The sequence below is a fragment of the Gymnoscopelus microlampas genome (genome assembly GCF_963454915.1).
Source record: "Gymnoscopelus microlampas genome assembly, chromosome: 4".
Classification (NCBI taxonomy): Eukaryota; Metazoa; Chordata; class Actinopteri; order Myctophiformes; family Myctophidae; genus Gymnoscopelus; species Gymnoscopelus microlampas.
The window spans coordinates 59,919,837-60,041,808 of record NC_139941.1 but is presented as its reverse complement, the minus strand read 5'-3'; the positions used below and the strand labels follow the sequence as shown (position 1 = coordinate 60,041,808).

Below are 121,972 nucleotides of genomic sequence, written 5' to 3'. Positions count from 1 at the left end.
AGCAATAGGCTCCATATTGGGGTTTACTTTGGAAGCATAGTAGTGTATATTTTTCTGTCACTAAATGTTCCTATGAATTGAATACACAGGACCCCAATGGAAACAAGCCATAGTGCTTCCTTGGGTTCCAATCCTTTTAGCATTGTATTTGTATTAAACTGTACTTTCTGTACTCAAGTAAAGTAAAATAAATACCTAAAAATTGCACTTACAGTAAGTACAGTACTTGAGTACATGTACTTAGTTACTTTCCACCACTGTTAGCTCTGCCAACAAAACCAGCTGCGTGAATTTCCCACCTTATCAAACTGTTGCCATGTCTGTGCCGGGAAATACTGACGCCTACTCTTGTGAAATGATAATAATTAACACAGACTGAAAGGCTATCAGGTTTTAAGTCACTGGGATGTTATTATTTCAAATTCAATGAGTGCGTGAGCGTGCATGTGTGCGCGTGCGCGCGCGCGTGTGTGTGTGTGTGTGTGTGTGTGTGTGTGTGTGTGTGTGTGTGTGTGTGTGTGTGTGTGTGTGTGTGTGTGTGTGTGTGTGTGTGTGTGTGTGTGTGTGTGTGTGTGTGTGTGTGTGTGTGTGTGTGTGTGTGTGTGTGAGATATTAGGTTGTTTGCCTCAATAAATACAGTAGCTAATTCCACTGCAGGTCACAATACCTTGACATTATACTTTTTGAAATGCAGTTACTGATATCCAAAGAGCTTTGCTGTACCATGAGTCATAACTTGTCATAAATGAGGACTGGGTTGAAGGAGGAGAGGAGAGGAGAGGGGTTTAAGATTGTGGGGCTATTATGGTGATATACATTTCTATTTTTTTCACAAAATGGCTGTTTCTTCTGTTTGCACATGTCACTGAGCATCAATCTACTTGTTTAGTGTATGTTTGTTTGTTTATGCACACATCGAGGTGTTTAATTTGTGTGTTTACGTGCACGTCATTGAGCTTCAGGTGTTTAGCATAGCGTGTGTGTGTTTATGTGCACCCAGGGCCTTGGCTCAGCTGGTGTTGAACATGTATGTGTCCACTGACGTATGGCATCAGACTTGAATCGTACCATCAGCAGCACGGGACACCTGCATGGATGTGGTGCTACAGAGCAGGGCAAAGGGGGATGTCTGAGGGATGAGGGCCAAGGTAGGAAGTCTGAAGTAGGGGCGCAGGGGAATCTATCAATTAGCACACCCAACTTTGTACAGTACTAATGCAATTAATTAATAAAACCAGTCACACTATGAAATTAACCACAATTCATACAGCATATAAACATAAGATTGAGAAAAAAAGAAAGATGCCCAGTTTAGAAAAAAGAGGAGAAATAAATGTGCTAAATATGAAGTTATATACCCAGGGCGCCATACAAAAATCTGCAGCTGCCTGCTTGGTACCCTCTCTCTTGTCTCTTGCATCATGTGATACAGTGTACACATGTGGTTATCACCATTAAATTCCCACACAGATCAGCATAAATACTACTGTAGGTCTGGGTCAAAAGTGGGAGTATATGAAAGAGGTCAGGACCTGTGTCCAGACATATCGAATAGAGAATGAGAGCCTTTCTAATTGTGCCAGTGTTGCTGTTGTGCTGTGTCACAAACAGCAACGGAAACATCCTCGACTCAAAAGAAAATGACAGTGAGGTAGATAGAGCCGTTAAGAGCTGTCAGCCTGATATGTGTGAACTGCTGATGAAGATTGGAGGCATAGAAGCCAGGCTGAAGACTACAGAGGAGCAGGTGGCCATTCTACAGACGGAGAATGAAGGTAATTCAAGTGAACATGCTTTGTGAAAACATCTACTTTAGAAACCACTATAAAAAAATGTAATCTTCTGTTGGCAGTGGGGAACCAACTTTAGCCATGCAACATGTTTTGGTTGCTGTATTAGTAAATGAGAATGAAACTAACGTACAAACCATGTTTGAAGAAAACCTATAGAGGAATGGTTTGTCCATCCAAATTTCAAGTGCATTCAAGCTCCTGGAGAACAAACACCATGGCATGCCATGAGCGTTCTTTTGGCACCACCTTCGGGCCAAACCAAAACTTTTCCTTTTTCGTATTATTTCAAGCTAAAGCTTTTGCTAATTATATGTGTAGCCTACTACTACTACTAATATTACGATCATTATTATGATCGTATTTTATAATATTTGTTAAGCTATTCATTATCATTATTAGGCTATTATTATTGTTGTTGTTGATGATGTTGTTGTTGCTGCTGCTGTTATTTTTTATTTTATTTCTTAAATCCACTGTGATTTTTTTTTGTTTTTAATTTATTTGTTTGTTTTTTTCCTTTTTTCTGTTTATCTTTCCTTGTTGCACAAACTGGTCTACTGAACTTGCCTGCTGGTACTTTTTGTTTTTACCTCGCCTCATGGGGGCATACACACCTGGATATGATACTAATGTTTCTAAAATAATCTGTACACACATGCTACCGTTCTAAACATCATATTGTGTCCTGTGTTTTGTTTTTCTCTCCTGCTCTTACTCTACCTCTACCTCTATCCTCTCTCTTCTCATGGGCATCAAGGCCACTGTGGCCTCAGAGCATATTTGTTTGAGTGTCAGACGGCCAAACTAAGGGGGCATGGTCGGAGTCCATGACCTCCATGAAATTCCTACCCACACATCTATTCTGCTTCTCCTATTCCAGATCTAGTGGTGGAGCTGAGAGAGGTCACGAGAAGACTGACTCTAAGTGAGAGCCAGGTGGAACACTTGACGTCCACAGTGTCCACACTACAGACACACACTCAAGGTAATGTATATTGAACTGACTAGTAGATACTCACATTATGGTTGAACCTCAGACCGTCCGATAACAGGAGGGTCTGACCACGCCCCCAAGCGGGGGGTCTGGGGAAACAGAGTAGATGTAATTTCCAGTATTCTGGTGGATTTTGGGAGTTTGACACTTTTATCAGCCTTTACTTACATAGGATCTATTAAAAAGTTAAAAGTAGCAATAACAGAGCCATATTTAATAACAACCACTAGTACTTAAAATGACTGTCTCTTTAAAATTGCATTGGACTGGAGTTTATCCAGACATAAAGCAGCAGTAAAGAGTAACATTCCCATTCTCTCAGAAAGAGAGTTTTTTTGGGATGTGTGTGCCAGAATCAAAGAAAGAGAGAGAGAGAGAGAGAGAGAGAGAGAGAGAGAGAGAGAGAGAGAGAGAGGGGGGGGGGGGGGGGGGGGGGGGGGGGGTTAGAGAGCCCACTCACACCTTCCAACAACAATCAAATACTGCCATTGTGACTTGCATGTCAAATTAATATGAATGGCCATGGCTGCATATCAGTGAGGGGCCACACAAAAAGGGTGGAATCCCCCAAAACAGGATAAGAACAGGAGAAATGGAAGGACAGGAGACGTCCAGGAGATGGGGTCAAATAACAGGATTCTCCTGGTGAGAACAGAAGGGTTGGCAGGTCTGGTTATAGGTACAGAAGTGAGCTATAGGCTACGCATTTGACCGCCATGAACAGCGCTGCTACCTTCAATTTACATGCTAAAAGTGCTGTTATTTATGGACATACATGGCTCTCATCATAAAGTAATCAAGGCTAGTATATATTTTTTTAATACCTTTTTTATTGGAATTTTTAGTAACATGATAAACACATCAGAGTATAAACAACTATGAAATATAAAACAAGAAAAGACAATGACAAATAATTTGGTATGAATTCAAATAAAATATAGGTTAGTATATTTAACATATGGTAAATATTAACCACAAATCTGCCAAAATGTTATAATCTCTGGCACTTTCTGTAACTTGCGTCACAACAAGGACACAAATCTCCAATTATGAATGTGGTGAAGGAAGGAAGGAATAACATTTTAATATTTTAACCAATCTGTATGTAGAATATTTTAATACAATATAAGTTACACAATTGGGGTGGTTGTATTTGGTCTACCTGCTCTGCTGCTGTCTACAGAGCTAACTGAAGGACTGGACAACACCCTGTCCCAGCTCAGGGATGTCACCACCAGACTGAGCTCTAGTGAGGATCATCTGCAACAGCTGCTGGAGACAGCAGGTAGGACTAGGAGGACAACGTTTTATCTGCACATGAAGACTGCAACAATACTAAAAGGGGGAGAATAATCATCACTTGGGGGTTCAACATTCAGTAAGAAACTCCAAGGAAGGCCTCTATTTTTTCACAACCTTATCTCTATTATTATGGGTACTTCACTTCTCACTGTAGGACGGCCATGTTTAGTCTTTTAAGCTGATGGAAACTTCAGCCTTTCTCTTCCAGGAACATAAAAATGCTAAATAGTAGCCACGGTTGTTGCATCTATAAAAAAATAAAACAACAATATCTGAAAAAAGGTGATATTGTTGGTGATACTGTTCTCAAGGAATATCTCAAATTATAAAATGACATCTGAAGTTTTATTCATTGTAGGCTACAGTAAATGTCTCCCCTTGTAGCTGAAACTGTCAAACAACCATGAAACGTCGGTCTTTATAATATGTCTAATGTGTCCTAGACAAATCTAAAGTGGCATTCTCAGCTGGACTTGGGGGTGTTGGGAACACTGGACCCTTCAACACAGTGACCACCTTGAAATACAGGAAGGTGTTCACCAACATTGGCAACGCTTACAGTCCAAACACAGGTATGACTTATGCACAGCGGAGCTTTCTGTATGATGTGAGAACAAACAAATTAATATATCAAGCATCCTCTTCCTTACAGGCATCTTCACAGCACCGGTAAAAGGAATTTATCACTTCAGTTACTACCACCATCATACTTCAGCGCATAGTGGGATAGGTGCTAACCTTGCACTCCTCTTCAAGAACTCACAAGTACTTGTATCAACAGCTGGCCATAATAGAGATGGCCAGTTCAATACTGGTAATGGTGTCACGGTGCAGTTGGAGGAAGGAGATGAGGTCTATGTCAAGTTATTGTCAGGTGCATGGTTATTTGACAATTATGACAATTTCTGTATCTTCAATGGCATTCTGTTGTTCACTCTGTGATAGTACAAATACACTGCTCAAAATAATTAAGGGAACACTTTGATCCCTTAATTCTTTTGAGCGGTTTTTGTTAGCAGTATGTACACAGTTCAGAGTTCATGAAAACTCAAAATTACTAAGGGATCAAAGTGTTCCCTACATTTCTTTGAGCAGTATAGATTGTCTCAGAGACCCATAGCTGCAGATTTTTACAAAAATAGCTGATCTACAGTACATGCTCACAACATGTTGTGAGTTGTATTTTTGTGCAAAACCATTGTAGGATGAAGTATAAAATAGCACTTAAGTGGTTAACTGGGTTACATTTATTTACACCTGCCATTCACATGAATCACTCTTGTCAACACTGAGGATTCCTGCCTGGGGAAATCACAACATCCTGAGTTCAGATCCCACTCAGGATTCCACTTTTTGCCTCACATTGTCACTCTTTCTTTCTGTCTAAACTGTCCAAAATACAGAAATGCATTGAACATAGTCTTTAACGACTATTTCCGAAATGGTGTTTATCCATTTCGTGTATAGTTGTCTTGTTATCTGAATTTGTTTCCTTTGTCCTTCTGTATTCTATATTATGTTCTCTTTTCTGACAATTCTTACAACTGCAAAACATTTGGAGCTTGTACAACAAATGATTTTACCCACTCTTTTACACATGTAAATTTGTGATGTGACAATACAACTGAAGTTGTAACCTGAAGCTCATAATTTAATATTTTGATAAACAAGGACAATGGTACAATACATCTATACAGTTACAGGACAATTTAGTTAAACTATAACACTCTTCATGAATCTTTCAACAAGACTTGTTTGCACAGAAGGGCAACAAATGTATTCAACATATTCCCATTAAAAACCTTTATTGATATGTTTATGTCTCTGGTAGCCTACTAGCAGAAACAGCATGGTCACTGGCAGCCATGTTGACCCCACAGTCCTGCTTCACAGGCCATTGCTATAGTGAGACCAGACCACCATTCATTCTACTGTCCATGTTACTTTGGTGATATGGACCACATTCCAGCTTATTGGCAGTGTGTAGAGAAGGTAACTACTGTAAAAAACAAACAAACAAACAAAATCAGCTGCCACATTCACTTGAGGGTAGGTGCAGGACCAATGGAAATCACAGGCAAAACAAAAATAAAAGTCTGCAGACTCTACACACTGTGGCTTACAAGAATCTCTGCTGCCTGCTTGGTACCCTCTCTCTTGTCTCTTGCATCATGTGATTCAGTGTACACATGTGGTTATCACCAAACCATTCATATACAGATCAGCGTAAATACTACAGTAGGTCTGAACATGGGGGTATATGAAAGAGGACCTGTGTCCAGTGATGGATGTGTTTTTGTAATAATTATTTGTATAGTGTCATCTCTGGCCTGCCTGAATGTCAAGTTCATAAAATGTCTAAAATGTGCCATCCTATCCTATTTTAGTGTGCCATCTTGGCATAACTCAAGTTGGCCTACCAATCCTATGATTTTATTAAGTTCAAGGTTGTACGGAACTAATCCTAGTATTAGTTCTCTCCGTTCCTCTAGAGACTGCATGTGTTTTGAGCTGTACAGAGCACAGGTTTTCCGAGGTCACTGATTATCTCTGGAGGAATACAATAACAGCTCACTGGAGTTAACTTGACCATCCAACACCTCCAGCGACGCCGGTCAGAGCCGAGGTCAACATGTTGTTTGAGACATTTGGACGCTGTTTGTCCAAGATAAACTGTCACACCATCAGCTTGCCATCTTCTCTCTCAACCTACGAGCAGGCTCCTCATGGCCAGCTGTCATCGTCAGAGCTGATAACAACTCCCTTTGTGTATAACTATTGTGATCATTGACTGTTTAGTCAGAGAGATATTTTGCTGTACGGTGCCTCGTGTATTGTTTCTCCCTCTTAATACGATGTCAACTTTTTAACTTGAGAACGAGCCTGTGTCTGTCTTTGATTTCGTCTCATCCTTTTTACACTGGGTTTTCAGCTGTTTAACTACAAATAGTTTAAATTAACACAGAGCAGGATTTACAACCCTTATCAGCTCCATCATCCAGACATATCAAATAGAGAATGAGAGCCTTTCTAATTGTGCCAGTGTTTCTGTTGTGCTGTGTCAGAAACAGCAGAGGAAACATCCTCGACTCAGAAGAAAATGACAGTGAGGTAGATGAGGTAGCCGTTAAGAACAAGGCAGAGAAGAATGGAGGGGACTGTGAACTCTGTGAACTGCTGATGAAGATTGGCCCCATGGAAGCCAGGCTGAAGGCTACAGAGGAGCAGGTGGCCGTGCTACAGACGGAGAATGAAGGTAATTCAAGTGAACATGCTTTGTGAACATGCAACATCTAGGCTACTTTAGAAACCACTATAACAAATGCACACCAACAAACACCATGGCATGAGCATTCTTCTAGCACCATCAAAATGTCATTTTTCCCCGTTATATTTCAAGTAAAAGCTTTTGCTATTGTTATGTGTAGCCTTCTAGCCTACTACTACTACTACTACTATGATCATGATTTTATAATATTTGTTATTGCTATTCCTAATTATTATTAGGCCATTATTAATATTATTATTATTGTTGTTGCTGTTATTTTTAGCACACTAGAGCATATATTTGTGTGAGTGTCACAGGCCAAACACATCTATTCTGTTTCTCCAATTCCAGAGGTGAAGAGAAGACTGGCTCTAAGTGAGAGCCAGGTGGAACACTTGTCCACAGTGGCCACACTACAGACACACAATCAAGGTAATGTAATGTAATGTAGGACATGAAATGTATAGAGCACAGCTTTAACTCTGGGTTGTATATCGTCTCTGTCGGGGGGAAACCTCATATGTCAGGATTCAAATGTAAAAGTATCAAAAGTAGCAGATCTACAAGCTCGAAATGCGGCACTGTAGTATGATCAAGTAGGGCATTCATTTTCAAAAAAAGCTAAAAATAATAATATGGAGATTCTGCCCAAGAGCAACGATATTTGGATAGAATGCACTGATGTGTCATGTGTGCTGTTTACAGAGCTAACTGAAGGACTGGACAACACCGAGTCACAGCTCAGGGATGTCACCACCAGACTGAGCTCTAGTGAGGATCAACTGCGACAGCTGCTGGAGACAGAAGGTAGGACTACGTTTTATCTGCACATGAAGACTGTAGTAAATAATAAAAGGAGGAGAATAATCACCTTGGGGTTCAACATTCAGTATCTACTGTATAAGAAATACTAAGGAACTCCTCACTAATTTTCACTGTAGTTTATATGTATGCATGTTTATTCTTTCAAGCCCATGGAAATTATACAGCCTTTCCCGTCCTGGAACATTAAAGGGGCTACACCATGAATTTCATTTTTTTGGGGTTTTTAGTATTTTTGGGGCTCCCCAGTGTCTCTTGTACCCAAAAAAATTTTTTTTTTAACATTCAGTAATTCATGCTCATTTCATGGATTTCCTGAATGGGCGTGTCTGAACAGGCCATTTCAGAATGGCTGTGCAAGTGATGTCACTTGCACTGATTTTGCATTGACGATGGCCAGACAGAATTGCTCAGTAGCTCCCCCCTGCCCAATAGGACGTTTTGGTATTGCAGCTGAAAAAGCTTGGAATGACAGACAGTCAGATTGTGAGAAAAAATATCTGGATGTTTTTTAGGCTTACAACCTGTTTAAAACGTATTAGGGGGCAATATTTATATATAATATATATATTTTTAATTCATGGTGTAGCCCCTTTAAGCATGCTAAATAGTAGCCACGGTTGTTCTCAAGGAATTATCTGAATTACATCGGAAGCTTTATTCATTGTATGCTACAGGAAATTGAACTGTCATACAACCCTGACATAGAAATGTCTTTATAATGTCATCTGTAATGGTCTGTATGTATCCTATAGGCAAATCTAAAGTGGCATTCTCAGTTGGACTTGGGGGTGATGGCAACACTGGCCCCTTCAACACAGAGACCATCTTGAAATACAGGAATGTTTTCACCAACATTGGCAAAGGTTACAGTCCAAACACAGGTAGGGCTGTGTATTCACAGTTGAGCTCACAATATATAAGGGGTGGGGGGTATTGGGAGAAAACAAATTACGGTAATATAACACAAATCCTCTTCTCCGCAGGTATCTTCACAGCACCTGTAAAAGGAATTTATCACTTCACTTACCACCACCATCATTCAAAACATACCTCCCATTCGAACCAGACAATCCTCTACAAGAACAAACAACTACTTGCAGCCACAACTGGCCATAATACAGATGGCTCCTTCAATACGGGTAATGGTGTCACGGTGCAGTTAGAGGAAGGAGATGAGGTCTATGTCAACTTACAACTTGGTGCATGGCTGTTTGACAATCATCAACATTTCTGTAACTTCAATGGCATTCTGGTGTTCACTCTGTGATAGTACACATAATTATAATTATACATTATTATATCATAATAATATATGATTTATATATTGTCTCAGAAGCCCGTGGCCATGCAACTTCCATGTGTGAAGATATTATTCAACCACTTTAAACCTGGTGTTGGGGTTTTGGGCATGTCATTATAGGCAAACAAGATTTTCTAAAATAGCAGCTATTTTAGCTATTTCTGCACAAAACCGTTGTAGGATGAAGTATAAATTAAGGCTTAAGTGGTTAACTCATTAGATTACATTAGCCACTCTCACTTTTTCTTTTCTATTAATTTGTACTTCTTGGTGTATCCAAAAAAGAAATGCAGAAATGCCTTGGAAATATTTAAAAAGCTCTATTTCCAAAATGCTGTTCATCCATTTCAGGTATATTTGACATTGTGTGAAACATTGGTTGGGTTCTACAAAAAAATATTTTTACTTTTACCCCTGTAAACTTGTGAAGTGACAATAAAGTTGAAGTTGTAACCTGAAGCTCATTATTTTTGACAAACGAGGACCCTAACCCTTCATGTACAATATTTCTATACATATACATTTATAGTACATTTTCAAACTAAGGGTTCAGCTAACACTTGTGAATTCCAGTATAAGGCTATAGTATAGTGTCTATAATATGAATTCCTGGATCTGAAATGTTCATTTGCAATCATCAGTAGTGGCGCCAGTAATGTTTGTTGATAAATTGTACTGGAGTAGCATATTACATGACATGGTTAAGCTACATGTGTAAAAAATAAATGCTTGCACGTTAATTGCCACACTTACATTTATCACAGCCTTTATTAATTGTAATTAGTTGCAGCTGTGTTTTTGAACAGGAAAACAAAATTGTACATTTTCATTGCCCCTGGAGTGCAACCCTGCGTTTAACCTGTGTCCACTGACATAGGCATCATAGTTTAACTGTACCGCCAGCAAGACAAGTACATAACTGGTCCATGGTGACAACAGAATTAGCTGCATGAATTTCCCACCTTATCAAACTGTTGCCATGTCTGTGCCGGGAAATACTGGACACCTACTCTTACTGAAAAGATAAGAATGAACACAAACTGAAATGCTCCCACCAGCCGTCATAGTTCAGCGCATAGTGGGATGAAAAGCAACCATGCATTCCTCTTCAAGAACTCACAACTACTTGTATCAACAGATGGCAAAAACAGAGATGGCCAGTTCAATACTGGTAATGGTGTCACGGTGCAGTTGGAGGAAGGAGATGAGGTCTATGTCAAGTTATTGTCAGGTGCACAGTTATATGACAACCATCAAAATGTCATCATCTTCAATGGCATTCTGTTGTTCACTCTGTGATAGCCTTGGACCTGTAGACGAATCTGCCGGTGCAAAAAAGAAGTTGCCCTCCTCTGCGATTTTTGTGGTACGAGCAGGACTTGGCGGATTTTGACGTATTTTTTTCGATGGCGTTTCCGATGGTGTCACTTGGGCCCTTTTATCAGAAGATGATGACCCGTGGCTAGATGGTGTTGGGGAGGCGGAAGTGGTCGACACTGCTGGATTCAAAAAACATGGCTAGATGTCAGTGGTGTAAAGTAACTAAGTACATTTACTCAAGTACTGTACGTAAGTTGTTAAGTACAATTTTGAGGGACTTTTACTTTACTGGAGTATTTCCAATTGTCTATAATACTTTTACTTTTACTCCACAACCTCTCAAATATTGTACTTTTACTCGACTACAATTATTTGAAAACTTTAGTTACTAGTTACTTTGCAGATGTAAATGATTATATTATAAAACATACTTTAACCACTTTAGCCCTGTTTCATACATAGAGTCATAGACTATTTGAACACGTCATGAGCTTGTAGATCTGCTATTTTCAAACTTTTCAGCACTTTTACTTTTGGTACTTTAAGTACATTTTGATAACCATACTTTTGTACTCTTACTCGAGTACATTTTTAATTCCAGACTTTTGCTTGTAACAGAGTATTTCTACATTGCAGTATTGATACTTTTACTTAACCCATTAAGACCTGGAACGCATCTGTGTCACTTTAGATTTCTTTGGATATTCAAAAATAGCAGATATACAAGCTCATAAGTGCCGCGCTATGAGCTTGTAGATCTGCTATTTTTGAAAAATCTTGAAAAAAAAAATGTGTTGATTTTTTTCAAAAAACTTTTAGGATTTAGAAAATATTTTTAAAAATCGCCTCAGGTCTTAATTTAAGTAAAAAAAAAATAGTAGGCTACTTTTCCCACCATGGCTAGATGTTGAATGCGAGGCGGCCGAGGCTGCTCCTGGATTCGAACCTGATACTTTTTCGTCCTCTTCCCATCGTCTGAAAGCTGGTAACGCAGTCTCTAACCTCTTCACTAAGGTGTCACACTTCACACAGGAGCGAAATGATTTGTCTCGACGGTTAGACAGAGACAAGCCTAGATCACGAAGTCGCATGAAGATATTTTTGTCCTTCTCCGTTTTTGTTTTCTCAAAGATGAGCTTAGAATGATGGATTTGTCCATTTTCATTTCTTAAAGGATGATTGCAAAAGCGACAATAACTATTCACATTGTCCATTTCTCTCTCTGTTGTTCTTCTTCAATAAGTTTGTTGTTCTGCTCTTTTGTTTACAATTGCACTACCGGCGCTTGTGTGTGACGTAGCAGGCTGCGCTGCTCTGATTGGTTGTAAGTCTAACCAATTGCGTCCTTTTGAACCCGCCCCTTGGAGAAAAAAAACCTTCCTCATAGATTAGAAGCACCGGACCATGGAGCAGGGCCCAGGGTGGGCAACTTTGATGATGGAGAGGCCGAGGGCCACTATATTTCCACTCACTCCAGGGGGCCACATTGCATGCGTTGCTGTCGGGCAGAAACCTCTTATCTCCATATTTTTTTCTTCAATTAATGCTGTACTTCGTCATTCTAGTATGTCACACAAAAGTAGCAAAAATAGCTGATCTACAAGCTCAGTTTTGAGCTTGTAGATCTGCTATTTTTGCTATTTTGGAATTGGAATCCTGAAAAGTAACATTTGTATTTAATTTCAAATGCATTTAGTTATACTTAAGTTAACATTATGAACTTAAATACAAATACATTGGACATAAAAAAGTAATTAAGCTACTAATATAGACTTTAAGTAATTAAAGCGGGTCATGATTGCATGTTTGGAATTGTAACAGCTGAAATCAATATATCAGTATTCCGATATTAACCGCATTAAGTGAAGGTGAGGGCCGCCAGTTGCCCATGTGAGTTATAATATATCGCACCAGACTCATATCCACGCAGTGATATAGTCTGGCTACTCGAGGCTAACTCTGTGATAGTACAGATATAGATTGTCTCAGAAACCCATAGCTGCAGATTGTTATAAAAATAGTTGATCTAAATGCTCACAACAACGCGTTGTGACGTTGTGAGCTGTATTTTTGTGCAAAACCATTGTAGGATGGAGTATAAAACAGCGCTGATGTGGTTAACTGGGTTACATTTATTTATACCTGCCATTCACATGAATCACTCTTGTCAACACTGAGGATTCCCGGCCCCGGGGAAATCACATCATCCTGAGGTCAGATCCCACACAGGATTCAAATATTTGTCACTTTTTCTTCACGTCTAAACTGTTCAATAAAGAAATGCCTTGAACATTATCTTTAAAAATGACTATTTCTAAAATGGTGTTTATCCATTTCATGTATATCTGTCTTGTTATCTGACTTTGTTTCCTTTGTCTCTTTCTGTATTTTATATGTTGTTATCAGGGCGTCCTTGAAAAAGAGAGCTTGCTTGCTCTCAATGGGCTTCCCTGAATAAATAAAGGAAAAAGAAAGAAAGAAAGAATATTCTACAACTATTTGTTTCTGTATTTTCTCTTTTCTGACAATCTTAAAGTGCAAAACATTTTGAGCTTGTCAAACAAAATATTGTACCCACTATTTTACACCTGTAAACTTGTGATGTGACAATACAGTTGAAGTTGTAACCTGAAGCTCATAATTTATTTTGATAAACAAGGACTTATGGTACAAGATGTATGGTGGTATATGGTATAAACTGTAACACTCTTCATGAATCTTTCAACAAGACTTGTTTGCACAGAAGGGCAACAAATGTATTCAACATATTTCCATTAAAAACCTTTATTGATATGTTTATGCCTCTGGTAGCCTACAAGCAGAAACAGCATGGTCACTGGCATGGTCAATGGCAGCCATGTTGATCCCCACAGGTCACAGGCCATTGCTGTAACCACCATTGATTCTACTGATGTTACTATGGTGATATGGAGGACTTTCCAGCGTATTGGCAGTGTGTAGAGAAAGTAACTACTGTAAAAAAAAAAAAAAAAATTACAAAAAAAAGCTGCCACATTCACTTGAGGGTAAATCACAGGCAAAACAAAAATAAAAGTCTGCACACTGTGGCTTACAGATCTCCCGGTCAACAGCTTTATTGATTAACAACTTTTCAGTCGAAATGCTAATCAATAAAGCTTTTGACTAGGAGTTCTGTTAGCCACAGTGTGCAGACTATTATGTTTGGTTTAACTGTTTCACTGCCATCAAACAAAACTCCACAAGCAGATGTTGAGAATTCTTTCCGTTGAAAACACAAAATTCTTGTTGACTGAAAGGGTTGTGTAATGACCAAATAATAAATGAGCCTCAACTCATCCACACTCCTTTCCTGTACCAGTCAAAACAAGGTTTCCACATAATGTAGCTTCTGTCAGGTTTCTGTGTTCATAAATGGTGATTAAACTGGCCACGTTAACAGAAATACGCAGATATCAATCTTTAGGAATCACTGTCCCTTCAAAGGTCCCGTGACGTCACTGGTTGTATGGAGGTTTAGGAACTGGCCCCTTTACAGAGGCCCTTTAAGAGGTCAGCTGTTGTCTTTGGGTTTGGAGAAGGAGCCCAGCTGTTTGGTGTTGATGTCTCTGAGCTGATCCAGCTGCCTCTGTCCACGGCGGTACAGGTACTCGATGTGCATGACGTCCGTCTTCTTGATGCGAGAGTTCTCCCGGAACTCGTCCCTGATCCGCGGTACGAAGCCTGGTTTGTCCCGACCGGCGCGGAGGAACTGCCTGTACAAAGCCAGAACATTTTTCTGCAGCTTACTGTGACGCGCCATGGCTTTAATAAACAACACTGATGTTTTTATTTGTGAGACACAGACAGTAGGGCAGCTGAGAGAAAGAGAGACAGTATATGAGACACAGACAGTAGGAAGGCTCAGAGGGAGACAGTGTAGGAGGGAGTCTCTGTGATGTATGAAGTTCCTATACGGTCCACAAACGACGGTTACTGGTTCCAGGCTGAAGAACCAGAGGCACAGTGGGAGGCGGATCAGTGATTTGCTTATCCAGAGTCAGTTATGTGTAGGACAGTCAGTATGTCTCCTAAAAAGAAATAAAAGAAGAAATGCCAATTTGTTAATCCCATAAAATCAGATATAGGAGAGCTACTGTTCCTCCAGACTAGACTAGTGAATGATTATTATACCAAAGGTATACCAATGGTGGTTTGGTTTCAGATGGACCATGTCAGTGACTGCAATATATGAATGACTCAAACATGTATCAATACATTTCTTTCTCCCTTTCTCCATATCAATTAATCTTTTTAATGCAGGGGTATTCAACAGGGGGTCCGGGGCCCCTAGGGGGTCCTCAGAGTTACTACAGGGGGGCCACCAAATCTTTGTGTGATAGTAATTTGTTTTAACATTAACCACTTGAACCCTGGCATCCCTATTCTGAGGGGAACATTCGTTGACAATAACAGCGCTGCGAAGCGTTGTGTCCTTGTAGATCTGCTATTTTCAGCAAAGACGTTTTGGTGTAGAGGGAAAATAGAGAAGATCAAGTACAGAGCCAAAGGTTAACTGATGATAGTGCTGTCAAACAAGTCTATGAAGCCATATATCTAAAGGTTTAATCTGCAACACAATTTTATACAATATGTAGGCTATATAGTGGGGGTCCCTGCTTCATCTCTCTCTCAGCTGAGCTAAGGGGTCTGAAAAACGTCCCCTGACTTGTTGTATAATTAATTGTTGTACGCATAAGTCGTGATATCATATATTTAACAGCATATTACATGATTATGAAACTTAAATAGCAGTGAAAAGAGACAAAGCAGACCTGTTGGAGAGTGTCACGTTGTTCAGCTCTGACGTTGATGGATGGCCTCTCCTCTGTCAAACTCCATCAAAGCACATTAACACAAACTATATGTTTTTAACGTTCTGAGGCTGGTTTAATATGAACATTGTGTTCCATATCATATCTCCATTTGAATGACCTCTCCATGCATGTTATGACAGAGAACAGTTCTTCTTCTTCTTCTTCTCCTTCTTCTGCTTCTTCTTCTTCTCTCAGTTTATTGGCTGATCGCAACCTACTACACAGCATACCGCCACCTACTGTACAAGAGTGTGTAACATCATGCCATGCCAGCAATGCACAGAGAACAGTAAGTTGTGTCAAGTTAACCACAGAAAACCTACTATGAGACCGGAAGTAAAACTTCAAAATAAAGTTTAAATCCTGGGAGATCTTGACCCATGGCCATTGTGAGCTTGTAGATCTGCTATTTTCAAATGGACAAAGTGGTTAGGGTGTTTTGTCATAATAATACAAATCTACAAAGTAACTAGTTAGTAAAGTGTTCATATAATTGTAGTGGAGTAAAAGTAATATTTGTCTCTGAGATGAAGGGGAGTAGAAGTAAAAGTATTGAAAAATAACAATTGTAAATACTGATTGGCCTACTGAGGAAAGTAAAAATACCTCAAAATTGTACTTAAGTACAGTACTTGAATACATGTACTTAGTTACTTTACAACACTGAATATTATACATATTACATTTCACTGACTACTACAAAAACAAATACATGTTCCCAAAGGCTGGAAACCTAATATACTTTTAATTTGACACACAGGAAGTGGAGACCTAAAATGCTTTTAATTTGACACACAGGAAGTGGAGCAGTTGTTGTCAAAACAAACCAACATGGCGGCCTGTCAGTTATAGCTGTCAGTCTGGTTGTCAAGTGGACGGATTTAATCCAACTAAAGGTTTGACTGACATGTATTTATATACACTATGCACGTTTATGTTCGCAAACTGATGTTTAGAGACAGTGAAGCTGGTTAATGTTGGTTAATATTATCTACAGATTAACATTTACAGACCAGGGTCAACTCAACAATACTAATAGCCTTATCGACCAGCTAAAGTCAAATAGTTTACAGGGTGATGATCCTCTGATCCTCTGAGATATTGATCTGAATGAATGAATGAATGAATGGTTTATTTTCGGTCTTTGTTTACAACAAATGAAAACACACTTGTGTGGACTTACAACAATATACAACAAAAAAATCATCCTCACAAATATACATATCCAACCAACTCACACACAATCCAAATTACATGACCGAAAAAAGGAATAGGCTGAAGCACAATGCTTATTCTTTGCCTCATCCTTTACAATACTTAAACATATATATATATTAATATTAAAAAACCTTAAGATATGCTGCAAGATAAAAGAGAAAAAAAGAAAGATTAGTTTTTTACTCAAAACTGTACTCCTGAATTATTTTACTTTTTAAGGCTTTTTTAAACTCCCCTGAGATGTACACAACTTCAACCCATCACTAAGGCTATTCCATAGTTTTAACTCCCAAAATTGAAACACATCTAGCTTTTACATCTTTTACATAATATCTATATATATAATGTTACTGTTACTAAAATCTTGCTATCATCACACCACACCATGAGCTCCTGCATGCCATTCATCAGTGTTTTTGTCAACAGACTGTAAAATGATTAGATTAGAGCACAGAGAGATATGGATGTCCTTTTACACTGTGGTTGTACTGGCCAGCTCCCAGTGACCTCTATAAACCCATTAAGACCTCAGGCCGATTCCACAAATGCCTTCTAAATCAGTAGTTTTCAAACTTTTTCGTGCCAATTAAGGACCCCAAAAACTATTTGTATTTGGCCGCGGACCCCCCATTTGATTTTTTTTTGTGCCCGCAGGGACCCCCCAAAGGAGAACACTTTCAAGATTTTTTGAAAATGTTCAAAAATAGCATATGTACAAGCTCGCAGTGTGGTACGAGCTGCAAGCTTGTAGATCTGCTATTTTTGATGTTAAATCCTAAATAGTTTTGTGAAAAACTTAAGCTGCTATATATATATAGCTCAAATCTAAAATGACGCAAATGCTTTTCCAGCTTTAATGGTTTAAGGCTGGTTATACTAGGCAGCTCCCAGTGACCACCATTAAGACGGTGGTCGTACTGGGTGTTATTGTGTGTAACTAACTAATGTGTGTGTCATGTTAAATGAACCACCAACTCAATCAGTGTCGTTCACTCCTATGTTATCCAGCGTCCTCTAGGAGTGTGTGTCCATCCATCCGTAACCCCTGACCTCTCCTCCTCCAGTCCAGTCAGCAGCCATCATGCAGGTGGAAGAGAAGGAGGTGGAGGAGCAGATGGGTCTGCTGTTGAGCGGTGAGGGGTTAGAGGTCACGCTGTTGGACGTGGTCCCTGAGCAGGCCAGACCAGTGGCTCTGAGGAGGACCGTCTCCTACATCGTCTGTGCCGTCATCTTCAACGATAAGGTGTGTGTGTGTGTGTGTGTGTGTGTGTGTGTGTGTGTGTGTGTGTGTGTTGGGCCACGACGATTATGAAGTTTTACCTGATGATTAATTGTCACTCAAATAATTACGATTAACGATTTAATTGTGTTTCTGTCGTTGAACATTATTGGAACATTATGAATAAAATATTACATTTCTGTTTGGCTTTTAGCCTTCGTAAACAAAAGTTGCACAGGGCAGATATGACAAATAACACATATGTAATTACTTCATACTTAAAAATAAACATTAATAGTGGAAATAGCCGATCTACAAGCTTGTGAGCTTTTAGATCGGCTATTTACACTTTTTTTTTACATTTTTTATATGTGATTTTTTTTTAACATGGAAATAAACTGCATCTAATGCACAATCACAATTACAATTGTACAACACAAAGTGTTCTGTTGCCATGTTTTCAGTCGTATTGGACACTGTCTGTGTTTCTAATGATTGATAGACAGTAAAAGACAGAAATACAACTTTCACGTGGAAGCATTTTTCCCCCCAAAACGGACTACAAAGGCTGACGCATAGAGATGACATCATTTACTATCACAGTTTAGAAATGCCTATATCCATCAGCTGGCTTGTTAAATACTTAAGATCTTATCATAAAAAGCATCCAGTATGGCAGAAACACTTTCTGAATTATAAAGTGTGCAAACATCCCGGAGCAAAGCACTGCACCAACTTTGAGTGGTGACGCAATAAAGCAGTGCAGCAGTTCACTTGAAATTAACTTTTCACTGTCGTGTGGCTTTGTAAAATATTCTATCATATAATCCTATTCATAACACATGTTTAAACCAGGGGTCTTCAACGTTTTCAGGCCAAGGACCCCCTAGCTGAGAGAGAGATGAAGCAGGGACCCCGTCTATATTGTATAAAATTGTGTTTCAGATTAAAGGTTTTTTTTTACTTAGTCTGCTCTTTTTTCCCTCTACACCTATACCTCTTTGCCAAAAATAGCCGATCTACAAGCTCTCAACGCCTCGCAGCGCGAGGCGTTGAGAGCTTGTAGATCTGTTATTTTCGGCTAATGTTCCCCTCACAAAAGGAATTCTAGGGTTCAAGTGGTTAATGTAAAAAACTAAATCCTAACACACAAAGCTTTGGCGGACCCCCTGTAATAGCTCTGAGGACCCCCTAGGGGTCCCGGACCCCCTGTTGAAGACCACTGGTTTAAACTAATGCAAGATGTTTCATGAAAGTTCAAGTTTTAACCGATTTGTATTGTAATGCAGAATTTATAAGTGCCCTACATGGAAATGAGTCTGTGATTTAAAATAATTCGAATGCAACCAGCAGATGGCGTAGGTCTGCACTTTCCCTCTAAGTTGGATTTGATTTGATTTGATGAACCACTAGCATCCCTAGGGTGAACATTAGGTGAAAATAGCAATAGCAACAGTGAATGTATCCAGGACCCTAACAACACTTTGAAAATATATAGGCCTGTCACAATTATTACATAATCGTCTAATCGCAATCATATTAGATAATCGCAATTATTTTTGCATAATCGTCATAATCGTTTCCATGTTGAAACATTTTCAATACATTTTTAAATATTAAAAATAGATCTACAAGCTTACAACGCGTTGTAATCAGCTATTTCTGCTATTTTTACATAATACAAAAATATTAGATATGTCAATAATTTCTTTGTATATTTAAGTTATTTGTCATATCTGCCCTGTGCAATTGATTATGAAGCCTAAAAGGCTTCAATGCCAAACACACAATTCAATCGTCGTAATTATTTGCGTGACAATTAATCGTCAACTTAAATTTGTAATCGTGACAGCCCTAGTTGTGTAAGGACCTTTAGTGTTGTTACATTATGCTGGTGCATTCATCTTACTGCAAGATACTCTATGAAATGATTCTGTAATGAGTACGGTACGTTTGTGTGTGCCATCAGGAGGAGGTGTTGATGGTACAAGAGGCGAAGCAGGAGTGCTACAAACAGTGGTACCTCCCTGCTGGGAGGATGGAGGCAGGAGAGAGCATTGAGGAGGCCCTGAGGAGAGAGGTGAGACGAGGAGGTGCAACAACAAGGACAGTTTACAGGACGCATACAGTAGATACACATGGGATGTGACCTTTCCTTTCCTTGATCCATGACTGACACAATGCGATGTGACGCATTGTGAGCTTGTAGATCAGCTATTTTCAAAATATTTGTATACATTTTATACATTTGAAAGCTTTTGAAATGGGACATACTGCATGATGAGTACTTTTACTTTTGTACTTTAAGTACATTTTGATACCAATACTTAAAGTAACATTTTGAATTCCGGACTTTTACTTGTAACATAGTATTTCTACATTGCAGTATTGATACTTTTACTTAAGTTAAGCAATTGAGTACTTTTTCCACCACTGGTGTTCAAGATTCATGATAATATTTAAAGAAGCTTTACTGTTTGTCAGGTGAAAGAGGAGGCGGGGTTTGACTGTCAACCAATCACATTGCTGCTGATCCAGGAACAGGGACCTCAGTGGATCAGATTCATCTTCCTGGTCAAGGTCACAGGTCAGAGGGTCACACATAACATACATATTTGGTCATGATTGTAGTTGTTTTGTCTTTTTGGTTAGTACATAATTCCATTGGTGTTATTTTATAGTTTTGATATCTTGAATGAGTAGGTGTGTCTAAAATGTGGTAATGTATATTGGGATAAAGTTTACAGTTTAGGCATTTAGCAGACGCTCTTAATCCAGAGCGAAGCAAGGACACAAGATAATACATCAATAATACATCAAATGCCCCCTGTCAGGTGACAAGAAGGTCAGTTGGCTCTCATGCATTGAAGGAGGCATGAGCTCGGCCCTGGCCTCCCTAGGCTGGTGGGGGGAGTGTAGTGCCCAGGATCACTTAGCAAATTGGCACCGGGTGAAAAAAGGGTTACAAAATCGAGGGATAAAAAAAATAAAAAATAGATCAAATGCATAGAAATAGTAATCTAATAATAAAGTAATACATAAGTAAACCGATAATTGAATAATAACTAATACATACGTAAACCAAGAACCTATCATCAGCCTACATTGAAACTATACACACTATAGGATGCCAGGTCAACAATGACCTGGCATCCGTCTACATAACATGCTATCTACTGTAAGTTACATTTTAGCCTTTGCATAATCCTGCGAGGTCGTCAAGGCTAGGGCAAGTGCTGTACGGGCTGAGGTGGAGTCTGAAGAGGTGAGTCTTCAGCAGTGGCGTGCACAGACATTTTGAGGGGCAGGTGCTCAAGTAAATTATACTTTTTTTTGTTTACTTGGTCTGCTCTTTTTTCCCTCTACACCTATACCTCTTTGCCAAAAATAGCCGATCTGCAAGCCCACAATGCCTCGCGCTGCGAGGCATTGTGGGCTTGTAGATCTGCTATTTTTGGCTAAAGTTCTCCTCAGAAAAGGGATGCTAGGTTTCGAGTGGTTATGGTAAAAAGAAAAATCATAATCACATAAAGATTTGGCGGACCCCCTGTAGTAACTCTGAGGAACCCCTAGGGGTCCCGGACCCCCTGTTGAAGACCCCTGCTGTGCCCTTTTTTCAAAAGGGCACTTCTGGTCAAGAGGGCAAAGGGCAGGTGCTCTAGCGCCACCTAGAGTCTATCTGTGCACGTCCCTGGTCTTCAGACTAGGTTATTAGATTACGGCAGAAGATTGGGAGTGAGACTGTTCTAATTGCAATGGGGAGTTCATTCCACAGTTTAGGAGCCAGAAGGGAGAAGAGTCTGGGACGTGTGGAGCGTTGTCCCGGATGTTTTAGCGAAGGTTCTGATTTCTGAAGGTTCTGACAGCTTCCCTGTGTTGGCTGATCTGAGAGAGTGGTGTCATAAAGTGTGGCATTAGACTTGAATCTTTAACCCATTAAGACCTGAGGCGATTCTTAAAAATGTTTTCTAAATCCTAACAGTTTTTGGAAAAAACATTTTTTCAAAAATAGCAGATTTACAAGCTCATAGCGCGGCACTCGGTGCTTGTATATCTGCTATTTTTGAATAGCCAAAGAAATCTAAAGTGACACAGATGCGTTCCAGGTCTTAATGGGTTAATACAAATGTCCTCCATTCACTAGAATATGTTTGCTTTTGTGAAAGTTTCAACTGCGTACAATCTGTTAGTGTTAACACATAACTTTCTCTCACTCTGTCTGACTGTAGGTGGGAGTCTGAAAACTCCACAAGAAGCTGATCAGGAGTCTCTACAGGCAGCCTGGTGGGACAGAACGTCTCCCCTGTCTCTCAGAGGACGAGACATCCTTCCACTCATTGACACTGGACTCAAGTATGAACAATGAGGTTTATGACACTATGGTACAGTGGAGAGACAGACCGCACAGAGAGATAGCATAGGGAGAGAGAGAGAGACAGTACAGAGAGATACAGCACAGACGGAGAGAGAGACAGGACAGAGATACAGCACAGACGGAGAGAGAGACAGGACAGAGATACAGCACAGATGGAGAGAGAGACAGGACAGAGATACAGCACAGATGGAGAGAGAGACAGGACAGAGAGACAGACAGACAGACAGACAGAGGTGGAGAGACAAATGTTCACATTTTGGTCAAGGCCTAAATAGCTCATTAGAATTGTGTATATCATGATGATACATGGCTAAACCATTTGAGTCTTCAACAGGAGGTTCCTCAGAGTTGCTACAGGTGGGCTGTCAAATCTTGTGTGTAAACAAACAACCAAAAAACATTTAATTTACACAACAGTGCTTTTAAACAGATCTATGAATCCATCAAAGCTGCTGCATCGCAGGCAACCCATACTGTAGGTACTTATAGAGTCAGTGAAAAGACAAGTGTTATAATCCTGCAGTGTGTGTGTGTGTGTGTGTGTGTGTTTGTAGGTACCGTCAGTCGGCCTGGCATCCCACCACCATGCCTATAGACATGCCCTGTCCACACGTTACCCAGAGAATGATCATGACCTTCACCAACTCACAGCAGGAGCTGTGGGTACTGCTGGTCACAGGTACAACGCCTCCCCTCAACCACAGCACCCATGATGGCCTGTAGATATTATTTTGTATTTGTATTGGTCTAATGTCCTGGAGCCAGTTGCACCACCTCACACTAAGTTCAAACTTAGCCTAGTTATAGCTTAAATGGCTTTTAAAAAGCCATTTAAGCTATAACTAGGCTTGTTGTTTTTTTCAATCGAGCCGTGCACGTGTTAACATGTGACCAATTTCAAACATGGACAATTCTACTGGCAGCGGTGCGGCATATTTCACAAACCGAACTATATTTGCAAACTATAATATTAGGCATAGCAAGTCCAAACTAAACGCAACAGTTGCAGCTGCCAAAATAAAATCACATAATCACATCGCTGGCAAAAGCACGCTGAAATAGCTTGCAGCCAACAACTCACGGCTCAAGAAGCTGACAGATAACTCCCGCCCTCCCTCCACGGCCGGATTAACTACTGTGCTTAGATGGGCTTGGGCCCCAGGGCCCGCAGCTGGCAGGGCCCTGGTTGATCTTTATTTTATTTTGTATTTAATTTTTTAACCATACATTGATCCGGTAGCCTATGCATTTGTTGTTCATGTTTGTGTATGATATTACATTTTAGAAGGACACAGATGATATCCAATGACATTCAATTACTTTGGAAAGCCAAAGGATTTTCCGGTCTCTGAATTGTATACACTTGCCCACCTACGCTATATCCGCAAACCAAGCTCACTTTGAATTGGTGATGCCATTTTCCAAGGAAGTTGGGCCGATATATCAGTCTGGCTCTAGATTTGTTCACTTCTTGTACTCATAACATTATTAAATTACAGTAATTTAGCAGACGCCTTTATCCAAAGTCGACCTACAATAAGTGTATTCAACATATGTACAGTGTAGGCAAGAAAACGACTAATCCCCAGAAGTCTTAAGTGCATTCTCTTCTAAAACAACCTAGTGCTAAGGTAAAAGTGCAATATATCAACTACCTACTTTCTTAAACAGATTAGACAAATAGGAAAATCAAATGAGCAAAAGCTAAAACAAATAAAGATCCAACTAAACAAGAGCTCGTACAAATATTTTACAACAAGCTCGTACAAATAATTGACAACAAGTAGGCAAGGCTAAGAGGAAGGGTCAGGGTAGTGTTTCCTGAAGAGGTGGGTTTTCAGCCTGCGGCGAAAGATGGGCAGTGACTCTGCTTCCCTGACATCAGTGGGGAGTTCATTCCACCACTGTGGGGCCAGAACAGAGAAAACTCTCATCATACATGCTTGTAAAACTGTTAATGTGTTTTTGAAGCTCCGTCGGCCCACCTGCCGGCAGCCGCCGCAGTGAGGACCCACACGGTGACCTGGGCTGCTAGCATGGTGCTGCAGGAAGCCACGCCCAGCTGCTACCACGACTATGACCTCTGCACTCTGGGCGTGCTCGGCGTGCAGCATAACGGAAGGCTAACGGGCATGACGGACGGCGTGTGTCTCAACACGCTGGTCGCTTTGGTAGAAGACCGCCCCCAACGCAACGCGGACGGAGAGCGCGTGGAGCCGGCGCAAAGCGCCCCTCCGCCCCTGGAAAACCCCCGTTACCGCTGGTACAGAGTACAGAACGACACACTGAGACAGGATATTCTGGAACGAATCAAGAAGAAGTCCATCTTGCCTGTCCACAGTCTGTACTGAGTACTGACTACATGTAGAATGTTTTAATTCCTATCACATTGTTAGCATTCTGAAAAATAGGACTCATGTTGAGGAATTGTCTGATTTAACTGTTGAGTTTGTGAAAATGAACCTTTTTGTGAAAGGGACAGATTGTGTCATTTAAGCGTTTTAGGGCTCAGTCACGCGTGAGCTTCAGCCAATGCATCTGCAAAGCACCCCAAGGTGTCATGTTGTCTTGTAGGGCTGTGGGCAGTGCTGGTAGGAGTGCCGGTTTTGCAGTTTGTAGTTGTTTGAAGTGAACGGGGAAGCAGCTGCTGCTCATAGTGGCCCCATAAAGTGTTGCGTTCAACATTTGTGAACCTTGGACTGGGACCAGCCAATAGGACAGAGAAGTGCAGTGCTGTTGACCACACGTGGCAGCCATTTCGCTTGTAGTTTTCTTTCAGTTAGCCAGCACTCCCAAACGAACTACACACCGGAAAACCGGCACTCAAGCTAGCACTGCCTACAACAACCTGCAAGACATCATGGGAAATGTTATTGAAATTGACACATCCAACGGTGCTCGGGTGGTGCAGTGGCAAAGTCCCTGCCCACCACCACGGAGGTTGTGGGTTCAAATCCATCGTGGTGAATCCGGCTTTGTCGGGCGTCTATGCGAACACAATTGGCCCGTGTTCGGGGGAGGGAAGTCGGGGCGGGGAGGCTGATATTGGTCATTGCACGTACTCCTACAGGCTGGGGCGGCACCTGTCAGCAGGGAGTGTTGGGCGGGAGGAGTAGTCCTCCCGGTGGGGGCTCCTCACTGGCAGGTGAATCAGTAGGATACAACAGTGAGATACAACAGGATACAACAGTGACAACACACACAAATGTGTGTGGGGAGGAATTAATTGGCATAACGGCTAAATTGGGGAGAAAAAGGGGGTAACATGAATTGGATAGTCAAAAAAAAAAAGAAACAAATTGACACATTTGATGCATGGGCTTGCGTTTCAGATGCTTTGACTACAACGTGTCTGAAGACTTCAGTGTGTGACCGGGCCTTCAGTGGTAAGGACTTTTGTTAATTAGAGAAGAGTATAACTCAGACTTACTATCTGTTGATTTTGGGAATGTAACCGATGGTTTAATTTGCTCTTTTAGTGAAAACTATACACAGTATGTTATGGATCTCCAATGGTCTTGTAAAACTAGCCATGTTGCTTTTTTTTTTTACATCATTTACTTTGCTTTAACAAATGGGGGATGTGAAATGCATGGAAGACGGCTAACTCAATTGAACCCCAACCCCCATTATCCAGCATGCCAAAGTTTTACGAGCCTCGTTACAGTATATAGTGGTTTCAGTAACACCATTTGCCAACGTAATTAGTATACATAACATGAATTAACCTTTACAATGCATACACTGCTGTGCATCAATGTGAAAAGTACTGTAGCTCTGCGATTCATTCACAGCAACTCTATCAAAGCTACCAAGAAATCTGACCCTCATTGAAATAGACCCTCACTGAACAAGACGTTCTGGCATATCTCTCTCTATTTTTGACGTGTCAACTCTCCTCCACATCTTTATCTGTTCATCTGGATGTGGTTTCTGAGAGGAAGTGGTTGTAAACACACCTTCTAGTGCATAGGAAATGGAAAATCCAACACAACACACAGTAAACCATACCTGACAAACATGCCTATGTATAGAGTCAGTGAAAAGACAAGTGTTATAATCCTGCAGTGTGTGTGTGTGTGTTTGTAGGTACCGTCAGTCGGCCTGGCTCCCTTCTCTTCAAATCGTATGAATCTCATGCTTTTTCCAAAAGATCTCCAAGGAGAACTTAATATTTTGTATAATTTTAATGTTTATTTAGTGTGTACTCTGTACTTTTTTGATAGATGATGGTTATACTATGCAGATAAACAGTATGTTGGTTACTTATTCACATGTTATTTAGATACCTGGTATCTTTGTAACACTTAATCGTTTTTCTTTGCACTCTATTTATGTGACCTTTTACCTTACCAACAACAATGACATATAACTATATGTACAAAGGAGAAAAAGGAAGTACGGCGGCAGTGAATAACACCTCCTTTCGACGGGGGGAAAAAAACCTAACCTCCCCTTGTGGTCTCCTGATGTTTTTTCAGCCCGTTTTTGAAAGAAACCAGTGATGCACATCAATTTAACTGCACTGCACTTGGCCCGGCGGCCAAGTGCAGTGCAGCATTGGGCAGCAGACAGACGACCAAGTCTTGGCCCTAGGCCCATCCCATGCTTTATTATCCCCAGGGGAGGGGGGCAATTTGGTTCGCAACATTTTGGTCAACACAACCACTACAATCAATTAAAACAACATAAAACATAATGATCAGATAACTAACCAAGGAAAGCTTATTGATAGCCATGTTCAGTGGAGTGATGGGAGTTCAAGGTTGTATTTTTATTGTTACATCTTGTGTACAGGTACATAAGAGTAAAACTTATTTTGTGCGGCTTCCTTCAGATAATGCAGCAGCAAATCTAAAAAAAGTATTAATTCATGCTCAGACACAGTACATCTAAACAAACAGGCACTCATACCTCCAGGCTAATTTCATAACACCTCAATGTGTACCTTTGGTAAAAACACAAACAAGTGATAAATTACACTCATTTATCTTTCATCATTTCTCCCCACGGAGTTGATTATTGCATGGAATATTTGTCCTCTGTGAAGGTAAACTAAAGGGATGATGATTGCTTCTTTCTAAGGGGATAAACACTCAAGTATCAATGGTATGATGATCGCTTCTTTCTTGTCACATCTTGTGTGAATGTTTAGGCTATTCCTTCAGTATGACTTTTGGGGCTGTTATTGACATGCATTACTAAGCCCTTTATATGTGACAAGAAATGCAAAGATAACTGTGACATCATACAGAGGCTCTGGCTCTTGGCAGTGGTGGATCCCGAACGGGCCTAGTGATACCCACTGTTCCAGAGCCCGACCCTTAATTAAATCAAAACTAAATAGTCCCCAATATAGTCCCCCAATCCAAAAGATTGACTGGAGGACTTTCTCAAGGTCTATGTTAGAGAAAAATGGCTTGATTTTGGAAACGATTCAAAAACTTTTTTTTTCTACTGCTTTTACCTGCTTGTTAAACTTAAAGGCAGAATCAAACATCTCACCAAGGTGTTTCACATTGGGTTTAACAAGTGTGGACAGGTTGCCACAGGGACACAGAGGGCACTTTAGAACCGAATGGGACGCATGTGCGTTCCCAGTGTGTGCGCGCGCATCACAATTTACTTTAATTTGGTTAATTCGGTACAAAAAATGTACTCCAGGATGTGTAGAGGTTTTTTCTTTTTCCTTCATCCCAAAAGTGGGTGGGTGGGTGGGATTGGGATGGGATGGGAAACCCCCCCCCCCCCCCCCCTGGGTTGCCAAGGCCGTTAGTATTCCCTGTGATGGAGTGACTGTGAGTGAGCCAAACAGGACAACTTCCAGCTTGCCTTCATTGTTGCATTGTTGCAGCTGTACAAAGGTGTGTGCCATGCAATACTTGTCCTCAAGGCAGGTCCATGAGCCTGACTGCGGAGACAGGACTGGTTGTTGGAAGAGGGGCGGAGTTATGTAACAACAATGAAGAACAAGGACTGTTATCTGAGTCCAATGACACCACCCACAAGTCTGTATGGCAATCAGCTGAAAGGTTAGGCTACATTAAAAAAATCACACCGAGTGTTAAGTGAGCGGTGCCTTTGATGAGTTAATTTCATTAAGCTATATGAACTAGAGGAACCATGTTAAATCCCTGTCTGTTCATTTCAAGGCTGCTCAACAGGAATTACAGAGCTTAAGCAATTACAGCTTGTCCCTATTGGCCATAAGACCACCTAGCAGGTTTCGTAGGTTTAGCATGCTGGGAACTGGAGTTATGGCTGTTTAAAGCCCAGCCAATAGGAACACAGAGGGGGCTGGTCTTAAGCAGGAGGAATTCATTGGAATCATGACTACATTCCAGGAGAAAAGGGGGGTTAAAAAAGATTGGCTACTCTAAATTAAAAAAAAGGGAAAAAAAGAGAGAGAGAGAGACCCAGAAAAGGAGAAAATGGAGTGGTAAGAAAAGAGATGGTGTGAGATACAGAACTCACTGACATGGCAGTCTGCCAGTCAGTCAGTGTGTCCCTCCTCCTCCTCCTCCCTTAGCAGCCAGAGGAGGAGCAGTAATAACAAGGGCTCTCCTCCCTCATTAACATAATGTTTAAACCAACTCTAGTCTTTGAAGGAGCTGTAGCTACCACACGTCTGCTGTGAAGAGGCCAGGGTCGAGCAGACCACCACTACCATCTGGAGCCCCCTCTCTACACACTTGGTGGCAGTAGAGGTCTTTCTCCTGGGTGTAGCTGGGCTCTGATCCAGGGTATCCCTCCATGTTTAAGGGTGTGGCCATTGGCCAAGTCATTCAAGCCTCAGCTTAGACCGGACGGGGACGAGGAGGAGTGATGTAAACATTTACAATCAAAACAACCAGGGATCAAACCAAACTGGATGCACTGACAGGGCCTTTTGGTTTTTAGTTTTTTTTTAAATCTTTTTGTGCAGCTTTTGTGTATCACTTCTACGCCGAGAAATAAAAATGCCTTCCATAAGAAAGTTTAAGGTGACTTGTGACGCCCTGAACGACTACGGGACGTTCTCCGAGGGCGACAACATCACGGGTAAAGTAACGGTGGAGCTGGAGAAGGACGTGAAAGTGGAGTCTCTGTTCGTCAAGGCCAAAGGAGACGCCAACGTGCACTGGTCCGAGCGACACAACGACAAGACGCACAACTACAACGCGCACAGGCGGTTCTTCAAAGTGAAGCAGGATTTGGTTGAGAAAGGTATGCATGGAGAACAAATACTAGCCTTAGATCGTAGATGTATTTTTATCGAGTCTGACTTTTACTTTCGTATCTACGAGAGTCTTCGCGACCCCCCCCCCAGTTAGCCCCACTTGGAACCTCTCCTTCCGCTATACAGCTCCGAGATGAGGTTCCACATAGCTCGGTTCATGTGGGGGGCCTGTGTTGCCAGTAAAGCCTGTATAACTTTAAACATGAGCAGAATATAAGGTGCTTACCCGCTTGCCACAAATGTTAACTAGGTGTACGGAGTATTTGTGCAATGTATTAGTCCATATTTGTCAATAAAGAGGTGTTTTAATCCCGTCTGTGTTCTCGTTTACTTCCTGTTTACATTGAGTGTAATTCCGGCTTTCACCGGTTGCGCCCCGTCACTACCGCCCAACTTCCGACAGAATCGTCCCCAGACGGGATTAAAACGGACTATACATTGTAGAAATATGGACTAATACATTGCACAAACACGCCAGACACCTAGTTAACATTTGGGGCAAGCGGGTAAGCACCTTATATTTTGCATTTGTACATGTTTGGAGAAATGCGGGCTTTACTGGTGACATCCAGGACAAACTGGCTGGGGAGTTGGGTGGTCGCTAAGACTCGTAGATACGAAAGTAAATCAGACTCGATAAAATACATTTACGATAGTCTTGATCTAAGGCTAGCTGTGTGGTGTTTATTTACAACGTTAAGGGTGATCCTAGTTAGTAGTAGTAGTAGTAGTAGTAGTAGTAGTACTAGGTTCATCATGTGGCTAGTAGTAGTAGGGTTCATGACTACTACTACTACTACTGGCTTTCATTGCGTGTTGTTGCAGCACTGCAACAGTGTGCATGTCCTGGAGTGATCTCTCTGCCTGCAGTCTCTTGCGCTCACCCTCTCCCACTCGCAAATAGTACAGTTAGTGGTACGAGTATACGAGGATGCTGAAAGGATAACACAAAAAGCCTAGGTCTTGTTTCCATTCCATGTTTCATTGTGTTAAGTTTAAGATGCACTAGAGGAAAAAACTAAATACAACTTTAGGTCCATTATTATCCAGAATAATCCAAAGGGATTGGTAGCGACCAGTCATGAAAAAACAAACAAACAAACAAACAAACATAGTATGTTTAACATACATTGAAATCTTTGATTAATACATTCATCAATTAATTAATTAATATATGTTTACTAGTGTTGTTGATATTTTTGTTGTATTGTTATTCATGCTGCTACAATGACTGAGGAACCAGACCAAAATATTGTTGTAGGCTACTCGTATGTACCTGTACACAAGACAACAATAAAGAACACCTTCAACCTTCATATGGTAATAAGCTTGTAACAAGCTTTGGCCAGTGGAAAGTGCTTTCTTGGGTTTCAAATACTACTGACCTTGTATTGAACTGTACTCTCCTGTGCTTGTCTTTGCAAACTGTTAATAAAGTAATCAATCAATCAATACATCTATCAATCAAGCCCTTAGGCTATGCCCCAACTGGAATAATCACATTCCAGTCCCATCCACACCTTCAGGCTAGCTATTCTATTGAGCCCTGACTCAAAGTAAATAGGCTAAACTGAACTTAAAACAGCCTTTTGGTGCATACTTGATGGGATAACATTAATTTAACCACAACCATTTCTCCTGCAGATAATGTTCTACCCAAAGGGATCCATTACTTTCCATTCTGCTTGAAAATTCCAGCAGGGTGAGTGAGAATTTTGTTGAAATTATGAAGACTTGTTAGCAGATCATGCATTGTACTTGATGATAATAGAGAGCTGAATTAGAGTGAACTAGAAATGGGACGAAAATGACATGTCACGATTATTGTGGCGAAAATAATTGTGATTAATGATATTATCAGGATATTCAAAATAGGCGTAAAACTTTAAATGCCACTTTTATTAACCACTTGAACCCCCAGCATGTCTATTCTGGGTGGAACGTTCGCCGAAATTAGCCGATCTACAAGCTCACAACGCGTTGTGTTGCAACGCGTTGTGAGCTTGTAGATCTGCTACTTTTGGCGAATCGATTTGTGTAGAGTGTAATTAGATCGTATAGAGGGTTTAAAACTTTAACTGGTACTGAATTTGCAGCTCAACAAAAGCTAATTCATCCTAGTGTATGATGGAGGACAATTTCACGATAAATTACAATCCCCACGATACGATTATTGTGAGCAGTGTTTTATCACAATAAACGATAACGATTATCGTCCCATCCCTTCTTGTTAGCAGATCATGCATTGTAGATCTGCTATTTTTGAAAAAACGTGAAATTCTTTGCAAATCTTTGAATATGTATGCTTTGAATCTTTGAATATGTGCTGCACAACACCACTGCAGCAGCACACATGTCTGTCCTAGTGTCTACTTCACTCCAGTCCCAACAGCCACACCCTGAACAGGCACTGCACATGACTGTTATCTATCTGTACATTAAAGACATCTTGGTATGCATGCATACATACATACATGCATGCATGCATGCATGCCTAATTTACAGTTAGGCATTTATTTAGTAGATGGCTCGTATCCAGAGCCACTTACAAAGGGCAAGAACAGTAAATGGCAGAGTAAATGTCATGGTCCCTAGTCAACAAACTGGTAAACATCAAACCTAGCATCTGCCTAAACAATATACTATCTAAATAACATACTTGAGCACTTCACTCATGTTCAACTCTCTGATGTAAGGACAATGGCTTCTATTCATGCTAACTTTCCAGGAAGAGAGAGGCTGTAGTTTCCATTAGATTGGAATCCCATCTCTCAGGCACACACAGAATACACAGATACTGTGCATTCATAGGCGGCGGGTGAGCTTGACAATTGGGAAGGCTGGGGGTCGGCCGTGCGCCAAGCGCGCGGGCGCGTTTTTTTTTTTTAGGTTTCTGGGCGGATTATGTTAGTTTCTTTTTGGTTTTTGGTTACTTTATTTCGGTTATAGGGTTAGGTTATTTAATTCATATTTTTGCCTGATTTTAAAGATTTATTATCAAAAAAATAACTAAATAATGCTGTGCACATAAATTATATATAATTTGCACAATTCACAGAATTTCCCAGCATAACATTTGGGAAGGCTTAGCCTACCCTAGCCTTCATTACCAGCCGCCTATGTGTGTATTCTTTATACTAATAGTATTCTAATTCTCTCTCCCTCTCCCTCTCCCTCTCCCTCTCTCTCTCTCTCCAAAGTAACTAGTAAAGTTTTCAAATAATTGTAGTGGAGTAAAAGTACAATATTTGCCTCTGCGATGTAGTGGAGTAGAAGTAAATGTATTGAAAATTGGAAATACTCCAGTAAAGTAAAAAGTACAGTCCTTGAAGTTGAGTAAATGTACTTAGTTACTTTACACCATTGCTGAACGGTCACTGCTTTAGTAAGAACAAGGACAGTCACCAGGCAGGACCAAACCGCAGGGAGCAACAAAGTCACACAGTTGGTGCAACAACCTCAAGTCAGCATTACAATAAACAAAGAAGCATCTGGTTTATCGTTGCAGGTCCATGCCGTCCTCCTTCAAACACAATCTTGGGAAGATCGTGTACGATCTCGAAGCTAAAATGACAAGGAGTTGGAGGATGAACGAAACCGATCTGGTTCGCCTCAACTTTGTCTCCAAGTCTGGCCATAACATTGGCCAGCTGATGGTATGTAAATATTGTGTTGAGACACTGTGTTGAGACACTGCAGGGTTTTTCTTAGGATATGACGCCACTTTGGAGGGCGTTACAGAAGTTAAGTTATACTTGATCCCCACAGGGGGGTTTGACACATCCTAATTATAATTAGGAGCAGTTGGCAGCCAATGGGCTGCGCTGGGAGAATAGTACAGCATGTAGTATGCATGTCTTCTGGTGTGGGACGAAACGGGACTCAAGGAGAATATTGTTGCAATCGGGCAGAAACCTCCATAAAAGTCCATATAACTTTTTGTGTTTATTCATAAATGAACGCTCTTGTGGGAGGGGAGTGAGCAGGACAAGCAGCAATAGACCATATTCACCCCGGTTGCCACGGCAACGGGGTGGCACTTTCAATGTTAAATTCCAAAATGGCCGCCGTGTGAATATGGTCTATTGGCGTCGCCTGCCCATGTGACTCCCCTCTCCCCAAGGCGTCGGCTGTAACATCTCTGTCATTTCAGGTCAGACGTAGTGTCCTCTCTGGTCATCCTAGGTCAGACGCTGTTTATCCTCTTTTGTCATCTCTGGTGTTGGGCTGTGGTGGGCCGTGCTGGGCGCACCCTAACAGAAAGTTGAGAAAGTTTAGCTAAGTTCCTGTCTAGTTGGCTTGCCAGTAACTTATCTTGTAAACACTTTTTGGTGCACCAGTGGCTTCGGCACGTCTCAGTGGCCTTGCCACTGATCAAGGTCAGCCAAGTTCACAGTCAGGACAGTCATGGGGTTAATACATTCACATATTTTCACATCAATGTAAAACTGTGGTTTTCAACCTTTTTCATGTCAAGGACCACCCAAAATTGTAATTTAATGAACGCTCTTCTTGATCATACTACACAGCATCACACACAAGCATCAAAAGTAGCAGATCCACAAGCTCGAAACGCGGCACAAAGTGTTTTGAGCTTGTGGGAGGTGTAATCAAGATTAACATTTTATTTTTTACAGTGGTACGGAGGTGCTCCTAGTTTGGTTCTATTTGACATAGCATGGCAAGAAGTCCCTGGACTTGCTTCTACCCACAAAATGACAGTCTGTAGCTTTAAGGTAGCTCTCCACCGCACCGACATCGGCGGCGGTAAGTGTTGGAAAGCGTCTGTTGCCTGCTGTTGAATTGGCGGTGGGTACACTGTCCCGTCGGGTCTCAAGCTCGGTCAGCTTTCGACTTTCGACGGGCTTGTTGTTGAAAAAGACACCAAGCCATAGTCTATTTTTTGCACCATAGTTTCCGCCTGTCTGTGTCTGCCCTCAGGCGCAACCTTTTTTCACACCTTCCAACCGACTGATCTTCCGACTTCATTCGACTGCCAGTCTGTAGCAATATGTAGTCTGTTTGGTGGAGAGCTACCTTTAAACTCTAATCTGAACAACAATGTTACAGAAGAGAAATATCTGACTATGGTGTTGTTTATGATTAGAAAAGAAAAGCAAAACTATTTGTTACTTATAACATTGCTAGCATAAAGGTAAGGTAAAAAAGGACAATATTGTTGTAGTATTGGGCGGAGTAGGGGTCTAAGACTTATTTTCTTGTTGTAACTTGACAGAAAGTGATGTGTCCTTTTCAGTGTCCCCAATTTGGTTCTACAAATAAAGAGATGGGCATGTTCTCCAAAGGACAAGTACACATGGACGTAACTGTCGACAAGAGGGCTTACGCTCCAGGTAATGTCGCCACAATTTTATAACTTCTGTATTCAGAATGGGGTCCATAGTAATTAAAGGAGTAGTTCACCCAAAATAAATGACTTGTTTTCTATCAATTACACTCCCCATGAAGCCTTGAATGTGTCTGCGGACAAATGCATATCATTTTGGGGTTTGAGAACCACTGATATTATATTAAAAAATGCTCGGATTTAGAAGAAGACATTTGTAGAATCCTCCAGAAGCAAAGATTTGAGTGAAAGATTTTTGCTTTAAAAAATATCAATGATTTGCACAAACTTTAACGATTAGAAAAATAAAAATAGCAGATCTACAAGCTTGTATATCTGCTATTTTTTAGTAGCCAAATTAATCTAAAATGACACAGATGCGTTCCCGGATTGAATAGATTAACAGTTCATGTGATTGACTTCACACTTGGCAGGTGTATTGCTGAGTAGGACTGTCACGATAGAAATAAACTAGCAAGAAGACAGGAAACGAGTTAACCACTAACCCTGGCGCCCCGGTTTTGGGCACGTCATCATAGCTGAAAAAAAAAGAAGAAAAAAAAAGAATTGTTAGATTTACTTCCTACTTTTGGTACTTTTAAGTACATTTTGATAGCGATACTTTTGTACTTTTACTCAAGTAAATTTTGAATTCCGGACTTTTACTTAACAGAGTGTTTCTACATTGCCACATTGATACTTTTACTTAAGTTAAAAAAAATGTGAATACTTTTTTCCACCACTGCAGGTGAGACCGTGAACATTGTTGCCAAAGTGAACAACACGTCGTCCAAGGATATGACGCCTAAATTCCAGTTGAAGAAGAAGATGGTGTTCCACGCCCAAGGCAGGACCAAGTACGACAGCACTGTGATGACCAAAGCCATCGGAGACGTCATCAGTCCCAACTCGGAACAATCCATCTCGTGTTCAATGCAGATTGGCCCCGACATACCCCAGACCATCCAGAACTGTGACATCATCACCTTGGAGTACGAGCTAAAGGTATGGGATTTGACCAGGCAAATGACAAGAGATTTTTTAAATCATGTAAAAAGTAAAGACAAACCGAACAACTGATTCAAGTGTTGTAAAAGGGTATCAGAAATGGATTCAATTCAATACATTCAGGGGACTTTAGTTCAAATCAGGAACTGTGGGGCAACCTCACAGACTGAGCTAAAAGCAACCGAAAAAGGCTTAGTCTCTAGATTTGATTTAGAATCATGGGACTGGACTGATGAGTGATGTGAGATTATTCCTTAATCTATAGTCAGCAAAGTGGTTTGAGATGTCATCAAACCAAACACGGGGGCAAAAAAGTGTTTTAGGGAACTGAAAGGAGTTGCCAAGCGGATGTGCAACTAAGACTTCATTCAGATGTTGAGGATTGAGTTACAGAGACACACAGAATGGTCCACTTTCGTCTGAATAAGCTACAGTATGGACCCGTTTTCACATTTTGACTACAAAAAAAATGAAAATAAACGTATACATATAAAATATATGAATATAAGGAGCATACTGTAGGGTCATTGCGAACAGTATTGGACATAATGAGACGAGGCGTATACTGTATCATGTAAACGCCCAAGTAATGTTATTATCTTCTGGGTGTGTTTTCATTAAGTATTTTTGTGTCAACGTGAACACCATCTGTCCATCCATGCTGGATGGACAGACAGACACACAGAAACGCCTAAATCGGGGGTTCTCAATCTTCTTTTATGCCACGACTCCATTTTATGGTGGAATTCCTTTGGCGACCCCTCACTTTATTTATAGTGCAATTTCAAAGTGGAAATAAAGGATATCTTAAAATAAAAGCATACATTGTTGGTCTTTATATGTGAATATTTATTAGAAAATGAAATTAAAGCAGGGATTCCTGCAGATTTGTAAGCCTAACTTATCTCTTATCGCGAACCATAGTTTGAGAACCGCTGACCTAAATGAAACACACCCATGTTATTACCTTCAGCTGCATTTACATATCGAATGTCTGCTGTGAAAAGGGTTCATTCTCAGCAGTGTGTTTTATACTGCTTAGGTTTACTCATTTTAGTTGGCACAAGCAGGACATCTGGCGGTCAAAGTCATGTAATGCACATGCTAAGACAGTACAGGAACATTTCAGAGGCTGTAATGTAAACGGGAAGTAAAGACAGGCAGAACAATTTCATAACTCCATCCCGAGTCCACCGCAGCTAAAAACCCGAGTGGACGGTCCATGCGCTAGATCTTTTTTTGTTTTATCCGACATTCATAATGACAGAAACCTCGCCAAAGTGTTTTTGTCCCAAATGGGCCGCCGTAGTGTTTACAAGCGGCTTGGATGAAATCACGGTTGAAATCACATCCTAGGACATAATAACAGGTAAAGGTAAGGAAAAGGCTGTCCGGAATTCTCCTTTAACCCTTTTACCAACTTGGACAACATGTCAATGAGACATAAAAATGATATCATTAATCTGCTTCTGTATTCGTAGGCATATTTGGACATCAGCTTTGCTTCGGATCCAGAGGTCAAGTTCCCAGTGGTCCTCCTTGCGCTCGGATACATGGATCGCTGCGCCGCTCCGGGGGGCCACCCGGGGGCCTTCGGGGGACCAACCAGCAGTGATTTCCCCCCTCCTGCTTTTCCTCCGGCGGGCGGATATCCCGCTGGACCCCCAGGTCAGGTTGCGTATGGCCCGTATCCTGCTGGACCCCCAGGAGGTCAGGTCACGTACGGACCCCCGGGTCAGGCCGCGTACGGCTACCCAGCTGGCCCCGGACAGCCGCCCATGTACGCAGCGCCGCCACCTATGTACGGCGCGCAGCAGCCAGGCATGGCAGGGGGTTATAATAACCCGCTGCCGACGCAGCCGTCTCCTTACGGCTCTCCGTTCTCCTCGTCTTCGTCTTCTCCGGTGAGGCATCCACCTCCTCCTCATCTTGCTAATGCTCCTCACCTCAACGTGTTCCCACCGCCTTCTCCCTCTGCCCCGCCGCCTCCTCCCTCTGCCCCGGCCCTCCCCCAGAAGTCAGACCTGCCCCCGCCCACCGCCCAGCTGTACAACCTGAGCCTGTCGGACGCGCCCCCCTCCGCCCCGTCGTACAGCCTGTCCGACATGTCCCCCTCCGCCCCGCCGGCGTTTGGCCTCCCGGACATGATGAACACCAACTTCCTGTCCACGGAGGAAGTGCCTCCGTCTTACACGTCACTTTACCCGGCGCCGCCTTCTGATACCAGTGCATCCGGTGAAAAGAAGTAGTGGTTTCCCAGTGATATACTGGGGTTAAGCTTGACTTGTACTCCCGCCGCAGCCAGGCACCCATTTTGGAGGCTGTCAATGCACTGAATGGGACGTTTAATCAGATTATTGGTCTAAGTAGGTGATATAATGACCTACCCACGTTTAATCAGACTATTGATTGGTATAAGTAGGTGAGATACTGACCTACCCAGGTTTAATCAGACTATTGATTGGTCTAAGTAGGTGAGATACTGACCTACCCACATTTAATCAGACTATTGATTGGTGAGATACTGACCTACAAAGTAGGTGTTTTGTATAAAGTATAGTTTTGGACTGCGTTGGAGGCAACGTTCGGCACGGCAACTCGCTCGCTTTAGCTCGCTCGGCGGTGCCTCTCGTGACTCCAGTTTGCTTGAGCCGACTCAGTGCCGTCCGAGTTATGTAGCGATAGGCACAGAATCGTAAATCATGTTTTGGGGACTGAGCCCCGCCGGTAGGTCAGAATCTCACCTACTTAGACCAATCAATCAATAGTCTGATTAAACTCCCATTCAGTGCATTGATAGCATCCGAAGCCGGTGTCGCAGGGCTATCTCGCGTTATCAGCTTGAAGGTCAGCAAGCGACACCGTCTTACAGAGTGGTTAGGGTGACACCTTGTGGCCTTACAACACTTACGTATCACCCCCAGGCATTGATGTTGTCACCTTCTGGTTATTGTCGTATGAATGCATTTATATTTTGGAATTGTATACATTAGACAGTATATCATGACTGTATGGGTCAATAAATGTACATTTTCTATATCACTTTTACGCAGAGGCCACCATGAATCATAATGGCTTTGAATCCATCTACTGTACCTTGATGTTTATGATCAGCCCACTGATAAGCTACCTTGATGTTTATTATCTGCCCACTTGACAGGAAGGAACTCTGATTGAGAGTTACATAACACGCAGCCGGGAAAACATGGATTTGTTTTATGCAGTCTTCCAGTCTTGGGAAAAGTATTTTATTCGAACCTGCTACTCGCCGTCAGGCTACATTAGGGCCTATATGTGGTATGCGCCTTAACCACTAGGCCATCAGCGCACTGGAAAAGTTATGTGTTGTCCCGGAAAATATTGTATGTGTAAAGTGATAACTGCAGATCAGGTTTTCGTAAGCTAGATATCTGTCAGTGTAGGTGAGAGGTAATATTTGGAAATACTGAAGAAAGTAAAAAATACCCCAAAATTGTACTTAAGTACAGTACTTGAGTAAATGTACTTTGCTACTTTACACCACTGCAGAACATTATCATTCATCAGTGCGGAAGCTCAGATCATTATAATGCAATCATGTGATGCGAGGCTGTGGAGCAACACTGCAGATAGGAAGTAAGTGGAGGGCAGCGATCCAGGAGTCCTGAGTCCACTCCACACCCTCGAATTGCATTATGATTTCATTATCTTTACAGTTATCATTCTTGGTGTGGATGGCCCTTTACGGTCAGGTCACATTGTTCTGATGGCTCTTGTGGGAAGTGGTGTCATGTTTTTCCGGTTAGGACAGAGGTTCCACAGAAAAAGGCCCCTTTTATGACATGTAAATGTAGAAAGGAGGAAACAGGAAGAACGTTAAATTATGAACACCATGAGATGATGTTTTGGATGAACAGAATCAGATCCAACCTACTGTGTATATACAACCCCTTTTTTATGTGAAATACTTTTATAGAAAAATAATTATAGAAAAATAATTATGTTGCCATTCTTTAAAAGCTAAACATCTCTTCCAGGGACAGCCTTGTGTTTTCATTAGGTATTAGGTAGTCACATTAAGCAAGGTCAATCTATGATGACCTCATCTCCGCCATTTTATTGGGCAGCTGTGAGCTAGTATGCAAAGAAAACCCTTCACATTTTATTTACCTAAGTGCATGACGTTTTCCTGTATTCTGTCTCAGTAAAATTAAATGGCTGTTTGATTCTGATATTGAACATTGGTAAGTATGTGAGTGGTGTGTTTTACATGTATATTATGTATAGATGTATAATTAAAACTAATCCGCATCCGCCTTACTTACATGCATCCCCTTTATGTTATGGAACTACCTCTGCAGTGTCCACATGATCATCAACTTCAGTTTGCACAAAGATACTGATGGATTAATAAATCATTTAATAAACATGTCCAAAAAGGAGTAGGAATAATAATGCCTATATTTATTCCTACCCCAGTTCACATACAAGGTGCATATTCCCGGAAATACTAACCACTACGTTTTCTCTGACTTTTTCCACGTGAGATATGAATAAATGTCTGCTGTTTGTTGGTGCATATTCTCTGTAAGCAAGCCTTAAATCGATTAGCTCTATTGTGAACTAGCAGGTACCATTTACAGTTTTTTCTATTTTAGTTGTCTACTCTAGTACATTGGATATTGTATGAATGTATTTACAGTATTACTGATTACCCCCCATTTAGGACTACAATGGAAATATGCTCAGGCTTTTTTGTGTTTTATCCTTTCGTCAGATATATACAAATATGTTTGTGCATTTTTGTCAATAAAAACAATCAATCTATGATATGTCTATGAATCTAATATTGAAAGCCAATGTTCACATCACAATGTGATCATTTATCATATATATTCAAAACTATTGGCTAATTAACTGTTACTTACATCTTACCGAGGCATTTAAGTAAGCTTTAGGGTTGTCTAAAAACTTCCATCACTGTAGGCGGTATTAATTAAGAGATCTTCAATCCCCCGCCCCTCTATAGTCTGGAGTAGCCCTGAAACATGACTGTCATATATTATATGACAGTCATAGATGAACTTCAACCTGGTGTTTGCCTTTCTCCATTTACAGCCCGTACATCTACATGAACGTTCAGATTTCAAATATAAAGTTCTTACCCCACGGCTACAAATGTTAATATTATATCTGGGTCCTCAGAAGTACCCGTGTGTTCCGTATTCTTTAATAAAAAAGCCTTTTAATCCGATTGGTGGCCATTTTCTCCATAGTTTCTCCTCATGCTTTCAACTACGTGACCCTATCGGTTAAAAGGTGTACTGCACTCTGATACATTATAATTCTATGAGAAAATGGCCATCGATCGGATTAAAATGCTTTTTATTAAACAATACGGAAAATACTGCAACTTCTGAGGGCCCGTACTTCATTGTAACATCCATGGCCATGGCATAAGCACTTTATATTTGAAATTTTAACGTTTATGTAGATGTACAGGCCAAAAAGGGAGAAAGTGCAAACACCAGGTTGAAGTTCATCCATGATGACCATTGTGTGATCCATGGCTATATGTCATAATAACCTATGTACTGTAGGTGTCATATAGCCTAACTGGACCCTAAAATAAAGCTAATGTTAACGTGGGTGGTATTAAGAGATCTAAAATCAATCCCTGCACAGTCTGGAGGACCCGCCCCCATGTCAACAACAAGCGCCACACGCCCTATTGTAGTTTGGTGATTTACTTCCAGCAGAAATGCCTTCGGTGAAAGACCTCAACGTAATCTGTAATGTTCTCAACGAGGAGAACACCTTCTCAGCGGGAGATCCGGTCACTGGAAGGGTCACCTTCCAGCTGGAGAAAGAGTTAAAAGTGAAAAGTGTTGTCATCAAGCTGAAAGGAGACGCCAATGTTCGGTGGACTGAATCAGGAACAGGAGATAGCAGCGACGATACCTACTATGCACACAGGAGATACTTCAAACTCAAAACATATCTGGTTCCAGAAAACGCACAAGGTAAATGTTTTTAAGGTGTATTTTTTGGAGTTGGAGCAAAAAATGTTGGTTAACGTGCATTTCCTGCTGCATGCATCATTGTTGGAAAAGGTACTCACATGTTTTACTTAAGTAAAAGTATCAATACTGCAATTTAGAATTTCTACATAGAATTTCAAAAAGTAGAAAGTACTCATTAAGCTTAATGTCCAATTTCACAAGTTTTCAAAGTGTGTAAAACTATTTTGAAAATTGCAAAAGTATAGGGTTGAAGTGGTTAAAGGACGACTTCACCACTTTTCAACATATCTTCATATAATAGGTCCTCACTAATGCTCATGATAAAATTATTTAAAAAAATTCTACTTGGTCTGTGTCTCATAGGAGGACTGTGGACAGTCCAGAAACCCGTCTACCAGTGACATCATCGTTAGGCAGGATTTATTCCTCTAAAAAGATTACAATTTTTTTATTCAGATTTTTATTAAGGCGAGAACAATGGGATCTATTATTGCATTGCAACTTTCCAGGAATACAAAGCCTGCAGTTTCTATTAGCTTGGATTCCCCATCGATGATGTCACTGGTAGACGGGTTTCTGAACTGTCCACAGCCCTCCTCTGAGATACAGACTGATTAGATTTTTTTTTTATCATTTTATCATGAGCATTAGTGAGGACCTATTATATGAAGATATGTTGAAAAGTGGTGAAGTCGTCCTTTAATGTATGTTTTGTAATAATAATAAAAAATCTACAAAGCAACTGTAAAGTTTTCATACAACTGTAGTGTAGTAAAACTACAATATTTTCCTCAGAGATATATAGTGGAGTAAAAGTATTGAAAATTGGAAATACAACATTAAAGTAAAAAAAATGCTCAAAATTGTACTTAAGTACAGTACTTCAGTAAATGTACTTAGTTACTTTACACCACTGCATAATATGTCATCTACCTTACAATTGGAATCTACAGTCATGCGCGAGAATGTTTGTACGGCACCAGTGTTGCCAGATTGCGCGCGAGCAACAAGCAACCAGCTTCATGCAAAAACACCGCACTGCGTGCTGCGTGCTGCGCACTGCGCATGCGTGGACGCACTTTCCCTAACCAATTACATGCCACTTCACGCTTACAACTCCTGGACATGGCAACCCCGCCCCCCATCCAAATACTGTCTGTCTGACTCTTTGGGAGGGTTGAACGCAGCGAACGCCGTCTCGCTGGGCTGAGCGGGCTGCTTCATCAATCTGTGCCGCACATTCTGGTCCTGCAAGAGCCTGTGTCAATAGATAGATAGATGAACGGGTGAAATGTGTCCGTCTCTCAGTTTGCTTTCGTTTTCGGTTTGCGTCTCGAAACAAGTGTCGAAAACGTCTACAGCCTACTACACGAGAGCCTCGCGCCAGCGACTAGACGGAAGGGTCGCGTAGCGACCCGCACCTCTAGTGGTCATACAACTGCAGACCTCTCACAACCACCTGTTTGTCTGTCTCAGAACCCCAGCTTTGGTTATGATGAGCTGACACACACACATAGCATATTTTGAGGTAATATATGAGGTAACATATTTTGTATTTCTTTTTCAGAGACTGTACTTGCTGAAGGACCCCATGCCTACAACTTCAACTTCAAAATACCAGTGGAGTATGATTTGTTATGTTTGATATACAATAACGATACATTTTCATAATTATGAAATAGTCTATGTTTGAGGCATGCAAAATATGCAGCCCAGACTGAGAAAAAAAAATCATTTGATCGGGCCGATCAGTCACTGCGTTTCAACTGCTGTCCGTACAACAGTGAAAAGCATCAAAATAATGTTATGGCTATGAGAAATCCACTGGAGTACTGACTCTTCCTTTACAGAAAGATGCCACCATCCTTCAAAGGAATACATGGGAGGATTGTCTACGTGTTGGAGGCCAAGGTGTCCAGGAGCTGGAGGCCGAATAGCGTCTCAACACACGAGTTAACCTTTGTTAATAAGTTCCTTTCAGCATCTGCAGCGGTAAGACCTTATTTCAACTCTATGGGTAAGACGCCATGGCTAAGCTTAGCGCAACTAGTTTCACCTATTATTAAATGTTTTGCTACAGTAGTAGGAATATTTGGATTTTTTGTTGGGCCCGGAGGCTGGCCAGCGGTTTTGCGAGATTTGCTCTGGATTCACACACACACACACACACACACACACACACACACACACACACACACACACACACACACACACACACACACACACACACACACACACACACACACACACACACACACACACACACACATTCTCAGTGGGTAGGTATACTATGGAATACAAAAACACCCCAAAACACGCTCGCCCCAGGTCAAATCTGGTCAAATCCGTCCTAAATGTAACCTCAGTAAAACTATGCCTAAACTTAACTAACCTTAGTCATGGCAGAGTGGTTCTTTATACTGGCATATCTGTTTTTTATACATAGTCTCTTGGTAAAAGGCATGTCAGTTCATGATATCACTGGCTGTACTCAAAACCTGGACACGCTCTCTTGCATTTACATGTAACTGGACACCACTGTCGTTGGGCAAGTTGTAGTGGGCATTTTGACGGGCTGTGAGGACAGTTTTCAGCTGCAGGGTGAGGAGGTTGGAGCCTGTACCACTCTGATGTTGCAGGGTGTGTGTGTGTGTGGAAAGCGGGGCATTTGATGTTGCAAATATGGAAAGGCAATTATTTACCGAATGTGATGGGTGGAGTCCGGACCGGAGTTGAAGTCCTTTATGACAGATTATTAGTTAAAAGGGCATTATCTAAATGGGTTGTCTTTCCAGATTGGATCAAATTAGCAACACACCTGAAAATGTAATGCTGGAGAGACGGGGAGACCCCTGTTACCGAACAAACACTCTATGACTATGTTTACTATCAGTATATAGAGCTTTAACTTCTTAACCTATTATGCCTGTACATTGTTGTACCTTTAAAACTGGGAAAGCATCTGTGGCATTTTAGATGTTGCGATGTATATAGCAACAGGATTTTGAATACAAAATACAAGTTGTTCTGAAAACTTTGGCTTTAGAAGGCGTTTTTAAAATCGGCCTCAGGTCTAAATGGGTTAGCAAAACCTTTTTGTTTTAAAAAACAAAAAATATAACTTGCAGCATTTCATCCAAAATGTAATATGTGACCTTGTACACTGTATATAGCTCTTCAGTAACTAATATAAATGTACATGATTGCATTTGTACATGTGCATTCTAGTCTCCTCAGGTTGGTTCGGTGGAAAAAGAGCTTGGGACTTTCCGCAAAGGACTTGTCAAAATGGAGGCCTCTGTTGACAAGGGCACTTGTTGTCCAGGTAACTATACCCCCAACATGATAGTTTTAGTTTGATTTACAACATAAAAAATAGATTTGTACGCTTCTGTCACGCTCACACCCGGGGATGGAACCAGGACCCAAAATGCAGAAAACACTCTTAAAGGGCAAGACCACTTTGGTAGAGGTTTGGGTTGTGTAGTTACCTTGCCATGATGTAACTCCAAAGGTGGGCAAGAAATAAAAAATAATTGCTCCATTGATTAGAAATTGATAATTCAAAATATGCTCCTCATTGACTTACATTGTACGGTAAAACAGCTCTCAAAGTCACTCTTTTAGCACATAAACGAACACAAGCAAAGTTGATTCAGACAATATAGAACATCACCAAACCCAGTACTATTTTTTTTTTTAATAAAAATGTCAACTTCCTGATGATTTTGCCATTTTTAATAAGTAGAAAACCTGGACTGGATCCGTGGATCCGGATCCGGATCTTCAAATAGTAAAATCAATAGGAATTTGACATTTTTATTAAAAAAACAAACAGTACTGGGTTTGGTGATGTTCTATATTGCCTGAATCAGCTATGTTTGGGTTCATTTATGTGCTAAAAGAGTGACTTTGAGAGCTGTTTTACCGTACAATGTAAGTCAATGAGGAGCATATTTTGAATTATCAATTTCTAATCAATGGAGCAATTATTTTTGATTTCTTGTCCACCTTTGGGGTTACATCATGGCAAGGTAACTACACAACCCAAACCTCTACCAAAGTGGTCTTACCCTTTAACACGAAAGAAGTTGGTAAACTGAAAACTCCGTACAGAAAACTCAGATACATCTCACAGGGCAAAAGTCACTCTTAAATAAAACTGAAACTCGAGCTGGAACAGAGCAAATGGCAGCAGACAAACAGACGACAACAATCCAGCAATGTAACTGAGCACACAGCACAATTTAAATAGTCTTAAACAGTCTCTCAATCAGGGCCAAACAGAGAGGGGAGGTGAGCGGAACGAGGGCGAGAACACACTTGGCAAGGGCAGAGTCACATACAGTAACTGGAGGGGGACACAGAGTAGGGGCAGAGGCCAAGATCGTGACAGATTCAGTGTATCCCTGCAAGTCAACAACACTGTATATTGCATTGTTATTATGGAGTTGAGACTGCATTAAAATATACCTATAGTTCTGCAGAACAAGTATAGTTTATTATCATTATTATTATTAAAGTATTGATATTGTACTTGTCTAATTACCTTTCTAGGAACATACAGCTGTTTTGTTTAATTATCCCAGTGATCATTTGTTATTATCTTCTTCTAAAGGTGAGAAAATGACTATTGTGGCCAAAGTCAACAATTCCTCATCTAAGAAAATGACGCCCAAATTCAAAATGGTTCAAAAAGTGGTGTATCGTGCCCAAGGCCGCACCAACAGGAGTTCGAGGGAAGTGTGCAAAGGGGTGGGGAACCTTATTGAACCCAAAGCAAACGAAACAATCACTTGTCAGATGGAGGTTCCTGCAGGCTGGTGCCCGACCATCAGCAACTGTGAAATCATCTCATTAGATTACGTTGTAAAGGTATGTACAGTTTGTAGTACAGTTAACCTGGCTGCCAGATCCAAAAAGCTTGTTTTACACATTTGTTTCACAGCTTATTGTCTTGAGGAGCCTGGTTATTCAATACCGCCCCCATCTGGCAGAGTCAGGTTAAGTTAAAGTATGTTTCACAATGTTCCATTGACCAATTTTAGTTCTTGTTTTTCCTCTTAATTTTCTTACCAAACTACGTACAGGATTGTGGTTTAAAATTGAACATCACATTAGAGCCCTGCATGGGGTCCCGTGGGAGCCGACACACATCTTGCGGGAGCGGGTGGTGTTTAAATAATTCCTGCGGGCGGAAATGGGTGGTCAAAATAAATGGTCTATGGTGACTCTGGAATCAATTTTGACTAATATCTATAGGCTAAAACATATAGGATTATAAAATGTTTTATCTCAATGTCAATCTAACTGCCTGCTTCTTATTCTCAGGCGTATTTGGACGTCAGCTTTGCTTTTGACCCAGAGGTCGAGTTTCAAGTGGTCATGCTAGCCGCTGGCATGACCAGCGGGTCTATCCCTCCACCATTTGGAGCTGGGGGTCCCGCTCCCTACCAGCCACAGGGTTTTGGGGGTCCCGCTCCCTACCAGCCACAGGGTTTCGGGGGTCCACCCTACCAGCAGCCACAGGGTTTCGGGGGTCCAACCCAGAGCGACTTCCCTCCACCCTACCAGCAGCCACAGGGTTTCGGGGGGCCAACCCACAACAGCGGCTTCCAACCACCTGTTGCCCCGGTGGGACTTTACCCCACTGTACCCTCGGGTCCTGGCGTGCATCCAGGCTACCCAGCAGGCCCAAGCCCGGCCGGTACCAACAATTTTCCAGGGTACTCTTCAAATCCGCCTGCATATGCGGATCTCCAAAATGATCCATCCGGCTCAAAGCCCAGCCATGAGTCATATAATGTTAACCCTTTGCCACAGCAGTCTCCCGGCCAGCCTGGTTTCCCCGTGTATCCCCACCTCCCTCCAACTGCTCCGCCTGTGTTCAACCCATCGCTTCAACCCACGTTCAACATCGATCCAACTGCCCCAGCGATGAGTTACAACTTCCTGTCTGAACAGAAAGAAGAGCCTCCGTCTTACATGCCCAAGGTTTAGCTACATAAGACATGGAGTCTGTGGGGTTCTTGTGGGGGATATTTGAAAATAGCCGATCTACAAGTTCACAACGTGACGCGATGCGACAGGTTGTAACACGTTGTGAGCTGGTAGATATGCTATTTTCGGAAACATTGCAAAAAGTTTTAAATACTTGAAATAATTTTACACAATCTTCTCTTATGGAAGTCTCTGGCACAAAGTCTTTGCAGGTGGGGGTCTGTGGCTAAATGCATTTCATTTCGGGAGTCCTTGACATGAAAATGTTTGAGAACCCAGTGTTTCCCCTAGCCAGATATTTATGCTCAAACACAAAGTCTTATATCTTATATTGTACTGTACATGTGCACAGTAATAAAATGTATAGTTTACATATGAATTGTCTCCAGATTTAGGAAAATACACTTTTATTAGACAAAAGTATACAAATCAGTCAGTCACACATCAACAACTAGTGATGGCATCCTGCCTGAGCGCATTTTAGCATTATATCAATCATTATCATTGATATAATCTTTTCTGTAAAAAATAATTTACATCTTTTCTGCAAATCATTTAGGGCGGGGCAATATGTCGATATAATATCAATATAGTGATATGAGACTAGATATCGTCTGGGATTTTGGATATTATAATATTGTGATATGGCTGTCAGTAATTTATTTTATATTTAAATCATCCAATAACACAATTAAATCATTAATCGCAATTATTTGTATGACAATTAATCGTCAACTCAAATTTTGCAACCGTGACAGCCCTGATGGCTGTTGTCTTTTCCTGGTTTTAAAGGCTACGTTGCAGTGAAGTGTTCTAGCTGTTAATTTATTTACCTTTACCCACTTAGTTACAGGGTGCTTCCTACGCAAGTATGGAATTTGGAGTATGGAAAAAATATTTATGTTTTCCATCCTGTTTTCTAAAATATAAAATTCAGAATTTCAACAAAATAAATGTATTGATTGACTGCATTGGTTAGATTACCTCCTCTTTTGGCACAGAGCTTTGAGAGTGACTTCATTTATAAACAGTGTTTCCAACAAGTATGCTTTACGTTTTACTCCATAAACGGCCAATGAAGCAACGTCAATGTACAATTAGTTCTCTTTTAGTTCCCTGGTGAACTGAACACCACTTCTGTTCCTGTAGGGGTTGAAGGTATTCAGTTGTTTAAATTTACATGACAAATATAACATCCATTTCACTATTTTAGCATTGTCTGGGTTATCTGAAGTTATGCCTTCATTGAAAGACCTTAATGTAACTTGTGATGTTCTCAGCAAGGAGGGCACCTTTGCAGGGGGCGATCCGGTCACAGGGAGAGTTCCAGTTCCACTTGGAAAAATAAACCAAAGTTTAAAGTGTTTTCATCAAACTGAAAGGCCATGCTAATGTTCGGTGGACGACAGGGATGGGAGATGACAGCAGAACATACTACTGTATGCACACAGAAGATATTTATTTCGTTTTTACTTCCAGAAAACCAAGAACATAGGCTGACTGAAATGTTGTTTTGTTTTGTTACCTAACCTCCCTAAGGTAAACTCAAATCAAGCTCCATCATTGCAGTATCATGAAAGGTGGAAAGAGAAAGAAACTCATGGTCCTCTCACCAACACCTGTTGCCATAGACTACTAGCCCAGTGGTTGTCAAACTTTTGGGGGATTTTACAGGGCTGGAACTACTAAAGGGCCACAGGTGGGCACTGGCCCCCTCTGTGATGTGATTGGCCCAGTCAGTGTGTCCAACCACTGTCACTATTTATGAGTGGTGGCATTCAAAGAGGAAGCAAAAATGAAAATTTTACTGACATAATTGTAAAACAACAGTGGAAAAACCAAAACTAAGCAAACGAGTTGAGTGACAAGCGGGGTCACCGGAGACCTAGTCACTTGAGAGAATTGGGAACTTTTTTTCTGGAGAACTGGGCCCTTGAGAATCAGTATTAGTGTCACATCACAGGTTTACAGGTGTAAGCAGGTGGGTGATGTATACTGTATATATGTATTTATTTATTTTTTCGTACAAGCTCCATTTGTAGTTTTCAGGAAACGGAATAAGAATAGAGATAGAAAGAAGATGTTGGAAAACAGGTTAGAAAAACAATATGGTCTAAGTGGTAAAGCATTTTGTGGGAAACCAAGCATTATTTTGGGGGGAGAATTACTTGGGGACTTTATTTTTTTTTTACATTTTATAACAAATTTCTATTAGCTTACCCTATTTTACATTTTAAAACACATTCTTAATTCTATTCAATGAACAGTCGGAGTCATATTCACCTGTATCAATTACAAGCCCTAGCTAATATATCCACTCAACCCAATGATAACTATAACTAACCAAAAGCGACATAATCACCCTTATGACAGTTTTTGGCAGTTTACATAAACTGGAATGTAGCTTATTATTGTCATGTAATGCATAACCTATGTAGGTATGTCATATAGCCTTGTGTTTTGGACCCGAAAATAAAGCTAATGTTGTAGGTGGCCAATGGTGGAAAGTAACTAAGTACAATTACTCAAGTAGCCTGCAGTACTTATGTACAATTTTGAGGTATTTGTTTTTACTTTACTGGTGTACTTCCAATTTTCAATAATTGTACTCTACTCCACTACATCTCAAAGGCAGCTCCACTATGATTTGAAAACTTTAGTGTAGATTTTGATTATAAACCACTTTAGACCTATATAATTTGGAAAATAGCCAATACAACCTCACAACGCTATTTCCAAAGGATTTGTGTACATTTTATGCAATTGAAAACTTGTGAAATGGGACCGTCTGCATTATATGAGTATTTCTTTTTCGATGCCAATACTTTTGTACTTTTACTCAAATAAAATTTGAATACCGAACTTTTACTTGCAACAGGCTATTTCTATAATATGGCATTGATACTTTCACTTGAGTAAAACAAATCCATCACTGTAGATGGTATTAATTAAGAGATCTTCAATCTCCCCGCCCCTCTATAGTCTGGAGTAGCCCTGAATCATGACTGTCATATATTACATGACAGTCATGGATGAACTTCAACCTGGTGTTTGCCTTTCTCCATTTACAGCCCGTACATCTACATAAACGTTCAGATTTCAAATATAAAGTGCTTACCCCATGGCCATAGATGTTAAGATTATTTCCGAGTTCTCAGAAGTACCCGTGTGTTCTGTATTATTTAATAAAAAAGCATTTTAATCTGGTTGGTGGTAATTTTCTCCGTATTTTCTCCACATGCTTTTAACTACGTGACCCTATTGGTTGAGAGATGTACTGCACTCTGAAACATTATGATAAAATGGCCACCAATCGGATTAAAATACTTTTTATTTAACAATACGGAAGATACTGGTAAATATGAGGCACCGTCCATCATTGTAACATCCATGGCCATGGAGTAAGCACTTTATATTTGAAATCTGAACGTTTATGTAGACATACCGGCCAAAAAGGGAGAAAGTGCAAACAGCAGGTTGAAGTTCATCCATGATGACCGTCGTGTGATCCATGGCTATATGTCATAATAACCTATGTACTGTAGGTGTCATATAGCCTAACTGGACCCTTAAATAAGCTAATGTTAACGTGGGTGGACTGATATTAAGAGATCTTCAATCCATCCCCCGCCCCCCTTCATTCTGGAGGACCCGCCCCATGTCAACAAGCAACACAAGACAAAATATGTGCTACGCCCTATTTTAGTTTGGTGATTTACTTAGAGCAGAAATGCCTTCGGTGAAAGACCTCAACATAACCTGTAATGTTCTCAACAAGGAGAACACCTTCTCAGCGGGAGATCCGGTCACTGGGAAGGTCACCTTCCAGCTGGAGAAAGAGTTAAAAGTACAAAGTGTTTTCGTCAAGCTGAAAGGAGACGCCAAAGTTCGGTGGTCCACAGGGTCAGGAAAGAACAGGAGGACCTACCATGCAAACAAGAGATACTTCAAACTCAAAACATATCTGGTTCCAGAAAACGCAGAAGGTAAAATGTTTTTAACGTGTATTTTGGAGGAGTTGGAGCTATACGGCATGTACCAGCAAGCGCATATAGAGCCCCATAAGTGAAATAAAAGTGCGGTGTGACCGTGCCCTTCACGTGTATTTAACTTGGAGGGAGCTAAATGTTGTCTAACTTGATTGATTGATTGATTGATTGATTGATGTACTTTATTTAGTAAGACATGAGAACAGTACATGGCAGTACATAACAGTACATGGAAGTACAAATTCACAATACAAGGTCTACTAAACTGGAAAGCTCATAAAGCACTAAGCTTGTTTAAAATGAGAACCCCATTCACACAAATCATGATGACATATAAGAGACAGACAGATATACACACTGTGACTATACAGAATGTCATACAATCAGTTTACAGGTTACTGGTATGAAGAGTGAAAAATATGTACAAAAGAAGAAAGAGAGAGGGGGGGGGGTAGGTTAGGTTAGGACATGGGGTAGGTTAGGACTTGGACTCAGATGTTTTACCTAAAAGTAGGGTAAGTCAGGGGTCTTCAACAGGGGGTCCGGGACCCCTAGGGGGTCCTCAGAGTTACTACAGGGGGTCCGCCAAATCTTTGTGTGATATTTTTTTTCCCTTAACCACTTTGAACCCTATAGCATCCCTATTCTGAGGAGAACTTTAGCCAAAAATAGCAGATCTACAAGCTCACAACGCCTCGTGCTGCGATGCGTTGTGAGCTTGTAGATCGGCTATTTTTGGCAAAGAGGTATAGGTGTAGGCCTAGAGGGAAAAAAAGAGCAGTACCAAGTAAACAAAAAAAGTTTAATGTAAAACTAAATTTAATACAATATAGAGGGGATCCCTGCTTCATCTCTATCTCGTCTCAGCTAGGGGGTCCTTGGCCTGAAAAGGTTGAAGACCCCTGGGGTAAGTCTAAGTGATATGTTTTGGGTGTGAGTTTTTTTGTTAAAGGTTAAAGTACTATATTCTGATAGTAATCATTGCTACAGAGCGTTTGTTCAGTCACAGCGGTCTCTCCAGCTCTTTAGTAAACAGAATATAGTACATTTTCAGGTAGGTGACAACATTTAAGCCAATCAGGAGAGAGTACTGAAAACGCATTTTCTATTTTAATAGGCTTCCTAGGCTGGCAAAGGGAGTGTAGCGCCCAGGATTACTTGGACAATTGGCACTGTGACTGGGTGTAAACATGTGGTTGCAAAATTAAGCTATCCTTCATATAGCCTATATTTGTTTTGATTATATTGATAATGTCCAAGCCTTTATAAATAGTTTGTCATTTATTTTGTCCTTTAACTCTGATGTCATGGTGATACAACCACCTGTTTGTCTGTCTCAGAACCCCACCTTTGTTTATGATGAGCTCTCTCTCACACACACACACACACACACACACACACACACACACACACACACACACACACACACACACACACACACACACACACACACACACACACACACACACACACACACACACACACACACACACACACAGAAAGTATGCGTGTGAATAAACATAGAATACTTCGAGGTAATATATTTTGTATTTCTTTTTCAGAGACTGTACTTGCTGAAGGACCCCATGCCTACAACTTCAGCTTCAACATACCAGTGGAGTATGTGGACATTTGTTATGTTTGATGTACAATTACTATAACAATACATTTTCATAGTTCTGAAAATTTGAGGTATGCTAAATAAGGCAGCCCAGACTGAGAAATAAATCTCAATTCTTTTCAAAATATACAAAACATACTGTACGTTTGAATATATATTTGGACCCAAGAAACTATATTTTTGCATATTTTTAAACCATCATTATATCGTCTCTGTCATCATTATATCGATATATTGCTTTTTGGTATGGTGTGAGAAATCCACTGGAGTACTGACTCTTCCTTTACAGAAATATGCCACCGTCCTTCAATGGAGTACATGGGAAGATTGTCTACGTGTTGCAGGCCAAGGTGTCCAGGAGCTGGAGGCCGAATAGCATCTCAACACACGAGTTAACCTTTGTTAATAAGTTCCTTTCAGCACCTGCAACGGTAAGACGCCATGCCTAAGCTTAGCGCATTTATTATGAACTAGGTCCACCTACATGTTCCAAAATATTTCGGAAGTAGGAATATTTGGATTTTTGCTGGGCCCGGAGGTTGGCCAGCGGTTTGCGAGATTTGCTCTGGATTCACACACACACACACACACACACACATACACACACACACACACACACACACACACACACACACACACACCATCAAACACGTCTGTTCTATTTAGTGTGTCTGTTTACACAACAACCACTCCCTCTCTTTTTGTTTAAGTTGTCCTCTCTACCCCCTCTCTATCTCTCCCTCTATGACTCTCCTTCTCTTCCTCTATCGTTTATCATACTGATGTCAACAGTCACACACACACACACACACACACACACACACACACACACACACTCTTATCGTGCCACGTCAAGCCTTGACGTGTCACATGAACGCATGATTTTTTTATTGCTCTGCACTGTACCGTCTGAACTTGTTATTTTTTTCCCATTGACTTACAATGGGTACGCGACGCGATGGGACGTGCATACGTGCACCCTTCCCGCGTGCACTATGCGGGTTACACGTTAACATGTAGTTTATGCGTTTTTAGCGAACGCACACATCAACGCATGCATTATTTTTTGGGTCACGCAACTATAGTAGGCGGGCAATGAGGGCAGCATAAAATCACACATGAATATTGTTGATTCACAGCACCGTGCGTGCGTGTGTGTGCATGACAGATGACTGTCAAATAGACCGTCATGGTGATTATGGCGTGTGTGTGTGTGCAAAGTGTCACACGTGAATGGATTCCATTGTAGGCTACAATGGAATCCATTGTAGCCTACTCACGGCCCTCTCGAAAGCAGTCCAGGTCCAAGTTCATGTTCAGTTCAATACCATTGCTGTTGCAAATTCCAAGCCATATTGAAGTATAGGATAATCCACAATGAAATGATCGTCCCGTGGTGATTGATCACAGAGTGTTCTTTAGTCATTTGAGTTTAACTAATATTGTGGCTTTTCCAGCAATCTAAAACTAAAGCCACAGTTCTTGATCAGGGGGCAGGCTGGCAGGGGATGTAGTCTCGTGTCTCGCTTTGTTTAGGCTATACAATTAATCGCAGATATCCAAGAAGTTGCATCATACAAGCGTCATGGTGCCATGTCCCCCCGGTTTATCGCGGTGTTCTATTTCTTTACATTGCCAACTCTCACATGTACATACACGTTCAGATTTCAAATATAAAGTGCTTACCCCCGAGCCACGGATGTTACCTCGCGATCCGGACCGTGATAAGTACCCTTATCTCCCGTATTGTTCAATAAAAAGCATTGTAATCCGATCATCAGAGTGAGTGCAATACACCTTCCAACCATTAGTGTCGCATGGTTGAAAGCAATGGAGAAAATTTGGAGAAAATGGCCGGCGATCGGATTAAATGCTTTTTATTGAACAATACGGGAGACTTATCGTGGTCCGGATCGCGAGGTAACATCCGTGGCTCGGGGGTAAGCACTTTATATTTGAAATCTGAACGTTTATGTACATGTGAGAGTTGGCAATGTAAAAAATAGAACATGCCGATAAACCGGGGTGACATGGCACCATGACTGTCATGGTATGACAGTCATGTTTCTGGGCTACAAATCGCCGAAATGTATAGGGCTGAAGTGTGTTTTGTGATAATAACCAACATCTAAAAAGTAGGCTACTAACTAAAGTTTTCAAATAATTATAGTGGAGTAGGCTAAAAAGTACAATATTTGCCTCTGAGATGTAGTGGAGTAAAAGTACAAGTATTGAAAATTGGAAATACTCCAGTAAAGTAAAATTACCTCAAGATTGTACTTAAGTAGGCCTACAGTACTTGAGTAAATGTACTTAGTTAGTTACTTTACACCACTGCGAGAGAGAGGGGCTCGAGTCGCAAAGCGAGTTAATTCAGCCAAAATCTGTCACTTGCGTTTCAAATTGTATTCTTTGATCGGCTGGTGATATAACTTAACTGTCACAACTTGGTATTTATAAACATACTTGTGTGGATTACGGAGAAATTTGAATGAAGTCTTGATCGGGGAGGCTCTATGCACTTATGGATATCTTTATGTCAGTCCGTGCAACGTATGGTTCGCGGCCCCGGCCTGAGCGGCTTGGAGCGGCAGCCGGTCCTTGAGTAAATGTACTTAGTTACTTTACTTCCAATTTTCTATACTTCTACTTCACTACATCTCAGAGGCAAGGACCCCCTGGTAGTGCTCTCTCTCTCTCTCTCTCTCTCTCTCTCTCTCTCTCTCTCTCTCTCTCTCTCTCTCTCTCTCTCTCTCTCTCTCTCTCTCTCTCTCTCTCTCTCTCTCTCTCTCTCTCTCTCTCTCTCTCTCTCTCTCTCTCTCTCTCTCTCTCTCTCTCTCTCTCTCTCTCTCTCTCTCTCTCTCTCTCTCTCTCTCTCTCTCTCTCTCATTTTGTTAAAAGCTTAAAATACTATATTCTGATAGTAATCATTGCTATAGAGTTTTTGTTCAGTACCAGGAGTCTCTCCAGCTCTATAATAAACAGATTTTTTTTTTCTGTAGGTGTCAAAATCTCAGCCAATCAGGAGAAAGTACCCATTTTTAAGCTTAATTTGTATAGTGTTTCAGTACCAATTTTGTCTGCTCATTTCTTAGTGTCATCACTTCAAATTTTACCTGTTTAATCTGTATCCTGACTGAGTTCTCTGTCCTGGTTGGATAAAATTGGAAATGAAACTGAAACTGAAACAAAAATGCATTTTCTGTTTAATAAAGAGGTGGAGAGACAAGGAGACTCCTTTTACTGAACAAACACTCTATAGCAATGAGTACTATCAGAACATAGACCTATTTAACAATTATTTTAACCAACGCAAATCACTTACCCCACCTTTAACACAATTGAAGCTGATAAATGGGTTGTCTTTCCAGATTGGATCAAATTAACAACACCTGAAAATATAAAGCTGGAGAGACGGGGAGACCCCTGTTACCGAACAAACACAGCCTATACGTTGTTATACCTTTAAAACTGGGAAAGCATCTGTGGCATTTTAGATGTTGCTATGTTTATAGCAACAGGATTTTGAATAAGAAAACAATGATTTTCTGAAATTTAGGCTTTAGAAGGCGTTTGTTCGGCCTCAGGTCTAAATGGGTTAACAAAACCTTTTTGTTTCAACCCCAAAAAATATAACTTACAGCACCTTTCATTTAAAATGTAATATGTGACCTTGTACACTGTGTATAACTCTTCAGTAACTAATATAAATGTACATGATGCATTCTAGTCTCCTCAGGTTGGTTCAGTGGAAAAAGAGCTTGGGACTTTCCACAAAGGACTTGTCAAAATGGAGGCCTCTGTTGACAAGGGCACTTGCTGTCCAGGTAACTATACCCCCAACATGATAGTTTTAGTTTGAGTTACAATATCAATAATAGATCTGTACGATTCCGTCACGCTCACACCCGGGGATGGAATGTACGATCCAAAATACACTCTTAACACGAAAGAAGTGGGTAAACTGAAAACTCTTTACTGAAAACTCAGGTACACCTCACAGGGCAAAAGTCAAACTTACAGATACTCGCAAAAACTGAAACTCGAGCTGAAACAGAGCACATGGCAGCAGACAAACGGAAGACAATAATCCAGCATGCATTAAAATATGTCTAGAACAAGTTTGAAATGTATTATTATCATTGTTGTTATTATTAAAGTATTGATATTACACTTGTCTAATTACCTTTCTAGGAACATGCAGCTGTTTTGTTTAACTATCCCAGTGATCATTGATTATTATCTTCTTCTTAAGGTGAAAAAATGACTGTTGTGGCCAAAGTCAACAATTCCTCATCTAAGAAAATGACGCCCAAATTCAAAATGTCTCAAAAAGTGGTGTATCGTGCCCAAGGCCACACCAATTGGAGTTCAAGGGAAGTGTGCAAAGGGGTGGGGAACCTTATTGAACCCAAAACAAACGAAACAATCACTTGTCAGATGGAGGTTCCTGCAGGCTGGTGCCCGACCATCAGCAACTGTGAAATCATCTCATTGCATTACGTTGTAAAGGTATGTACAGTTTGTAGTTACAGTTTCACAATGTTCCATTGACATCAGTTCTGTATGTCTACCTAACTTGTTGCTAATCTTTCTTGCATTGACTGTGTTCTTTGTTGAGTTGGCACTGCATAAGATGCCAAAGATTAAGAACATTCCATGTATGAACCTCATGTTGGATCCTATGCGATAGTAGTAAATGAAAAGGTCTTCTTGTTGACCATTAAAATGACAATACCGGCGGCCTGGCATATTTAGCCCTGATTGACGCATGATATACAGTAGTTACTGTTGAGCTGACACAAATCTTGCTGGAGCGGGTGGTGGTTAAATACCTGTAGGCGGAAATGGGTGGTCAAAAGAAATGGTCTACGCGGGTGACTCTCGAATCAATGTAGGCTAATAGCTATAGGCTAAAGATGTTTTATCTCATAGTCAATCTAACTGCCTACTTCTTATTCTCAGGCGTATTTGGACATCAGCTTTGCTTTTGACCCAAAGATTGAGTTTCAAGTGGTCATGCTAGCCGAAGGCATGACCGGCGGGTCTATCCCTCCACCATTTGGAGCTGGGGGTCCCGCTCCCTACCAGCCACAGGGTTTCGGGGGTCCACCCTACCACCAGCCACAGGGTTTCGGGGGTCCAACCCAGAGCGACTTCTCTCCACCCTACCAGCAGCCACAGGGTTTCGGGGGGCCAACCCACAACGGCGGCTTCCAAACACCTGTTGCCCCGGTGGGACTTTATCCTGCTGTGCCCTCGGGTCCAGACGTGCATCCAGGCTACCCAGCGGCCCCAAGCCCGGCCGGTACCAACCATTTTCCAGGGTACTCGTCAAATCCACCTGCATATGCGGATCTCCAAAATGATCCATCCGGCTCAAAGCCCAGCCATGGGTCATATAATAGCAGCCCTTTGCCACAGCAGTCTCCCGGCCAGCCTGGTTTCCCCGTGTACCCCCACCTCTCTCCAACTGCTCCGCCTGTGTTCAACCCATCGCTTCAACCCACGTTCAACATCGATCCAACTGCCCCAGCGATGAGTTACAACTTCCTGTCTGAACAGAAAGAAGAGCCTCCGTCTCACGTGCCCAAGGTTTAGCTACATAAGACATGGAGTCTGAGGGCTATTTGAAAATAGACGATCTACAAGTTCACAATGTGACGCGATGCGACAGGTTGTAACACGTTGTGAGCTGGTAGATATGCTATTTTCGGAAACATTGCAAAAAGTTTGAAATATTTGAAATAATTTTACACAATCTTCTCTTATGGAAGTCTCTGGCACAAAGTATTTGCAGGTGGGGGTCTGTGGCTAAATGCATTTCATTTCGGGAGTCCTTGACATGAAAATGTTTGAGAACCCAGTGTTTCCCCTAGCCAGATATTTATGCTCAAACACAAAGTCTTATATCTTATATAGTACATGTGCACAGTAATAATCTGTATAGTTTACATTTGAATCATCTCCAGATTTAGGAAAATATACTTTTATTAGACAAAAGTATAGACAAAAGTATACAAATCAGTCAGTCACACATCAACAACTAGTGATGGCATCCTGCCTGAGAGCATTTTAGCATTATATCAATCATTATCATTGATATAATATTTTCTGTAAACAAAACAAAATATATATATTATTTTTATTTTTTTACAGAAAAACAATCATACTGTGGCGGTCGGATTTAAGGGGTGGCGGCCCGCCACTGCTTAATGCATGTAGTGGAAACACCGGAGAACCACTGACATGGTGGACTGATTCAGTCAGATCTCATGGGAAGAAATCAAATAATTTAGGGCGGGGCAATATATGTCGATATAATATCAATAAAGTGATATGAGACTGGGATGTCTGGGATTTTGGATATTATAATATTGTGATATGGCTGTTAGGCCTGTCACAATCGCCTAATTGAAAGTATTTGATATAGTCGCAATTATTTTTCATAATTGTTTCCATTTTGAAAAATATATTTCCAAACATTTTCCAAAAATATTGTAGATCAGCTATTTCCGCTATTTTAACATCTTTTTAAAGTATAACATTATTAAATATGTCAGTCATTTATTTTTATATTTAAATAATTTGTGCATTTTTTTATTACGAAGCCTAAAAGGCATACACTATTTTTATTTTTTTATTCATAAAATATAATGTTCCAATAAATCATTAATCGCAATTATTTGTATGACAATTAATCATCAACTTAATTTTTTTAATCGTGACAGCCCTGATGGCTGTTGTCTTTTCCTGGTTTTAAAGGCTACTACGTTGCAGTGAAGTGTTCTAGCTGTTCATTTATTTACCTTTTATTAGGTAAATAAACCCAATTAGTTAACCCAATTAGTTACAGGGTGGTTCCTTTAAAGCGTTTTCATCAAACTGAAAGGCGATGCTAATGTTCGGTGGTCGACAGGGATGGGGGATGAATATACTACTGTATGCACACAGAAGATATTTGAAACTCAAAATGTTTTTACTTAAAAAAAAAACAGAATGTAGGCTAGCTGAAATTGTTGTAGTTTTGTTTTGTTACCTAACCTCCCTAAGGTAAACTCAAATCAAGCTCCATCATTGCAGTATCATGAAAGGTGGAAAGAGACAGAGAAAGAAACTCTCTCATGGTCCTCTCACCAACACCTGTTGCCATAGACTACTGGCCCAGTGGTTGTCAAGCCTTTTTGGCTTAAGGCACCCCTATACATTTTTGATTTCCATCCAAGGCACCCCTAAATGTGTGACAACATTTGATAACTTTTCCCTGCAGATCAGGCATATTGGTGTGGGACAGGTAGCAGCAACACTCCAGCTGAAACCATACCGGCACAATCATTATAAAGCCTTGTGTTTGGCTTGCTGCTCCTGAATCATCAGACAAGGCCTCCAGTTGCAGAATGGGTGTAACGTTATTTGTTCTCTTATGAAACCTCCATATTTCCGACATTTCTGTTTCTGTTAGGAAGAGACATTTTGCAAGGAAAACCTGAGAGTATCCTTTTCGGTTAGAACTGATTGAAAATAACTTTGTACTTGACGTTTAGATTCAAGTGATATTGATAAATTCTAAATATTATCAAAGTATTCCGCAGCATCCCTGGACTGGTCTCACGGCACCTCTAGGCACTTTGAGAAACCCAGCTGTAGCCTGTTTATTCAGGATTCTTTGATTGGATATGGGAAACCCTATTCAAACAAAACTATATACTATGGGGCATTTTACAGGCCTGGAACTACTAAAGGGCCACAGGTGGGCACTGGCCACCTCTGTGATGTGATTGGCCCAGTCAGTGTGTCCAACCACTGTCACTATTTATGAGTGGTGGCATTCAGAGAGGAAGCAAAAATGTAAATTTTACTGACATTTGTAAAACAACCGCGGAAAAACCAAAACTAAGCAAACGAGTTGAGTGACGAGCGGGGTCAGCGGAGAACTAGGCACTTGAGCGAATTGGGAACTTTTTTTCTGGAGAACTGGGCCCTTGAGAATCAGAATCAGTATTAGTGTCACATCACAGGTTTACAGGTGTAAGCAGGTGGGTGATATATACTGTATATGTATTTATTTATTTTTTCGTACAAGCTCCATTTGTAGTTTTCAGGAAACGGAAGAAGAATAGAGATAGAAAGAAGATGTTGGAAAACAGGTTAGAAAAACAGGCCACGTATTCCAGGGAAAGTAATCCACATAAGGAAAGTAATCTACACTGTTGTGGCAGGCCAGATTGGTGACAGGCAGTGTTCAGGCCAATGCTCAGTCTAATGGTCTATGGTAAAGCATTTTGTGGGAAACCAAGCATTATTTTGGGGGGAGAATTACTTGGGGACTTTTTTTTTTTTTTTACATTTTAGAACCAATTTCTAATAGCTTACCCTATTTTACATTTTAAAACACATTCTTAATTCTATTCAATGAACAGTCTGAGTCAGATTCACCTGTATCCATTACAAGCCCTAGCTAATATTGGGCAATTACTCCACTCAACCTTGATAACTATAACTAGCCTTAGCTTACACTTAGAATTACTAGCCTACAGATTTTGAAATAATTCCATATCAAAAGTGACATAGTCACCCTTATGACAGTTTTTGGCAGTTTACATAAACTGGAATGTAGCTTATTATTGTCATGTAATGCATAACCTATGTAGGTATGTCATATAGCCTTGTGTTTTGGACCCGAAAATAAAGCTAATGTAGGTGGCCAATGGTGGAAAGTAACAAAGTACAATTACTCAAGTAGCCTGCAGTACTTATGTACAATTTTGAGGATTTTTTTTTACTTTACTGGTGTACTAATTTTCAATAATTGTACTCTACTCCACTACATCTCAAAGGCAGCTCCACTATAATGATTTGAAAACTTGTAGATTTTGATTATAAACCACTTTAGACCTATATAATTTGGAAAATAGCCAATACAACCTCACAACGCTATTTTCAAAGGATTTTTGTACATTTTATGCAATTGAAAACTTGTGAAATGGGACCGTCTGCATTATGAGGTTTTTTTTTCCGATGCCAATACTTTTGTGCTTTTACTCAAATAAAATTTGAATACCGAACTTTTACTTGCAACAGGCTATTTCTATAATATGGCATTAATACTTTTACTTGACAAAAAAAAAAATCCATCACTGTAGGTGGTATTAATTAAGAGATCTTCAATCCCCCCGCCCCTCTATAGTCTGGAGTAGCCCTGAAACATGACTGTCATATATTACATGACAGTCATGGATGAACTTCAACCTGGTGTTTGCCTTTCTCCATTTACAGCCCGTACATCTACATAAACATTCAGATTTCAAATATAAAGTGCTTATCCCATGGCCATGGATGTTAAGATTATTTCCGAGTCCTAAGAAGTACCCGTGTTTTCCGTATTATTTAATGAAAAAGCATTTTAATCCGATTGGTGGTCATTTTCTCCGTATTTTCTCCACATGCTTTCAACTACGTGACCCTATTGGTTGAGAGGTATACTGCACTGTGAAACATTATGATAAAATGGCCACCAATCGGATTAAAATGCTTTTTATTGAACAATACGGAAGATACTGGTAAATATAAGGCACCGTCCATCATTTTAACATCTATGGCCATGGAGTAAGCACTTTATATTTGAAATCTGAACGTTTATGTAGATATACAGGCCAAAAAGGGAGAAAGTGCAAACACCAGGTTGAAGTTCACCCATGACCATGATGACCGTCGTGTGATCCATTGCTATATGTTATGTCATAATAACCTATGTTAACGTGGGTGGAGGATCCGCCCCATGTCAACAGGCAACACATGATAAAATATGTGCTACGCCCTATTTTAGTTTGGTGATTTACTTCCAGCAGAGATGCCTTCGGTGAAAGACCTCAACGTAACCTGTAATGTTCTCAACAAGGAGAACACCTTCTCAGGAGGAGATCCGGTCACTGGGAGGGTCACCTTCCAGCTGGAGAAAGAGTTAAAAGTGAAAAGTGTTGTCGTCAAGCTGAAAGGAGACGCTCATGTTCGGTGGACCACAGGGACAGGAGATCACAGGAGAACCTACCATGCACACAGGAGATACTTCAAACTCAAAACATATCTGGTTCCAGAAAACGCAGAAGGTAAAATGTTTTTAACGTGTATTTTGGAGTTGGAGCTAAACATGTTGTATTGCATGTACCAGCAGGCGCATAGTGCGCATAAACGCAAGGTGTGCGCGACACGCGGAAAGATGGCAAGACCACGAATCCACGCATTTGCATTGACAAAGCATTGGCAGATTCCGCCCCATATAGTCCATGAGCCAGACAAGATTTCATTACCGAAAGAGTGGGCAAAACCAAACCTATATAAAATTGTTCATAGGGTCAGTACGAGTAAATAAATATATGATAACCTCTCCACAGGAGCAGCTTTTTCATGGTTATCACACATTTTGTGATTTTCCCCATACGTACATGACAGGTGAAAAAATGACAAAATTTAAAAAAGAGTTTCATAATGAAACTTCCTGAGTTGATTACTTACATGAAGACAATGATTTTTCGTATTACAAGTTTTCTGAAATTGTATATTTAAATATGCAAATTAGGCATTAGGAAAATATGCCCACATTTTCATAACTTTCCAGAAACAACATTGGAACATTGGACAAAGCCAGAGTCAACATACTTATTTCATTTTGTTGGAGTCAAAGGTTTTTAACTAGGGAATATTCAATATCTGGCTCAATTTTGGGGCTCTGGCTCATGGACTAAATGCCTAATTTGCATATTTAAATATACAATTTCAGAAAACTTGTAATACGATAAATCATTGTCTTCATGTAAGTAATCAACTCAGGAAGTTTCATTATGATAACTCTTTTTAAAATCTTGTCATTTTTTCACCTGTCTATGTATGTATGGGGAAAATCACAAAATGTGTGATAACCATGAAAAAGCTGCTCCTGTGGAGAGGTTATCATATATTTATTTACTTGTACTGACCCTATGAACAATTTTATATAGGTTCTGGCTCATGGACTAATAGGTAAAATAAAGGTGCGGTGTGACCGTGCCCGTAACGTGTATTTTGGATTTGGAGCTAAACGTTGTCTAACTTGGTGGAAAAAGTAGGATGTTTTACCTAAAGGTAGGTTAAGTGATATGTTTTGGGTGTTTGAGGTTTTTTGTTAAAAGGTTAAAGTACTATATTCTGATAGTAATCATTGCTACAAAGCGTTTGTTCAGTCACAGGGGTCTCTCCAGCTCTTTAGTAAACAGAATATAGTAGTCCTACATTTTCAGGTAGAGGCAGAGGGAGTGTAGCGCCCAGCATTACTTGGACAATTGGCACTGGGTGTAAACATGTGGTTGCAAAATTAAGCTATCCTTCATATAGCCTATATTTCTTTTGATTATATTGATAATGTCCAAGCCTTTATAAATAGTTTGTTATTTATTTTGTCCTTTAACTCTGATGTCATGGTGATACAACCACCTGTTTGTCTGTCTCAGAACCCCACCTTTGGTTATGATGAGCTGACGCACACGCACACGCGCACGCACACAGTATGCGTGTGAATAAACATAGAATACTTAGATGTAATATATTTTGTATTTCTTTTTCAGAGACTGTACTTGCTGAAGGACCCCATGCCTACAACTTCAGCTTCAAAATACCAGTGGAGTATGTGGACATTTGTTATGTTTGATGTACAATTACTATAACAATACATTTTCATAATTCTGAAATAGTCTATGTTTGAGGTATGCTAAATAATCCAGCCCAGACTGAGAAAAAAAATCTCAATTATTTTCAAAATATACAAAACATACTATACGTTTAAATATATATTTAGACCCAAGAAACATATTTTTGCATATTTTTAAACCATCATTATATCGTCTCTGTCTGCGGTGCGACGATATATTTCTTTTTGGTATGGTGTGAGAAATCCACTGGAGTACTGACTCTTCCTTTACAGAAATATGCCACCGTCCTTCAAAGGAGTACATGGGAGGATTGTCTACGTGTTGCAGGCCAAGGTGTCCAGGAGCTGGAGGCCGAATAGCGTCTCAACACACGAGTTAACCTTTGTTAATAAGTTCCTTTCAGCATCTGCAACGGTAATATTTTGGTAGTAGGATTATTTTGATTTGCGAGATTTGCTCTGGATTCACGGGCGCGCACACACACACACACACACACACACACACACACACACACACACACAGGAGCTTTCTCAGTGGGTTCCTAAATGTAACCTCAGTAAAACAATGCCTAACCCTAACTAACCTTATTCATAACTTTAACCTCAGTAAAACAAATACACCATTGTATTTATTTTTTATAGTTGGTGTGACTCTGCCATCCACTTGACTTTTTAAAACTATATTTTTATAGTTATTATAGTTATATTGCTCTGTGTGAATGGCCTTGTACCTGCAGAGCACGTACGTAGAGACTATACTACTGGTGCGTTGCGTACACATGAATCATTCATAATTCACCGACACATCCCAACGGGCAGAGTGTCCTGGTCTGGCTTAACCAGGCTTTGCAGAGCATTATTTTTCCAGAGCTGGCAGTAGTGGCAGAGTGGTTCTTTATACTGGTATATCTGGTTTTTATACATACAGTCTTTTGGTAAAAGGCGTGTCAGTTCATGATATCATCAAAACCTGGACACGCTCTCTTGCATTCACATGTAACTGGACACCACTGTTGTTGTGTAAGTTGTAATGGGCAATTTGACTGGCTGTGAGGACAGTTTTGTGTGTCTGGGGCGGGGTGGGGTTCGGGGCGGGCGGGCATTTGATGTTGCAAATATGGAAAAGCAATTATTTACCGAATGGGATGGGTGGAGTCCGGACTGAGTTTAAATGCTTTATGACAGATTATGAGTTAAAAGGCCTTTATCTCTGGCAGTAGAGTTTGAAGAAGTTGAGTTAAAGTATATATTAAAAAAAATATTTTTTTTTGTTAATTATTTTTGTTAACACAATTGAAGCTGATAAATGGGTTGTCTTTCCAGATTGGATCAAAGTAACAACACCTGAAAATGTAAAGCTGGAGAGAAGGGGAGACCCCTGTTACCGAACAAACACAGCCTATACGTTGTTATACCTTTAAAACTGGGAAAGCATCTGTGGCATTTTAGATGTTGCTATGTTTATAGCAACAGGATTTTGAATAAAAAAAATATGTTTTTCTGAAATTTAGGATTTAGAAGGCGATTGTTCGGCCTCAGGTCTAAATGGGTTTTTTGTTTTGTTTTTTTAAGATCTTTTTTGGGGCTTTTATGCCTTTATTTGACAGGACAGTAGGCTGACAGGAAATGGGGAAAGAGATGGGGGGGTTGACACACAGCAAAGGTCGTCGGGATCGGGAGTCGAACCCGCGACACGCTGTCAAGCTGGATTACCAGCGTATGTGGTATGCGCCTGGACCGCTAGGCCAGCGGGCGCCCGAAACCTTTTTGTTTTAACCCCAGAAAATATAACTTACAGCACCTTTCATTTAAAATGTAATATGTGACCTTGTACACTGTGTATAACTCTTCAGTAACTAATATAAATGTACATGATGCATTCTAGTCTCCTCAGGTTGGTTCAGTGGAAAAAGAGCTTGGGACTTTTCACAAAGGACGTGTCAAAATGGAGGCCTCTGTTGACAAGGGCACTTGCTGTCCAGGTAACTATACCCCCAACATGATAGTTTTAGTTTGATTTACAATATCAATAATAGATTTGTACGATTCTGTCACGCTCACACCCGGGGATGGAATGTACAATCCAAAATACACTCTTAACACAAAAGAAGTTGGTAAACTGAAAACTCTTTACTGAAAACTCAGGTACACCTCACAGGGCAAAAGTCAAACTTACAGATACTCTCAAAAACTGAAACTCGAGCTGAAACAGAGCACATGGCAGCAGACAAACAGAAGACAATAATCCAGCATGCATTAAAATATGTCTAGAACAAGTTGTAAATGTATTATCATTGTTGTTATTATTAAAGTATTGATGTTGTACTTGTCTAATTACCTTTCTAGGAACATGCAGCTGTTTTGTTTAATTATCCCAGTGATCATTGATTATTATCTTCTTCTTAAGGTGAAAAAATGACTGTTGTGGCCAAAGTCAACAATTCCTCATCTAAGAAAATGACGCCCAAATTCAAAATGGTTCAAAAAGTGGTGTATCGTGCTCAAGGCCACAGCAATTGGAGTTCGAGGGAAGTGTGCAAAGGGGTGGGCAACCTTATTGAACCCAAAACAAACGAAACAATTACTTGTCAGATGGAGGTTCCTGCAGGCTGGTCCCCGACCATCAGCAACTGTGAAATCATCTCATTGCATTACGTTGTAAAGGTATGTACAGTTTGTAGTTACAGTATGTTTCACAATGTTCCATTGACATCAGTTCTGTATGTCTACCTAACTTGTTGCTAGTCTTTCTTGCATTGGCTGTGTTCTTTGTTGAGTTGGCACCGCATAAGATGCCAAAGATTAAGAACATTCCATGTTGGATCCTATGGGATAGTATCAAATGAAAAGGTCTTCTTGTTGACCATTAAAATGACAATACTGGCGGCCTGGCATATTTAGCCCTGATTGACAATGACGCATGGTATACAGTAGTTACTGTTGAGCCGACACACATCTTGCGGGAGTGGTGGTGTTTAAATACCTGTGGGCGGAAATGGGTGGTCAAAAGAAATGGTCTGCGCCGGTGACTTTGGAATCAATGTAGGCTAATAGCTATAGGCTAAAGATTTTTTATCTCATAGTCAATCTAACTGCCTGCTTCTTATTCTCAGGCGTATTTGGACATCAGCTTTGCTTCTGACCCAGAGGTCGAGTTTCAAGTGGTCATGCTAGCCGCTGGCATGACCAGCGGGTCTATCCCCCCACCATTTGGAGCTGGGGGTCCCGCTCCCTACCAGCCACAGGGTTTTGGGGGTCCCGCTCCCTACCAGCCACAGGGTTTTGGGGGTCCCGCTCCCTACCAGCCACAGGGTTTCGGGGGTCCACCCTACCAGCAGCCACAGGGTTTCGGGGGTCCAACCCAGAGCGACTTCCCTCCACCCTACCAGCAGCCACAGGGTTTCGGGGGGCCAACCCACAACGGCGGCTTCCAACCACCTGTTGCCGTGGTGGGACTTTATCCTGCGGGTCCAGACGTGCATCCAGGCTACCCAGCGGCCCCAAGCCCGGCCGGTACCAACCATTTTCCAGGGTACTCGTCAAATCCACCTGCATATGCGGATCTCCAAAATGATCCATCCGGCTCAAAGCCCAGCCATGGGTCATATAATAGCAGCCCTTTGCCACAGCAGTCTCCCGGCCAGCCTGGTTTCCCCGTGTACCCCCACCTCCCTCCAACTGCTCCGCCTGTGTTCAACCCATCGCTTCAACCCACGTTCAACATCGATCCAACTGCCCCAGCGATGAGTTCCAACTTCTTGTCTGAACAGAAAGAAGAGCCTCCGTCTTACATGCCCAAGGTTTAGCTACATAAGACATGGAGTCTGAGGGCTATTTGAAAATAGACGATCTACAAGTTCACAACGTGACGCGATGCGACAGGTTGTAACACGTTGTGAGCTGTTAGATATGCTATTTTCGGAAACATTGCAAAAAGTTTGAAATATTTGCAATCATTTTACACAATCTTCTCTTATGGGTGTCTCTAGTACAATATCTTTGCAGGTGGGGGTCTGCGGCTAAATGCATTTCATTTCGGGAGTCCTTGACATGAAAATGTTTGAGAACCACCGACATGAGAGACTGACTGATTCAGTCAGATATATAATATCAATGTTGTGATATGAGATTAGATATCATCTGGGATTTGGGATATTATAATATTGTGATATGGCTGTTAGGCCTGTCACAATCGGCCTGTCACAATCACCAAATCCCAAGTATTTGATATAATCGCAATTGTTTTTCATAATCGTTTCCATTTTGAAAAATGTTCATACATTTTAACATCTTTTTTAAGTATAGCATTTTTAAATATGTCAGTAATGTCTTTGTATATTTAAATCCTTTGTCATATCTGCCCTGTGCATTTTTTTTATTTCGAAGCCTAAAAGGCAAACACATTTTTTATCTATTTTTGTTCATATATTATTTTTCAATATTCAATGCCAATAACACAATTAAATCATTAATCACAATTATTTGGATATTCAAGAGATGGCATCCCCATCACTGGACTGCATTAGGGAGTCCTGGTGTAATGATATGGGACTTGAAATCCCGATATTTCTTGGCAGCTGGCAATTAAAAGAATACATAAATCATCTGTCTGCATCAGACATGGACTACTTAAATTCAAAGTGTTTCATAGGTTACACTTCTCTAAGAGCAGACTTGCTGAGATTTACCCGGATGTTGACCCGACTTGCTCCAGTTGCCATCAAGCTCCAGCCACTCTCTACCATATTAACATATTATGTTCTGGTCATGCCCATCATTATCACAATTTTGGCTTTCTGTTTTTGAGACCTTTTCTGTTGTCTGTGATAAAGACATCTGCCCTAACCCCTTGGTTGCGGTCTTTGGAGTGGTCCCTGTGAAGTGACAGTATCAGTCGCTCAGTCTGATGCTATGACCCTCTCATTATTGGCTCGACGCCTTATTTTGTTCAATTGGAAATCAGCCATTCCCCCATCGCATCGACGCTGGGTCGGAGATGTGATGGCTCATTTAAAACTGGAGAAGCTTAAATATTCCACCTGGGGTTCTGTCCAGACATTTTATAAGGTTTGGCAGCCATTTTTGGATTATTTTGATCAAAAATTCCCGGCTGGGGACACTTAAGTATAGAACGGTGAACTACTAATTCGACAATTCTTGTATGGCAAGTGACAATCTGTATGAGGACATGTTTTTTTTTTTTTATTATTTTTTATATATTAGTATTACTGTCTATGTATTTCAGGTATTGTTAATGTATAAGTGTGGCTATGTGCTGTCCTGTGATGTATGTATGTATGTTTTGTTGGTGTTGAAAAAATAAAAACTATTTAATAATAATCACAATTATTTGTATGACAATTAATCGTCAACTTAAATTAATAAATCACTGTCACGCAGCCCTAATGGCTGTTGTATTTTCCTGGTTTTAAAGGTTACGTTGCAGTGAAAGTGTTCTAGCTGTTCATTTATTTACCTTCACCCACTTAGTTACAGGTTGGTTCCTACACAAGTATGGAAAGTATGGAAAAAAGATTTGTTTCCAGACTTTCCATCCTGTTTTCTAAAATATAAAATTCAGAATTTCAACAAAAAAAATGTATGTATTGATTGACTGCATTGGTTAGATTACCTCCTCTTTTGGCACAGAGCTTTGAGAGTGACTTTGTTTATAAACAGTGTTTCCAACAAGTATGTTTTACTCCATAAACGGCCAATGAAGCAAAGTCAATGTACAAGTAGTTCTCTTTTAGTTCCCTGGTGAATTGAACACCACTTCTGTTCCTGTGGGGTTGAGGGTATTCAGTTGTTTAAATGTACATGACAAATGTAACATCCATTTCACTATTTTAGCATTGTCTGAAGTTATGCCTTCAGTGAAAAACCTTAATGTAACTTGTGATGTTCTCAGCGAGGAGGGCACCTTTGCAGGGGGCGATCGGGTCACAGTTGGAAAAAGAAACCAAAGTTTAAAGCGTTTTCATCAAACTGAAAGGCGATGCTAATGTTCGGTGGTCGACAGACAGGGATGGGAGATGACAGCAGACATACTACTGTATGCACACACAGAAGATATTTGAAACTCAAAACGTTTTTACTTACAGAAAACCCGGAATATAGGCTGGCTGAAATGTTATAGCATTGTTTTGTTTTGTTACCTAACCTCCCTAAGGTAAACTCAAATCAAGCTCCATCATTGCAGTATCATGAAAGGTGGAAAGAGACAGAGAAAGAAACTATCATGGTCCTCTCACCAACACCTGTTGCCATAGACTACTAGCCCAGTGGTTGTCAAACTTTTTGGGCTTAAGGCACCACTGTACATTTTTGTTTTCCATCCAAGGCACCCCTAAATGTGTGACAAGACAACATTTGATAACTTTTCCCTACAGATCAGGCATATTGATGTGGCACAGGTACTGTAGCAGCAACACTACAGCTGAAACCATATTGGCACAATCATTATATTTAATCATTATACATATTTATGCTGCTCCTGACTCATCAGGTAAGGCAGTTGTCAGTTGCAGAATGGGTGTAACGTTATTTGTTCTCTTATGAAACCTCCATATTTTTGACATGTCTGTTTCTGTTAGGAAGAGACATGTTGCAAGGAAAACTTGAGAGTATCCTTTTCGGTAATAACTTTGTAAGTGATATTGATAAATTCCAAATATTATCAAAGTGGTCTCACCAGTTTAACAGTCTAATGGTCTAAATGTTAAAACATTTTGGGGGGAGAATTACTTGGGGACTTTTTATATTTTTTAAAACATTTTAGAACCAATTTCTAATAGCTTACCCTAGTTTACATTTTAAAACACATTTCCAATTCTATTCAATGAACAGTCCGAGTCATATTCACCTGTATGACTGTATCCATAACAAGCCTAATATTAGGCAAGTACTCCACTCAACCTTGATAACTATAACTAGACTTAGCCTACACTTTGAATTTTTAGTCTACAGATATTGATATAATTCCATATCAAAAGTTACAAAGTCAACCTTATGACCGTTTTTGGCAGTTTACATTGTCATGTAATGCATAATCTCTGAAGTCAAGAACAGATTCTGCTCTGCGTTTAAAAAACAGCAGAGAGCGCTGTTTTTCCTTTTCATTTGGCGATGGGTTCCCAGATTGTGTCGGTGTCATGCCTTGTGTTTTGGACCCTAAAATAAAGCTAATGTTGTAGGTGGCCAATGGTGGAAACTACTGTACATTTACTCAAGCAGCCTGCTGTACTTAAGTATAATTTTGAGGTATTTTCACTTTACAGGTGTACTTCCAATTTTCAATAATTTTACTTCTACTCCACTACATCTCAAAGGCAGCTTCACTGTGGGAGCCAAGTTCGATTATTGTGTTTATTATATCAATAACTGCTTATTTTGTGTTTTGTATATTGCCTAAACAGTTCATGTTTATCAAGTTTATGATTGTTAAATAAGCTAAGTTAAAAAGGGTTAAATAAGTTTAATTTGTTTAATTCATGATGCTTCTGTAGGTTAAAAACAATGCTGTTACTGTAGCTTTAAGAAGAGAGCTCATATTGTGTAACTGAGAAGTTAATTGACAATTGCTAACACCTGAGTGTGCCCAGGGCAGTGCTGATTGACATTTGCTAACACCTGAGTGTGCCCATGCAGGGCAGTGCTGATTAGGATTTATATCACCTGTGTGTTTTGTAGTGCTGTGCAGATTCAGTTGATGCTTAAAGGAGGTCAGAGCGACACAGTTTTTTGACCGTAGTATATATTTTTGTTTGAGAACTTGCTTTTAGATGACTTTGTAACCAGGGAACACTTTTTGGTTTTGGAATAAATCTTTTGGTGATTATTTTTACTACAGAGTCGTGTGAAGTTTTTCTATCAAGGAATATACACGAGTATAGAAACGTGCCTCTGAATTTCAACCACTCACATTTGTCAAAAAACTTGCTCAACTTGGATAAATGGACATTCTTTAAGGATTGGAAACCGCAAGGAAAGAAGAGTTCCAAATCATCCAAGTTAAAGTGGTCGTGAGTAAAGTTTATGCTCAACTCTCTCTGCCAGGTGTTGTGTCACTTAACGAGCCAGCTTACTATCCTGGATATCATTGTGAAGGGCATTCCTTCTGCCTGTTAGTCATTCTACTTTGTGGACAGTGATACCCAGACTGTGTACTGTTTAAGCCAGTTTGCTCAAAGAATGGCTGAGCACGAAAACGAAGATGCAACCACGGTTGTGAAGGCAAGGGCTGTGAAATTAACACCTAAGGCATTGGAAGAGAAATGGCAACGTGCCACTAATTTACGAAAGGCTAAGCTAGCTAAACTAACTGGTAAAATGAACCAGATGCGTCAGTTAATGGATGAAGGTGATGATAAAAACGTAACAGTAATTCAAACACAATTGATGGTGGAATTCAACAGTCTGTTTGGAGAGTTTTGTGACTTGCATACCAGCGTTAAAGGGATTCTGGAACAGATTTCTGAAGAAGAAATGAACCAAGATAATTCTACATGGTTTGAACCCAGGGCTGAAGCCTTTAACAAGTTTGTGGACAGTGCTAAGGCTTGGATAGAAGGGGCTCATCTACGCATTGCAGAAGCAGAAAAATGTAACAATGAGGTGCAGCCATCAGATAGTGTATCCGTCACAGCTGGCAAGAGCAAAGCAGCTTCTGGTTCTCGAGCCACATCTTCTCGTGCATCATCGTCTGCTATGTCTGCCCGACTAAAGGCAGAATTGGAGAGAGCTGCGTTGTTGGCCCAAGCATCCGCTCTAACAGAGAAACAACACCTAGAGGAACAGGAAGCTCAACTCAAAAGAGAGAGTGAGGAGCTGGGAGCTAAAGGCAGAAAGACACGTATCCTGCTGAAGACCATCGGGGACAAAAGGGTTGTTCACAGCCACATGGTGTCGGGCTTAGAAGTGAGCAGTTTGGGCTGTAATGATTTCATGGGGCTCCCTGATACCTACTCCCAGAAGACCATTCCAGCAACTAAAGACAACATTCCTCTGCAAGAGGATGTCACTAAGTGGCCTCATCTTCAGCAAGTGTTACTCCCAAAGATAGATGCAGATATAGGACTGCTTATTGGGACTAATGCGCCCAAGGCTATTGAACCTTGGCAGGTCATTTCCAGTGTAGATGACGGTCCATATGCTGTAAGAACACGGCTTGGCTGGACCATCAATGGACCTCTCAGGGAATACACGGGAGATGGAACAACAAGTGCACTGATACAAGTTGCATCCAACCGTATATCAATCGCCAGACTGGATGAACTCTGGAGTCAGCAGTTCAAGAGTGACTTCCCTGAGTGTGAGCAAGATGAAAGGCTGGCAATGTCAAGAGAAGATCTCCAGTTTCTTGACATGGCCACACAGTCAGCTACACTCGTGGAGGGACACTACAGTATCGCCCTTCCACTGAGGAACAAGGACATGAAAATAACCAACAACCGTAAGATTGCTAAGCAGCGTGCTCTAAACTTAAGCCGGAAGTTTGTGAAGAATCCAAAATTCCATGCAGAGTACTCAGCTTTCTTAGGTGACATAATTGAAAAGGGCTACGCTGTGAAGGTACCCAGCAAGGACCTCAACCGTGATGATGGTAGAGTGTGGTACTTGCCACACCATGGGGTTTATCACCCCAAGAAGCAGAAGATCAGAGTGGTCTTTGATTGCGGAGCTTCCTACCAGGGCACCACTCTAAATGACCAACTGCTGCAGGGACCAAATCTCACAAGCACTCTACTTGGTGTCATCACCAGGTTCAGACAAGAGGAAGTGGCAGTCATGGCAGACGTGGAAGCGATGTTCCATCAGGTGAAGGTGCCAGATGAAGACTCTGACCTTCTCCGGTTCCTCTGGTGGACATCAGGCGACTTCAGCCAGGAGATAGAGGAGTACAAGATGGTCGTGCACTTGTTCGGGGCCACTTCATCTCCAAGCTGTGCCAGCTTCGCTCTGCGGAAATGTGCAGAAGACAGCAGAGATCAGTCCACCGCCCAAGTTGTCGACACGGTGCTTCACAACTTTTACGTGGATGACTGTCTAAAATCAGTCCATTCAAAGGAAGAGGCAGTATTGTTGTATCACAGCTTGCGAGCTGTATGCGGGAAGGGCGGATTCAGGCTCACCAAATGGATAAGCAACAACAGGGCTGTGCTATCCGCCATCCCAGAAGAGGAGAGGGCTACGGAGGTGAAAGAGCTCGACCTGGATCGTGATGCGCTTCCCATCGAAAGGGCTTTGGGAGTGCACTGGTGTACCCAGTCAGACAGCTTCAGGTTCAAGGTCATCATACCAGACAAGGTACCTACCAGGAGAAACCTCCTTTCCTTAGTGAGTTCTGTTTACGACCCATTGGGTATCCTGGCACCAGTCGTGCTACCAGCCAAGGGAATCCTGCAAGAGCTCTGCAGACGGAAGTTAGGCTGGGATGACCTGATACCTGATGAGTTAGCTCGTGAATGGTCTACATGGAAAGCAGAGCTACACCAGCTGGTGGACATCAGAGTCCCAAGGTGTTACAAGCCTGCAGGCTTTGGTGAGGCAGTATTCTGTCAGCTTCACCACTTTGCTGACGCGAGCGAAGAAGGTTACGGGACAGTTAGCTACATGCTACTGAGGAACAGCAACAACATGGTCCACTGTGCATTTGTCATGGGAAAGGCCAGAGTGGCTCCACTCAAGCCCATGACAATTCCACGCATGGAGCTCACTGCAGCTACCATGGCTGCTCGTATGGACAAGATGTTGAAATCGGAAATGCAGATGGAACTCGAGGAGTCCGTGTTCTGGACGGACAGCACTACCGTGTTGAAGTATATAAGAAATAGAACAAGCAGATTCCGCACTTTTGTTGCAAACAGAGTGGAGACCATCTTGAAGATCTCTAAACCATGTCAGTGGAGATATGTCAATACTTCACTGAACCCTGCAGACTACGCATCAAGGGGACTTAAGGCAGAGAAATTCATCCAAACCCACTCTTGGTTACAGGGGCCGGACTTTCTCACCAAGCCTATGGGAGAATGGCCCGAGAATTTAGATCACCCTGGGGACCTAACCACGGAGGACCCAGAGGTAAAGAACGCTGTGGTCAGTGCTACTACAGTTACAGATCAAACAGATGCTGTGCTGGAGTTCATGCATTACTACTCTTCCTGGATTCGCCTTAAGAAGGCAGTTGCTTGGATGCTTAAGCTTAAGAGCATTCTAATGAGCCTCGGGCGTAAAAGGAAAGAGCTGAATGTTACTTTCTCTCCACTTGAGGTAGAGAGGGAGATGAAGAGCTTTAAGGCAAGTCTCTTGAAAGCAGACTCTCGTAAGCTCACTGTGGAGAACCTTACAGAAGCAGAGCAGGAGATCCTTCACTACTGTCAACAAAAGACGTTTTCCAAAGAAATTGCTGCACTTCAAAGAGGTGAAGGCGTAAAGAGAAGCAGTAGCCTTTGTAAACTCAATCCAGTCCTCCAAGAGGGCATCCTCAGAGTAGGAGGAAGACTCAGCAGGGCAGCTATGCCGGAGGAGTCAAAGCAACCAGTAATCCTGGACAAGAATCTTCATGTCGCAAACCTGATCCTCAGGGAGATCCAGGAGAACTTGGCCCACAGCGGTCGCAATCATGTGCTCTCCAAGTTGCGATCAAAGTATTGGATCCCTGGCGCAAACTCTGCTATAAGGAGAATCCTTTCCAAGTGCCATGTTTGCAGACGCTCACACGGAGCTGCAGGACAACAGCAGATGGCTGACCTTCCTAGAGACAGAGTCCTGCCGGACGAGCCTCCATTCACCAACACTGGAGTGGACTACTTCGGCCCATTCGAAGTAAAACGTGGACGAAGTATGGTGAAAAGGTACGGTGTCATCTTTACATGCTTGACAGTACGTGCAATACACCTAGAGGTAGCGTCTTCACTGGATACCGATTCCTTTATACATGCTCTTCGCCGCTTCATAGCTAGAAGAGGTCAGGTGAAAATCCTACGCTCAGACAATGGAACGAATTTCGTTGGAGCTGAGCGTTAACTTAAGAGAGCCATTGAAGAGTGGAATAGCTCAGCGATCGAGGACACTCTACGTCAGAGTGGCATCCAGTGGATGTTTAATCCTCCCACCGGCTCCCACCACGGAGGAGTCTGGGAGAGACTGATAAGGTCTGTCAGGAAGATCCTCAGCACCACTTTTAAGCTACAGACCCTCGACGAGGAGGGCCTACACACCCTGCTATGTGAGGCAGAGGCCATCATCAACAGTCGGCCTATAACCAAGATGTCTAGCGACCCAAATGATTTGGAAGCGCTTACGCCAAACCACCTCTTGCTCCTCAAGACTAAGCCGTCTCTACCGCCAGGCCTGTTCGATAGACAGGATCTGTTTGCACGCAGGAGGTGGAAACAGGTCCAGTATATGGCGGACATATTCTGGAAGCGATGGACAAGAGAATATCTTCCACAGCTGCAAGAGCGCCACAAGTGGACTCGTCCATCTCGCAACTTTGCCATTGGAGACGTTGTGTTGATCGTCGACGACTGCGCACCACGCAACTCCTGGGTCATGGGAAGAATCATCCAGACAATCCCAGACAAGTATGGACTGGTACGTCAGGTCCGTATCAAGACGAAAACCAGTTCGCTCGACAGGCCCATAACGAAGATTTGCCTCCTCCAGGAGGCTGAGTGAGGCAGTGCTTTCAAGGTCCTACATACAGACAATGCCCCCCCCCCCTTTACACACACACAGCCAAGTAAAGGTGAACGGTAAATCAAGCAACGAAGAAAGGAAGACACAGAGTGATTTTAATGTCTTTGGCTCCTTGTGTTTTATATAGTTTTGTAATTGCCTGCAGTTAAGAGTACAATTAGGGGCCGGTATGTGGGAGCCAAGTTCGATTATTGTGTTTATTATATCAATAACTGCTTATTTTGTGTTTTGTATTTTGCCTAAACAGTTCATGTTTATCAAGTTTATGATTGTTAAATAAGCTAAGTTAAAAAGGGTTAAATAAGTTTAATTTGTTTAATTCATGATGCTTCTGTAGGTTAAAAACAATGCTGTTACTGTAGCTTTAAGAAGAGAGCTCATATTGTGTAACTGAGAAGTTAATTGACAATTGCTAACACCTGAGTGTGCCCAGGGCAGTGCTGATTGACATTTGCTAACACCTGAGTGTGCCCAGGGCAGTGCTGATTAGGATTTATATCACCTGTGTGTTTTGTAGTGCTGTGCAGATTCAGTTGATGCTTAAAGGAGGTCAGAGCGACACAGTTTTTTGACCGTAGTATATATTTTTGTTTGAGAACTTGCTTTTAGATGACTTTGTAACCAGGGAACACTTTTTGGTTTTGGAATAAATCTTTTGGTGATTATTTTTACTACAGAGTCGTGTGAAGTTTTTCTATCAAGGAATATACACGAGTATAGAAACGTGCCTCTGAATTTCAACCACTCACATTCACTATAATGATTTGAAAACTTTAGTTACTTATTAAAAGCCACTTCAGACCTATATAATTTATATACTTTGGCAATTTGAAAATAGCCAATATAACCTCACAACGCCATTTTCAAAGGATTTTAATACATTTTATACATTGAAAACTTTATACATTTGAAAAAATGGGACCGTCTGCATAATGAGTACTTTTACTTTTAGTACTTTAAGTATATTTTTTCGATGCCAATACTTTTGTACTTTAACTCAAATACATTTTGAATACCGAACTTTTACTTGCAACAGGCTATTTCTACAATAGGGTATTGATACTTTTACTTGAGTAAAAAAAATGTGAGTACTTCTTTCATCACTGTAGGTGGTATTCATTAAGAGATCTTTAATCCCCCCGCCCCTGGAGTAGCCCTGAAACATGCAGACTGACTGTCATATATTACATGACAGTCATGGATGAACTTCAACCTGGTGTTTGCCTTTCTACATTTACAGCCCGTACATCTACAAAAACGTTCACATTTCAAATATAAAGTGCTTACTCCGTGGCAACGGATGTTAAAATTATGTCCGGGTCCTCAGAAGTACCCGTGTGTTCCGTATTCTTTAATAAAAAAGCATTTGAATCCGATTGGTGGTTATCTTCTCCGTATTTTCTCCATATGATTTCAACTACGCGGCCCTATCGGTTGGCAGGTGTACTGCACTCTCATACCTTATAACTATGAGAAAATGGCCACCAATCGGATTAAAATGCTTTTTATTGAACAATACGGAAGATACGGGTACTTCAAAGACCCGAACGTCATTATAACATCCGTGGCCATGGGTGAAGCACTTTATATTTGAAATCTGAACGTTTATGTAGATGTACCGGCCAAAAAGGGAGTAAGTGCAAACACCAGGTCGAAGTTCATCCATGACGACCGTCGTGTGATCCATGGTGGCTATATGTCATAACCTATGTACTGTTATATAACGTGGGCGGTATTAAGAGATCTTCAAACAACCCCCCCCCCCCCCCCCCCCCCCCCCGCCCCCCTACAGTATGGAAAATCCCAGTTCTAGAGATCACAGTTTGGTGATTTACTCCAACAGAAATGCCTTCGGTGAAAGACCTCAACATAACCTGTAATGTTCTCAACAAGGAGAACTCCTTCTCAGCGGGAGATGCGGTCACTGGGAGGGTCACCTTCCAGCTGGAGAAAGAGTTAAAAGTGAAAAGTGTTGTCATCAAGCTGAAAGGAGACGCCAATGTTCGGTGGAGCACAGGAGGAAAGCATACCCACAGTGCAGAAAGGAGATACTTCAAATTCAAAACAGATCTGGTTCCAGAAAACGCAGAAGGTAAATGTTTTTAAAGGTGTATTTTGGAGTTGTTGTTTTTTTGCAGCCAGTATTGTATGGCATTGGCATGTACCAGCATGGGGATTTGGGGATCTCATTTTAAATAAGCCAAGTGCTTTTATGAGCGATCCAGTTTAGAGGACCTTGTATTGTGAATTGTACTTCCATGTACCGTTTACATCAATCAATCAGCAGCAGGTGCATAAACGCAAGGTGTGCGTGACACGCGGAAATATATGTGCAAGACCATCAAACCATGCGATTCTCATTGCTAAAGCATTGGCAGATTTTCTGATGGATCTAAAAGTGTACCATTTTCCATTTGTATGTGTTAATATGGTTAAAAGTGTCGGTGCCTATCAGTCTCAAGCAGCCTTACTAGGGAAAGATAAAGCTATCACGCCCCATACATATACTTGCTTTTCCTGCATGCAGTGGGGGAGAAATGTGTTTTACTTGAGTAAAAGTATCAATACTGCAATGTAGAAATACTCTGTTACAAGTAAAAGTCTGGAGTTAAAACTAAACTGAAAGTACCAAAAGTAGAAAGTAGCCCACTCATTATGCAGAATTTTCAATTGCAAATGTATAAAAGTTAAAACTCTTTTGAAAATAGCAGATCTAGCTCACAATGTGTCGCTTGTGAGCTTGTAGATCTGCTAATTTCAAATAGCCAAAGTATATATACAGTATAGGGTTGAAGTGGTTAATGTATGTTTTGTAATAATAATCAAAATCTACAAAGTATAACTAGTAACTAAAGTAATATAATTCATATGATTGTAGTGGAGTAAAACTACAATATTTTCCTCAGAGATACTGTATAGTGTAGTAGAAGTAAAAGTATTGAAAATTGGAAATGTTACTTACTTAACTAGGTAAACTCATGTTATGTAGTGTAACTAAAGTACTGTACTTTAGTTACACTGCATAACATGAGTTTACCTAGTTAAAGGGATATTTCACTTTAAAACAATTGGTAATTTCATCGTCTACTCAGGCTTTCGTGAACACCCCAGACAGTTTTTAAGTTGCTTGATTCAGTATTTAGATATTTTATTTTATCAGACACGCCCCTTTCCTATACAAACCCATTGTAACTTCAAACTCCATTTTAACCACGATAGATTCATCAATCCATTTATTTGAATTTTTTTTTTTGGAAAAACAACATTTTTATTACAATAAAATAATTACATAAAATAAATGAAAAAAGTAATCGAAAAAACATGGCCCCCCCACGTATTAGGAGGGTGGTATGAGTCACCAGAACCAAGGACGGGTGTTCTTGATGAATCTATCATGGTTAAAATGGAGTTTGAAGTTACATTGGGTTTGTATAGGAAGGGGGCGTGTCTGACACACACACACACACACACACACACACACACACACACACACACACACACACACACACACACACACACACACACACACACACACACACACACACACACACACACACACACACAAATGTATATTCCGTTGTCTCACGCTTCCCACCCCCATCTATGACTCCTCCCACTCCGTCACATATTGCCAGTTAGATTAAAAAAAAAAAAGCAGGAAGATTGAGGTCTATAGCATGAGTGAAAACAGTTCAGGGGGCGTATTCGTCTAGGTCATTAAGGGAGAATGATGCTGAAAGGAGATAATAGGATCTAATGTAAACGTATGTTTCTCACTGAGTTCAATAAAGGCTTGGCTGTGTGTTCGAACAAGAGATCCACACTTATGATACGAAACCGATAGTTAGGCCTGAGCCTATTTTAACACACGCACACACACGCACACGCACACGCACACGCACACACCAAATGTATATTCCATTGTCTCACAGTGCACCTACTCTAAGGCTATCTTACGTTGTGTTTCATTTCGGATATCAATGGTAGGCTTAAAGGTCAGACTTGCACAGACATGAAACGTTCTGCATCCTAATCAGAGAGTTCTAGTGCGTAACCTAATTTGTGACAGTAAAACATACATCACAAGTTACTGACAGATGGACTCACAGGAGCAAAAAACATAATCTGTTGCTTTTAGCCGTTCCAGACAGTTTTTAAGTTGCTTGATTCAGTATTAGATATTTGATATTTATTTGATCAGACACGGCCCTTTCCTATACAAACCCATTGTAACTTCAAACTCGATTTTAACCATGATAGATTCATCAATCAATTTTATTATTAAAAAAAAAAAGATTTGGAAAAACAACATTTTTATAACAATAAAGGAATTACATAAAATAAATGAAAAAAGTAATCGAAAAAAACATGCCCCCCCCCCACGTATTAGGAGGGTGGTATGAGTCACCAGAACCAAGGACGGGTGTTCTGGATGAATCTATCATGGTTAAAATGGAGTTTGAAGTTACATTGGGTTTGTAAAGGAAGGGGGCGTGTCTGACACCACACACACACACACACACACACACACACACACACACACACACACACACACACACACACACACACACACACACACGTGAATAAACATAGGATATTTTGAGGTAACATATTTTGTATTTCTTTTTCAGAGACTGTACTTGCTGAAGGACCCCATGCCTACAACTTCAGCTTCAAAATACCAGAGGAGTATGTGGACATTTGTTTTGTTTGATATACAATTACTAAAACGATACATTTGCGTAATTCTTTGCGAAATAGTTTATGTTTGAGGCATGCTAAATAATGCAGCACAGACTGAGAGAAAGATATATATAGTTATATATTTGGACCCAAGAAACATATTTTTGCATATTTTTAAACCATCATTATATCGTCAGTGCGACGATATGAACTGCCCACAAAAAGAAACTTAACTTCAGTCGATTATTTCTTCCCTTTAATAATACCAATTGGTAGTGTGTTTTATATCATTTTTATCGTTGATTAGTCACCTTTACAACGAGGTACAGCTTGTAAGGATCGGGCATCGTGGAATGAGCATCACAACTAAACGTGGGGGTAGCGCCCCCAAAAATGTTGCCAAAATCCCCGTAATCGCTCTCGTTTTGAGCGACCTGCCAGCACAGTCTTGCTGAGAGGTGTGTGCCAGTCACAGGTGTGTGACTGGCATCTGAGCATGGGTACTTCAACTTTGTTGAGTTTGTGTATGCTCCAATCAGCATCACTGCCCCCATGGAAAGATGCCACGTTTGATCCTTCAGGATAAGGCCTGTGCAATAGGGCAAGTGAAGCTGGTGTTCCGCAGATTACGCATTATTTGATGTCAGCCCTGGTACCATTTCCAGTCACAGATGTGTGACTGGCACCTGAGCATGGGTCCTGCAACTTTGACATCTGTCTTTGGTACCGTTGTGCAAATCTTGCCTGTAAATCTCTGGAATAAAACCTATGGTTCCTCAGTGAAGCAAGGGTGAGGAACCGGTCTTCTTGGGTTGTTGTCTTCCTTTTACTTCACCAGTCTCACAGAACTTGGTCCTACGTTTGGAAATGGTACCAGGGCTGACACCAAATAATGCCGCAACTCTGCATAGCGGAACACCAGATTCACTTGCCCTATTGCACGGGCCCTATCCTGAAGGGACAAACGTGGCATCTTTCCATGGGGGCAATGTTGCTGCTTGGAGCATACACAAACTCAACAAAAGTTGCAGAACCCATGCTCAGGTGCCAGTCACACACACCTGTGACTAGCACTGCCAGCAGGTGTGTCCTGGCAGGTCGCTCAAAACAAGAGCGATTACCAAAAGAAGCATATTGGGGGATTTTGGCAAATTTTGGGGAGGCGCTACTCACACGTTTAGTTGTGTTGCTCATTCCACGAATGTCCGATCCTTACAAGCTGTACCTCGTTGTAAAGGTGACAAAAACACAACACCAATTGGTATTATTGAAGGGGAGAAATAATCGACTGTTTAGTTTCCGAACTTTTTGTGGGCAGTTTATTTCTTTTTGGTATGGTGTGAGAAATCCACTGGAGTACTGACTCTTCCTTTACAGAAATATGCCACCGTCCTTCAAAGGAGAACATGGGAAGATTGTCTACTTGTTGGAAGCCACGGTGTCCAGGAGCTGGAGTCTAGATGACGTCTCAACACACGAGTTAAACTTTGTTGATAAGTTCCTTTCAGCATCTGTAACGGTAATTCAATTCAATATTTATTTCAGACCCAGGTAGATCCATATCACAGATATACAATACCACACAATAAAATAAAATAATAATGCAAATGCAAATAGCCCACATTGTTCAGTTTCTGACATACGAACATGTGCGCCAATGGTTCCACAGTCTAGAGGTGAACCTGACAGAACTGCGTGTGGGGTCCGTTATTGACTGCGATTATGTCACAACACAAGACACCCTGGCTAAGCTTAGCGCATTTGTTATGAACTAGGTCCACCTATAGCCTACGTTCCATAATGTTTTGGTAGTAGGAATTTTTTTTTTTTTTGCTGGGCCCAGAGGCTGGCCAGTGGTTCGCAAGATTTGATTTGGATTCACATGCCCCCCCCCCCCCCCACACACACACACACACAGAAGTCCTGGAGCTTTCTCAGTGCGTAGGTATACTACGGAATACTAAAACACTCGCCCCAAAACACGCTTTCCCCAGGTCAAATCCGCCCACATCCTCGGAGCGGTCCCCACCAGGTATTCCTGAATGTAACCTCAGTAAAACTATGCCTAAACCTAACTAACCTTATACATAACCTTAACCTCAGTAAAACAAATACAAGAAATAAATGGGGGCGATACTACTTACTTTAAGGGCTGTTCACACTGAGCACTATAACGATAACTATAACTATATCGTTCATTGTATTTATTTTTTATAGTTGGTGTGAACTCTGCCATCCACTTGCCATCCTAACCCTAACCCTAACCCAATCCTTAAGACTTGTACCTGCAGAGCACGTACGTAGAGACTATACCACTAGGTAGCAACCGTTTCCTCTATGTTGCGTACATACTGTATGAATCATAATTCACCCAACACACGACGGGCATAGTGTCCTGGTCTGGCTTAACCAGGCTTTGCAGAGCCTTATTTTTCCAGAGCTGGCAGTCGTGGCCGAGTGGTTCTTTATATTGGTATATCTGTTTTTTATACATACAGTCTTTTGGTAAAAGGCGTGTCAGTTCATGATATCAAAACCTGGACACGCTCTCTTGCATTCACATGTAACTGGACACTACTGTCGTTGTGCAAGTTGTAGTAGGTTGTAGATTGACTGGCTGTGAGGACAGTTTTCTGTGTGTGTGTGTGTGTGTGTGTGTGTGCAGTGCCGGTTTAGACTCCACAGGGGCCCTAAGCAGGATACAGGAAGCCAAGCAGTGCTGCGCAGCCTGCACGGAGGTGAAAGCAGTAATGCACGTTATTTTATCGGCGGGTAGGCGGGGCCCTACGCAACCTGCGTAGTGTGCGTATAGGGTGGACCGGCGCTGTGTGTGTGTGTCTGTGTGCATTTGATGTTGCAATATATATGTTGTACACATGTATAGCTCTTCAGTAACTAATATAAATTTACATGATGCATTCTAGTCTCCTCAGGTTGGTTCGGTGGAAAAAGAGATTGGAACTTTCAAGCTCGTTCCAGACCTTGTCAAAATGGAGGCCTCTGTTGACAAGGGCACTTGTTGTCCAGGTAACTATACCCCCAACACGATAGTTTTAGTTTGATTTACAACATAAAAAATAAATGTGTATGATTCTGTTGCGCTCACACCCAGGGATGGAATGTAGGACCAAAAATGCAGAAAACACTCTATTAACACAAAAGAAGTTGGTAAACTGAAAACTCTTTACTGAAAGCTCAGGTACACCTCACAGTGCAAAAGTTAATCTTACAAATACTCTCAAAAACTGAAACTTCTCAAGCTGGAACAGCGCACATGGCAGAAGACGATTAGAAGACAATAAACCAGTGATGTAACTGAGTACACAGCACAACTTAAATACTCTGAAAGTCTCAATAACTCAGATGCACCATAGCTTGGTGCCCAGGTGGAACCAGTCTCTCAATCAGGGGAAAACAGAGAGGGAAGGGGTGAGCAGAACGAGGGCGAGAACACACTGGGCAAGGGCAGAGTCACATACAGTAACTGGAGGGGGACACAGAGCAGGGGCAGAGGCCAAGATCGTGACAGATTCAGCGTATCCCTGCAAGTCAAAACACTGTATATTGCATTGTTATTATGGAGTAGAGACTATGCATATTAAAATATGTCTATAGTTCTGTGGAATAAGTTGTTATAGTTCATTATCATTGTTGGTATTATTAAAGTATTGATATTGTACTTAAACAAAACACCTGTATAGGAACATACAGGTGTTTTGTTTGATTATCCCAGTGATCATTTGTTATTATCTTCTTCTAAAGGTGAAACGATGACTATTGTGGCCAAAGTCAACAATTCCTCATCTAAGGAAATGACGCCCAAATTCAAAATGGTTCAAAGAGTGCTGTATCATGCCAAATACGACTTCACCAAACGGAGTGAGAGTGAAGTGTGCAAAGTGGTGCACCTAAAACATATTGAACCCAGAACTAACAAAACAATCACTTGTCAGATGGAGGTTCCTGCAGGCTGGTGCCCGACCATCAGCAACTGTGAAATCATCTCATTAGATTACTTTGTAAAGGTATGTACAGTTTGTAGTTACAGTATGTTTCCCATATTCTTTTTTGCATTGGCTGTGTTCTTTGTTGAGTTGGCGCTGCATAAGATGCCAAAGATTAAGAACATTCCATGTATGAACCTCATGTTGGATCCTATGGGATAGTATTAAATGAAATGGTCTTCTTGTTCTTGTAAAATGACAATACCGGCGGCCTGGCATATTTAGCCCTGATTGACAATGACGCATGGTATACAGTATTTACTTGACATTACTGTGCAGTGTGCAGACCATTTTCCAAAGCATTCTGTATTTTGTTTGATTTTTCAGGAAGCAATTCTTGGATACCATTCATTTCAGTAGAGTGTGAAACTTTAAAAACTTACGAGCTAAACATTTATAGATAATCCAACATGTCTATGTGTATGTACGACATATGGGCAGTGGTGAAACTGTGAAAATACAATGAGGTATTCATGCTGTTATGGTCCTTTTAAAGCCCCGCGGCCCCCGCCCCCCCCCCAGACAATTTTAGTTGTAATTTTTCCTCTTAATTTTCTCACCAAACTACGAACGGGATTGTGGTTTGAAATTAAACATCACACATTAGAGCCCTGCATGGGGTCCCGTAGGAGCCGACACAAGTCTTGCGGGAGCGGGTGGTGTTTAAATACCTGTGGGCGGAAATGGGTGTTCAAAAGAAATGGTCTACGCCGGTGACTCTTCAGTCAATTTAGGCTAATAGCTATAGGCTAAGAAACATATAGGATTGTAGATTTTTTTATCTCAATGTCAATCTAACTGCCTGCTTTCTATTCTCAGGCGTATTTGGACATCAGCTTTGCTTTTGACCCAGAGGTCGAGTTTCAAGTAGTCATGCTACCCGCTGGAATGACCAGCGAGTGTATCCCTCCACCATTTGGAGCTGGGGGTCCCGCTCCCTACCAGCCACAGGGTTTTGGGGATCCAACCCACAGCGACTTCCCTCCACCCAACCAGCAGCCACAGGGGTTCGGGGGGCCAACCCACAACAGCGGCTTCCAACCACCTGTTGCCCCGGTGGGACTTTACCCCGCTGTACCCTCGGGTCCTGGCGTGCATCCAGGCTACCCAGCAGGCCCAAGCGCCGGTACCAACGATTTTCCAGGGTACTCGTCAAATCCGCCTGCATATGCGGATCTCCAAAATGATCCATCCGGCTCAAAGCCCAGCCATGAGTCATATAATGTTAACCCTTTGCCACAGCAGTCTCCCGGCCAGCCTGGTTTCCCCGTGTATCCCCACCTCCCTCCAACTGCTCCGCCTGTGTTCAACCCATCGCTTCAACCCACGTTCAACATCGATCCAACTGCCCCAGCGATGAGTTCCAACTTCCTGTCTGACATGGAGTCTGGGGGGACCCACAGGGTTCCTTGTGAGGGATATTTGAAAATAGCCGATCTACAAGTTCACAACGTGACGCGATGCGACAGGTTGTAACACGTTGTGAGCTGGTAGATATGCTATTTTCGGAAACATTGCAAAAAGTTTGAAATATTTGAAATCATTTTACACAATCTTCTCTTATGGAAGTCTCTGGCACAAAATCTTTGCAGGTGGGGGTCTGTGGCTAAATGCATTTCAATTCGGGAGTCCTTGACACGAAAATGTTTGAGAACCCAGTGTTTCCCCTAGCCAGATATTTATGCTCAAACACAAAGTCTTATATCTTATATAGTACATGTGCACAGTAATAATCTGTATAGTTTACTTATGAATTGTCTCCAGATTTAGGAAAATATACTTTTATTAGACAAAAGTATACAAATCAGTCAGTCACACATCAACAACTAGTGATGGCATCCTGCCTGAGAGCATTTTAGCATTATATCAATCATTATCATTGATATAATCTTTTCTGTAAAAAAAAAAAATTATATATATGTACTGTATGAGGAGACGGTTAAATAGAGTCTGCGTTCAAAAGTGGTTGGCAATGGCATGGGTTCATTCTGATGAAGATAGTTGACCTTTTACGGATGCATGCTTGCATCCCTCTTATCTGAGCGGATAGGAAGTTACATTACGCTGCTGTTACACACATATGTTATTAATCAGTGGTGATTACAGGGGCGTTCCGTTGCTAGGGGCAACCAAGGAATCTCAACCCTATAGTACACATTCTGCTTAAGTACACTCCTGAAGTACAGGATCAACATGGATGTTGAACACACACATAGTATGTATCTCATTAATTGTAGTATGACCTCGTTTTAAGATGCATGCTTGCATTCTTTTAGTATAGCTTAAATAATTAAATGCTGAGGTCCACAGCAGCTGCTGTTACACATAGTTAGTACACTTTATTTATCATGAATGATAAACATTAGTTATCATTCATCATAGGATGACCTCATACATATATATATATATATATATTTATATATATCAGATTTCTTTAAAAAGAAATAGAATGTCCTTTTCGAATCCTATTCACGGTGCAGCATAGCAGTGGGCATCGCTTTAGGACACCGTCTAGGACTCCTGAGGTTCAGGAATCAACAGGTTTCTGCATTCATCAGGCCTGTTGAACACACAGGCGCATGCTTGCATTTGTTTAGTTTAGCTTAATAATCAAATGCTGAGGAACTTCTGAAGCTCAGGATCAACATGGCTGTTTAACACACAAATGCATGCTTACATTTAAAGCACTCCTGAAGTACAGGATCAACATGGCTGTTGAACACACACAGTATATATCTCATTAATTGTAGGATGTCCTCGTTTTAAGATGCATGCTTGCATTCTTTTAGTATAGCTTAAATAATTAAATGCTGAGGTCCACAGCAAGCTGCTGTTACACATAGTTAGTACACTTTATTTATCATGAATGATAAACATTAGTTATCATTCATCATAGGATGACCTCATACATATGTATTTATATATATCAGATTTCTTTAAAAAGAAATAGAATGTCCTTTTCGAATCCTATTCGCGGTGCAGCATAGCAGTGAGCATCGCTTTACGATACCGTCTAGGACTCCTGAGTTCAGGAATCAACAGGTTTCTGCATTCATCAGGCCTGTTGAACACATAGTCTTAAGATGCATGCTGCATTTGTTTAGTTTAGCTTAACAATCAAATGCTGAGGAACTCCTGAAGCTCAGGAATCAACAGGGCTGTTGAACACACACATAATATATCTCATTAATTGTAGGATGACCTCGTTTTAAGATGCATGCTTGCATTCTTTTAGTATAGCTTAATAATTAAATGCTGAGGTCCACAGCAAGCTTGCTGTGACACATAGTCTCTTATCACATAATTGTAGAATGACTTCAGGATGCGTGCGCATTCTATTTTAAGTCAGTAGCAGTCTTGCTACTTCCCATAATATAGTATGACTGATAAAGGCGTTTTTTTAGGCTTGGCGTTGGCTTCCGTGTGTTGGGGGGGATTTCTGTTATGCACTCTCTGAGTATCCTAGCTGCCGCTTGGCTGAAACCAGAGAGTATGCATTTATTTTGGGGGATTTGCTTAAGCATTCTCTCAATATATGCTTAGCAGGCTGCTTCGACAAAATTCAGTGAATATTCTCCCAAGAGCGGAGCTTTAACGCCAAGCTTAACTGTATTCCATTTGTGGCAATAAATGGTTCTTTATCTACTAAGACGAGAGTGTTTCTGATTGAAATGAAGCATAGCGTTAGTTCATGCAGGACACGGAAGTCGTGCACGCCAAAGCTGTAACCAGCAGTCAGTCAGCTGATGTGAACATCAGCTTTCTATTCCCCATTCACAGCCCAGCTGGTCATTACATCACACACTCATTATCCAATCACAGCTCACGCTTGAGCAAAGAGGTTCCTATAAATACGGCTTCATATTCTCTAGGTCTTTCTTGGTTGCTGAACCAATGCATTTTGCTAGCTCCTCCTCCACCTTTTGATTATCGTCTGCCATAGGCTCAAATACTTGTGATTATCATGTATATCTGCTTTCTTTAGAGTCTGGCTTAGGCTCAAATACTTGTGGTTATCATGTATATCTGCTGTTTAAAATTTTGCTAGGCTCAAATACTTGTGTTTATCATGTATATCTGCTAATTCTAACTAATATGTTAATGTATTGCTTATTGTTGTCATTGTATCCCTATGGGGGATTTGCTTAAGCATTCTCTGAATATATGCTTAGCAGGCTGCTTCGACAAAATTCAGTGAATATTCTCCCAAGAGCGGAGCTTTAACGCCAAGCTTAACTGTATTCCATTTGTGGCAATAAATGGTTATTTATCTACTAAGACGAGAGTGTTTCTGATTGAAATATATATATATGTTGATGGTCCATTGTGGAACCTTGGGCCGTCAACCTTTACTTTATAGAGTGTGGAGCACAGTAGCTGTGCTCCGGTTAGAAGGAAGGCCTTGATAGCCACAGCGTTGATATACTGAATGTAATAGATAAGAACTTCAGAATTCTCCAGGCGCTCAACCGAGTGCTTGTTTGCATGCAGACTTAGATGTGGAGCGATTTTCCTTCGTGATATATCAGGTCGTATTGTTTTAATATCATTAATTTGCTGTTCTTTTATTCACATAGTATAGAGGGAATCTCCCTTGTTTGTCAATAAAGATGCCTTGCGCATGTGAACGGTAATTTCTGTGTATGTCGTCTATAAACTGGACTTTAGGGTTTTATTGAACCAAGAGTGACAGGTCTGCCACGGCACATCAGCTGGTGACCCCGACCGTGGCCCTGTCCAGTCCAGACGACCGCTGGATCCATAAGATCCAAATAACAATTCGCCCATACACTATGTGCTACAATTCCTCGGGGCCCCAGGAAGGGTACACGCGGTGCTATATGTGAATTGTATTATATCAAATTTAGGTCAATTGTGAAAGGTAATGAGTAAATATGATTACATGCATGTGAAGTCACCACTGAACAGCAGATTGAATGACTTTTGTGTATTAAACTAGGCTTGAACTCCCTATACCCCATGATGTCCCGTTAGGTTGGCTGGGTGGACCGTTTATCCTCCCAGCAACGGCACCGAAATTACGCCGGGTTCAAAGGAAAAGATAGCGTATGCCTATGTTTAGCTCCAGCATCCGAGCGAGGTGATGTTAAGGACTGTAAATGCGGCCTTGATCAAAAATAATACATGTTTAGCTCCAGCATCCGAGCGAGGTGATGTTAAGGACTGTAAATGCGGCCTTGATCAAAAATAATACATATGTTTAGGTTTAAACTAGGCTTTGAACTCCCTATACCCCATGATGTCCCGTTAGGTTGGCTGGGTGGACAGAGTTTATCCTCCCAGCAACGGCCCCGAAGTTACGCCGGGTTCAAAGGAAAAGATAGCGTATAGCCTAAGCTCAAATGAGTACATTCGAATGTTGTCATGTTTATTGTCGTTTTATGTATGTTGTTGTCATGTTTATTGTCGCTTTATGTATGTCGTTGTCATGTTTATTGTCGTTATATGTATGCTGTCGTCTTGTACATGAAGTCCAGTATTGTGCTTAAGTACAGCCCTGAGGTAGTGTTACCTTAAATAGCCCTTACAGCTGCCTGCAGTTTCACCTCAGCCCTGCTACACCTCAGCCATTTGGAAATTGCCGATCTACAAGCTCACTAGCTATTCCATTACTAGCAATCCGAGCTGGTGGATCTGATATTTTCAAGGGAAAATTGTGCATGTCAGGTCTGAGAAATTGTGATCGGGGACAGGCTGCTTGTTTTACATTTCTAACTATGGGTTTTCACTCCACTCTGATACCAGCGTTTGTTTTTGGTACTTTGACCCAAGTACATGTCAGTCAGTGGACAGTGTAGTCTGCTCTGTGAGCACTTTTGTTTAGTGATTTTGTCCTACTTAGGAATGCAAGCAAGGAAGATAACCACCTGCATGGGGCTCAGTGGTGGACGGTCACAAAGTACTTTTACTCAAGTGTCTTACTTGAGTACATTTTGAGGTTCTCCATTTATACTTCACCAGAGTAGTTCCAGTTTCCAATAATTTTACTTCTACTCGACTACGGTACATTTCAGAGGCCATTATTGTATTTTTACTTCAGCATTATTGCTGGAAACCTTGAATATTTAGGCTAGCTCAAAGGGGGAGGCATGCGATAATCCGACAGACCTTTTCTCCGACTATGTGGCATCCGCGTGCGGTTAGGGTTAGGGTGCGGGTTTGGTTCGGGTTTAGTATTGAAACGTCGGAGCGCTGCGCTGTCGGAGGAGTGAGCTGTCGGACTAACCTACTGCACCCGCTCAAAGGTGACGCATTGGGAGCTGGCAGATCTGTGAATAGGGGACATTCTGCACAAATACACACTTTTACTCTCAACACTTGGGCATACCTAAGTGTAAGTGTTTATGTACCTTTACTTAGGTAAATGTAGAATGTTAGACTTGTGCTTGTAGCAGCATACTTCCACATGACAACGTTGATGCTCTCAATTAGGTGAAACAGTTTAGTACCTATTCCAATACTGGCAGCCAATGTTAAATGTACTTGCACGCCTGTATTCATAGCAAACCAAGCGACCTCCTGACCGGAAGGGCCAAACTGCGTGTGTATCTGTCCCAGTGACTGGGGTAAGTGAATGGTGTGTGAGTGACTGAAGGGGGTCTCTACACTGTAGGACGTGCGTGAATGTTGTCAGGCGCACCCACCACATAATTAACTGGGTTCACGCAAACCCACTAGAGGTTTGGGGAGGGGTTGCAGAACACTGGTGGTTACTTTGATGTTGGGGTGCTCCATAAACTCACGTCAATGAAAGTCTTGACCACAGGCAATCTGTGCATTGGGGGCCAATTCTTTTCTTTTTTTTTTCTCTTTGTTGTTTTTGATTTTTGATGACAGTAGGGAGATCGAGAGAGAGCACGTGTGTGTTGTAACACATCCCCACATTCACGTAAGGTGCATCCAAGACACCCACTACTGTTTTTTACTGAATTAAAATATTTGAGTTATATTGAAGCCTATACCACTGAGAATTTACATACTGCAGTTATCCAACGTCAGGTTGACCAGTACTTTCAGAGTTAAAAAAAAAAAAAAAGGAGACGAATACAGTTCATGAATTACAAAAGGCTATTGAGCCATGCATTGAGGGAGAGAAATAGCTTCTTCTTTAAATCTGTTAAAATAGACAGTTGAAAGAATGTGGGGGTAGGAAGGCGCTTTGAGCTTCACTCCTTACCAGCTGCCACACACACACACACTGATAAGATTCCCACAACACTGTCCCACAACACAGTCAATTTAACTTATGGTCTCACATACACTGTAACTGCAATTCATTCACACAATATCATTTTATATATAGTTATCTTAAAAACAACTATCTCAGACTTTAGAAGTGGGTTTGTTTCACATTCGGGAACTGCAACAATGTTTGGCGGACAGTCATTTTCGTTCTATGAACTGGAAACATGCACTTGAAGTGCGTTGAAAACTGAAAGGGACATGTGAAACACCACGATATAATGCAGTCTGATCGACATGCTGAGGCAGAGGGGCACCAACATTGCAAACTGCAGTGTTCACGAGACTCACTTCCGATGACACCTATGGCGACCAGAGAGCAAGCCTTGGGAAAGCTTGCATGACTTTTGACAAACTTTTATCTGTTACAGACACTGGAACTACTATGCCATGGGGAAGGACACACTTTCTAAGCAAGCAGTGGAATATATGAAGCAAGGTTGACTTACTGCTAATCGTTGTTGTTGGGGCCTAGACATGTGTAAACAAATACATTTTCTATCGCTCTGGGTAGGACACAACACATTTTTATTTGTACAAATAAGGTACACTAGAGAAGTGACAAACATGATACTTATAAGCGCCCAATGTAGTTAAGGAAAAAAAACTTTTCTGTTCTGAAAAAAAAGGGGTAGTTGCACTAATATATTATAGCGTAACCATGACTGTGCATAGATTGCAGTTTCAAAAGATCAAATATCAGTGCCCCTAGTAATATAAAATAATATTACTTATGTGTAGTGACTTCATAGACTAGCAAAATTGAAATAGCTTAATAAGTGGACAACAACCAAATTGAAGTGAAACTGTTGTAATGTGTAGTGTTGAATAGAATGCCACAATCAAACTATGTATTTTCAAATTAAACTAAAGTATGCAGGCCAATGTCAAATTAGTTAACTGAATGGAAACATGCTGTGTTCTTCAATCAAGTCCATTTTTAAATAAGTGCTGGTACTCCAATATAATAATTATTATTATTACATTATAGATATACTGTGATGATCGCGGTCACACTATGGCACTTTGAGTACAAGTGGAACCATAGAAAGACTTAAGTGGTGTTGTCGAGAGACTCACAAGCACGTTGGATGTGCTTGGCAGAACATTTATGACTACAGACAGTAGCTGCACGGTCCACGGCCTCTGGAGGGTGCACACTTCGGGGTGGTGTACGTGGTGGCTTCTGTCATGCTATTTTGTTGTGATTAACCGAAAGCGAAACTATGTGTTTGTGTGTGCTGCTCAGAATATCTCCCTGTTATGTTAATGGTCAGTGCGTTTGGTGTACATTATGAGAACATGCCGGGTTTTGGTTGCAGAGTGGATGTCAAGTGATTTCATACATTGCTCACATTTGCCATGTTACCACTGATTGACTACGGGTTGTTTAAGGTTGTTTATGTTGTGGTTAACCTTCCATTTCTCTAAAATAGGTCGACTGCTTGCAGGAGAGACGTGTACACTTTTGCTGTCGTTAACCTTCCATTTCTCTGAAACAGGTCATTGGGTGCAGAAGAGAATTGTACAATTTTGTACAGCCCGAGAATAATGTCAATTGACCTGTGCATAAGGCACAGGAAAGTTGTTTTGTTGTGTTTCCAATTACATGTTGTGAACGGTAAAGGAGGGTGGCACCCTGGCCTCTGCACATTCCTATGCTGTGTGCCCTGCCGGGTAGCAGGTCAAGGAGGGAAATAGTATGATAGCAAATGTATATTATACAACAGGTAGTTCCGACCAAGCAATCTGATTGGTTGAAATAGCTTTCTAGCCGTGCTTCAAACCAGCATCATAGCACGGGCCTAATCACATTAATAAATCACTCCGCACTGCAGTCCAGTCCGCACCTGATTAGACCATATATGGCACAGCTGTGCTGTGAAGTCACGCTGTCCCACGGTAGGAAAACAAACAGACAGTAGCCTGACCCACCGCCGCCACCGGAGAACAAACAGCTATGCAAAATGGACTATGTTGTTAATTTGGTGGATTTACGGTTGATCAATGGTTACAAGGTTATAAATATCCTCCTGTGTAAAGTAAAATTACTCCCATTTCGTTAACAGTCCAGTAGGCTATATGCTCTGTCGTACGACCGTGTCACGTGGCCAAAATAGCCGATCTACAAGTTCACAACGCGTGGCCATCGCGACGCGTTGTCAGCTTGTAGATCAGTTATTTTGGCCGCGTGACACGGTCGTACGACGGAGCATATAGCCTACTGGAATTCATTCCACTGCGCAAGCATTGATAGCTCAGCTGTGTTGATGAGACGGTGCCTCAAACTCAAAGCGCTGCTACAGGGACTATTTTTTTTTTCTTTTTTTTTTTTTCTTCTTTATTTACCCAGGGTAGTAGCTGAGCACAAGTGCTCATTTTCAGCAACGCCCTGCACATAGAAACACACAGACAGACAGACACATTAAAACATGGGAGCTGACTAGTACAACCACAGTCTTATACTGTTGGCCACTACGCAGCTCCACTGGAGCAGTTGGGGTTCAGTGCCTTGCTCAAGGGCACTTCAGTGGTGTTGGGGAAGTGGTGAATATTCACTTCCCCACCCAGATTTTTCCTGCCGGTCCGGGGATTCGAACCGGCAACCTTCCGGCAACGAGGGCGCTCCTCTAACCTTTAGGCCACCACTGCCCTATTTAATGTCTCCCAGTCAAAAACTCTTCTCTTTACAGGGAAACGGACAATAGCGAAACATTTTTATTATTAATTGCCCCACAATATGAATACATTTGGATGTGTTTTGTTGGTAACTGTTGTATAATCGCAATATTACACTCGAGGGTGTGCTTTACCTTACATTATTGGCACTTCAGTGATGCTCGCGGAACTCGGCTTCGCCTCGTTCCTGACCGCATCACTGGCGTGCCAATAATGACGGTAAAGCACCCCCTCTCGTGTAATATTGCTTAAGTATAATTGAGATAGTATAGTATTATATAGTGACAGTAGTGTAATGTTAAGTGACTATACTAAAGTTCATACTTGTAGAAACTTTCATGTCGAAGTGGTAATGCTGCCTTTAATTTTTGTTAAATTAATGTGCTTAGACTTATGGCAGAGTGACTAATACAGAGACACTTAAGTGTAAGGAAGGAGAGACAATGACACGCACACACTCTCACAAGTACAGTCGATGGTCGAGATAGTATAATTAATGTCCAAAGCATAATACGGCCAAAGACTTAAGTGAAAGACTTGCCACTAGACAAGGAGGGACACTACACAATTAATAATCTTTTATATCAAGGAGGGACACTACACAATTAATTTGACCAGTACCAATGTCACTACTGCGTCGTTAGTAACAACCAGGTGGAGTATTCTTTAGCAGATACAGAGGAATCCCAATACACACCACATAAACATTATATTGCCACCTGGGCCCCCATGCTGAACTTGACGAAGAACACCCCTGCACGATATCTGCGCCCCGACTTTTGACCTCAAGGAGGGTACGGATCTGACTGGCGCTTGGGGGTTGGGGCCCCTGTGTATAATGCGGGGGCTCCGGTCTCAGGCACTGGTAGGAACCTCCTCCGCCCCAGGAGGGTACGGACCCGGTTGCTCGGGAATGGGACCTCCGTCTCTTAGCTCATTCAGTGCCAAGTACATTCGTTAATGGCGCTGGATGGGTTGGGGGGGGGGCCTAGTCTTGGGCTCTGTCGGAACCTCCTCCTCCGGGCTCGGAAATAGAACCACAATTGGAGAAGAAGAAACCAAAATGCACACATATTACAAGAAAAAATAATAAAAAAATAATAATACACATGTTAGAATAGTTGCTTGTAAAGGACAACTCAGTGGGAGTGCCCCACTGGGGGACCCTAAGTTTAGCAATACACTTGTTGGAATCAAATGACAAATTATGTAATTGTCCCCAATAAGAGCTCATGTCCAGATGGTAGGTTTGGGACTGCCCCAGCCTAGTTCAGAGTTTCCCCTTCAAAGAAAAGGGTTTTCCTCGGCTCACATGACTCAAGAAAAAAAGAAAAGAAAAATGGGACCTGATTTTTTTGAACATGCAATATGTTATGCTAGTGGATAATTGCTATAAAGTAATTGCTATAAAATACTGTTCACATAATAATGTTGTGTTGTGGGTACTAAATTCGTACCCAAGGAGGGGTTGATGGTCCATTGTGGAACTTTGGGCCGTCAACCTTTACTTTATAGAGTGTGGAGCACAGTAGCTGTGCTCCGGTTAGAAGGAAGGCCTTGATAGCCACAGCGTTGATATACTGAATGTAATAGATAAGAACTTCAGAATTCTCCAGGCGCTCAACCGAGTGCTTGTTTGCATGCAGACTTAGATGTGGAGCGATTTGCCTTCGTGATATATCAGGTCGTATTGTTTTAATATCATTAATTTGCTGTTCTTTTATTCACATAGTATAGAGGGAATCTCCCTTGTTTGTCAATAAATATGCCTTGCGCATGTGAACGGTAATTTCTGTGTATGTCGTCTATAAACTGGACTTTAGGGTTTTATTGAACCAAGAGTGACAGGTCTGCCACGGGCCACGGCACATCAGCATATATATATATATATATATATATATATATATTTATTTATTTTTTCAGAAAAAAATCATACTGTGGCGGTCGGATTTAAGGGGTGCATGGCGGTCCGCCACTGCTTAATGCATGTAGTGGAAACACTGGAGAACCACTGACATGAGAGACCGACTGATTCTGTCAGATCTCATGGGAAGAAATCAAATCATTTAGGGCGGGGCAATATGTCGATATAATATCAATATAGTGATATGAGACTAGATATTGTCTGGGATTTTGGATATTATAATATTGTGTGATATGGCTGTTAGGCCTGTCACCAAATCACAAGTATTTGATATAATCGCAATTATTTTTCATAATCGTTTCCATTTTGAAAAATGTTCATACATTTCCAAACATTTTCTAAAACTCTTGTAGATCAGCTATTTCTTCTATTTTAACTCATTGAGTGCCATTAAAGTGTTTCACGTGTTTTTACCGCTATGGCTCAACGTGCCAATGACGTGTTTGACATGTTTTTGAAAAAATAGTAAAAAAAAAAAAGAAGATTCGCAGCTCCATCCACTCCTTGTTTAACTTAGAAATGAGAAAGGCTGTATCTCGCTTCCTAAGAACTTTTTGTTTTCTGTGAAAAAAAACTCTGGCACTGGGACAACATAATATAGAAATATTTTTTGTTTATTCGTTTCTGTTCTTTTACATACTCATAGGTAGTACAATTGAGTGCCAGAATTGCCAAACGTTTAAAAAACTCACTCAATGAGTTAACATCTTTTTATATATATATAATTATTAAATATGTCAGTCATTTCTTTTTATATTCAAATAATTTGTCATATCTGCCCTGTACATTTTTTATTACGAAGCCTAAGCAAACTATTTTAATTTGTATTTATTTATCTTTATTCATAGTATATTATGTTCCAATATTCAATGCCAATAACACAATTAAATCATTAATCACAATTATTTGTATGACAATTAATCGTCAACTTACATTTTTTAATTGTGACAGCCCTGATGGCTGTTTTCTTTACTGGTTTTAATGGCTACTACGTTGCAGTGAAGTGATTTTTCTGAACTTTCCTGAATATTCTAGCTGTTCATTTATTTACCTTTACCCACTTAGTTACAGTTTGCTTCCTACACAAGTATGGAAAGTATGAAATTTGGAGTATGGAAAAAGGATTTATGTTTCCAGACTTTCCATCCTGTTTTCTAAAATATAAAAATCAGAATTTCAACAAAAATGTTTTTATTGATTGACTGCATTGGTTAGATTACCTTCTCTTTTGGCACAGAGTTTTGAGAGTGACTTTATTTATAAACAATGTTTCCAACAAGTATGTTTTACATTTTACTCCATAAAAGGCCAATGAAGCAACCTCAATGTACAATTAGTTCTCTTTTAGTTCCCTGGTGAATTGAACACCACCTCTGTTCCTGTAGGAGTCGAAGGTATTCAGTTGTTTAACCCATTAAGACCTGAGGCGATTCTTTAAAAAAAACATCTAAACAGTTTTTTGAAAAAAATCTAAAACATTTTTTTTTCAAGATTTTAAAACATTAGCAGATCTACAAGCAGATATACAAGCTTGTATATCTGCTATTTTTGAATAGCCAATGAAACCTAAAGTGACACAGATGCGTTCCAGGTCTAAATGGGTTCAATTTACATGACAAATATAACATCCATGTCACTATTTTAGCATTGTCTGGGTTATCTGAAGTTATGCCTTCAGTGAAAGACCTTAATGTAACTTGTGATGTTCTCAGCGAGGAGGGCACCTTTCCAGTTGGAAAAATAAACTGTATGCACACAGAAGATATTTGAAACTCAAAACGTTTTTACTTCCAGAAAACCCAGAATACAGGCTGGCTGAAATGTTGTAGTTTTGTTTTGTTACCTAACCTCCCTAAGGTAAACTCAAATCAAGCTCCATCATTCCAGTATCATGAAAGGTGGAAAGAGACAGAGAAAAACTCTCATGGTCCTCTCACCAACACCTGTTGCCATAGACTACTAGCCCAGTGGTTGTCAAACTTTTTGGGCTTAAGGCACCACTATACATTTTTGTTTTCCATCCAAGGCACCCCTAAATGTGTGACAACATTTTATAACTTTTCCCTACAGATCAGGCATATAGAGCATCGCAGTCCCGCCACTTCCTGGTGCCGGAAGTAAATACTCGATGCATTTTTCCCATTGACTTTTCCAAAAATATTTATATCAATCAATTTAAGCCTAGAATCAAGCCATCCAGGATAGCGGTGAATCATGACCATAAAACCTTTTTTTCTGTGATTTTTTTTAAATTTTATATTTAATGATATGATACTATATTTAATAAATACCCTTTGTTTTGCCGTTTTCAAAAAAGTTTTTTCACAGAATCAAACGTTTTATGGTCATGATTCACCGCTATCCTGGATAGCTTGATTCTAGGCTTAAATTAATTTATATAAATATTTTTGTAAAAGTCAATGGGAAAAATGCATTGAGTATTTACTTCCGGCACCGGGGACTGCGATGCTCTATTGGAGTGGGACAGGTAGCAGCAACACTCCAGCTGAAACCATAGCCTACTGGCACAATCATTATAAAGCCTTGTGTTTGGCTTTTATGCTGCTCCTGACTCATCAGGTAAGGCTGGCAGTTGTCAGTTGCAGAATGAGTGTAACGTTATTTGTTCTCTTATGAAACCTCCATATTTTTGACATTTCTGTTTCTGTTAGGAAGAGACATGTTGCAAGGAAAACTTGAGAGTATCCTTTTCGGTAATGACTTTGTAAGTGATATTGATAAATTCCAAATATTATCAAATTGGTCTCACCAGTATAACAGTCTAAATCATCATTCATCCATGACGACCGTCGTGTGATCCATGGTGGCTATATGTCATAACCTATGTACTGTTATATAGTTAACGTGGGCGGTATTAAGAGATCTTCAAACAACCCGCCCCCCTACAGTCTGGAAGATCCGTCCCATGTCAACAAGTGACACAAGAGATCACAGTTTGGTGATTTATTTCCAACAGAAATGCCTTCGGTGAAAGACCTCAACATAACCTGTAATGTTCTCAACAAGGAGAACACCTTCTCAGCGGGAGATCCGGTCACTGGGAGGGTCACCTTCCAGCTGGAGAAAGAGTTAAAAGTGAAAAGTGTTGTCATCAAGCTGAAAGGAGACGCCAATGTTCGATGGAGCTCAGGGTCAGGAAAGTACAGGCATACCCACAGTGCAGGAAGGAGATACTTCAAATTCAAAACATATCTGGTTCCAGAAAACGCAGAAGGTAAATGTTTTTAAAGGTGTATTTTGGAGTTGTTTTTGCAGCCAGTATTGTATGGCATTGGCATGTACCAGCATGGGGATTTGGGGATCTATCTCATTTTAAATAAGCCAAGTGCTTTTATGAGCGATTCAGTTTAGAGGACCTTGTATTGTGAATTGCACTTCCATGTACCGTTTACATCAATCAATCAGCAGCAGGCGCATAAACGCAAGGTGTGCGCGACACGCGGAAAGATATGCGCAAGACCATCAAACCATGCGATTCTCATTGCAAAAGCATTGGCAGATTCCGCCCTGGCGATGGGTCTCATTTTGCACCATTTTCTGATGGATCTAAAAGTGTACCATTTTCCATTTGTATGTGTTAATTAATATGGTTAAAAGTGTCTGTGCCTCTCTCAGTCTCAGGCATAGCCTGGTTCCAGACCATAGACCCCGCTCACTCTCTGAGTGGGCTCCTCTTGCAGGCTGATAATCAGGCTATCTCAGGCAGGCAGCCTTACTAGGGAAAAATAAAGCTATCACGCCCCATACATATACTTGCTCTTCCTGCATGCAGTGGGGGAGAAATGTTGAAAAATGAAAATACTTTTAATCTTGAGTAAAAGTATCAATACTGCAATGTAGAAATACTCTGTTACAAGTAAAAGTCTGGAATTAAAACTAAACTGAAAGTACCAAAAGTAGAAAGTACTCATTATGCAGAATTTCACAAGTTTTCAAAAGTTAAAACTCTTTTGAAAATAGCAGATCTACAAGCACACAACGCGTCGCTTGTGAGCTTGTAGATCTGCTAATTTCAAATAGCCAAAGTATATATAGGGTTGAAGTGGTTAATGTATGTTTTGTAATAATAATCAAAATCTACAAAGTATAATTAGTAACTAAAGTAATATAATTCATATGATTGTAGTGGAGTAAAACTACAATATTTTCCTCAGAGATATAGTCTCTTCAACGTTTTCAGGCCAAGGACCCCCTAGCTGAGCGAGAGATGAAGGGACCCCCTCTATATTGTATAAAATTGTGTTCAGATTCAACTTTTTTTGTTCACTTGGTCTGCTCTTTTTTCCCTCTTCACCAAAAAATAGCAGATCTACAAGCTCACAACGCCTCGCAGCGCGAGCTTGTAGATCTGCTATTTTTTGCCGAAAGTTCTCCTCAGAAAAGGGATGCTAGGGTTCAAGTGGTTGAGGTAAAAAATTATAATCATATCACACAAAGATTTGGCGGACGCCCTGTAGTAACTCTAAGGACCTCCTAGGGGTCCCGGACCCCCTGTTGAAGACCCCTGGTGTAGTAGAAGTAAAAGTATTGAAAATTGGAAATGTTACTTAAGTACAGTACTTTAGTTACACTGCATAACATGAGTTTACCTAGTTAAAGGGATATTTCACAACAAAAAAATGTGATCATTTCATCGTCTACTCAGGCTTTTGTGAACACCCCAGACAGTTTTTAAGTTGCTTGATTCAGTATTTAGATATTTGATATTTATTTTATCAGACGCGTGTCTGATAAAATAAATATCAAATATCTAAATACTGAATCAAGCAACTTAAAAACTGTCTGGGGTGTTTCCTATACAAACCCATTGTAACTTCAAACTCCATTTTTTCCTATACAAACCCATTGTAACTTCAAACTCCATTTTTTTTTTATATATACATTTTTATCCCTCAATGTTGTAACCTTTTTTTCACCCGGTGCCAATTTGCTAAGTGATCCTGGGCACTACACTCCCCCCACCAGCCTAGGGAGGCCAGGGCCGAGCTCATGCCTCCTTCAATGCACTGACCTTGTCACCTGACAGGGGGGAGTTTCCCTGGTTGGACGTAGCGCGTGGAAGGAACACGTTATTCCAACCAGTTCCCTTCCCCTCCATCAGGCACCCGGCTGACCAGGGGGAGGCAGTATAGTGACCAGGATTACTACATGTTTTTGTGTACAGGGTATTGACTACCCTAGGAAACACGGGGAGAACATGCAAACTCCACACAGAGTAGGCCCTTTCGCCAACCCCACCAAAGGTATGGGCGCTGATGACGCGGAGGAGAAGACACGCCCCCAGCGCCCACAGCGTCCCCGGCGGGAATCGAACCCAGGACCTTCTAGCTGTGAGACGACAGCGCTACCGACTCAAACTCCATTTTAACCATGATAGATTCATCAATCCATTTATTTATTTTAAAAAAAAGTTTTGGAAAAACAACATTTTTATTACAATAAAATAATTACATAAAATAAATGAAAAAAGTAATCGAAAAAACATGCCCCCCCCATGTATTAGGAGGGTGGTGGTATGAGTCACCAGAACCGAGGACGGGTGTTCTTGATGAATCTATCATGGTTAAAATGGAGTTTGAAGTTACATTGGGTTTGTATAGGAAGGGGGCGTGTCTGACACACACACACACACACACACACACACACACACACACACACACACACACACACACACACACACACACACACACACACACACACACACACACACACACACACACACACACACACACACACACACACACACACACACACACACACACACACACACACACACACAGTAAATGTATGTTCCATTGTCTCACACTTCCCACCCCCATCTATGACCGGAAGTGTAGACCTCCTCCCATCCCGTCACAGATTGGTGGTTAGATAAAAAAAAAGCAGCAAGATTGAGGTCTGCAGCATGAGTGAAAACAGTTCGGGGGGCGTATTCGCTTATGTAAACGGAGAATGATGTTGAAAGGAGATAATGGGATCTAATGTAAACGTATGTTTCTCACTGAGTTCAGTAAAGGCTTGGCTGTGTGTTCGAACAAGAGATCCACACTTATGATACGAAAACCGATAGTTAGGCCTGAGCCTATTTTCACACACACACACACACACACACACACACACACACACACACACACACACACACACACACACACACACACACACACACACACACACACACACACACACACACACACACACACACACACACACACACACACACAAAATGTATATTCCATTGTCTCACAGTACACCTACTCTAAGGCTATCTTACGTTGCGTTTCATTTCGGATATCAATGGTAGGCTTAAAGGTCAGACTTGCACAGATATGAACCGTTCTGCAACCTAATCAGAGAGTTCTAGTGCGTAACCTAATTTGTGACAGTAAAACATACATCACAAGTTACTGACAGATGGACTCACAGGAGCAAAAAACATAATCTGTTGCTTTTAGCCGTTCCAGGCTCTAGGTAGGGATACAAAGTGTGTGACTATGAAATAAGAATATCATGTTATGGTTAATTACCACAGAGAGATAACGTTCAACTGTTACACTTCCAGGTGACCAACATGTGCTCTACAATTAAATAAAGTTATAACAAAGAATACAATGAATTAAATGAAATAAATCCTGAACATGTATGTATTTTAGTTGCTGTCATTTCTACTGTTAGAAATATATACATATAGAATTATATTTGTATATACAGTGTTAAAAGTACAAAACATCAGGAGGGGGGGAAAAAAGCAGAGAGCTTATTTCCGTTGTGGTCCATTGAACACTTACATACTATAATGATCCAAAAGTAAAAACTCAGAATGTTTGTAGATTTGGCTATGTTTGCTTGTTTATTTGTTTGTTTGTTTGTCTACAACCCAGCATCCTGTCTGTTCAACCTATGTAGCAGTAGGCTATGCTTCGCACATACAGTAGTCACATGGTCATGGTTTGATTTCCTGTCCTAGGGGCTAGACACATTATGTCAGTACCGAGATAACAACATAATACCATTACAACCTTTACACAACTATATAACGCCAACCCAATTTAACACACATCATCATAACTACACATCCACTCTCCTACGCAGCACCCATTGTACTACTACTACTACTACTACCACTACTACTACTACACCTGTACTAGCACTACGTGTATGCACGTGTATCTGAATTTGTCGACATTGAATTTGTCGACATTGCTGTGGTGGAAACGTCATTGTGTTGCCTGTCAGTAAAACACCATTGAACTGGATGTGCGAAAAAAAAGACTAATGATCACACTGGTCATATTCTAGGTTCTAGGCTATACTGGCCATATCCACAGACAAAAGGCCATCAGGGCCGCAGGAAGGGTAGTGCGAGCGGTGCGGCCGCACCGTGCCCCGCGTTTTTTTTTTTTTTTTTTTAAGTGAACAGAATCACATTTATTAAGAATTATAAAAAGAAATAACCGCAAATAACCACCAAAAACTCGGAAATATCCACCCAAAACCGCAAAAAAATTGTGCGCGCACGCGACTTCGCACCGGGCCCGCATTTCTCCCAGACGGCTCTGCAGGCCCAACCAAAGACCAAAATATCAAAACCTGGAACATAAAACACACAAATCATAATAGTCTACACATTAAACACAAAACAAAATTACATAATACAAAACAGGACACACACACACACACACACACACACACACAGCTTGACAAGATAAAATACACAACTGTCCAGATGTCCATCTTCACATTACAAAATTAATTTACAATCATAAGCCTGATACTTCACTATTATGATGTGTATGTACTGTATGTAAATGTCTCCAATTTTTATCATAGGAAATCATAGATGTTATAGATTGTCTGAATCTCCTAATAAAGGTATGCTTAAACACTTTTCAACTATTGTATAGTTACAAAGGTCATGTCATGCTAATATGTATCTAAATATTTTGATATCCTCATAGAAAAACAGTATGCGGTCCTATAAAACACAATAACATCATCACATCAAAAGAAAATTAACATGGCCATATAACAGTAGTTTGTACGTTTTACGGTTTCTAATCATAAGTGTGGATCTCTTGTTTGAACACCATATGACATGGAAAGGATGTTGTCAGACCTAATAATAAACACATTCAGCAAGCTGCTGCAGACACACCCTGCAGCAGACCCAAACATACGTTTCCAGTCCATCTGCCCGTCATCGACTTGGTTTCAACTTTTTTAAGCTATATATTTCTTCATCCAAACACGGTCTTAAAAAACCCCTCTACTGGACAGTCTAAAAAACATGACACACACACACACACACACACACACACACACACACACACACACACACACACACACACACACACACACACACACACACACACACACACACACACACACACACACACACGTCTTAAGGGGTGTGATTTCAGTAAAAAGGGAGGACTTCCGGTCCATATAGGGCGGGCTTTATGTAATAGGAGCGGGACTTCTGTGGTTAAAATAGGGGCAGGGGGACTTACCTGTGACGTCATTTGATGGGCCAATCTGACAAGTTGTGAGTACTTTATCTCTCTCTAATATCCCTATAAGTTAAGTTACAACAAAAGAAAAACCTGTCCTTTTTAATGCCTTTTGACACGAACTGCAGCCTATAAGTCTTCCTCAGCATTAATATTCAGCATGGTCCTAAGCTATCCTTCATATAGCCTATGTTATTTTGTTTTGATTACATTGATAATGTCCCAGCCTTTATAAATAGTTTGTTGTTTATTTTGTTCTTTAACTCTCATGTCATGGTGATACAACAGCAGACCTCTCACAACCACCTGTCTGTCTGTCTCAGAACCCCACCTTTGGTTATGATGAGCTCACACGCACACGCACACACACACACACACACACACACACACACACACACACACACACACACACACACACACACACACACACACACACACACACACACACACACACACACACACACACAATGCGTGTGAATAAACATAGGATATTTTGAGGTAACATATTTTGTATTTCTTTTTCAGAGACTGTACTTGCTGAAGGACCCCATGCCTACAACTTCAGCTTCAAAATACCAGTGGAGTATGTGGACATTTGTTATGTTTGATATACAATTACTAAAACGATACATTTGCGTAATTCAGAAATAGTCTATGTTTGAGGCATGCTAAATAATGCAGCACAGACTGAGAGAAAATAATATGTATATAGTTATATATTTGGACCCAAGAAACATATTTTTAAACCATCATTATATCGTCAGTGCGACGATATGAACTGCCCACAAAAAGAAACTTAACTTCAGTCGATTATTTCTTCCCTTCAATAATACCAATTGGTAGTGTGTTTTATATCATTTTTATCGTTGATTAGTCACCTTTACAACGAGGTACAGCTTGTAAGGATCGGGCATTCGTGGAATGAGAATCATAACTAAACGTGGGGGTAGCGCCCCCAAAAATGTTGCCAAAATCCCCGTAATCGCTCTCGTTTTGAGCGACCTGCCAGCACAGTCTTGCTGAGAGGTGTCTGCCAGTCACAGGTGTGTGACTGGCACCTGAGCATGGGTACTTCAACTTTGTTGAGTTTGTGTATGCTCCAATCAGCATCACTGCCCCCATGGAAAGATGCCACGTTTTTTCCTTCAGGATAAGGCCTGTGCAATAGGGCAAGTGAAGCTGGTGTTCCGCAGATTATGCATTATTTGATGTCAGCCCTGGTACCATTTCCAGTCACAAATGTGTGACTGGTACCTGAGCATGGGTCCTGCAACTTTGACATCTGTCTTTGGTACCGTTGTGCAAATCTTGCCTGTAAATCTCTGGAATAAAACCTATGGTTCCTCAGTGAAGCAAGGGTGAGGAACCGGTCTTCTTGGGTTGTTGTCTTCCTTTTACTTCACCAGTCTCACAGAACTTGGTCCTACGTTTGGAAATGGTACCAGGGCTGACACCAAATAATGCCGCAACTCTGCATAGCGGAACACCAGATTCACTTGCCCTATTGCACAAATGTGGCATCTTTCCATGGGGGCAATGTTGCTGCTTGGAGCATACACAAACTCAACAAAGTTGCAGAACCCATGCTCAGGTGCCAGTCACACACACCTGTGACTGTCTGGCACACACCTGCCAGCAGGTGTGTCCTGGCAGGTCGCTCAAAACAAGAGCGATTACCAACAGAAGCATATTGGGCGATTTTGGCAAATTTTGGGGCGCTACCCACATGTTTAGTTGTGTTGCTCATTCCACTAATGCCTGATCCTTACAAGCTGTACCTCGTTGTAAAGGTGACAAAAACACAACACCAATTGGTATTATTGAAGGGGAGAAATAATCGACTGTTTAGTTTCCGAACTTTTTGTGGGCAGTTTATTTCTTTTTGGTATGGTGTGAGAAATCCACTGGTGTACTGACTCTTCCCTTACAGAAATATGCCACCGTCCTTCAAAGGAGTACATGGAAACATTGTCTACTTGTTGGAGGCCACAGTGTCCAGGAGCTGGAGGCTAGATGACGTCTCAACACACGAGTTAACCTTTGTTGATAAGTTCTTTTCAGCAACTGCAACGGTAATTCAATTCAATATTTATTTCATACCCAGGTAGATCCATATCACAGATATACAATACCACACAATACAATAAAATACAAATAATAATAATGCAAATAGCCCACATTGTTCAGTTTCTGACATACGAACATGTGCGCCAATGGTTCCACAGTCTAGAGGTGAACCTGACAGAACTGCGTGTGGGGTCCGTTATGACTGCGATTATGTCACAACACAAGACGCCCTGCTAAGCTTAGCACATTTGTTATGAACTAGGTCCACCTATACGTTCCATAATGTTTTGGTAGTAGGAATTTCTTTTTTTTTTTGCTGGGCCCAGAGGCTGGCCAGTGGTTTGCGAGATTTGATTTGGATTCACATGCCCCCCCCCCCCCCCCCACACACACACACAGAAATCGTGGAGCTTTCTCAGTGGGTAGGTATACTACGGAATACAAAAACACCCGCCCCAAAACACGATTTTCCCAGGTCAAATCCGCCCCACATCCTCGGAGCGGTGCCCACCAGGTATCCCTAAATGTAACCTCAGTAAAATGATGCCTAAACCTAACTAACCTTATACATAACCTTAACCTCAGTAAAAATAATACAAGAAATACATGGGGGCGATACTACTTACTTTAAGGGCTGTTCACACTGATAAATTGTATTTTTTTTTTATAGTTGGTGTGAACTCTGCCATCCACTTGACTTGCGATGTCCCTTAACCCATTTAGACCAGAGGCCGATTCCAGAAACGCCTTCTAAATCCTTACCTACGTTTTCTGAAAAACTTCAAATATTTATTCAAAAGGTATGTTGCTACAGTATATACTGTACATAGCAACAAGAACCCCAAAAGGGGTTCCTGTCCTGAAAGGTATAGTTACAAATAGGGGTTCCCGTCCAAAATGGGTTAAGACTTGTACCTGCAGAGCACGTACGTAAAGACTATACCACTAGGTAGCAGCCACGTAGCAACCGTTTCCTCTATGTTGCGTACATATGAATCATAATTCATCCAACACACGACTGGCATAGTGTCCTGGTCTGGCTTAAACAGGTTTTGCATAGCCTTATTTTTCCAGAGCTGGCAGTCGTGGCCGAGTGGTTCTTTATATTAATATATCTGTTTTTTATACATACTGTCTTTTGGTAAAAGGCGTGTCAGTTCATGATATCAAAACCTGGACACGCTCTCTTGCATTCACATGTAACTGGACACTACTGTCGTTGTGCAAGTTGTAGTGGGTTGTAGTTTGACTGGCTGTGAGGACAGTTTTGTGTGTGTGTGTGTGTGTGTGTGTGTGTGTGTGTGTGTGTGTGTGTGTGTGTGTGTGTGTGTGTGTGTGTGTGTGTGTGTGTGTGTGTGTGTGTGCATGTGCATTTGATGTTGCAATATATAGGTTGTACATATAACACATGTATAGCTCTTCAGTAACTAATATAAATTTACATGATGCATTCTAGTCTCCTCAGGTTGGTTCGGTGGAAAAAGAGCTTGGAACTTTCCGCATAGGACAAATAGTCAAAATGGAGGCCTCTGTTGACAAGGGCACTTGTTGTCCAGGTAACTATACCCCCAACACGATAGTTTTAGTTTCATTTACAACATAAAACATAAATGTGTATGATTCTGTCGCGCTCACACCCAGGGATGGAATGTAGGACCCAAAATGCAGAAAACACTCTTAACACAAAAGAAGTTAGTAAACTGAAAACTCTTTACTGAAAGCTCAGGTACACCTCACAGTGCAAAAGTTAATCTTACAAATACTCTCAAAAACTGAAACTTCTCAAGCTGGAACAGAGCACATGGCAGCAGACGATCAGAAGACAATAAACCAGTAATGTAACTGAGCACACAGCACAACTTACTGTAAATACTCTGAAAGTCTCAATAACTCAGATGCACCACAGCTTGGTGCCCAGGTGGAACCAGTCTCTCAATCAGGGGAAAACAGAAAGGGAAGGTGGTGAGCAGAACGAGGGCGAGAACACACTGGGCAAGGGCAGAGTCACATACAGTAACTGGAGGGGGACACAGAGCAGGGGCAGAGGCCAAGATCGTGACAGATTCAGCGTATCCCTGCAAGTCAACAACACTGTATATTGCATTGTTATTATGGAGTAGAGACTATGCATATTACAATATGTATATAGTTCTGTATTAGAAGTTGTTATAGTTCATTATCATTGTTGTTATTATTAAAGTATTGATATAGTACTTGTCTAATTACCTGTATAGGAACATACAGCTGTTTTGTTTAATTATCCCAGTGATCATTTGTTATTTTCTTCTTCTAAGGTGAAAAAATGACTATTGTGGCCAAAGTCAACAATTCCTCATCTAAGGAAATGACGCCCAAATTCAAAATGGTTCAAAAAGCGGTGTATCGTGCCCAATACCGCACCAATTGGAGTGAGAGTGAAGTGTGCAAAGTGGTGCACCCAAAACGTATTGAACCGAAAACAAACGAAACAATCACTTGTCAGATGGAGGTTCCTGCAGGCTGGTGCCCGACCATCAGCAACTGTGAAATCATCTCATTAGATTACTTTGTAAAGGTATGTACAGTTTGTAGTTACAGTATGTTTCCCATTGTTCCATTGACATCAGTTCTGTATGTCTACCTAACTTGTTGCTAGTCTTTTTTGCATTGGCTGTGTTCTTTGTTGAGTTGGCGCTGCATAAGATGCCAAAGATTGAGAACATTCCATGTATGAACCTCATGTTGGATCCTATGGGATAGTATTAAATGAAATGGTCTTCTTGTTCTTGTAAAATGACAATACCGGCGGCCTGGCATATTTAGCCCTGATTGACAATGACGCATGGTATACAGTATTTACTTGACATTACTGTGCAGTGTGCAGACCATTTTCCAAAGCATTCTGTATTTTGTTTGATTTTTCAGGAAGCAATTCTTGGATACCATTAATTTCAGTAGAGTGTGAAACTTTAAAAACTTGCTAGATAAACATGTATAGATAATCCAACATGTCTATGTGTATGTACGACATATGGGCAGTGGTGAAACTGTGAAAATACAATGAGGTATTCATGCTGTTATGGTCCTTTTAAAGCCCCCCCCCTTAATTTTTCCTCTTAATTTTCTCACAAAACTACGAATGGGATTGTGGTTTGAAATTGAACATCACACATTAGAGCCCTGCATGGGGTCCCGTAGGAGTCGACACAAGTCTTGCGGGAGCGGGTGGTGTTTAAATACCTGTGGGCGGAAATGGGTGGTCAAAAGAAATGGTCTAAGTCGGTGACTCTTCAATCAATGTAGGCTAATAGCTATAGGCTAAGAAACATATAGGATTGTAGATTTTTTTATCTCAATGTCAATCTAACTGCCTGCTTTTTTTTCTCAGGCGTATTTGGACGTCAGCTTTGCTTTTGACCCAGGGGTCGAGTTTCAAGTAGTCATGCTACCCGCTGGAATGACCAGCGAGTGTATCCCTCCACCATTTGGAGCTGGGGGTCCCGCTCCCTACCAGCCACAGGGTTTTGGGGATCCAACCCACAGCGACTTCCCTCCACCCAACCAGCAGCCACAGGGGTTCGGGGGGCCAACCCACAACAGCGGCTTCCAACCACCTGTTGCCGCGGTGGGACTTTACCCCGCTGTACCCTCGGGTCCTGGCGTGCATCCAGGCTACCCAGCGGCCCCAAGCCCCGGTACCAACAATTTTCCAGGGTACTCGTCAAATCCGCCTGCATATGCGGATGTCCAAAAAGATCCATCCGGCTCAAAGCCCAGCCATGGGTCATATAATGTTAACCCTTTGCCACAGCAGTCTCCCGGCCAGCCTGGTTTCCCCGTGTATCCCCACCTCCCTCCAACTGCTCCGCCTGTGTTCAACCCATCGCTTCAACCCACGTTCAACATCGATGCAACTGCCCCAGCGATGAGTTCCAACTTCCTGTCTGAACAGAATGAAGATTTTCTCATATTTATGCCCAAGGTTTAGCTACATAAGACATGGAGTCTGGGGGGACCCACTGGGGTTCTTGTGGGGGATATTTGAAAATAGCCGATCTACAAGTTCACAACGTGACGCGATGCGACAGGTTGTAACACGTTGTGAGCTGGTAGATATGCTATTTTCGGAAACATTGCAAAAAGTTTGAAATATTTGAAATAATTTTACACAATCTTCTCTTATGGAAGTCTCTGGCACAAAGTCTTTTCAGGTGGGGGTCTGTGGCTAAATGCATTTCATTTTGGGAGTCCTTGACATCAGACGCGTCGCTAGGTCTCTACTAGGTCGGGGGCTTAGCCCCGCAGGCAACGGGCACATGCGCGCAGCGCGCGTGCATGTGCCCCTCCTCCCGCGCACGCGCGATTTTTTTCGCGGATTTCGCGGATTAGGGTGCTTTTCCCCCCGTTTTTTGTTACTTTATTTCGGTTTTAGGGTTAGGTTAGGGTGATAGATATATAATTAAAAAAAAAAAAAAAAACTTTTAATTTTTTATTTTTTTTTATTTTTTTATTGGTGGCTTTGGACAAAACATTGGTGGCTATAGCCACCGAAGCCCACCCCTAACGACGCCACTGCTTGACATGCAAAATGTTTGAGAACCCAGTGTTTCCCCAATAGCCAGATATTTAGGCTCAAACACAAAGTCTTATATCTTATATAGTACATGTGCACAGTAATAATCTGTATAGTTTACATATGAATTGTCTCCAGATTTAGGAAAATATACTTTTATTAGACAAAAGTATAGACAAAAGTATACAAATCAGTCAGTCACACATCAACAACTAGTGATGGCATCCTGCCTGAGAGCATTTTAGCATTATATCAATCATTATCATTGATAATCTTTTCTGTAAAAAAAAAAATATATATATATATATATATATATATATATATATATATAATTTTATTTTTTTTACAGAAAAAAATCATACTGTGGCGGTCGGATTTAAGGGGTGGCGGCCCGCCACTGCTTAATGCATATAGGGGAAACACTGGAGAACTACTGATTCAGTCAGATCTCATGGGAAGAAATCAAATCATTTAGGGCGGGGCAATATGTCGATATAATATCAATATAGTGATATGAGACTAGATTGTCCCTTGTCTGGGATTTTGGATATTATGATATCGTGATATGGCTGTTAGGCCTGTCACAATCACCTGATGGTCCATTGTGGAACCTTGGGCCGTCAACCTTTACTTTATAGAGTGTGGAGTACAGTAGCTGTGCTCCAGTAAGAAGGAAGGCCTTGGTAGCCACAGCGTTGATATACTGAATGTAATAGATAAGAACCTCAGAATTCTCCAGGCGCTCAACCGAACGCTTGTTTGCATGCAGACTTAGATGTGGAGCGAATTGCCTTCGTGATATATCAGGTCGTATTGTTTTAATATCATTAATTTGCTGTTCTTTTATTCACATAGTATAGAGGGAATCTCCCTTGTTTGTTCAATAAAGATGCCTTGCGCATGTGAACGGTAATTTCTGTGTATGTCGTCTATAAACTGGACTTTAGGGTTTTATTGAACCAAGAGTGACAGGAGTGCCACGGCACATCAGCTGGTGACCCCGACCGTGGCCCTGTCCAGTCCAGACGACCCCTGGATCCATAAGATCCAAATAACAATTCGCCCATACACTATGTGATACAATTCCTTGGGTGGACCGTTTATCCTCCCAGCAACGGCACCGAAATTACGCCGGGTTCAAAGGAAAAGATAGCGTATGCCTATGTTTAGCTCCAGCATCCGAGCGAGGTGATGTTAAGGACTGTAAATGCGGCCTTGATCAAAAATAATACATGTTTAGCTCCAGCATCCGAGCGAGGTGATGTTAAGGACTGTAAATGCGGCCTTGATCAAAAATAATACATGTTTAGCTCCAGCATCCGAGCGAGGTGATGTTAAGGACTGTAAATGCGGCCTTGATCAAAAATAATACATATGTTTAGGTTTAAACTAGGCTTTGAACTCCCTATACCCCATGATGTCCCGTTAGGTTGGCTGGGTGGACAGAGTTTATCCTCCCAGCAACGGCCCCGAAGTTACGCCGGGTTCAAAGGAAAAGATAGCGTATAGCCTAAGCTCAAATTAGTACATTCGAATGTTGTCATGTTTATTGTCGTTTTATGTATGTTGTTGTCATGTTTATTGTCGCTTTATGTATGTCGTTGTCATTTTTATTGTCGTTATATGTATGCTGTCGTCTTGTACATGAAGTCCAGTATTGTGCTTAAGTACAGCCCTGAGGTAGTGTTACCTTAAATAGCCCTTACAGCTGCCTGCAGTTTCACCTCAGCCCTGCTACACCTCAGCCATTTGGAAATTGCCGATCTATAGTGGATAGTGTAGTCTGCTCTGTGAGCACTTTTGTTTAGTGATTTTGTCCTACTTAGGAATGCAAGCAAGGAAGATAACCACCTGCATGGGGCTCAGTGGTGGACGGTCACAAAGTACTTTTACTCAAGTGTCTTACTTGAGTACATTTTGAGGTTCTCCATTTATACTTCACCAGAGTAGTTCCAGTTTCCAATAATGTTACTTCTACTCGACTACGGTACATTTCAGAGGCCATTATTGTATTTTTACTTCAGCATTATTGCTGGAAACCTTGAATATTTAGGCTAGCTCAAAGGGGGAGGCATGCGATAATCCGACAGACCTTTTCTCCGACTATGTGGCATCCGCGTGCGGTTAGGGTTAGGGTGCGGGTTTGGTTCGGGTTTAGTATTGAAACGTCGGAGCGCTGCGCTGTCGGAGGAGTGAGCTGTCGGACTAACCTACTGCACCCGCTCAAAGGTGACGCATTGGGAGCTGGCAGATCTGTGAATAGGGGACATTCTGCACAAATACACACTTTTACTCTCAACACTTGGGCATACCTAAGTGTAAGTGTTTATGTACCTTTACTTAGGTAAATGTAGAATGTTAGACTTGTGCTTGTAGCAGCATACTTCCACATGACAACGTTGATGCTCTCAATTAGGTGAAACAGTTTAGTACCTATTCCAATACTGGCAGCCAATGTTAAATGTACTTGCACGCCTGTATTCATAGCAAACCAAGCGACCTCCTGACCGGAAGGGCCAAACTGCGTGTGTATCTGTCCCAGTGACTGGGGTAAGTGAATGGTGTGTGAGTGACTGAAGGGGGTCTCTACACTGTAGGACGTGCGTGAATGTTGTCAGGCGCACCCACCACATAATTAACTGGGTTCACGCAAACACACTAGAGGTTTGGGGAGGGGTTGCAGAACACTGGTGGTTACTTTGATGTTGGGGTGCTCCATAAACTCACGTTAATGAAAGTCTTGACCACAGGCAATCTGTGCATTGGGGGCCAATTCTTTTCTTTTTTTTTTCTCTTTGTTGTTTTTGATTTTTGATGACAGTAGGGAGATCGAGAGAGAGCACGTGTGTGTTGTAACACATCCCCACATTCACGTAAGGTCAGGTGCATCCAAGACACCCACTACTGTTTTTTACTGAATTAAAATATTTGAGTTATATTGAAGCCTATACCACTGAGAATTTACATACTGCAGTTATCCAACGTCAGGTTGACCAGTACTTTCAGAGTTTAAAAAAAAAAAAAAGGAGATGAATACAGTTCATGAATTACAAAAGGCTATTGAGCCATGCATTGAGGGAGAGAAATAGCTTCTTCTTTAAATCTGTTAAAATAGACAGTTGATAGAATGGGGGGGTAGGAAGGCGCTTTGACCTTCACTCCTTACCAGCTGCCACACACACACACTGATAAGATTCCCACAACACTGTCCCACAACACAGTCAATTTAACTTATGGTCTCACATACACTGTAACTGCAATTCATTCACACAATATCATTTTATATATAGTTATCTTAAAAACAACTATCTCAGACTTTAGAAGTGGGTTTGTTTCACATTCGGGAACTGCAACAATGTTTGGCGGACAGTCATTTTCGTTCTATGAACTGGAAACATGCACTTGAAGTGCATTGAAAACTGAAAGGGACATGTGAAACACCACGATATAATGCAGTCTGATCGACATGCTGAGGCAGAGGGGCACCAACATTGCAAACTGCAGTGTTCACGAGACTCACTTCCGATGACACCTATGGCGACCAGAGAGCAAGCCTTGGGAAAGCTTGCATGACTTTTGACAAACTTTTATCTGTTACAGACACTGGAACTACTATGCCATGGGGAAGGACACACTTTCTAAGCAAGCAGTGGAATATATTTAGCAAGGTTGACTTACTGCTAATCGTTGTTGTTGGGGCCTAGACATGTGTAAACAAATACATTTTCTATCGCTCTGGGTAGGACACAACACATTTTTATTTGTACAAATAAGGTACACTAGAGAAGTGACAAACATGATACTTATAAGCGCCCAATGTAGTTAAGGAAAAAAAACTTTTCTGTTCTGAAAAAAAGGGGTAGTTGCACTAATATATTATAGCGTAACCATGACTGTGCATAGATTGCAGTTTCAAAAGATCAAATAATATCAGTGCCCCTAGTAATATAAAATAATATTACTTATGTGTAGTGACTTCATAGACTAGCAAAATTGAAATAGCTTAATAAGTGGACAACAACCAAATTGAAGTGAAACTGTTGTAATGTGTAGTGTTGAATAGAATGCCACAATCAAACTATATATTTTCAAATTAAACTAAAGTATGCAGGCCAATGTCAAATTAGTTAACTGAATGGAAACATGCTGTGTTCTTCAATCAAGTCCATTTTTAAATAAGTGCTGGTACTCCAATATAATAATTATTATTATTACATTATAGATATACTGTGATGATCGCGGTCACACTATGGCACTTTGAGTACAAGTGGAACCATAGAAAGACTTAAGTGGTGTTGTCGAGAGACTCACAAGCACGTTGGATGTGCTTGGCAGAACATTTATGACTACAGACAGTAGCTGCACGGTCCACGGCCTCTGGAGGGTGCACACTTCGGGGTGGTGTACGTGGTGGCTTCTGTCATGCTATTTTGTTGTGATTAACCGAAAGCGAAACTATGTGTTTGTGTGTGCTGCTCAGAATATCTCCCTGTTATGTTAATGGTCAGTGCGTTTGGTGTACATTATGAGAACATGCCGGGTTTTGGTTGCAGAGTGGATGTCAAGTGATTTCATACATTGCTCACATTTGCCATGTTACCACTGATTGACTACGGGTTGTTTAAGGTTGTTTATGTTGTGGTTAACCTTCCATTTCTCTAAAATAGGTCGACTGCTTGCAGGAGAGACGTGTACACTTTTGCTGTCGTTAACCTTCCATTTCTCTGAAACAGGTCATTGGGTGCAGAAGAGAATTGTACAATTTTGTACAGCCCGAGAATAATGTCAATTGACCTGTGCATAAGGCACAGGAAAGTTGTTTTGTTGTGTTTCCAATTACATGTTGTGAACGGTAAAGGAGGGTGGCACCCTGGCCTCTGCACATTCCTATGCTGTGTGCCCTGCCGGGTAGCAGGTCAAGGAGGGAAATAGTATGATAGCAAATGTATAGTATAATTGAGATAGTATAGTATTATATAGTGACAGTAGTGTAATGTTAAGTGACTATACTAAAGTTCATACTTGTAGAAACTTTCATGTCGAAGTGGTAATGCTGCCTTTAATTTTTGTTAAATTAATGTGCTTAGACTTATGGCAGAGTGACTAATACAGAGACACTTAAGTGTAAGGAAGGAGAGACAATGACACGCACACACTCTCACAAGTACAGTCGATGGTCGAGATAGTATAATTAATGTCCAAAGCATAATACGGGCCAAAGACTTAAGTGAAAGACTTGCCACTAGACAAGGAGGGACACTACACAATTAATTATTTTTTATATGAAGGAGGGACACTACACAATTAATTTGACCAGTACCAATGTCACTACTGCGTCGTTAGTAACAACCAGGTGGAGTATTCTTTAGCAGATACAGAGGAATCCCAATACACACCACATAAACATTATATTGCCACCTGGGCCCCCATGCTGAACTTGACGAAGAACACCCCTGCACGATATCTGCGCCCCGACTTTTGACCTCAAGGAGGGTACGGATCTGACTGGCGCTTGGGGGTTGGGGCCCCTGTGTATAATGCGGGGGGCTCCGGTCTCAGGCACTGGTAGGAACCTCCTCCGCCCCAGGAGGGTACGGACCCGGGGGCTCGGGAATGGGACCTCTGTCTCTTAGCTCATTCAGTGCCAAGTACATTCGTTAATGGCGCTGGATGGGTTGGGGGGGGGGCTAGTCTTGGGCTCTGTCGGAACCTCCTCCTCCGGGCTCGGAAATAGTACCACAATTGGAGAAGAAGAAACCAAAATGCACACATATTACAAGAAAAAATAATAAAAAAATAATAATACACATGTTAGAATAGTTGCTTGTAAAGGAAAACTCAGTGGGAGTGCCCCACTGGGGGACCCTAAGTTTAGCAATACACTGGAATCAAATGACAAATTATGTAATTGTCCCCAATAAGAGCTCATGTCCAGATGGTAGGTTTGGGACTGCCCCAGCCTAGTTCAGAGTTTCCCCTTCAAAGAAAAGGGTTTTCCTCGGCTCACATGACTCAAGAAAAAAAGAAAAGAAAAATGGGACCTGATTTTTTTGAACATGCAATATGTTATGCTAGTGGATAATTGCTATAAAGTAATTGCTATAAAATACTGTTCACATAATAATGTTGTGGGTACTAAATTCGTACCCAAGGAGGGGTTGATGGTCCATTGTGGAACCTTGGGCCGTCAACCTTTACTTTATAGAGTGTGGAGCACAGTAGCTGTGCTCCGGTTAGAAGGAAGGCCTTGATAGCCACAGCGTTGATATACTGAATGTAATAGATAAGAACTTCATGCAGACTTAGATGTGGAGCGATTTGCCTTCGTGATATATCAGGTCGTATTGTTTTAATATCATTAATTTGCTGTTCTTTTATTCACATAGTATAGAGGGAATCTCCCTTGTTTGTCAATAAAGATGCCTTGCGCATGTGAATGGTAATTTCTGTGTATGTCGTCTATAAACTGGACTTTAGGGTTTTATTGAACCAAGAGTGACAGGTCTGCCACGGCACATCAGCATATATATATATATATATATATATATATATATATATATATATATATATATATATATATATATATATATATATATATATATATATATATATATTTATTTATTTATTTTTTCAGAAAAAAATCATACTGTGGCGGTCGGATTTAAGGGGTGGCGGTCCGCCACTGCTTAATGCATATAGTGGAAACACTGGAGAACCACTGACATGAGAGACCGACTGATTCTGTCAGATCTCATGGGAAGAAATCAAATAATTTAGGGCGGGGCAATATGTCGATATAATATCAATATAGTGATATGAAACTAGATATTGTCTGGGATTTTGGATATTATAATATCGTGTGATATGGCTGTTAGGCCTGTCACCAAATCACAAGTATTTGATATAATCGCAATTATTTTTCATAATCGTTTCCATTTTGAAAAATGTTCCTACATTTCCAAACATTTTCTAAAACTCTTGTAGATCAGCTATTTGCCATTAAAGTGTTTCACGTGTTTTTACCGCTATGGCTCAACGTGCCAATGACGTGTTTGACATGTTTTTGAAAAAATAGTTTAAAAAAAAAAGAAGATTCGCAGCTCCATCCACTCCTTGTTTAACTTAGAAATGAAAAAGGCTGTATCTCGCTTCCTAAGAACTTTTTGTTTTCTGTGAAAAAAACTCTGGCACTGGGACAACATAATATAGAAATATTTTTTGTTTATTCGTTTCTGTTCTTTTACATACTCATAGGTAGTACAATTGAGTGCCAGAATTGCCAAACGTTTAAAAAACTCACTCAATGAGTTAACATCTTTTTATATATATATAATTATTAAATATGTCAGTCATTTCTTTTTAAATTCAAATCATTTGTCATATCTGCCCTGTACATTTTTTATTACGAAGCCTAAGCAAACTATTTTAATTTGTATTTATTTATCTTTATTCATAGTATATTATGTTCCAATATTCAATGCCAATAACACAATTAAATCATTAATCACAATTATTTGTATGACAATTAATCGTCAACTTACATTTTGTAATTGTGACAGCCCTGATGGCTGTTTTCTTTACTGGTTTTAAGGGCTACTACGTTGCAGTGAAGTGATTTTTCTGAACTTTCCTGAATATTCTAGTTGTTCATTTATTTACCTTTACCCACTTAGTTACAGTTTGCTTCCTACACAAGTATGGAAAGTATGAAATTTGGAGTATGGAAAAAGGATTTATGTTTCCAGACTTTCCATCCTGTTTTCTAAAACATAAAATTCAGAATTTCAACAAAAATGTTTTTATTGATTGACTGCATTGGTTAGATTACCTTCTCTTTTGGCACAGAGTTTTGAGAGTGACTTTATTTATAAACAATGTTTCCAACAAGTATGTTTTACATTTTACTCCATAAACGGCCAATGAAGCAACCTCAATGTACAATTAGTTCTCTTTTAGTTCCCTGGTGAATTGAACACCACCTCTGTTCCTGTAGGAGTCGAAGGTATTCAGTTGTTTAACCCATTAAGACCTGAGGCGATTCTTTAAAAAAATCTAAAACATCTAAACAGTTTTTTGAAAAAAATCTAAAACATTTTTTTTTTCAAGATTTTAAAACATTAGCAGATCTACAAGCAGATATACGAGCTTGTATATCTGCTATTTTTGAATAGCCAATGAAACCTAAAGTGACACAGATGCGTTCCAGGTCTAAATGGGTTCAATTTACATGACAAATATAACATCCATGTCACTAT

General features: G+C 41.0%; 6 protein-coding genes across 8 annotated transcripts; 5 read left to right on the top strand and 1 right to left on the bottom strand.

Annotated features, from left to right (window-relative positions):
* Positions 1-13,499: 13,499 nt before the first annotated feature.
* On the bottom strand, positions 13,500-15,785 carry sdhaf1 (succinate dehydrogenase complex assembly factor 1). The gene is made up of 2 exons (XM_084054725.1): positions 15,596-15,785; positions 13,500-14,851 (listed from the first exon to the last, which is right to left on the bottom strand). Exon 2 carries the CDS (start codon positions 14,581-14,583, stop codon positions 14,335-14,337), a length of 249 nt encoding a protein of 82 aa, XP_083910851.1. The 5' UTR covers positions 14,584-14,851; positions 15,596-15,785; the 3' UTR covers positions 13,500-14,334.
* Positions 15,786-16,456: 671 nt separating this feature from the next.
* On the top strand, positions 16,457-26,791 carry nudt18 (nudix (nucleoside diphosphate linked moiety X)-type motif 18). Its single transcript, XM_084055120.1, has 7 exons — positions 16,457-16,533; positions 17,864-18,098; positions 20,044-20,154; positions 20,559-20,661; positions 22,304-22,427; positions 23,004-23,128; positions 24,421-26,791. The coding sequence occupies exons 2-7, from the start codon at positions 17,937-17,939 to the stop codon at positions 24,798-24,800; spliced, it is 1,005 nt and encodes a 334-aa protein (XP_083911246.1). The 5' UTR covers positions 16,457-16,533; positions 17,864-17,936; the 3' UTR covers positions 24,801-26,791.
* Positions 26,792-29,063: 2,272 nt separating this feature from the next.
* Positions 29,064-99,678, top strand: LOC311044180 (uncharacterized protein). The gene is made up of 14 exons (XM_084055599.1): positions 29,064-29,655; positions 31,313-31,370; positions 33,177-33,324; positions 34,926-35,022; positions 35,764-36,020; positions 37,505-38,271; positions 38,824-38,870; positions 41,762-42,025; positions 43,593-43,650; positions 43,876-44,017; positions 45,254-45,350; positions 46,644-46,900; positions 47,357-48,833; positions 99,570-99,678. Exons 1-13 carry the CDS (start codon positions 29,409-29,411, stop codon positions 48,023-48,025), a joined length of 3,108 nt encoding a protein of 1,035 aa, XP_083911725.1. The 5' UTR covers positions 29,064-29,408; the 3' UTR covers positions 48,026-48,833; positions 99,570-99,678.
* Positions 51,740-70,649, top strand: LOC311042879 (arrestin domain-containing protein 3-like). 3 transcript variants are annotated; one of them, XM_084053948.1, is made up of 6 exons: positions 51,740-52,011; positions 53,577-53,634; positions 53,925-54,066; positions 57,366-57,462; positions 57,891-58,147; positions 68,429-70,649. In XM_084053948.1, the coding sequence occupies exons 1-6, from the start codon at positions 51,756-51,758 to the stop codon at positions 69,119-69,121; spliced, it is 1,503 nt and encodes a 500-aa protein (XP_083910074.1). In that variant the 5' UTR covers positions 51,740-51,755; the 3' UTR covers positions 69,122-70,649. The 3 variants fall into 3 exon arrangements, with proteins under 3 accessions (XP_083910074.1, XP_083910075.1, XP_083910073.1); XM_084053949.1 differs by lacking the exon at positions 68,429-70,649 and adding an exon at positions 58,601-63,430; XM_084053947.1 differs by lacking the exons at positions 51,740-52,011; positions 53,577-53,634; positions 53,925-54,066; positions 57,366-57,462; positions 57,891-58,147 and adding exons at positions 63,396-63,741; positions 65,233-65,290; positions 65,589-65,730; positions 67,201-67,297; positions 67,723-67,979.
* Positions 79,863-89,080, top strand: LOC311044179 (arrestin domain-containing protein 3-like; the record flags this gene model as incomplete). The annotated part of the gene is made up of 6 exons (XM_084055598.1): positions 79,863-80,109; positions 82,649-82,706; positions 84,078-84,219; positions 85,625-85,727; positions 86,463-86,725; positions 87,524-89,080. 6 exons carry the CDS (start codon positions 79,863-79,865, stop codon positions 88,178-88,180), a joined length of 1,470 nt encoding a protein of 489 aa, XP_083911724.1. The 3' UTR covers positions 88,181-89,080.
* A 1,841-nt stretch (positions 99,679-101,519) lies between the features above and the next one.
* Positions 101,520-113,132, top strand: LOC311044178 (arrestin domain-containing protein 3-like; the record flags this gene model as incomplete). The annotated part of the gene is made up of 6 exons (XM_084055597.1): positions 101,520-101,805; positions 107,624-107,681; positions 109,029-109,170; positions 110,622-110,721; positions 111,460-111,719; positions 112,533-113,132. Exons 1-6 carry the CDS (start codon positions 101,550-101,552, stop codon positions 113,130-113,132), a joined length of 1,416 nt encoding a protein of 471 aa, XP_083911723.1. The 5' UTR covers positions 101,520-101,549.
* Between the last annotated feature and the right edge of the window lie 8,840 nt (positions 113,133-121,972).

Bases quoted from the DNA above. Each gene is read 5' to 3' on its own strand.
- sdhaf1 (XM_084054725.1), bottom strand. From the start codon at position 14,583: ATGGCGCGTCACAGTAAGCTGCAGAAAAATGTTCTGGCTTTGTACAGG.
- LOC311044180 (XM_084055599.1), top strand. From the start codon at position 29,409: ATGCCTTCCATAAGAAAGTTTAAGGTGACTTGTGACGCCCTGAACGAC. The intron at 33,325-34,925 runs GTATGTAAATAT...TGTCCTTTTCAG, and splicing joins ATAACATTGGCCAGCTGATG to TGTCCCCAATTTGGTTCTAC. The intron at 44,018-45,253 runs GTAAGACCTTAT...TGTGCATTCTAG, and splicing joins TCCTTTCAGCATCTGCAGCG to TCTCCTCAGGTTGGTTCGGT.
- nudt18 (XM_084055120.1), top strand. From the start codon at position 17,937: ATGCAGGTGGAAGAGAAGGAGGTGGAGGAGCAGATGGGTCTGCTGTTG. The intron at 20,155-20,558 runs GTGAGACGAGGA...ACTGTTTGTCAG, and splicing joins AGGAGGCCCTGAGGAGAGAG to GTGAAAGAGGAGGCGGGGTT. The intron at 20,662-22,303 runs GTCAGAGGGTCA...GTCTGACTGTAG, and splicing joins CTTCCTGGTCAAGGTCACAG to GTGGGAGTCTGAAAACTCCA.
- LOC311042879 (XM_084053948.1), top strand. From the start codon at position 51,756: ATGCCTTCGGTGAAAGACCTCAACATAACCTGTAATGTTCTCAACAAG. The intron at 52,012-53,576 runs GTAAAATGTTTT...TTTCTTTTTCAG, and splicing joins GGTTCCAGAAAACGCAGAAG to AGACTGTACTTGCTGAAGGA. The intron at 54,067-57,365 runs GTAAGACGCCAT...GATGCATTCTAG, and splicing joins TCCTTTCAGCACCTGCAACG to TCTCCTCAGGTTGGTTCAGT.